The sequence below is a fragment of the Rhinolophus hipposideros genome (genome assembly GCF_964194185.1).
Source record: "Rhinolophus hipposideros genome assembly, chromosome: 8".
NCBI classification, from domain to species: Eukaryota; Metazoa; Chordata; class Mammalia; order Chiroptera; family Rhinolophidae; genus Rhinolophus; species Rhinolophus hipposideros.
The window spans coordinates 84,478,165-84,600,060 of record NC_138054.1 but is presented as its reverse complement, the minus strand read 5'-3'; the positions used below and the strand labels follow the sequence as shown (position 1 = coordinate 84,600,060).

The 121,896-nt window shown below is 48.0% G+C and overlaps 2 protein-coding genes, 1 long non-coding RNA gene and 1 pseudogene across 6 annotated transcripts; 2 read left to right on the top strand and 2 right to left on the bottom strand.

The window, feature by feature from the left end:
• Nucleotides 1-501: 501 nt before the first annotated feature.
• On the bottom strand, nt 502-23,222 carry SDHB (succinate dehydrogenase complex iron sulfur subunit B). Its single transcript, XM_081056548.1, has 8 exons — nt 23,035-23,222; nt 11,656-11,783; nt 8,319-8,404; nt 5,616-5,752; nt 4,980-5,096; nt 2,996-3,097; nt 1,598-1,720; nt 502-732 (listed from the first exon to the last, which is right to left on the bottom strand). The coding sequence occupies exons 1-8, from the start codon at nt 23,104-23,106 to the stop codon at nt 655-657; spliced, it is 843 nt and encodes a 280-aa protein (XP_080912674.1). The 5' UTR covers nt 23,107-23,222; the 3' UTR covers nt 502-654.
• Nucleotides 22,686-36,130, top strand: LOC308501009. The gene is made up of 3 exons (XR_013993817.1): nt 22,686-23,227; nt 28,807-28,901; nt 35,677-36,130. It is a non-coding gene; the product is annotated as an uncharacterized lncRNA (long non-coding RNA).
• Nucleotides 28,021-79,118, bottom strand: PADI2 (peptidyl arginine deiminase 2). 3 transcript variants are annotated; one of them, XM_081056546.1, is made up of 17 exons: nt 78,796-79,036; nt 66,809-66,992; nt 65,726-65,798; nt 59,434-59,495; nt 59,078-59,117; nt 57,222-57,339; nt 56,696-56,821; nt 50,372-50,550; nt 49,111-49,214; nt 47,864-47,975; nt 47,217-47,324; nt 44,780-44,931; nt 42,625-42,769; nt 41,180-41,273; nt 39,409-39,494; nt 37,168-37,296; nt 33,614-36,483 (listed from the first exon to the last, which is right to left on the bottom strand). In XM_081056546.1, the coding sequence occupies exons 3-17, from the start codon at nt 65,780-65,782 to the stop codon at nt 36,250-36,252; spliced, it is 1,746 nt and encodes a 581-aa protein (XP_080912672.1). In that variant the 5' UTR covers nt 65,783-65,798; nt 66,809-66,992; nt 78,796-79,036; the 3' UTR covers nt 33,614-36,249. The 3 variants fall into 3 exon arrangements, with proteins under 3 accessions (XP_080912671.1, XP_080912672.1, XP_080912673.1); XM_081056545.1 differs by lacking the exons at nt 33,614-36,483; nt 59,078-59,117 and adding an exon at nt 28,021-28,618 and having other exon boundaries at nt 78,796-79,118; XM_081056547.1 differs by lacking the exon at nt 59,078-59,117 and having other exon boundaries at nt 78,796-79,019.
• On the top strand, nt 54,677-55,034 carry LOC308500936 (10 kDa heat shock protein, mitochondrial-like; annotated as a pseudogene). The gene has a single exon. The product of its transcript is annotated as a 10 kDa heat shock protein, mitochondrial-like (transcript).
• Nucleotides 79,119-121,896: the final 42,778 nt, after the last annotated feature.

Sequence of the window (121,896 nt, the reverse complement as noted above, 5' to 3'; positions counted from 1 at the left end):
GGAATTCAGGCTTGCCCTGAGAGGTCCAAGGAGGTCATTTGCGGAACAAATTCAAGTTCACAGCTGATCTGGGTCGTTGCTCTGTGCTGGAGGAATCTCAAACCTTGCCTCAATGAAATAAAAAAGACTTAGCAAGCTTCAATTTTAAATACTTCTAATGTTGAAAGTAGAAACCGGGATGCTGTATAACGACAAGCCAACATTTACGGAGCACTCAGAGTAAGTACCAGGCCTTCTCACAGCAGGTGGGTGACATAGGCACCATTTTACCGATGGGCTGATGGAGTCTCAACGAGAAGGAACTTGCCCAGTCGTGCAGCTGGTGAATGGCAAAGCAGGAAACAAGCCCCAGGGCCTGCATGATACCAACTCCATGTTTGTACCCGCTGTACCCCACCCCACCCCCAGGGGTTCTGGAGCCCTGGCCCCTCTTTAAGGACAAGGACTCCTCCTTCCGGCACCCACACGTTCCTCTGTGGCAAGTGAAAGAAACAAGCTTGCTTTTTGTTAATAAAGTAGAATAACATTTATTTATTTCTTAAGTTTTATTATACATGCTGTATTCATGGAAAATCAAGACCTTTGAAGGACTCAAATTAGATATAAATTATGTTCAGCTGAGCTGGTTATGAGTCATGTTTAGCATGAGAACAGTTAAGCTGAAGCTTTCTTCTCCTTGTAGGTTGCCATCATTTTCTTGATTTCAGCAATAGCTTTGCCTGGATTCAGCCCCTTGAAAAAAGAGAAGAGAATCAATAGCAAATGATAGGTGAAATTGAATGGAAGAAGCCCATGACCTTGGGTGAAACTCCTCCCCCAGCTGGTGCAGTGTCAAAGCAGAGTGAATGCAAATCAGGTCCTCTAAAACCCCGGGGCTTGGGTGAAGAGCTTCCTTCCATGTCTACTTTCAGACATTTAAAAACGGTCGGGGGGCTGGCCTGGTGGCTCAGGCAGTTAGAGCTCCGTGTTCGTAATGCCAAAGGCTACGGGCTCGATTCCCACATGGGCCAGTGGGCTCTCAATCACAAGGCTGCCAGTTGGACTCCCCCAAGGGATGGTGGGATGTGCCCCCTGCAACTAACAAAGGCAACTGGACCTGGAGCTGAGCTGCGCCCTCCACAACTAAGACTGAAAGGACAACAACTTGACTTGGAAAAAAGTCCAGGAAGTACACACTGTTCCCCAATAAAGTCTCCCAATAAACAAATCTCCATAAAAAAAAAAAGTGATACGATGGACTTTAAAAAAAACACAAAAAAACGGTCGGCTCTCTCTGGCAAGAGCCCTGTGTTGTTTTCTTCCTGCTGCTGTGGCTCACCATAGTAGGCCAACAAGCTCAGGGCCGAGCGTCTCTTCCACTGACTACAGCTGGCGTCCAAATCAGCCAGGCATCCCTAACAGTGTCACACAGGAAGTACCACTCACTACGTCATCATCAGAAACCAGCACACACAAGCTCTCAGAGTCGTGTGGAGGAAACTGGTTCCTCCCCACCTCCAACGCAAGTTTGCTCTTTGCCGGCTGCCTCTTCACGAGCACACGCCACTCCTGACACTTCAGTCCTGAGGCAGAGCTGAGGGCCGCGGACCCCGCGTACCTTGGGACAGGTCCGTGTGCAGTTCATGATGGTGTGGCAGCGGTACAGAGAGAACGGGTCCTGCAGCTTGGCCAGGCGCTCCTCTGTGAAGTCGTCTCTGGAGTCGATCATCCAGCGATAGGCCTGGGAAATGGGGATGGATGGGCTGAGCTGTCATGCTAACCGGCCAGAGCAGCCCTCTGGTGCACCCCAGCTCCGGGAGCACAGAAGAAAGGGGGTTCTCTCAGCTCCGACGCCTTGTCTCCATACTCTTCAGTTCTGGCCGTCTTCCAAGGAAAGGCGCCCAACTCTCTTGATTAATGACTCCCATGAACCTCTGAATTACACTGCACCTGGTGCTTCATTAAACACAATCAGGCGTCATCTTCTAATTAATTTCAAGTTGCTCATTAGCTTCCTACCCAGATTATGAATTAGTGAACGCAGGGACTGTGTCATATGACTCTTTATCTGTCTTCCTGGCACCTACCTACTGTCTTTGAGTAAACTGATGACGTCACAGACCTGACTAGAGATAATATTTGTTCCACTTACTGAGTCTTTATATTAGTCCACCCATCCCAGAAGCCTGAGACCAGCCAGCTGAAAACTGACTAACCTCCTGACCACAGGGCCTGCTCTGGTAGCGTTACTGAGAGAACTTCCATGTTTCCCAACAACTGAGGCTCCTGGTTCAAGTGCCAGCTTTGAATGTACCTCATTATTCAATCTCAACCATGGCTGGGAATCAATACTGCTCAATTGTCACACAACCACATCGTTTCTCTTTTTGTGGGAAAATGAGAAGTTGTTTTGAGTTGCTCAAGAGTCTGGGGAAAGCACTGACCATAAATCTACAATGTATAACTTTTCCGGGAACAAAAACAGTGACTTTCACAGAATGAAAGGAAATGAAAAGCAATACTACTTTCTATGCAATCCCTAAACCCAGTTCTCCTGGTTTCCATCAGCCTGGAAACAATTTCCAACCTGACAGCTAGCCGGGTAGTCGCCCCTCAACAACACTTCTCTCTCCCCTGCTCGCACCTTCAAAATCCCTGTGAGAGGGAGATGGGGAGCCATGACTAGGCAGTCTGGGGGAAGCAGGCAAGTGGGTAGGTAAGAGCCAGCTGCACAGGAAACACATTTTAAACATCTGCAAGGCATGGTTTGCCAACCAGCATGCCACCACCCCGGGCGTTACTCTCACCACACTGAAATGAAGGCCTTTTGCAGATGAAGCCCTAGATTTACTGAAAGCCAAGTGAAGACAATGCAACCAATTACCCTGTTTGTAATGGATGCCAATGAAGGAAGCCATCACCCCCTGAATGTCTGGTGTCCAACAACATATTGTCCTCTGGGATTCCCGGATGCTTGAGTTTAAACTTCTCTTAAAGCAATTACGGAGCAGCTTACCTGCATAAGAACCGCAGGCCCCAAGTATTTGTCTCCATTCCACCAGTAGCTGGGGCAGCTGGTGCTGCAGCAGGCACAGAGAATGCACTCATACAGGCCATCCTGAGTGGGGAGAAAAGAAAGGGTCCGTCACATCCTTAGGTGACTAAATGTGATGTCTGGGGTCCGTGCATGAACGAAATGTCAACTGGCACGTGTGTGTTCTTGGTGAAATCCTAGCAGTGGCTTGCTGAGATTTACCAGATTCATAAAAAAGATCTTAGAATTGAAATATAAACATTTGCTGGTAAGAGTCCAGCATTCTTAAGTCCAAGCACAATGTACTTATTCTTTAATCAATACCCCCACCTATCTAAGACAAGAAAAAAAAACAAACGAAAAACACCATGAAGAAACCTTACCACCTAGAACACAGTCTAAGAGAAACTAAAAGGCCCTGGGCGCCGGGGCACCTGGCAGTTTCCACCAGCTTTGGCCTGGCCCAGTAGAGGAGACCTTAGGCTTTCGATGGGAACCTCGGCATCACCCTAAATAACAGCCAACCTGTGTGGAGCACCATGTGCTTTACGGACGTAACCTCACTTGGTTATCACAATAATCCTATGGGGTGAGTACTATTAGAGTCCCATTTTACAGGTACGGAACCGATGCTCAGAGAGGTTAGGTCACTTGCCCAGGGTCACACAGTGGCAAGTAGCACAGCTGCAATGGGACCCCAGGGGGTCTGACCCTGAAATCCCTGCTCCTTAACGCCTGCAACTCTGACGTTATCTGCCCAACCAGTTCTATCAAACTGGACGTCCAGATTTGGGGAACAACAGAAACGGATTAAAAGCAGCAAAACAAGGATGCGCTGACATCTGAAGAGGCAGCTTATGACAGATGATACCGAGTTTTGGTGATGACTGTAACCATGAGTCTTCAACATACGCTATGTATTACTGAGGCAGCTGCTAAGAGCGCGAACTGGCCCACTGGTCTAGATAGCATAAGGGAAGGGGACTGAAGCGCCTTGATGATAGTTAGATTCTTTAGTTCACTTGTAGGAAAATCTGTAACGAAATTAATTGGAATTCTTTGGATGGAACTGGGAAGATAAAGATGCTTATCTAGCCTCGTCTGTAACAGTCAGGAATGGGAAATAATCGCACAGCTCCACAGCAGTGGGAATGGCTGCTAGCTCACGCACAGTACCTACAGCTGAAGTCGTAGGAAGCCAAGTGGAAGCTAATGCTTAGGAAGAATTTTCAAGAACACTCATGGAAAAATGTTCACAATAACATAATTGAGAAAAAGCGATACAAAAGCATCTTTCCATGTTTATCCTGGCTACATGAAGATGTAATCTACAAAACAAAAATTATCTTTGGGTGGTAGAATCTTCGATTATTTAAAAATTTGTTCTCTGTATTTTCCAATTATCTACAATGAGCATTATGGCTTTTAAAACCATGAAAAAAGTTATGTTCAGCATATTAATTTAAGGAAGTGAAAGATACTAAACAAACAGATGTTTGGTATTTAAATAGGTACCTTATGATTTCTGAGAAAAGAAAGCAGGCTCAGGGAACCCTTCATTCCCTAATACCATGTCAAGGAGATGCTTACTAGCTACGAGCTACCTGAGGAATGGGAGGTGATGAGTTGGGCAGGCGTGGCCAGTTCCAACCTGGGCCCTGGGATGTGACAGGCTCCCTGGGAGTTAGAAATGGGGGGCAGAGCTATGTCCTGAGAACAAGAAACTCTTGGAAGAGGAGTCAGCTGCTCTCACAGCATCATGTGTTGACCCTCATGATCTCCATGATGAGCCAGGCATTCTTACAAGGACTCTCTTTTCTTAACGTTTTATGGGGCAGAGGAGAGGGCTAACTATTGTGCATTATCTCATGCTGCTACCCGCCCCCACCTCTTCAACCCACACTTCCCCGCAAACATCTATGCAACAAAATTCCTCAAATCAAGACAGTCAATGGGGGGTAATGACCAGTTTCTCCCGATCTTCTATAGACTGCAGGTACTGCTGCTTGCCTTCCTGGGATTCATCCTTTTTCTTCAAATAAGGCTCAATGGATTTGTACTGAGCATAGAAGTTGCTCAAATCCTGAGGAAAAGAGAAAGAAAAGGGTCAGATTCCCCCTTCATCCCTTAGCTTTCTTCTCCACCTATTTCTTGGTATGTGCAGAGATTCTGAAAGGGGAAAAGGTCACAGTGTTAAGTGTGCGTAGGAAATCTCTGCTTCACCTTCTTGGGAAACCTCCCAACCCCATTTGCCCTTGAAAACACCCGGTCAGTGAAGGTGGTCAAGTACAGGGAGGAGGAAATTAAAGTAAAAGCGTAACAACTGCTGCTTTCCAAATTGGTATTTTCCACATGAATTCTCTGTAGTTATGGCCAAATTCTTCATTTCTGGGACTGTTCCAAGTCTGTAATTCTGTGCCGTTATTCTCAGTCTTCACCAAATGAACTGCTGGAGGATCTTCCAGGCATGTTTATCTTCCAACATTCAAACTGCATAATTAAACTCAGGAGAAAAGCCTGCCCTACAGAACTGACAGCACAGCACGCACACACCTCTCCCCAGGCAAACAAAATAAGGGGGGAGGGAGATGCAGAAACTCACAGGAACAAGATCCTTTATCACATACATATGTGGAAGAGGGTAGATTTTTGAGACTTTGTTGAGGTTGGTGTCAATCCTCCGGGTGCAAGCTAGAGTGTTGCCCCCATTGATGTTCATTGCACAGGAGCCACAGATACCTGCGGGAGGAAAGACATTTAACACTCCTTTACCCAATTCACAGCCATCCAGCTTCACAGTCTTTTTTCCGGATGGTCGTTTCTCTACCATCAGGAGCAGTGCTGATAGGCAACACACGCGGCAGAGGTGCCTGCTGTCTTTTCTTCTTTTCCTCCTCCTTCCTGCCTAGAGTATAGATCTAACCGTTGTAGTTCCAAACACCATTTTGTGCCCCTGAGGCAACCCTGAGGTTGGATGGCACTGGATGCCGTTGGCATCACGGAGTTCCCAACACACCAGTCCTACCTCCACCCTTCGTGTATTTTGAGAGAAAAATCAGCCTCTTTCTTTTATTTGTATTTTTTCAGTCACTGTTCTCTGAAGTCAAACTCTAACAGATACACTACCCAAAAGCAAATCAACATTGTTTTGGTCATCTTAAGGCTGAGGCCTGGGTACAGATTATCCAGAGGTCGCTCTCATTCTATTGTCTCCACAAAACGAGCAGCACAGTGGTTGCCCTGGGGATATGAAACCCACAAAAGCTGCCTGAGCGCTGACTCTCCAAGGACAAGAATGAACTAATGTGAAAGCAAAGCAAAGCACAGCAAAGCAAGCAAAAATAAGGTGCCTGGAAATGAGAATTTTCTTAGCCTGGACTCATTTCCTGCATGTGGAAATATCCTAGGCATTTCAGAGTTTAAAAATGACGATGCGATCTCAACCTCTGGTACCACTTCTCCGAAGCTGGTGTTTGAAGGTCACCAGGCCTGAGGAATGTGGTTACTTGTGAAGTTTGCATGGGGTTTTCCCTTTTATAGGACTCGACCCTCTCCCTCTCCTGTAAATCTTAACAAGAGTACAAGAGAACACAAAGATCTGTCTTCAGCAAATACTCCCAAAGTTCCTCAAGAGATTGAATATTATCAATATATTTATGTACGCTTGGTATTCAACCGGGGCAGTGTGCTCTTATAAGAAACGGTATACAATTAAAAAAATAAATTCGGTGAACCTTCTCTTGAAAAGACTCTCCTGGAAATTCTCTTAGTAAGGGAACAAAAAGGGGTGGCAGTTAATATCATTCTGCCTCATATATTTTAATCCAGATGGGCCCCACCTTATATTCTTGGCTCTGAAAGACTCTTATGGAGAAAGGTTACTAAAAAGCATCTATATTTCCTGTGTTGCCAGGATTTCTGTGGGGAAGTTGGGTGTTTAATTACAGCAGAATGTTCCCTGAACAGCAGGACTCAGCCAAACCATCATAATATCTGTCAGCATTTGCTACATTAAGTCCAATCCTGTAAGATTAGCTGAATCAAAACAGATGTCTTAGGACAAGGACTCTAAATACTTGACATACACAGCAGAACGAACAGAAAAAGCGATGGGCCGATATCTATAGTGACTTCTCCTTTGATGGGAGGTTATTTTAGGAAGAAAGTTCAACCCCTGTCCTTGGTCTTGGCCCAAGCTACGCTGTTTTGGTTTTATCCCAAGTTTTCCAAGCCCGAACAGACTGCACTGCTGAGTGCAGTTCTGGAATCTAACAACTCTGGCTGACTCCAGCTCGCCATCCATGTGTCCTTTGGGACATCCCTGGGCCTCAGTTTCCTCATCTGTACATTGAGTGTAAATAATAGCTGCACCTGTCTATTTCACGTAACGTGCACTGAATGGAGCCCAGCGCACACACGTGCTCCACGGCCATCAGGGCCAGTCGCCTTCACAGCAGCCCCGTGTAGTTTTTGCCACGTTTGAGTACCACTTGAGCGATTATTTAGGGGTTTTCTTGCAATAAATCATTTTTACTGACATTCATATTAGAAAACCATTCCTATCCCTATTACACTATCAGTAATAATTATATTTTTCCCTAGTATGTAAAATACGTACATGGCTATTTTTTTAACCCCCTACATCAGATGATTTATGTCGACGAAAAACATCCAGCCTAAGAAAAAGCTCATAAGAGTTTATTTGAGCCAAATTGACGACAATTGGCGGGAAGCAAAGTCTCAACAGACTGAGAAAATGCCCCCTCAATGGCTATGAAAGTAAAAGACGTTGGTTTGCACACTGCCTGACGTCTGCTCATGTGGCACCAGGACGACACTGGGAAACGCTTTCCCATCCAGAACATTCCTACTGAGTACCTGCTCTCCGCACACAGAGTGCTGGGAGCTGGAGGTGGGCTCACACGCCTCCTGGTGGGCAGCTGTTAGGTGTGCAGAAGCACCAGCGAGCCCCTCTCACTGGCCCCCTAATATCTGAGCTCAGCAGTGCAGAGGTGGCCAGCTAGGTACCTGAGCTAGTCCTCGAGGGGAGCAGCAGCTCTCAGGGAGCGCCAGAGGCAGCTACCACGTGACAGAAAGCTCCGAAATGGAAGTAAACTCAGAAACTAGACCTCGTACCACAGCTCAAATGTCCGACAAGAAAAGGAAGTGCAGTGCACAGCAAGGTCCCTTGGGAGAGCACTGCAGCTGCTCTCTACTAGGCATTTCTGTCAGTTTGGGCCAGCCCAGACTTCTTTTGGGAACCAGAATGTAAGTGTCTGGAACTGACAGGGAAGGAAACGCTTACCTTCTCTGCACGATCTTCGGAAGGTCAAGGTAGAATCCATTTCATTCTTAATCTTGATCAAAGCATCCAACACCATAGGACCACATCTAGCCAAAACCAAACACAGCAGCAAGAAAATCCCGGTCGTATTTACGTGATGTTCCGTCTCCGCACACTTTTAGCATAATATGACAAGACATCTGCCTATGTTCCACGTTAGCTGCTCTTACCCATTTGGCCTTCTCAGGCCACATTCCGAATTTCGCCCATAGTTCTACTTTTGCACATTATTGCAGAGTTCTGTTTTGATGACCACACTGAATATACATTTCTAGGAAGTGGAAAGCTAAAGAAGCGTTTATGTCAGGAAACAACTTCCATATATTGGCAGATTTTGTTTTTTCTTCTAAAGCTCCCTGCAAAGCTTTCCCAAATAGTTTATTTCAAATTTTAGAATCCAGACCGTAAGTAGCTTTAAATGTCTAGTTAATAATAATAATGCTGAACCATGACAGAAAATGGGGTACAGAGGGTCAAACAAAGTGAATCAACCGCAGTCCTCTAATCCACAGCACCGGGTGTTCCACGCACGTGGGCGCAGTGACGTGACGGCAGGGCAGCAGCCCTGGGCTCGGAACCCAGAGTGCAGGCCTGGCATCGAGAGCCTCGTCTGAATCCTGGCCTGGATACTTACTAGGTTACAGGCAAATCACGTATCAGTTTCCCACGTATAAAGCACGCTATGTCTCACAGGACTGTTGCAGGTGTGAGTGAAGACACCGGGACATGAACTAGTTGGAGCAGGGTCTGCCACCTATATTTAAACTATGACTATCCTCATGTAGAGGCTGTGACTCTATGGAAATGGCTTATTCTCTCTGAGCCTCAGTTTCTTCATCTGTAAAATGGACTTAATATTTGTACCACAGGATTATTATGAAGATTACATAAAAACATGTGATTTTCATAGTACCCGGCACACAGATCCGTGCTCAACAAATCTATGTCCTGGTTGCTGCCCCCATCCCTCGGTATTTTTCTATGCAGGGGATTTTTTAAAAAATGCCCCCTCCCCAAATATCCTTTAGTGTTATCTGTATTTCTCTCCCCACCCAGCTTTATAGAGATAAAAATCGACAAATAACGTCGTGTACATTTAAGGTATATGACATGATAATTTGATCTATGCATACATTGTGAAAACAATCACCACAATAAGGTTAATGTGTTTGCATTATTTGCATTTCTATCAGCAATATGCAAACACCCTTTTCACTGTACCTTTGCTAACACTGGGAAACGGAACCTTTAAAAACCTCTGTGATTCTGAGAATGGAGAAATGTTGTCATCGTTAGCGTCTTAATTTGACATCTTTGAATACTACAGTGGTTGAGTATTTGTCATAAATTCCTTAATTTTTCTTCACTCACCACTTACTTATTGCAAGTCTTCTCCATGTCAGGTTCCGTTCTAGGTGCTGGAGATACACCAGAGAACAACACAGATGAAAATTCCTCCCCGCAGAGAGCGTTCATTCTAGTGGGCTAATTTTATAGACTCAGTCTGTCCATGTTCTTTATTAGTTTACTGAGGTCCTGGGAATTTTTTTAAACAGATCTGAGCCTATTATCTTGTAATACTCACTCCCAATACTTCACTTCTGACACTCTGGTCAGCAAACGTGTGCGTGTTGTTCCCATACTAAACCGTTCTGCACACCAGCTGGGTGTCCCACAATGTAACTCAATTCTGATGCTACCTACCTGGGGGGAGCATCAGATGCCAGAGGTTAAGGACTGTCCCACAAGACTCCTGTGCTCTCCCCTCAGATGCCAACTACAAGTCCAGGTTGTCACCTGTGCTTCTGACCAACTGGCTATCAATGGGAGGTTCTCACGGCCCCTCCTTGGGATGGTCATTTGCTACAGTGGCTCACAGAATTCAGAAGAACAGTTTGCATACTGTTTTTGCAAGACTAGACTCCTGGTGTATTATAAAGGGATGCACTCAGGGGCCACCTCCTGGAAGAGACGCACAGGGCCAGGTATGCAGGACGGGGAGCAGAGCTGCCACGCACGCCCTCTCCGGGCAGGCCGTCCTCCGAGCACTTCCGTCAGTTTACCCACCCAAGCTCTGTGAACCCCACACTTCAGGGATTTTTTTCTGGAGGCTTCATTACATAGGCACAACTGATGACATCACTGGCCATTGGGAAGTGATTCAACCTCCAGCCTCTCACTCTTCCCAGGATATCGGGGGTGGGGTTGAAAGTTCCAATCCTTTAGTAACAGGGTTGCTTCCTCTAGCAACCAGGCCCCATTCCGCGGTTAGGGAGGGGCTCCCTGGAACTCACCTCATTTACATCAACGCTGGCGTGGCTGAGAGGGGCTTGTTATGAAGAACAAAAGATACCCATTTCACCTCCGGTATTATTTACCTGGAGCTATTTCAGGAACTGGGAACAAAACTGAAATGTTATGTATAACAAAAGATGACCCTATAGGTCTTATCCCCTTTGGCCACCTGGAGATCCTTACAAGTGAAGACGGTGGAGGAAGAGTAGCTCCAAGGAGTTGTAATGTGAAGGACTCCACCTGCTGCTGCTGCTTTGAAGATGGGAACTCCCAGCCAAGGGACAGGCTGGCTCTAAAAGCTGGGAATGGCTCATAGCTGACAAAAAAATAAGCACTCTGGTCTTACAGTCACGAGGAACTGAGTTCTGCCAACAGCCCGAAGAACAGAAAAGGGATTCTCCCTTGGTCTCTAGAAAGGAACGCAGCCTGCTGACATCTTGATTTTAGTCTGAAGAGACCTTTACTAAATTTACAACCGACAGAACTATAATAGAATAAATATATGTGTGTTGTTTTAAGCCACTAAGTGTGTGGTTATTTGTTATGATATAAATATAAAACTAAAACATGGGTACAGATAGTTTTTAATATTTTAACTACATCCCTATTTTGCCTTATCACCATTTCTTCCATGTTTATGGTGTTTATCATCATTATAGAATACATACGTCCAGATACACAAAAATTAACACAAAAGCATTCAGTTATTTAAACTGGTGATGTGTTAAATGACTTCAAATATTACACATAAAGCTAACTCAACCATTATTCCTAGAAATTTGTCATACTTTGATTTAGGGGAATAAAAGGTATTTTACAATTTTTTTTTCCCGGTATTATCTCACTGAATCAGAAACCTCATTCTTGTTTTAAAAAGAGATGATAAATTCCAGAGTTATTGGATGATGTGTTTTTAAATCTTCCAACGATGTGGAAAGCATGCCCCTGAATCAGATGAGGAGCTCACCTTTACTTATCAAATATCTTTCACAGAGATACTCACTTATTCAAATCAATCTCATAAGTTTGCATATGAGGTTTATCTCCAGTCTTGTCTGGGTCCCATCGGTAGATGGCAAATTTCTTGATTCGGGGAGCTGCAGCTGCAGCTGTCTGGGCCCCTCGGCAGGCCTGAAATTTACAAAGTTCAGAAAAAAAAATATTAAAAATGCAAGCTAAATCCTTCTATTTAACTGCAATACTGGCTACAAACCGACATATTACTGACACACGGTCTTCTTGGGAAAGGCAGTCATCCAATATCCAAGAAACAAATATGAAGCATCTAACATATTCCAGACATGGTGCTGGGGCTGGTGAAATGACACTTAATAAAACAGACGAAGCCTTCACCCTCATAGAATCTACTCTGTACTGAGCCAAGAGAGGAATGAAATATTTACAGTAAAGTGTAGATGGAAGAATACAGCAGGTGCTCTAGGAGAATACAACAGAATTATACTAATGCAAGAAATCAGGGCAGTCCCATAAATGATATTTAAGTTGAACGTGATGAAGAGAGATTAAGGAAAAGGAGAAGAGGTGTTTAAGCTGAAGGAACATGTGTAGAGGCCTGGCTGGGGGAGAGCACAGTGCCTCTGTGAAGAGCTGAGAAGCCCAGAATGAGGCAGAGTGAAAGGAGAGAGGCTGGAGTAGCAGATGTAGGGAAATCAGGAAAGACTTGTAAGTTTTGATTTTATCCTAAGAGCCATGAGAGGCTAACAAAAATTTTTTATCAGGTGGGTGACATAATCATTTTTATTTTTGAGAAGAATATCACTGGTTACAAAGGGAGAATTGCCAGATGACATCGGCGAAACCAATTAGAAAGCTACTGCAGTTGCCAACATGAGATGCTGGTGTTTTCAGAATAGTTGTCATAGTCGGTCAGTTTGGGCTGCTGTAACAAAATACCGAAGACCGGTGGTGGCTTAAGCGACATTTATTTCTCACAGTTCTGGAGGCTACGAAGTTCAAGGTGTTGGCAGATTTCTCTTCTTGGTTTGTAGACAGCCACCTTCTTGCCGTATCCTCACGTGGCGGAGAGAGAGAGATCCCACGTCTCTTTTCTTTATAAGGGCATTAACTCCATCATAAGGGCCCCACGCTCATGACCTAATCTAACCCTGATTCTCTTTCAGAGGCCCCATCATCCTGGGGATTAGGACGTCCACCTGGGAATTTGGGGGGAACATGTTCAGTCCATAGCACTACCCCAGGAAAGCAGATAAAGAATATTGTACCTTAAAACAAAATAAATAACAAACAGCTGAGTCCTGCTCCCTGTGATGATTCTATTACACCTCCTGGCCACTTACAGTCTCTGTCAGTGGGTTTCACAGAGTGAGCCAAGGAATCCTGGGGTGCCATCTCAGGGGCTGCCGTGAGTCAGGTCAAGAGGGTGGGGCTCTGACTCCCCTCCCTCCTTCAACCAGGACAGCTTACACCAAGAAAGAACATATTTGCAAAAAGGGTGCTGTTGCTCAAAGTTTTATATTTAAATTTATACTCATTTTTAAAACCACTATTTATTATTGCCAGATACTGTATTAAACACTTTATATGAATGACTGCACTAAAGCTGCATTTTAAAGATGAGGAAAAAAAAAAAAGGCTCAGAGATCCAGTGACGGGCCCATGATTACAGAGCTGATGAGTGGAGCCAGAACTGGAATCCAGGTCTGTCTGTCTGGCTCCATAACCCATGTTCCTAAACATGGCACTGTCCCACTTAGTTGTGAACATTCTCAGTCTCTGCTTGGTGCTAAACTCCTTGAGGGCATATGTATTCGGCAGAGTTCCCCAGAGAAACAGAACAAACAGTGTGTATGTATACATGAGTAACTATGTGCACACACATATAAAAAGGAAATTTATAATAAGGAATTGGTTCATGTGATTATGGAGGAGGGTAAGTCCCAGGATCTCACGTGGCCAGCAGGGTACCAAGGCGAGCCATTGATGTCCAAGCTCCTGAAGGTCTGTGCAGCAGGAGAGCTGATGATGCAGGTCCAGTCCAAAGACCAGGAGGCTCACGGCCCAGGAAGAGCTGATGTTTCAGAGTCCAGAGGCAGGATAAAAACTGACGTCGCAGTTCGAAAGCAGTCAGGCAGGAGGAATTCCCTCTTATTTGGAGGAGGGCCCGCCTTTTCTTCCAGTCTGCCCTTCACCTGACTGGGTAAGGCTCACCCAGTCAGGGAGAGCAATCTGTTTACTAATGTCATCTGTTTACTAATGTAAATGTTAAACTCTTCCAAAACACTCTCACAGAAACATCCAGAATAACGTTTGACCGACTATCTGGGCGCCCCATGGCCGCATGACACACGATATGAACCATCACAGTGTGCAAGAGCTTATATTTTACATCTCCCAGTAACACCTGGTCCAGGCCTTTCCATACAGCAGTTCCCCATGGTTAGGAAAGATCGAAGAAAAAAAGCACAAAAACTGAGCATCTATACTAGAAATGTGACTTATTTTAAATCTACCTTACAAGGCTGAACAATGCAACCCCTATCAAGCCATCAACAAACACAACAAAAACACGCCTGCATTTGGCATGTACTTATAAGGCTAAGTCAACAGCTAAGCCGTTCCCATTTGCTAGTCCTTGCAGCCCTTTTCCATTTAGGCAGAGCAAACAAGGCAGAGACCAAGCGACGTCCTGCTGAGCTTCTATCAACACTATGGTGATGGGGAGGGGAGGATCCTGTCAGTCCAAGTAGCAGTTATAAGGTGAGCCGTCAACTTGTATATAGAAAAATTCAGACCATATTCCAGGCTAGCTAATTCTCTTGTAAACTGTTAAAGAAAGTAAAAACTCTGAAGGCTAACTGAGTAATTGCAAGAAATGCAATGGTGTTTGTCACTTGTTGGCAAAATCACCCCAAATTAAGTGAAGCAGAAAAATCTATCAGCTCTCAGTATGAAAGAAAATCTATGAAGAACATGAAAGCTAAGGTGAAGATGAAAACTGTCGTTATTTTATCACCAAGGTGGCTGAGATCATTAATAAAAGGAAAGTCATTTTACAAATGAACATTTTCCACGATGAACTCCATTTTGTAAAATGACAGGGACATTTGGCTATCGCCACCTTGTGGTATTTAAGAGGAAGTGTAGGAGGTGGAAAGATTCACAAAGGTATTCGCTCCAGGGTCATTTTACTTGCTTAGTGCCCCCCGCCATCTTTTTTGTTTTTGTTTTGCTGAGATTTAATTCATTACAATAAAATTCACCAATTTTAAGTATATACAGTCACGCACCACTTAATGATGGGGGACGTTCTGAGAACTGCATCATTAGGTGATTTCGTCGTCGTGCGAACATGGCAGAGCGCACACATACAACCTAGATGGTCCAGCCCACTGCTCACCTGCTGGATGGTCCCGTCTACTGCACACCTAGGCTACAAACCTGTACAGCGTGTCACTGTACTGAATACTGCAGGCAACTGGAACACAGTGGTAAGTATTTGTGTATCTAAACATGTCTAAGCATAGAAAAGGTACAGTACAAAAGACAGAAAATGGTTCGCCTGTGTAAGGCACTCAGGATGAACGGAGCCTGCAGGACTGGAAGTGCTCCGGGGGCGGGGGTGGTCAGTGAGTGAGTGGGGAGTGACCGTGACGGCCTCGGACGTCACTGTACACCACGGAAGGCTTTAGAAACTCTGCCCCACAAGCCCTCCCCCTGCCTCTTTCCAACAGGGTCAGAAGCAGAACATCGAAGCTGTCAGCGCTGCTCCAGGAACAGGGCTGTGGGCTGGACTGGTTGGAAATATCGAGGAGAAAGTGGCTGGGTGAGGCGTCGACCACCTAACAGTGACTGTCAGGAAGGAGAGAAAGGTGGCCTGAGGATCAGTAGCAATAAGAAATCAAGATAGAAAGAAAGGAACACAGGGATGGTCATGCAGTGTGGTTTGGGCTATCGCGTGCTGGCGCAGTGGTCAGAGTAAGAACTTTGTGGGTATTCATAAAAAAGAGGGTGTTTAAAACGGAGAGGGTGTAGAACTGAGGACTCAGTATTAGACTTGGGCCATTTGTTTTTGGTTCTGTTGACCCTCTTTAGCAGAAAAGGCTCTCTCTCTGCCACTGAATTATGGAAGAAATAAAACTCAGCTGTGCTTTACACCAGGACAACCTGCAAATATTTCCAAAGTCAGGGACAGGCCTGCTGCACACGACCACAGAGCTCTCACTAAAGTGGCCGCGGCACTCAATAAGTCTTAAGGGAGCTCCTGCGGACCTGTGTCCTTGTGCAGGATCTTTGGTCCTCGACAAAGAATTTACAGCGGTGTGCTCTGAAGACCGTCAAGCTAGATCTGGGGGGGCGGTGGCACCCTCTGAATACACAGTGCTGAAACAGGTCTGTGGCTCGCTGACTGGGATGTCATCTGTGCACTCAGAACTGAGGTGCTGTGAGTGACAGGGAATCTACTGCCAACCCCACAAGATACTGCTCCCGTCCGAGAAAACAAATTCCTCCTGAACCACATATCCTTCCATTTCGCACAGGAAATTCAGCTGCATTATAGTCTTATGGGACCACCATTGTATATGCAGTCTGTTGTTGACCGAAACATTATGTGGTATGTGACTAATTTGGTGAAGTTTGGTAAGTGGTGTAACTACTATCACAATCATGAGAGAACATTTCCATCCAGAAAGTTCTCTAGTGTTCCTTTACAAAGTGTCCTCTCCTTACCCTTTGCAACTGATCTGCTTTCTATCACTAGATTTATGCAAAATTTATAGAATTTCAGATAAACGCAATCAGCGTATCTTGCATCTAGTTTCTGTCATGCAACACAATACTTCTGAGATTCATTCATGTTGTTGCGTATATCCACCGTAGCTTTTTTAAAGTTAAAATTTTCATTTTGAAGTATTTGTAGACTCACATGACTTTATGAGAAATAATGCTGAGATCCCACATACTCAGTTTTCCCCCAGACAGAACTACAGCACGATATCCCAACCAGAATACTAACGGTGATAAAGCTGCAGGACATTCCCATCACCACAAAGGTCCCGAGTGTTGCTCTCTCACAGCCGTGCCTACAGCCCTCGGGCCTCCCTCTGCTACTGCTTAAACCCTAGCAATCACCACTCTGTGTCCATTTCTATAATTTTGTCATTTCAAGAATGTTATATAAATGCAATCGTCTAGTATGTAAGCTTTTGGGATTGGTTTTTTTCCATTTGGCACAACTCTCTGGAGATCCAGCCAAGCTGCTGTGTACCTCCATACTTGTTTCTTTTTACTCCTGAGTAGTAGTCCATAGTATGATGGACCATAGTTTGTTTAGCCATTCACCCAATGAAGGATATCTTGGATGTTTCCAGTTTTTGTCTATTATGAATAAAACTGTAATGAACAGTTGTGGGCAGGTTTCTGTGTGAATATATCTCTGGAACAAATGCCCAGAGTGTAATTGCTGAGCTGTTTGGTAGTTACATGTTTAGTTTTTTGAGAAACTGGCAAACTGTTTCCCAGAGTCCGTGGCGCGGGGAGAAGGACAAATGCCTTTTTAAAAATATGTACACTTCAATTTTTTTTTTTTTTTACCAAAACATTAGTAAGACTTGGACTTTAAACAGAATTGGATTCTGGGCTGTCAGCTATGACTGCATGATTCTAAAGCCCGATTAAATAGTATTGTCAGTGGGCGATAGGCGTCTGGTTCCATCAAGTTCAGGCTCACTCTCACAGGCCTGTCAAAGACGACTATAGTCACCTGCAATCGGTCCTCACTTTAACACCTCTTTCTAATACTTAAAAGTGTGCTTCATATCCACTCTACAAAGATACCAAGGTCTAGACTAGACCATGCAGATCTTCCCAACGGGGTTAGGTTTATTTAGAAATCATTTAAAAAGTCTTATACGAATGACGTGAGACAAAAGCGGTGCAAGGCTGTACAACAGCAGAGTATCATAAGGCAATAAACCCCAACATAAGTTTTGGGGTCCCCAAATTAGTATCACTAAGTTTTAAAAAAACAATTTATTTAAATTCCTTTTGAGTTGAAAACATATTTTATACAACACTTGGTGGGGTAACAGGGAGCTAACAGGAACGAGAAGATATGGGAATCCAAGTGACCAGAGGAGGTTGTGGGTCTAAAAGTGACGGAGCTTTGCCCATCTCGAGGGCTGCACTAAAGTTAATCCACAAGGTTATGGGAGCTGTGATTAAAACAAAAAAAAATTCTCCCACGATAGAAATCTACAAATTTGTTGCGTAGGTATTTATAGAAGCAATAACAAAAGCTTTTGTTCACTGAGTCCTTATCATGTGTCAGACACTGTACTAAATTATCTCTAATCTTTACAACATCTCTGCAAGGACATTCTTATTATACTCTAAGATCATGTAACGAGGAGGCAGGATTCAAACACAGGGCATTTGACTCCCAACCTTTTAGCCACTATCCCATAAGTGGTGAAAATGCAAATCCAAAATAGAAAAGTACAAGAAAAGAATTCCTTTTCCTAAACAGATCTAAGGAATAATAGAAGTTGTTACTCTAGTCACACACTCAGCAAGATTTTACGTGGCAGTTGTCCCCAACATACTCATTCACTTATTTGTTTAATAAATAATTATGGAGTGGCTACTACATCCCAGGGACTGTTCGAGGCTTTGGGGATGAAGGACAAAACAGACATACACCCCCACCCTCGTGGAGCTTACACGGAGACACACACAAATAAAATCTATAGTATGTCAGGTGGTGAGAAAAGTGCAATAGAAGAGAGGGAAAAAAAGAAGGGGGATGAGGATCCTGGCTATAATTCTACAATTCTCAATGGGGTGTCCAGGGAAGGCGTCACTGAAAAGGTTGACAGCTGAACTAAGACTTGATGGAGGTGAGTATGCAAGCCATACATACACCCAGGGGAAGAGTACATCAGGCAGAGGGGACACTGAGCACCAAGACCTTGAGACCGGAATGTGCTTGAGGGGCAGCAAGGCAGCAGTGGAGTTGAGCATGGAGTATGAGGGACGGAAATAGGAGAGGAAATCAGGAAGTCAGGGGAGAGCCAGATCACGTAGCCTTGTAAGGAGTTTTGCTTTTACCCTGAGAAAGATGGGAAACTACTGGAAGGTTCTGAGCAAAAGAGTGAAAAAGCCAGACAAGTTTTGAAAGCATCATTTTCGCTTCTGCTTTGAAAATGAACTGTAGAGATGTAAAGACGAAAACAAGGAGCCAGGTAAGAAGTAACTGCACGTGACAACATGGGTGGACCTAGAGGGTATGATGCCAAGTGAAATACGTCAGACTGAAAAAGACAAATACCATGTGATCTCACTTGTATGTGGAATCTAAAGAACACAATAAACGAACAAACAAAACAGAAACAAACTCAATAGATACAGAGAACAAACTGTGAGTTGCCAGATGGGACGGAGGTTGGGGACCCGGGTGACAAAGGTGAGGGAATTAAGAACTACAAATTGGTAGTTACAAAGTAGTCACGGGGATGGAAAGTACAGCACAGAGAATACAGTCAATACTATTATAAAAACTACGTATTGTGTCAGATGTGTACTAGACTTTTCGGGCAATCACTTCATAAATTACGTAAGTGTCTAACTACTATACTGTACACCTGAAACTAATATAAAATAATACTGAATGTGAACTGTAATTAAAAGAAAATCGTCCAGGGATATATAGTACAGCATAGGGAACAGAGTTAATAATATTCTAACAACTATGTCCAGTGTCAAATGTGTAATAGACTCATTGGGGTTATTACTTTGTGAGTCACGTGGATGTCTAATCACTATGCTGTTTTTGTATACCTCAAACTAGTAACTCCCCCAGGTTATAAAAAGAGAAGTAACTGCAATAATCAGCTAAGAGATGATGATGGCTGGAACTAGGGAGGAAGCTATAGAAATGGGGAGAAGTGGTTAGTTTTTGAACACGTTCTGAGAAGGAACGGACAGGATTTGCTCAGACTGAACGTGAGAATTTTTGGCCCAAACCACGAACTGAGATGGAAGTTGGTGTGTGTGGTGGGGGAGTGTCAGGATTTTGGTTTGGGGCATACTTATCAATATGCTGTATTATTAGGCATCTATATGGAGATTTTGAGAATGTAACTGGGTAGCCATCTAAATCAGGACACCTGGGGTAAGGGCTGGGCTGGGGACAAAACTTTAGGAGTTATCAACATGTACAGGTAAACGGTATCTAAAACCCAAGGAGTTCATATACAGAGGAGGACGAAGCACTGAGCCCCAATGTTTAGAATTTGGGCTAATGAGGAGAAATCAGTAAAAGGAAACAGCCAGTGTGTGAGGAGAAAAACCTGGAGATTGGGCTGTCCTGGAAGTCAGGTGAGAAAAGTGTTTTGAGGCAGACGTGAACCACTGACAAATGCTTCAGAGAGAAAAGTATCGTGAGACTTGAGAAATGACCACTGGATTTAACAAAGTCAAGGTCACCGGCGGCCTCGAAATGAGCAATTTCAGGGAGGTGGTGAGGGTGAAAAGCCTGACTGTAATAGGTTTTGAGAGAAAATGTTAACTGAGCCCCATTCTAAACATTGGGGTTCAGTTCTTAGTTCTCCTTTTTACATAAACTCCTTGGGTTTTAGACATCTCACGTGAAGTTTTTCTATCAAGATGAGAAATGGGGTGATGGATAAGGCTTTTTTCTTTTTAAAGATGGGAGAAATTACAGCGTGCTTGTGTGCTGCTGCTGCTGATCTGACAGAGGACAGACTGGTAATGCAGAGGAGAGGGAAGAATCACTAGAAAGCTATCTTTAAATAAGTGATGGGATGTACAGTCTGAGTACAGGGTTAGCCAAAGGAGTGCTGCCAATTCTCCCACAGCAACAGGAAGAAAAGGAGAATTAGGAAAGCTCCCTTCAGGAGCAGGCTTGGAGCTAGATAAAGCAGACACACATTTGGAGGTAGGAGAGAAAGGTGTGGAAATGGAGAGGAGGAAGGCAAAGAGGTCTGTATAAACCTGAGTCAAACAGAAGGTACAGGCTTGTTTCTGAAATGTGAGTGGCACTGGTTCAAATCCAAGCTTTACCACTTACTAGCTGTGTGTACTCTGGCAAATTACTTAACCTCTTTGATTCTATTTCCTCTTTTGTAAAGAGGTAGGGCATATTAAAAGCTACCTCATAGGATTAACTGGAGGGTTAAGCTCCTAGCATAGCCCAGAAAATAATTTCTGCTTTTCCATATTGGCAACGTTATCAGTTCTTGTATTATTCTGAATGGCAGATAGATAGCCGAAGCCCTGCCAGTGCTAGGAGCAATGAAATATACAACTGAAAGTACTACAAGGTACTTGCCCTAAAGGAGTTCATAGTCTACATGAATAAGGCAACTCAAACAACAGTAATTACAATTATATAACTGTGGTTCAGTGGTGCAGACTAACGCATGAAAAGAATTCAGAAGAGAAATCCTACTGTGTCCTAGAGTCCTAGGAACCTACGTATTACCCATAGGTAATACACCAAGCTCACTGTTGAATTTTTTGGGGTGGCTTTTGTGGGTATGAATGCTCATTCCTATAAAGGCGATGGGGGAGGGACGCTTACTTGTCTGCTCTTAGGAGGCCCTCCAATGGCCTCCGCTGGAATCACAACACTGACCTTTGACACTAACTAGCTTTCTCTACAGTTCATTCTTGGAAAAGGGACCTGAACTTTAGAATTCCCTCACTGGTGGAGCTCTCACAGCTTCACTGCTTGCTCAACACTATAAAAGGAACGGGCAAACAGCTCATTGCCAATCATCAATTTAATGCTCAGAAGACACCAGCTTGAGGCTCTGGTAGGCAGCCCTCTTCCCCTATTTCCCCTTTTCATAAAGACTGTAAAATGACTGGTCCAAGTTCACATCCAGCATATTGGAAAGAGGTAACATTAGACCACAGGCCGTATGCCCTGTGTTATGCAGCCAGAGCAGGGACTTCAAATGAGAGATATTCTCGTGCGAGTGCAAAAGTGAAGAGGAACTAATTAATACTTCTTGTACACCTATCATGCGCCCAGATCTGTGCTAGGAGTTTTTCACGTACTATGTTAAAAAAAAAAAAAACTGGGTTTAAGGCCTAGATCTGCCAGTTGATGGCCATGATTATTTTGAGCAAGTAAACAATTTCTTCCGGAGGCCTCAGTTTTCAAATCTCTGAAAAGGAGGTAAGAATTTCTAGGAGTCCACCTTACTGGAGTTGATGAGGAGCCCAGGTAAGTAAACAGACTTGAAAGCGATTTGTCAATTCTCAGGCTGTTGTGTGTGCAATGGCGATTTCCCTTCCCTTTCTAAACACTCCCACTTAGAATGCATCTGAGAAGTGTGTAGTCTCCTGAAATACAAGCGGTGTGCGGATACCTGTCACTGCGCACTGAGTAATGAAAATAAGCGCTATACCGAACTCTGTACCCATGTGGCCCACGCCCAAAGTCGGTGAGGTCGGCATTATTACACGTCCTTTACGGGCAGGACATTGAGAGGATGACACCGCTGTAACTCTTTTGCTGCGCGGATTTCAAGTTTCCCCCCCAAATGTGTCAGAAATCCACAAAAAACCAAAAAGGTGATATTTTGACTATTTTATGCATTTACTAATAACAATGTGAGCTGCTTTATATATAAATGACATTTTTATGTATACAAATGTCCTATTATTATCCATCCTGGAAAAACACAAAAATATAGGGAAAAAATGCACACCTGCCGTTCCTAAACTTCCTTTCTGGAAGTTTCCATCCGCCGTCAGCAGATGGAAATATGCATTTGGAGATATGTGACCGCAGAGCCCAAGGGACTAAGGGACCCAGTGTATCCCGCGGCCCCAGAGGGAAAGGGTCCAGACCCTTCCGGGGACTGAATGGGTCCCCCATTTCTCCAGCGCCCGCCCTGTCCCCAGCACCTGACCTGCCCTTTCCCTGCCGGTCCCAGTCCGCGCCCTCCACCTTGCACCCTGGATGCGTCACCTCGCGTGCCAGTCCCTCTCCCTCCCACTCCTGCAGGTCTGTCTTTTCCCGAGGCGACAGCTGGGTGACAGCAGCAGGGCTCGGATCCCACGTTCCGACTCGAGTTCTGCTTCCCCCCGTCACTCACGTGCCGCGTGACCTTGGGCCATGCAAGTCCCCTCTCTGAACTTTCTCTTTTATTTCTACACGTCGTCGTCGCCCTGACGACCTCACAGACTGCGGCGCGGGAGGAGCGCGGCAGGGATGCCCCGGGCCACCGGAGCAGTGCGCAGCGGGGAGCGGTCCCCTCCCTCCCGGAGGCCCGGACCTGTGTCCCTCCGCCTCCTGCACGGCCCCCTCGGCTTCAGGCCGTGTCCGTGACCTTCAGGCCTGCCCTCTCTCTGCGACCCCGCGGCTCACCTGCAGGCAGGCTCCGCCAAGGGCTGTGGCCGGGAACCGCCGCCTCAAGGAGACTGCGACCACCGCCGCCATGTTGGCTCCTGGCGCGCAGCCCCACCCCTTCACCCCGAGTCGCTCCGCCGCCGTCCCGCCGAGCACCGCGGCGCGGGGCCGGCGTCCACCCAGAAGCCGCTAGCCGCGCAGGAGCCACCGAGTGAGAAGAGGTTTCCGGTTTCCCGGGTGGGAGGAGGGAAGGCCGAGAAAGTGCCCAGGGGCGGAGGGCCCGGCGCATGCTCAGTTGGCCTCCCGTGTTTCCAAGGTGACCTTCCCCAAAGGAGGCGGGGTCAGAGAGGGAGGGTTGTAAGAAGGGGTGGGGCTAAGAGCATGAGGGGCGGAGCCATCCCATCCGAGTCTAGTCCCGATTTTAACCCCTTTCTTCTTGAAAATGTCACAGTCGTTTATCACTCAGCTCTGTCGCTTAGTGGCGTGAGCCAGACATTTGTCAGGCACCGCGGTTTGCCTGCGCCTGTCCGGGTTTCAGCCCAGAGTCCCGAGTCCCGTGTCCAGAGGAACACCTCATTCCCGGGCGAATGCGGAGGCTTGGTGAATGAATGGAGGAGGATTTCAAAGATGACAGGCAAAGGTGCTACTCATCTATTCATCCACTCATTCAAGTCATCCAGGTGCTAGGATGCCGCAGTGAGTGAACAAACCAGGCTCAGACATTGCCTTCCCCGCACGTGCTCTCCAATACGCGAGTAACGGGACAGTTACACGATACACTCAGCTCCGTTCTGTAAGGCAGGGGTGTGAACAGAACCCAACCCTTGGTCGCTTAGCTAGCCACTTCGCGTCAGAAACCATTTCTTGAATGCCTACTGTATGCCAAACATTATGATTCATACCTTACTTAATCCCCACGACAGTCTTGTAAGAGAGTTTTGGGTGTTGCTTTTTTTTCCAGTCTTCACTTTGGTCATCTCACTTGCTTTTTCTAGATGCTTCCGTGGGTCATCTCAGAGCCTGTCTCACTCTGGGGCCTTGATTACCTTGGGAAGGGTGTGCCCTCCGTCCTCCAAGTCACGTGGTCTCTTAAGTCACCTCAGGCGTTTATGTAGGTAGTTAACTTTGCGGGGACTAGTGTTTCTCAGGAATGATATTTTTCCTTCTCTGCCCACTTGTTTTTGATGTACCAAGGGCACCTTTTTATATTCTTTGGTTTCTACAGTCATAGCTCATTTAAATGATACCGGAGAAATTAAGATGGTCAGACAAATTGGTTGGATGGGGCTAAGTTTCTAGAGTCTTGGGCTGGAACCTGGCTACGTTGCCATGTGGCCTCATGAAGAAGGTGTGTAGTGAGGCCAAGAGAAATAGCCTAGTCCCCTGGATCTAACCTTGAATCTTCCCCTCAAGGCTGATGAACTTGGGCAAGTCCGTCTCCATCTCCGGCCTATAGTTTCCTTGACATCAGGGTGATGGGCCAGCTGATTTAAGATTCTGTGATTCACGTGGCTGCTTTGGGGGGCTGCCTGGGGGTTGACTGTTGACAGGGCTGAGGTCACCTTGACTTTTCACTGGGTTTGACCCAGCACTGGAATAGGACTCCTCTGTCTCTGCCCCAAGGGGCCTTTTGCAACCACCCATATTGGCTGAAATCATGGGAACACTGTAACTCTCCCTTTAACTCCTCCTGGCTGAATTGTCTTCTGAGATGAAGGAAGAGTGTCTTCTTTCTCCAAGGGACATGTTTCTAGAGAATCGGTCCTCTTGGCATTTTCAGCGTTCTTTCATCTCAAAGGCAGATGCCACTCCTAAGTAAGTGACTACCCTTTTACTTTCCCTAGGTCACCTTGGAAAAAGCAGTCCCAGGCCAGCAAAATTGAGACCTTGATTTATGGAGGGGCTCTTGGTGCCAATGGGCCCATGTACCCTGCAGTCACATCATTCCTGGGCTTCATGGGGATTTGGGGAGCTCAAAGTTATGGAGGAATAAATTCCTGGGCAACTGTACCTCCGCCCTGAACTTTGGGATTCCAGAAAGGCACAGCTGCAGAAGGACTTAGAGGTTTTCATGGCCTGTTACTGACATATCTTCCCAAGGCGTCCTCACGATAAGACCCAAGGTTGTTTGTTTGTTTGTTTCCATTTGTCTAGCTAGTGAAGTATTGCTTTTCACCAGTCTGCTAGATACTTTAAGTTTATCTGAACTTCATCATTTACCGTGTTTCCCCGAAAATAAGACCTAGCCGGACAATCAGCTCTAATGCATCTTTTGGAGCAAAAATTAATATAAGACCCTGTCTTATTTTACTATAATATAAGACCGGTTCTTATATAATATAATATAAGTAACATAATATAATATAATATACCGAGTCTTATATTAATTTTTGCTCCAAAAGAGCATTAGAGCTGATTGTCCAGCTAGGTCTTATTTTCAGGGAAACAGAGTACAAATGTGTTTATATAAGTAGTCTCCTTTCGTCCTCGTCACCACCCTTTTGGGTTGGAATAACTGTTCCCATTTTATAGACTATTTTGTCTTTGCATATGACAAAGTGGAGCAGTCTTGGGTGGGAATCTTTCTTCAGGAGCTCTTTCTTCCCTAAGGGCTGGGAATCAAATCCAGAATTAAAAATTAAAACCAAAAAGCATTGTATTATATCAACTGTCATTTGTACAGTGAACTGTTTCTAGTGTCTTGTGATTTAAGGCAACCTGCAGCCAGAGATCTAAGGAGTTATGGATTTAGGGAAATTTATTTGTCTCTGATTGAAAATCCAACTCACCCAATTAATCCCTCTGGTGGAACTCAGGGGCCTTTTCATCTAAAATTCAGGATTTCATTTGCTTTCAACCAGTGGACTGTTGCTCTGTTCCATCTCTCTGGCTGACCCTTTCCCTTTGTCCAGCTGTCTCCTTAGTGTCTCCATCTGGTGTCCCAGTGGTCTCCAAAACTCAACCTGCCCCCAACTGTACATATCACCTGAGGAGTTTACAGTTCCCCTCTTATTGGCACTACCATCTACCCAATCTCCAAGCCAGAAACCTGGTGGTCCTTAATGTTTCCCCTTCCACATCCAACCAATCACCAACTCCCAGAATAGCCTCCAAGGCTTCCAGGACTGGCCCTTCCACTCTCATCTTTCCCTGTGATAAAACCCGCTGTGTTCCCCTCCTTGCTTTTGCTCACTTCCATGTCTTAGATCTGGAGTGCCCTGTCCTCCTTCTCCACATGGTCAATTCTTCATCATTTAGGATTCAGTCCCAACTTTCTCTTTCCTTAGGAAATCACCCCTTTCCCATCCCCATTAAAACATCCTCCGTATCTGTCATCAATGCATATAATGCCTGGTCTAACAATTACTCATCTATATGTCTGTCTCCCCAGACCATGGGCATTTTGATAACATGGCCATTCACTTTATTTTCTTTGTAGAACTTATTGCTAGCTGCAAGTTTGTTTTAAATTCTTCATGAATATATTTTGTGTGTGAACCTTCCACAACAGAGGTCAAGAACTATGTCTGTCTTGTTCACTGTATTATCCCCAGAGCCTGGCACAGTGACTGGTACATAGCCGGTGACCGATACAAACTCAATGAAAGAACAAATCCATCTTTGTTTCCAAGGATTGCTTGGGATCTAGCAGATAATGGATATGCAGTCAGTGTTGGTTGGCTGAATGAAAGAATAAATAAAAACGGAGGATGCGCTGTCCCAGTTCCTTGTAGAAGGTGGAAGGAGAGACTCGGAGTGGGGGAGGGTGATTAGGGGAGGAGGGATCCCAGTGGAGATTCAGGCAGCTTTAATATCTGGGCCAGGACCAGGGCAAGGTGAGAGCATAGAATTTAAGAGGATCAAAAAATTTGGTCATTAAGATAAATAATATTTTGGGAGTGGCTGGATAGCTCAGTTGGTTAGAGCGCGAGCTCTGAACAACAGGGTTGCCGGTTCGATTCCCACGTGGTCCAGTGAGCTGCGCCCTCCACAACTAGACTGAAGACAATGAGCTGCCACTGAGCTGCTGGAGGAGCTCCTGGAGCCAAATGGCTCAGCTGGTTAGAGAGTGAGCTCTCAACAACAAGGTTGCCGGTTCAATTCCCGCATGGGATGGTGGGCTGTGTCCCCTGCAACTAAAGATTAAAAACAGCAACTTGGACTTGGAGCTGAGCCGTGCCCTCCGACAACTAGATTGAAAGACAATGGCTTGGAGCTGATGGGCCCTAGAGAAACACACTCTTCTCCAATGTTCCCCCCCCCCCCAAAAAAAAGATAATTAATATTTTAATGCAATATTAAACAAATAAAAATACAAAAAATCCATGATGAATAAAATATAGAAATTTTAGGACAGTATTCTCCAAGAAAAACCAGAGGGACTGAGTCAGTCAAAAGGACAGGGAGCCTAAATGACGAAGAATTGACCGTGTGGAAAAGGAGGACAGGGCACTCCAAATCTAAGACATGGAAGTGAGCAAAAGCAAGGAGGGGAACACAGCGGGTTTTATCACAGGGAAAGATGAGAGTGGAAGGGCCAGTCCTGGAAGCCTTGGAGGCTATTCTGGGAGTTGGTGATTGGTTGGATGTGGAAGGGGAAACATTAAGGACCACCAGGTTTCTGGCTTGGAGATTGGGTAGATAATAGTACCAATAAGAGGGGAACTGTAAACTCCTCAGGTGATATGTACAGTTGGGGGCAGGTTGAGTTTTAGAGACCACTGGGACACCAGATGGAGACACTAAGGAGACAGCTGGACAAAGGGAAAGGGTCAGCCAGAGAGATGGAACAGAGCAACAGTCCACTGGTTGAAAGCAAATGAAATCCTGAATTTTAGATGAAAAGGCCCCTGAGTTCCACCAGAGGGATTAATTGGGTGAGTTGGATTTTCAATCAGAGACAAATAAATTTCCCTAAATCCATAACTCCTTAGATCTCTGGCTGCAGGTTGCCTTAAATCACAAGACACTAGAAACAGTTCACTGTACAAATGACAGTTGATATAATACAATGCTGTTTGGTTTTAATTTTTAATTCTGGATTTGATTCCCAGCCCTTAGGGAAGAAAGAGCTCCTGAAGAAAGATTCCCACCCAAGACTGCTCCAGTTTGTTCCTTTTTGTCCTGGGAGAGACTATGCTCCCTTGATTATTTTTTTGTAACGTCTCCATCTTATCTTAGTCTTGTTGAGCCCTGTTTGTTTCCCTAGATTTATTAGCCTTAAAGAACTTTTAGGGTACATCTAGGGGGTTGGGTGCTTTCTCAGCGACCAGAGTGAAGGAAGTAGTGAGCCTGGGTGGGCAGGAATACAGGAGAAAGGGAGGGTGGTGATCACAGCCCAGACCTCCATCTGGTCCAGTCCCCTGAACTACAGGAAGGGGGGAAGCAGGAGACCCTCCATGAGGCTGGGGACCGAGTCATGACAGGAGGAAAAGCCGTCTTCCTTCCCTTCAGTAGTAGAAGAGTCCCTTCTGTGGATCAATCCAAGCAGGCCCGGCACCACTGTGAGATTGCAAACATCTTTTCTCCTCCAGGTACATCCCAGCTGTCTGGCTGGGGTATTTTTCTTCCAGGGAGCAGAGTAATTCAGCACTGTGGGGCTCTAGGGAAAAGAGGAAATGAAAACAGTTTTCCAGCATCGGAATAGACGTAGTTGCTGAATCAAAATGCTCTCTGGTCACCTGGCCCAGATCTCCTCCGGTCCCTGCCCCAACTCTGCCTGTGCTTGCTCTCAGAGAAGCCCTTCTCGCTCTGCTAGACACTCAGTGGTCGTCTTTACTATTGTTCAAGATGCCGGTGACAGTGACGATGGGCTGCTGCTGCTGCTCGTAACTGCCACCTTTGGAGGACTTGGGACGTACCAGGCCCTCTGCGGAGCATTTCAGGTACATTTTCTCTCTCTAATCATGACAGCAACCCCCACGCGGTAGAGAGTTTTGCCCTTCATCTGCAGTTGAGGCAACTGAGCCTCAGGAGGGTCAACAACTCGCCCTACATCACACAGCTAGGTGGTCAGCATCTTCAGTTAGGGAGACCGCTATGCTGTGGGCAGACACCCAAGGTTAGTGGGAATGCAGTGGTTGCAGCCACTCCGGTCCACCTGCAGAGGGTACCCTCACCCCACGGAACTGCCCAGGGCTCCCTAACAGCCCTTCCCAACCTGCCCTTGGAAAGGGCTTATTTATCTAAGCCCTCTTCCCTCTAAACCCTACCATATAATTAGACTTCTCAAAATATTCTGTTTGAGTGGGATGGGGACAATCATATGCTACAGGCTTCTCCAATTTCACGAGCAGCCTCTATGAAACTGTTGGAGCAAAAGTCACGAGCCACCCCCACTCCAGATGGGGCTGTGTTTCACACAGCTGAAATCAGCTCAGCTGCTGGGACTTAGTAAGTGGCCCAAGGCCTTCTGGGGACTGTCACGTTGCTATGCCATATAGCATCCCCCCCCACCACACAAATTATAGCTCACCCACCCTGCTAACCTCTGTGTCACTCCCATCTGCCTGCCACATCACCAGCATACTCTCAAATTAGCGGTTAATTTGGTTCTCTGGATGTGTGTGGGTGAGTGCTTTGTAAACACAATACATGCTAAAACTCCCTTTCCAGCTAAATCTGAATTTTGAGCAACTCTTTCTATCAGAGACAGAGCCACGTAATGAAATGCAAAAAAGGAATGGTGGTAAATATTCATCTGTAGTGACAACATACGCGTGTCTTGGTTCACTGGCAACAAAACAAGTCAGAGGGATGCAATTGTTAAAAGCAAGTCAACCTTCTAGAGAGGCAGGGAGGTGGCTCAAGTGCAGGCCTTTGGGGGTTCAAATCCTGCTATGTCAGCCATTTACTGTGTGATCTTGAGCACGTTACTCTGTGCATTATTCTTCTATTGTGTAAAATGGGGAAAAGAATCATAGTCACCTCACAGGGAGGAGTACATAAATTAGTATCTGTGAGGCGCTATCAATCTTAAACTGGTGGTGGGGAGCCCAGCTTGGGGAAGAAAAGAGGGAAAAGAGAACTGTGAATTATTAGAGAAAAGAGATTATGCTAATCAGCATGGGAAGACTTCAGCATAAATAAGATGCCAAGGGTTTCAGGCAGCTTTAAACAATTATTTAAAAATACATATGTAGTTATGTTCCCACTATGTAAAAATGTCAAGCAACATAAAGTTTAAATCCGTTCTGTCACACTGCCTTTCCCAGAATTACTATTGTCAATTTCTTGGCATTGCTTCTGTATCTTTTACTTTGCATGTATACACATATGTATGTTTCTACAGAAATCCATGGCTTTGCTTGATGTTATTTCTTCCCTCCTTTCTTTTTTTTTTTTTTTAAATACCAACTTCAAAGGCTTTGTCTTGGAGCTCCTTCTTTGTCAGTATATATACTGACATAGATCTACTTCATTTTATGCTGCAAAATATTTAAATGTAGGGATGTACCATGGTTTGATCATTCCTCAGGTAGTTTCTTGAAAATGTCTTTCCTATTAGCTTAATAGCAATACTGAAATATGTTACTGTTCTCTTTCTAAAATACAAGATTGGTCATGTGACTGCAGCTGCTCCAGACCTTCACGGGGTTCCCATTGCTGAAACCCTAGCATTTCCAGGATGACGTCAGCCTATGATCACCGTTTCTCAAACATGTCACACACTTACACCCCTTTGCATCTTTACTCAGCTTGGAAGCCTTTCCTCCCTTCTCTCGCCAGTCATTCGTTCCTACATTCATTCAACAGTCATTCATCTTAGCCCAAATGAACATTAAGGTTACCCGTGGTCACTCTCCCAGCTGGAAATAGTTGTGTGTGTGTGTGTGTGTGTGTGTGTGTGTGTGAATCCACAGCTTTTTGTGCCTTATTTATTTCTCCATTCAGCAAGTATTTATCAAGTGCCTATTCCATCAGGCTGCCTCTTTGCTCTCCTGTCTGTCTCCCTGACTCAGCTGTCAGTTCCTTGGGGGCTGAGATCATGTCTCATCCATGGGGTTTCCCAGGGACAATAGACATCCAGCATGGCTCCACTTTTCACCTGCTATCCAGGTGAAATTATTTGTTGTACCTCCTTTCACTGTGGTTTAGATGAAAAATTATATGATCTCTCTAGTTTTTCATACAATAGATGCTTATAGTAAATATTAGTGGGAAAAAATGAATGGGTGGATAAATATAATTTGATTTTCGTGATTTAGAGATGCCGTCTTACTGTGAGCTAAAGCCTTGCCCGTACTGTGCAAGGTAGACGTCATTCTTCTCCGGGCCCTGTTGCCTTTGAGAGGTTTATAGGAATCCTGTAATGTCCAGACATCTTGCTTGCAGGTAGTGGGGTTTTCTTATTGTTAAGACTTTAATAGGACATGTAGTATACTCAAAAATGACTGGTGCAAAGGCAACACTTATGAATAAAAGAATGATGACTCATTGAACTTGGGTTAGGAAGTTATTTCTAGTATGAGGTTGTCAAGAGCAGGTGTTCAGCAGGTGGGATCTGGAGTCAGATCAACTGGGTGTGAATCCTGTACTTCCTGCTGTGTAACCTTGAGCAAATCGCTTTCTCTCTGAGCCTCACCAGGGAATGGTGAGGGGAAGCAGGCTAGAGGTGAGGGAGTTATGTTTTGTCTTCCCAGGGGGCTGGTGGGGTTCCCACCTTAACCTGGCCAAAGGCACTTCCCCTGCTGAGAGAGAGACCAGACCTGACAATAGGGCAGCAGTCATGGTTCAGGCAAGAGGACCTTCTGGAGGAGCAGGGCTCTGCATACCAGGGCCAGGGAGGGCCAGTGTTTATTGTATGCCTGTCTTTCTTCTTTCAAAATAACAAACTTCTGTTAGTCATTCCAGTCAGACTTGCTGGACACTGGGGATTTCAGGAATGTGTCTACTTCTACAATTGGGACTCAGTGTGGCACAGAGGATTCTAGAACTATGCCTTCCAATGTGATAGCCCTTTGTGGCTATTGAGCACTTACAATGTGGCTGGCCTGAATACAGATGTGGCATAAGAATAAAATATACATCAACTTTAAAAGACTTACTACCAAAAAAAGAATGTAAAATATTTCATTAATATTTTTAAAGTTTTACTATATGTTGAAATGATAATAATCTAGATATATTGAGTTAATGAAAACATTATTAAAGTTAACGTCACTAATATCTTTACTTTTTAAAATGTTTGTACTAGGAAACTTAAAATTACATATGTGTGGCATACTTTATATTTCTATTGGAAAGTACTGTTCTAGAAGTCTCGGTGACTTTCAGCTATTCTTAGGTGGGTCAGTGGCCAAGATGTGAAAACACTACCAGGGTGGATTTAACACACCGTCATCCTTTGGGGAGTCTCAGAAATAGGTGGGTTAGGAAATCCCATTGAAGATTGGCCTTGCAGTGGCTTGGGCCACATTAGTTGGGTATAAAAGAGAAGAGTGACTTCAGAGGGCTGGACCCATGCGTTAAGTCTGGGAGTAAGAGAACTAATAATTTTCATTTTGCAGTAACCGCCTTAAAAAGGCTGCACCAAAACATCAGTCCAGAATACCAAGGTAGGGCTGAGGGGTACGCAGCCCCCAGGTATAGCCCAAAAAGCTTGGAAGTGGCTTCTAGGCTCAGCAACCAATAAGGTGGCTTTATTTGAGGGCCTCAGGAGTCTGTTCACAAAGACCCTGTTAGACTATAGCTATGTTGTACGGATTTTTATGTCATGGGTCAAGTCACAAATACCGGTGTAACAATTCCATATCATGAGAACATATTACCCAGAGCAGTGGACACTATTGGTGCCCTGCCCAGATCCTTTTCTGGTTCTGTGAGCCCATCCCCAGCTCCTGTGACTTTACTGCTAATAACTATAGCTCTGATCCTTTTTAAATGATTCCCCGTAGGTTACTGGTGCCCCTGTGCCCATTCAGAGAACCATAGTCCCCATAAGCCATTGACTGACTGATGTAAAACTCCACCTCCAGATGCAACAATTCTAATTTGTCACATATGTTCCAGTGCTCTCCAGTGACTAGACTGAGGCCACACCTGAAATCACACTCTTGTTTGGCTTCTTCTCTTTTTCCACTCTGCTCCCTCCACTTCCTTCCTGGTTTCTCCTAGAGCCACTTCCTTAATAAATCACTTGTCCCCACATACTCATCTCAGGGTCTGCTTCTGGGGAACCCCACCAGAAAAACATAGACTTTATTGTGGGTATTGGTCTTGACTTTGCATGGTGGCCACATAATACACATCCACTGATTGTGCGTGGGATTCCAAACCCTTGAGACAGACACCCTTGCCGAGAGCCCTGACCCTATGCCCAGAAGAGCAGGGGCAGTAGGACCAGGAGAAGGCCCGTGTGTGGTCTGCATTACTCTAGGCTGTGTTTATTAGAAGTAGCAATGAACATCACAACAATAGCCATGTGACTTCCCCTCTGACCATTTATTTTATTGCTGTTTAATCAGGCTCTTCCCCACACATCGTTTGATCTCCATCATGGCATCTTGTTTAGAACGTTGAAACTGTGTCATCTTCATGACACCTTTGCCCTCTTACATAAAATATTTCAAAATAAAGAGTGAAACAGGAACATTGCTGAGTTTTGCAACACCCAAGTATATTCTAGGCCTACATTTATAGGAAGTGGGGATGGGGAAGAACAATGAGTCCGTGGGCCTGGGGAGCGGAGGTGTCCACACCGAGGGTAGTCATACTGGCTGAGCAAGCAAGAAGGGAACGGGTGTCTGAGTCCTGGGGGCTCCAGAATCATCAGGAATTCCGGAATCATCAGGAATCATCGCCTTATAGATGGGGAGAGCCTTAAAAAATCTATAAACACACACTGTCTTCACGTGGGAGGTACCTACTTCCCCTGAAAATAGACTACGATAGAAAAAAATGAAAGAAAGCCTGAAAACCCACATTAACCAAACACACACACATGACAAACTCAAAGTCTCCAGATAAACAGCCTCAAATAGGCACCTGGTATCTCCAGCTCTGGGGTTGGGAGAAGATCTGGGGCTTTGTCCTCCAAAGGCAGGGGCCACTGTCCCCACCGGGGTCACAGCAACTTCTAAAGCCTCTGGGATCTGATTTGTCAGGTAGTCCTGGCCCAGCTGGACCCGAAGGAGGCCTGTTTAATGAAGACCCCACCCCTCCCATGTCACTGAGACAGTGACCTTCGGGAAGCTCTGTGCCCTGTGTATTTTTCTGAATACAGCAGCTTGGCATATCTAAAGAGCACACCGCTGAAAGGGCAAATGCTGGCTATTTAAATGTGGGTGTTGACTCTTGGGAACTGACTGGCTTCATGAGGCAGGGACCAGGTCCGGTTTGCTACTAACCATGGTAGCCTCAGAGCCCAGCCCTATGCCTGATACTTAGTCACTTAGTAGGCACGCAACATGTTTGTTGATTGAATGAAATAATCCAAGAAGAAAATCCCATTTGCTCAAGAATACAAATTTATAACCTTTCCATAGGTTAAAAATCGGTTTTTTTTAACCCTCAACGTGGACTTACAATTCATTTATTCTTCTGACATCAGCAGGCCCTAATGGAGCTTTCTTGAGTTGATGCTGAGTGTTTTCAGTGGGAGCCAGGGAACTAATTTGGTTATGTCCACATGAGAGGGTCTTCGGCAAATGCACTGGCTCAGACCTTCCCCCAGGATATAACTAAAGACGTGTCCCTCTTCCCCAGACAAAATGAGTAGCCCAAATGATCAGGGTCCTTATGTGTTGGAGGCCTAGCTGCTTGGACAGCTGGCATCAGGGATAGGAAGTTGAGGCACCGTGAGAGGAGGGAGGTCAGGGACTGGCCCTAGGATTGAAGACCAGGCGAGAGAAGATAGGTGTGACTGACTCTGGGACATCTTTACACACTAAACTCTCAGGCATAGGATGCTGGTCTGTGGAGAAACCCCCAAGCATCTACGAGAGCCTGTGTCCATGAGAAAGATGGAGCATAAAGAGCATCTTGAAAACGGAGAAGGCGGCTCTGATAAAATTTGCTTCCAGGAAAGGTTCTGAACTATATTATTGGACCCTCAGGGAATGAGGAGGCTAGCCAGTGGTGTCTACACTGTAGAGAGAAAGCCAAGGAGATGTGAGAGAGACTGGGAAGGAAGGAATAATTGGGGCTGCCACCTGAACCCCCCAAGGGAGGTGAATTTGAAATGATGATGGCAGTTCAGGGTCCCCGGGTCCTTTTCCATGCAATCTACCTTGACCTTCAGAGCATGGCTACTGGGAGAACTGGTGAGCCCAGAACGTCCTTCCTTTCACTTTCCTTCAATTTTGGACAAGAGATTAAGGCTTCTTTGGGTATTGGTTTGGGTACATGGGTTTTTGTTTTGCTTTGTTTTGTTTTTTCATGTCAGGGCTATATAGACCGTGGCTAGTTTCAGGAAGGACAGAGTTGAGGCTCACTGTGGGTGACTTAGTGGACGTTGGGGCCCTTCTGAGTGAGAGCAAGGCACAGATATCCCAAATCCCTCCCTGCTTCTCCAATGTCTCCCCGTGGGAGGTTTCCCAGGCCAGGTCACACAGGGGGAAGCTCTGGGAGGAGGCAAGGAGTCCGGAGAACTCAGGGCAGGAGGGAAGTTCAAGGCCCCTGTAGTGTAGCTCTGACAGTTGGGTTTGCTCTTTTTTGTAGAGCCAGTGACTGACTGAAGCTTTGATTGTTGAGGCATCCACTTCAAAGATGGTATCTGCTTCAAAGATGGCTATCTCCAATAAATTCATTGCCAGCCACAGGACTAGCTAAAGAGCCAGGCTGCACAGCACCCTCCCCCCAGGCTCTTTGGCTTTAGAAATCTTGGTTGGTTTCGACAACTGATCATTTGGGCTACTCATTTTGTCTCTTCCCAGGCTTTAAATTCCTGTTCTATATTTTAAATTCGCCAATAGTGAATGAGCCTGGGAAACCCCTAGGCTTCCACGCTTGACACTAATAAAAGCAGATCCCCAGGCTCGTGCACGTTCTCTCTCTCTCTCTCTCTCTCTCTCTCTCTCTCTCTCTCTCTCTCTCTCTCTGAAACCTCACTGTATGGCCCCAGGTGTGCTGTGTAATTTCCAGGTCCTGTAAGTAATAAAAAAAATTGTTTTCCAAAGTTTCCTGATGGTTATCACTGAAGGGTGTCTTGTGATTATAATAAAAACACAAGGGCGGTCCAGCCACAACACTGGTTATTGATAGACTGAGACCACACACAGCAGCACCTGTAGGTCAGGGCACCATGTGCCACCACTTGAAGGTGAAGGGCTTCCTGCGGACGTTGGTGCCGCAGTGGACTTCCCCCAGAAACTTGTGGTAGGCGGAAATGTCATCGATGAAGGTGCAGCAGAGGCCCAAGGGCTCCAGCAGGGAGCGCACATGTGTCTCCAGGCAGCACACCTCCTCAACCTGGGGCCCGAACGGCTTGGGGATGCCCAGGTCCCTGTTGAGCACAATCATGTTCACCTGTGATGGGGATGGGGTGGGGCAACAGCTTCTGTTTAGTGAGCACCTACTAAGCACCCGGCCCTGGTCTGAGCTCACTGGACCCTCCCAGCAACCCTATGAAATAGGTCTTGTGATCTATCCCCACTTTACAGATGAGGAAACTGAGGCACAGAGGAGACTCAGTCACTCATACAGGGCAGCGCTGAAGTGGGAAAGCAGGCAACCTACCCCTGAATGCATGTGTATGTTACATGCATGTGCACGTGGCTATACATATACATATCAGCATGTGCATGTACACACACGTGTATTAATGTGTACACACGTGGATATATGTGTATGTGTAAATATATGTATCTACAGGTGTATGTTCTAACTGCTTTCTATCTCATAGAAGGCTCTTCTCCATGATAACAAGACTCCCTCCTGCCTGTAAAGGCCTTTACTATTTACTTAACAGCCCTTTTCTACCTGTTAAGGTAAAGGATTTCCCAGAACCCCAGCAAGGCAGCTAGGATAAGCATACCTCCCCTCAGAGGGAATGAAGCCCAGAGAGGGCAGGTGGGTGGGTAGGGCCACACAGCAGTTTAGCCAGGACTGGGACCTGGGCCTCCCGATTGGAGGGCCTCAGCCAAGGGGTCCTTCTGGATCTGGTTGCCCCCTGATTGGCCTGGATGAGGTTTGGGGTCTGGAGCGCCTCACCATATTTGGGAAGTAGGCTCTGGCCTGGCGGTCCTCGTCCATCTTGAACAGAGCAGGCAGATCGATGATGTCCTGCTCCGTCAGCCCCAGCTCCTTCTTGAGGATGTCACGGTTCCAGTCCAGACAGCGCTGGGAGAGGGGGAAGAAAGGAGGGCAGGCAAGTGAGGGGCAGCTCTGCCACCTTTGTTAACCCCATTCCTGTCAGCAGCGTCAGACCAGGGCCCTGGCTCTCCAGGGAGACTTCCAGTGCTCGTCTAGCGCCCCTGCCACCTCTCCAGGGCCCCTGTCACCAGGGCTCAGTACAGCAGTCATAAAGAGAGCGAGAGAGAAGAGCACAGAAATAAGACTAGGAGCCAGCCCTGTGCTAGGTGATGTTACACAGTATCTGACTGAGTCATCAGGCTGCGCCGTGAGGTGAGAATAACAGTGGCTGTGATTTTGATTAATACCCGTAACATCTAACATGCATAAGTGCCGTCAGTGCACTTTCCATGTATTACTTACTTAATCCTCAACCCCACAATGGACACTGTTAGTATCCCTTATTAGAGATGAGGGCACTGAGGACACAGAGTCCTTAGTGAGTTGCCCAAAGTCCTACTGCCAAAAGTGGGGGGTCCTGATTTGACCTCAGAGCTACCCGGTCCCAAAAACTGACCATGGAGCACATAGGTATTAATATAATAGAGTCAACTTTCAAAAGCCAGTGAAGCGTTTTGTGATCTTCGGGAAACCCTGTAGTCGCTTCTCCAGCATCCACCCCACCTGGCCCCCTGCAATGCAGCAGCATGTCGTTGGGTTGGATAAATCACACTCCCACCATCTGGTGAGAGCTGATTAGTGGACTCTTGTCCCTACCTCCTCGCCCCAGTGATTGGTTCACAGATGGGCAATAAACCAGGTTTAAGGCAATCACTGTATGGTAACCGGTTGAGATTAGCACAGAGTGAAATTCAAGGCTTTCGTTTACTTGTCGGGGGCATATAAGACCTCTCCCCTTGGGGATGGTGTGTGCTGGGTAGACGTGAGACCTTGAACTCTAGAAGCTGTGTTCCTACCCATGAGAGTCCCTGCAGAGCCCAAGAAGTGCAGAGAAATTGAGCTGGAGCCCTGATCAACCTGTGCCTGAAATCCATACCACTGCTGGACTTTCCACATAGATGAGACAATCATGACTTTCTGGTTTTGTTTTGTTTTGTTTTTTAACTTGGTACTTGAGGAGGAGAGACTCTTCCATGACGTGACTTCTGCTGCACCCATGAGCTGGACTGGGGCCAGAACAGAGATTGGTTCACTGCAAAACCCCCTTAGAGGCTGTCTGATAGTAAATGATGTTCATTCTGACATAAATCAGCACCCCTCCTCTACCTCCCATTACGTGCTAGTTTCTGGAACAGGTTGTTGTCCTGACTTCATGAAGTATGTAATTTCCCATACCTGGTAGCATTCCCCCCTTTACCCTATATAATTTTTTGGCACCTGCCAAGTGGCACCGGGATCCACTTCATCTTGCAGTCTCTCAAGATGTGCATGTGTAAGTTTCCCTTAATAAACTCTACTAATTACCAGACCAGAGTGACCCACCTCTTTCTTCGGTCTTTCCCTGCTCTACGCTTATAGAGGTAGACTTTCAGTCTCGGGACCTCTCCCTGGGTCTGCATGTATTAACAGTACTTTAAATATGCCCATGCAAATAAAGAGGGATTTAATTCAAGTAAAGACTACCCTGTTGATCCTATTTCTGGATACAACCTTTGAGATTTAGGGACTCAGAAGGTGGGATCCATTCACAGAGAGAAAATTTCAGGGATCTCTGAGCCCCTAAAACAAATAAAAATTCAGGGCATATACTTCTTATACACATTTTTCTGGAGAGCAGATCTGTCACTTTCATCATATTTAAAGGGGTGTGTCTCCCCAAACTCTAGCCTTAACAGAGCCCTTGCCTCTTTAGCACTGCCTGATACGCTTTCCTTTCCAAGTCCCCTGTCTGCTTCTAGCCTTTGCCAACCTGCACATTGTGCCTATTTAGTCCCCAGCTTCAGCACAGGAGTAAAGCAGGGAGGCTGAACTCAATGTTCATCGAATAAAGCCGTTCCCTCTGTCATGTGTCCTGAACCCTTGGCCATTCCCCATGGAAGCCCCAAGGATGTGAGAAGTGACATTGGGCACATCCTCATCCCTCCCAGGGACCCTCTGCCCCAGCCCCCCAGCAGCAGCTGGGCCCTGGCCCCACCTCACCTGGAAGTACTGGTTCTCCTGCACGAGGTTCTCATTGGACAGAATCTTGTTGATGGTAATTCGCTTGTTGCTCATCCCGCCCAAGCCTGTGGGGGTCAGAGGACAGGGAACAGTCTAGCGTTAGGTATCCAGCCTGGGTGCTCCTCTCTGCCAGGGCCTACCAGCTTCTGGGCTAACTGCTAGGATGAGGGAGATGGGGCTGGGAATAGGCTGGGGCCTAAGGGGACAACCCCAGCAGAAACAAAGCCCTCTCTGCCTGGGGAGGGCAGCATACACTCTTTTCCTCAGGGTTGCCCATGTCACCTGGGAAGGGGTGGCGGCTGCCTTGCTTTCTCTCTGGCCAGAGATTGGGGTGCACAATTAGCCACCTGAATCTCCCACCTGGAGCCTCCTTCTAAGGATGAGCAGATGGTCAGGGTGAGCATAGCAGAAGCAGGTGCCCAGAGGTGTCACCTTCCTGTTTTCCAGACCTGCCTCATGCTTGCCCCCTGCCCTGGTCTATGCTGACATCTGCCTCCTTAGTATTCCACTATGGTGGCCCATGTGGCTTCTGCCCTGATTAGTAATACTCATCGAGCACCTACTACGTGGCAGGCGTTCTTCTAGATGTTTTACATGGATTCACTCAGTAATCTTCCCCATATTTGTATGAGGTAGCCTCTAGCATTAAAGATTAAGAAACTGAGGCACAGAGAAGTTACGTGACTTGTCCAAGATCTTATAGCTAATGGAACAACCTGATCTGGGAAGAGTCTGCTGGCCCACTGTACTTCCCAGTCTTAGAGCCTGTCGGTGGCAAACAGATTGGGGCTGTCAAACCCTTTACCTGAGCTGTCTCCACACCACCACTGTCCGTATTTGTACCAAGATAATGTTTATAGATCCTGTGGGTAGATTTGGAGGTATGTTTAACATAGAAAGAAGCCTCCAGAAAGTCAAGACTAATGCCTGCCAATCCAAGATAAAACTTCCCATCGGTGAGGAGATCAAAAAGGACAATGGTCTTAAACTCGTCTTGTCCACCGTAGACACCAGTCACCAGTAGCAGCACTGCTTTTAGACATGATGGGCAGTAATGTGTATATCAACCAGCCTTCTGCATGCAGACTTTTGGAAGTAGGTATTATAGATTGGAGAAACCTACCTGAAAGTGACAAAAAGTAATTTAAGCAAAACATAAGGAACTCTCACGGCTTCTCTACCCTGGCTCACCAGATCACCTGTCTCCGCCTGATCAGCTTTCCCTCTTTCCATGATTAATTTAAGAGCAAACCTCACTCCCATCTATGCCTGTCCCAGTTCTGAGGATGTCTCAATTGCATAGGTAACTTCTCGTTCTGGGACTCACAATGACGGTGTCTGGCTGTCTACGACGTCTGTGGACTCCTACTTTCCTTCCTGTCCCTAAACTGCATGATGTATATTTCTTTCTCTCCCTTTCTAAAACACAAGCTCCTTGAAGGCAGATTGTATGTAAGTTTTGAACCATGTAACTCTCCTCTGGGTCTGGTGCCATTGAAAGTGCACACTAGGTCCTGAAGAAGCACGTGACACTGTGGACAACGCTAAGGAAGAGTGGGCAGCTCGAGGGTCCAGCAGCCATAGCAAGGGTCACAAGAAGCTGGGGCTGCTTCCCACATGCTGACAGCCCCGGAGCGGGCCAGACACCAGGAATATAGAGCTGGGTGCTCACAGTGTTCATCTGCCCCATGCTCCTGAGTGTCTCTGGGGGCTCAGGCCCGTTTTCTGCCAGGGCCCTGTGGGCACGCACCTTTGAACATGATGGCCTCCCCATGACCTTCCTTCTGCTTCTCTCGGAAGAGCTTGTAGCAGGCTGAGGTGCTCGCCATGAGCATCCGGAATTCCTGCAAGAGACCATCCAGAGGGACAGTGTCAGCAGACGGGTAGTGGCCAAGGAGCATGAGGGAGCCCCTGCCCTGGGGACCCAGAGCCCTGTCTGCATATCATCTCAAGCCTCCCCACGCGGAGACGCAAAGGCTGCCTGGCAGGGTTTCAGAGGAATATTTCTCACCCTTCCAGCTATAGAAATTCCTCCACCTCAGCAACGCCATCGAGACAAAACCGAGTCAAAGGTGGCTTTGGACAAAGGGGAAGAGCTTCGCCACGTGGCGGACAGACCAGGCCGTTTGCACAAAACTCCCAGGGTAGGAGGTTGCAGCCATTCCTTTCACTTCAGAAAGTGAAAGAACCTCTTTCCAGAGCCCAGAGGCCCATACCCGATGCTCTCTAGGACGTTATGGCCAGTACAGTAGCCACTAGCCCTGTGTGATTAGTAGACACTTGAATTGTGGCTAGTCTGAATTGAGAGGTACTGGTACACCAGATTTTAAAAACTTATGAAAAAGGATGAAAACAAGTTAAAGTATGAAAAAAAAATGTAAAATCCTCATTAATTTTTGTATTGGTTACATGTTAAAATACTAACATTTTGAAAGTCTTAAACCAACAACAATAGCATAATCAAATATGAAGCAAATTAAAGTGTATTATGACTTTGAATCATCTGTAGAGTGTTAACAAAAGAATATTCATTTATCTTCAATCCAAGGAAAAAATAAAGGGTTTTTAGCATGTACAGTATACAACCATGTCACAAATTTAACAGTAGAGCCTGTTGACAAAGAACAATATATTTCTATATCATGAACTACAGAAGCTAGGATACGTGAAAAACAACTGTACTACAACAAATAGACACATAACTCAGTAAATTCCTTGTGTTCGTTTAAGTAGTATTTTTCTTTTTCTTTTTTTAATTAAATTTATTGGGGTGACAATTGTTAGTAAATTTACATAGATTTCAGGTGTACAATTCTGTATTACATCGTCTATAAATCCCATTGTGTGTTCACCACCCAGAGTCAGTTCTCCTTCCATCACCATATATTTGATCGTATTTTTCTTTTTTGCTAACAGTTTACAAATACTTCTGACCTCCTTCCAAAGAACAGACATGTCAGAAACATATGTGGAATAATTAAATCTCTTAATTCATAAAAAAAAAAAAAACTAACATTTTGGATATATTGGGTTCAAAATTGACCTGCTACAGCGATGACATACACACCCGCTTCAGCCTACTTCCTTCTTCCTTTATGCGGTCCATTTCCTCCAGATCCCACCCTCTGCTGACAAGAGCTGATAGTGAATGGGTTTTCCACTATCCTATTCAGTCCAGCCTAGGAGCCAGCTCACCGTTGTGCCCGGGATGGGGATGAAGGTCATAAACTCGTCCACGTGGCCCACGGTCAGCCAGTCCGAGTAGAGCTCCACAGGTGCCTGCACCTGCTGGGCCTGCAGGAAGTCCCGCACCACCTTGGTCATCCTCCGGCCACCGGACCTGGAGCAGGGTTGAGGAGGAGGCAGCTTTTCAGAAGGTTGCCCACTGTGCCTATCTCACCAGAGGACCTGTGGCCTCTGGAACCCAGCCTGAACCCAGTGTGGCATTAGGAGAGAAATCACAGGAAGGAGCCTGAGGCACAGGGCTGACAGACCCTGGGACAGGCAGGAAGGCGTTTGAGCCCAAGCGGAAAGAGGCAGATGTTAGCTGTAGCCGTGGCCTGTGTGAATGGCATGAAGCCCAGCCTTCAGCCTCCAAGGGTGCCAGTGGGTTTGAGAAGCTTCTGTGCTTGGATTGCTGGAGGCGGCTAGGGCATAGGCCTGGTTCCAAAATCTGCCATAGCCCATGTGCCTATTTGCTACATTAACTTCTACTCAACTTCCTCTTTAATCAATTCAAGTGACACCTCATCCAGGAAGCCCTTCCTGATTTCTAGACCCTCTGATGTCTTCAATCTCCCCATTGTCCTCAGAATATAACCCAAGGTCTTTATAGTGGACAAGAAATTCCTCTGTGATCTGGCCCCTACCTGGCCTTCCTACCTCATCTCCTTTCCTTCCTCCTTGTTCTGTTTGCTCCAGCCACCTGCTAAACTTGTTACCACCTCAAGGCTTTGCCCTTGCTTGCTGTTATTTCTATTAGGAACACTCTTTTCCTTCGATCTTCTGACTGCCTCCTTCTCATCATTCAAGCCTCCGTTCCAAAGTCACTTCCTCAAAACCACAAAAGTTAAAGCACCCCTGCCCCACCACCCTATTTTATCTTCTTCATTGTACATACCGTGTTTCCCTGAAAATAAGACCTAGCCTGACCATCAGCTCTAATGCATCTTTTGGAGCAAAAATTAATATAAGACCTGGCATTATATTATGTTATGTTATGTTATGTCATGTTATGCTATGTTATGTTATATTATATTAAAGCCTCGGTCTTATAGCAAAATAAGACCAGGTCTTATATTAATTTTTGCTCCAAAAGACGCATTAGAGCTGATGGTCTGCCTAGGTCCTATTTTCGGGGAAACATGGTATTAGCACCCGGAAGTATCTTATGTATTTTCTTGCTTCCATGTTTATTTTCTGTACCTCCGCCACCCTAATTGAAAACCCCCTGAGAGCTGGAACTTTGTTTTGCTCACTGCTCGATCCCCAGGGTCCAGAACAATGCCTGGCACAGAGAAGGTCCTCAATATATATTTGTCTCAAGAATCCCTCCCTGAACTCCCCACAGGAGTTAGGGATCCTTCCTTGGGTTCCCCCAGCTCCCTATCATTCTTTCTATCAGTGGACACCCCCTTGTTTCATGCCTGTGATCTCCATCATCTTGTCGAACGTGGGGGCTGGGCCTTCATGTTTGGAACCCCATACCTGATGCAGGGCTCGGCCCTTGGCTGGTGCTTGGGAAATACCTGCTGAATCGATGAGCACGTCACGTAGCTCAGCCCCAATCGTGGCTGCTCCTATGTGTGCAGGTTCCTAAAAGCCCTTTTGTGAAGTGAGGACCCACAGTACTCTCTCCCCAGCGACTGCCCTGACTAAGGAAGACTGTGCCTTTTCATTGACTGGTAGGTCATCTGGGGATGGAATTAGGGTGTTGTGGACAGGTCACGAAGGCAGGGACTCATGCTTTGGGGCAGGACTATGCCTTCTCATGCCTGTTTTGTGTATGGGCACCCACTCCCAAGGATCTGTTGGTGAGCTCCCACTCATCCTCTTTCAGTATTCCTTCTCTGGACTCCTTCATCCCTTCCCTCCCTTTTAAAATCTCATTATATACTCTCCCATTTTGGAAAGAGGGTTATTTATTTAGTTTTATATTCAGTCCTGATTTATACTAAGATGTAAAGGCTAATTTGGTTTCCTTTCCATGAGTGTCTGTATCTTATCTGAGAGTCATGGGAGGAGCTGATTCTCCCAGCCAATTGCTCTAGGTATGAGCAACCCAGGCCACTCCTAAAGGGACAGTAACCACCCCACCCCCTGCCCCCAGCCCCACCCTGGCTTCTCTTACAGAGGAAAGCTGCTCCCGATGAGGATCCGGCCCAGAGGGTATGTCTTGCCGTTCACGGTCACTGGAGGACTGACCTCCAGGTTCCCAAAGGAATCAAGGCTGGTGACAGGCTCAAAGAGGGGCTCCCGGGTCACGTAGCCGAAATCTGGGCCCTAGGCAGGGGGGATACACTCGTCATTAGTCCGCTGCTACCAGGAGTTCTTAGCCCCAACCTAGCCACCTTCCAATGACCACATTTTGACCACTTTTGGTTTGGCACTGTGGACACTTAGATTCTAGGGGGGTCGCCCATGGTCTTCTTATTCCCACCAAAGAGCAGAGCCTGGCATAGGGAGGCTGAGTTTGTAAGCACGTTGGTCTGAGTGTGCATGAGTGTGTACGCATCTGAATCTCGACATGTGCCTCTAACTACTTCCCAAACAGAGACACATCGGTGATTTCAGGATTAGTCCTCATTTTGTGCTATGGATATCCCCGCTCATCTCTTCATTTCTCTGACCTTCCGTTTCCCCATTTGTCAAAGAAGTGTCAGATTAGGTGACCTGAGGCAGGATGGTAGATTGTATCGTTGTTCCCAGACACTTGCTACCCCCTTCCCAGTAAGATTTTGCATTTTGAGCTACTGCTGTGTGACTTCTAGTATCTTCTGTAGGAGGAATATACTTCCTTGCCCAGTATCAGACTTGGTCATGTGACTTGCTTTGGCCAATGAAATGTGAGCACAAGTGACCCATGCCAGTTCAGAGCAGAAGCCATAAGATCCATTGTGTATGCCAACTCTCTTTCTCCTCTTCTCGCGCTAGGAGGGTGGCATATCCCAGACTGGGGCAGCTCCTGCAGTCTGGGCTCTAGAGTGAGGAAGGCATAAGGAAGCTGAGCTGCAGATAAACCAAGTGTGAGCAAGAAATGGACCTCTGCTGTTGTTAGGCATTGAGATTTGGGGGTAGTTACCGTAGCCGTCCCTAGTGTAAGCTGACTGGTACGTGTAGGAATGGCGGATATGTAACCTATATGACATTCCAACCTATTCCTAACCAACCGTATTTGTTCACTGAGCCCAGATGTTGCCTCAGTCCTTAGCACAGAGATCCAACAGACTGGAGTTGGCATAATCCCAGTGATCCCCAGTTGATATAATGCCAGTGACTCCCTGAATTTTAAGGTTCCTTGGATGATTTTTTGTTTTTGGTAAAAAATAAGTAGGGGCTTTGCTTGGGAACTTGCACTGGGATTGCGACTAAACTTGCTTGACAAAAATCCTTGTTAAAAAAAGTCTGTGCCCAGCTGAGAGGCTCTAGGGACAGCTGTGCCAGGCGGGCGGATGGCTGCAGATTAGCGCTTCCTCGCCTGGGAGCCTCAGATAGCAAGATGCGATTTGCAGGAGGCTGGGGCAGCTGGGGTTTTACAGCACCGCACAGGCAGGCAGGCATGCAGCACAAAGCCGGACTTGGCACAGGCCTCCGGGAACAACGCAGCCCAGGGCCTTGGAAGCAGAGGGCAGGATCTGGGAGGCCTTGGTTCTCATGACTGTGGCAGCCGCTGCTAGTGGCCTGTTGGATTCTACTCCTCACATTGTTGGAGGAAGTGGACAGTCCTCACTGAGAACAGTGGCGAGGGCTACGGTCATCATCCCAATAGCTAACAGTGGTCATTATATCAGGCGCAGCACAGATGCCTCATAGAATGCCTTTGATCTTCACAATGATCTTGTGAGATGGATACCGTTTCTATCCCCATTTTACAGATAAGTAAGTTGAGGCCTGAGGAGGTTGAGTTGCTTGCCCAAGGTCACATTGATGCTAAAGGGTGGAACTGGGACTCAAGACCAGGTCTGCCTGACATTCCAGAGCTTGGTGGCCACACCATGGGCTCCACCATCTCCCTGTGATGAGGGGACTAGGTTAGTGAATGTTCTTAAGAGGCAGGTGTGAACTTGGCAAGGTGTCGCCTCAGTAGCTCTCATGACTTGAGACTCACGGAGGGCATCAAAGAAGAATGGAAATGGCCTCCAGAATTTGGGGGGAGGGGTCAGATTGCTTTAAAAAGCACACACTCTGCAAACCACAGCTTTAATGAGCTTTGAAGCTGGAATCATGACTTTTTGATAATTGCTTAACTATAATTTTCCTCTTTGAAACTTATTTTGCTGTAAGTTGGAGGTACGGCAGTGGCAGGAGTCAGAGCCCCTGCCCTGCCTGTTTCCTATAGTTCCTATGAGAACACGCTCCATGTTTTGGAAAAGCATCAGTTATCAGAGCAGGAAAAAACCTTAGACGTCACCATCCCAATGGACCCATTTTGCAGATGAGAAGATGAAGTCTCTGGGCAACAGACTAATTTGTTAAGGGTGCCCAAGGTCTCCTGATTACTCTGTCCTGTAAGAGTCCCCAGGCTTGCACCACCCACCCCCGCCCCCAGGTGGCCCTCAGCATCTCACCAGGAGCTGCTTCACTGGAAAGTCCTTCAGGTTTCCATCTCGGGGGGAGTCTAGCACCACAGGGAAGCCTTTGTGGGGGGCCTCAATGTAGCCAAACTCAATTTCATCCTGCGGGGACACCAAGAAGAGTCATCAGATGTGCCCAGAGGGCTGCCTGTGAATACCGGCCAGCCACCCCAATTCTCCCACATTAAATGGTGGCTGTGAGTCTCACTCATCCTTCCACAGCAGTCTCTGTACATCCCAAGCATGTCTGTACTCATATTGATCCCATTTTTAAAAACCTGATTGGTAACATCCTGTATACATTTTCCTGCAAGTACTACCTTAATTTGAAGTGCATTCTGTATTTATAGATTGGCTTCTTTGTAGCTGTTATATAGTGCTCCATAGTAAGGCTGTCCCATCATATGTTGACCCAGTCCCCTGTGGATGGACATTAGGGTTGTTTTACAGTCTTTTGCTACTCTAAGAAGCAACACTGCTGTGAATTGCCTTATACATTTATGTCTCTGGGTGCATGTGCACGTATGAGCTGACAGCAGAATGCCCACACATGGAACTGCTGGTTCCCAGGGTATTGACGGTAAGTGAACTCTTTTTGCCTGAGCCCTGGGCCACATCCTTCCCAGTGTGGGGTTTCTCACCTGGATCCAGCGGTCGCCTCGGTTTATGTACTGGAAGCAGACCTTCAGTTCGCAGTTGGTTTTCTCGACCAGGTTCTTCACCTCTTTCAGGAACAGGTAATTGTCTTTCATGCTGAGAAGATTAGGGAAGAGGAAGAGGCCCGGAGGAAGGGTGAGGCGGGACGAGGGCCAGCCTACATAGCAACAGCAGCTGGCACCTCTGGGCTGCACTGGGCAGATGAGGCCACATCTGGGTTCAAAGTCACCTTTGCAAAGGCCGCCGGTGTCAAGGGCCGAGCAAACTCACCCACTCATGTGGTGTTTGCCAAGGTCATGGACAAATAAAACAAGGAGGGGAACTCTCACCCCCACTGCCCCAAAGCCCTACATCTCTGATTCCCTCCCCCTGTTTCCAGAGAGGAGCTCTGCCTGGCATAGAGGCAGGGGATGGCTCAGGATCCCAGGAGTCCTTTCGGTGTGGCCACCATCTACCTGCTGGCATTCCTTTCCCTCACTTCTCATCTGGCTGCAGCTGTCTAGCACATAATAGGTGCTCAATAAAAAATTGCTGAATGGGGGCCGGCCCAGTGGCTCAGGCGGTTAGAGCTCCGTGCTCCTAACTCCGAAGGCTGCCAGTTCGATTCCCACATGGGCCAGTGGGCTCTCAACCACAAGTTTGCCGGTTCGACTCCTGCAAGGGATGGTGGGCTGCGCCCCCTGCAACTAGCAACAGCAACGGACCTGGAGCTGAGCTGCGCCCTCCACAACTAAGACTGAAAGGACAACAACTTGAAGCTGAATGGCACCCTCCACAACTAAGATTGAAAGGACAACAACTTGACTTGGAATAAAAATCCTGGAAGTACACGCTGTTCCCCCAATAAAGTCCTGTTCCCCTTCCCCAATAAAATCTTAAAAAAAAAAAAATTGCTGAATGAATGAGATGAATATCCAATGCATAGGAGGTTCCAAACTCCATAGTATGGGTCAAGAATAAGAAATGGTAACAATGATTTTTAGAGCACACAAACTCTGCCAAAACCGTGGATGAACACTTTGCCTACTTCATCTCATTGAATCCTCTCCCAGTGACTCTGTGAGGTCAGCATTTCAGAGAAATGGAGGCACAGAGAGGCCAAGTGAGCTGCTCAAGGTCACGCATCTAGTAAGTGACAGAGGCAGGATCTGATCTCAGGTCTGCCTGCCCTTGGAGCCCCAGCGTTCGCTGCTCTGCCACACTGCCCCTATGTGCCACGGCCACTGCTTACCAGCACACATACACCGACACGGGAGGCAGGGTGTTGGGGGTCATGATCCACGGAGCAATCCGGAATACCACAGTGTCCGTGAAGATGGGTGTCAGAGGAATCTCCTGGGTGTGGGAGAGAAGGGGAAGGGATCAAAAAGTCTTATCAGAGTGCTTTTCACTGACAAAGTAGGTGAAACTGATAACAACAGTACATTTATTGACACTTTGTCCTAGATCCTGTGGTGTTTTTATATGCACCAATTCATTTCTGCTTTACCCCAGGGGATAGATACATTATAATCCCTGTTTTACAGATGGGGAAACTGAGTCAGAGCTCTGAGTCACAGAACTCTTACCTAACCATTGTTAGTCGGTGGTAGAGCCTGGATTGAAACCCAGGCAGCCTGGCTACTGAGCCCACACTCTTAACCACTGTCTGATCTTGCCCCATCAAAGTTCTCTTCCTGAAATCGACCCTCATGATGGCTGAGCCAACCCCGGGCTCTCTTCTGTTTTTGCTCTGGGCAACTTGCCCTTTTCTTTTTTTAACGTTGTTTGGGGATATTTTGCTAAGTCCAGATTGTTCTTTAAGGAAAAGGATCAGGAAGCGTGCCTGGAACATAAGGGAAAATGAAATATGATTCCAGGGTTCCTTTACACAGACTGGCTTTGAAAAGCTACAGGAAACTGGCCCCTGCCTTTGGCAGGGAGGATGGTGGGTGGGACTGTGGGCAGCGCTGGCCTTTCTTGTCCGGGTCTGCCCTTTGAGTTGCTGCTGGTGCCCCTGGAGGAGCCAGTTGGCGAGACCTGCTGGCCAGAGTGCTGCAGGTACTACTGGGAGCAGAAGCCCCCCGCCCCCCCCGCCCCCTGTGCTGTTAGCTGTACGTTTTCTACCTTTCCCTTTTCCCAGGGACTTAAGGGTGCTTTGGAATGAGTTCTTACAAGTTTGGATGCTCACAATCATCTCGGGAAGCAGGAGCTTTTGTGGTTTTCGTTTTACAGATGGGGAAACTAAGGCACAGGGAGTCAATTCACTTGCCCAGTGTCTCATGGGCTCGAACCCGGCAGTCTGATTCCAGAACCTGTCCTCATAAATCTAAGGTAGACCCAACCTCACCTGAATGTGGGTGGTGGGGGCTTCTAGGTCTCCAAGCCCGGATACCCCGCTGATGCTTTGAGGGGAGTGGAGCATTGTGGGGGCTCCTGGGAGTGGCCTTCTGGAAGGAACCCTACCTGGCCCCCAGGGGCAGCCCCTCGTGGTGGAGGCCTGGAGCCCTCACCTCAACCATGTACTCCAGCAGGCTGACATGGATGGAAACCAGGCCTGAGAAGCCCTCGTCGGGGAAACGTAGGCCTTCCACGAAGAACAGCAGCTCTGCAGAGCCACCCGTGTACTTGACCACGTGGTACAGCTTCTGCCGGCCCAGGATATGGATGTAACGTTGGCCGAAGAACGGGTCTGGAGGAAGAAGGACCAATGTCACGCCCCTATTCCCACCAGGAAGCGGTCAGTGGGGTGGGGTCACTGATGGTGGACAAGATGGCAGAGCAACTTGTCCTCCAGATGAAGAGAGAAAAGCACAAGCAGAAAGTGCCACCAGAAGGGCCGTGGCCTGGTCATCGTCCCAGCACTGCTGTGTGTTAGCGATATGGCGGCGAACCAGACAACCTCTCTGGCTTCTGGCTTCCTCGTCTATGAAATGAGCCGACTCTTCCAGGAATAGCACACACGCAGTGATGGCAGAGGATGACTGAGCAGCTGGTGGTGTCGAGGAAAGATGAAGGTTCCTGTTTTATAAATGAGGGAACCAGTTCTCAGAAAGGAGAAGTGGCTTGCTCGAGGTCACAGAGCCAGTAAGTGGCTGAGCTAGGACTCAAGTGCACATCTAACTCTGAACCCCAAGCTCCCTTCCCCTTTATATAAATTACACACCAATGTGTCCATTTGTACCCCAAATTCCCCTCCACATAATGGAAGCCATATTGACGTAAAGACCCACGCGGGGTCTTTGTGTGAGAGCCACATTTTTGTGGCTGGGAGGAAAGGCAGGTTTCTCTAGCACTCCGGTCCCTCTGACATCTCCCAGCTCTTCCTAGTGCTGCTCACACTGCTTGGAACAGTCATCTCCCTCCTTTTTTCAAGCCTTGATTTGTGTCGCTTCTGGGAACCGTGCCTAGGTCCCCCAGAGACCAAGCCAGGGACTCTGTTTGGAGCTTCTGCAACCCCCGTCCTTCCCCATCACAGCCTTTCTAACTGGGTAGGCTCTTAGTGTTTAGTTGTTGGCCCCGAGGCTGCCACCTGTGGGGGCAGAGACACACCCAGCTGGACCCAGTGCCGGCCCAGCAAGTGGTGGAGTGTGGTAAATGTGTACTGAATGAACCGATGGCTCCCACACCACTCCCTGTAGGAGAATTTTCAGGCCAATTCAGAGCAATGTGTTGAATTTACTACTCTGTGACCTGCATGGGCAAGGACTTCGGGGGAGACAGAGATGGCTAAGAAGCACCATCTCTATCTGTCTACAAGCAGCGTTCAGCCTATTATAAGATAGCGCGGAGCTGGGAAGCATCCTGACGGAGCTACACGGTGAGAGGTCCTGTAGGGTTACGGGCGTGGGGAATACAGGGGAAGGAGGCAGGGTAGGAAGCGTTTGAGCAGAGGGCAGACTTTGAGATGTCCTTTCGGGTGGCAGAGGTGGGGTGCAGTGAGGAGAGGAAATACTTGCATTGGCAAAGGCATGAAGGTAGGACCCTATGCAGTTCCAGGAGTTTCTTTATGCCCTGCAGAGCTGGAAGGGCAGAATCAGGCTCAGCTTAGTACTACTGCCAACAACAGTAACGGTGAATAACCAATCGCGCAAGGGTTAGAACATGGAACCAGAATAGTTCTGGCACAAATGGGTAGTGGATTAAAATGTGCAAAATGAATGGAGGAACCACCAAAGCCCAGGCTCAGGATAGTCCCTCATGCAGGACCGTGTGCTCAACTAGACCTTATAGTCATATAACTTACTGAGGGCTGGTTACCTGAGTGGTTATGGCTTCCAGAGTCCTGGGCTCAAATACCACTCTTGCTTTACAAGCTATAAAACCTCAGAGAATTCACTTAACCTCCCTGAGCCTCAGTTTACTCATCTGTTAAATGGGAGGGGAGAGTAATAATACCTACGCCACAGGGTCATTGCAAGACAAAATGACATAACATTAGTAACTTTGGTAAACTTGGCAACCACTGGTAACCAAGCTGGATAACCAGTAACACAACGGGGACCTTTTGGTATTACTACCATGACAGCCTGTGAATGAGTCAGCACACCCCTACTGCAAAACTCCTGACCTTTTCATCGAATGGCTTATGAACAAAAGGCAAAGAAATAATACCTCAGGTTACCTTCCCTTGAGTGGTCCCAAGAAGCGAGGCATGTGTACTCGGGCACTAGATGTTCCAAAGCACACTACACAGCCTGACACAGAAGGTGAAGTTCTTCTCAGTCAGAAAAGGCAGCATGTGCCCTGTGTCCCAATCACTAAGTAGACCCAGAAGGATCTGCATGGGTAATTTAAAAGCTCTCCCCTAGGCACTCAGACCCTCCCACACCCACATACCCCAGGCTGCACTTGAACTGACACTCAAGGAAAAAGATCGCAGGCCTAGACTCTGACTTGTCTTTGCAGAAAGCTCCAAAGCTTTCCCAGCGCTCCGGGCAGCCGGGGGCTCCACCAGGGCCTGGAGAAGGCAGGGGTCTGGCCAGGGGAGCTGAGCTAGGTGGAAGGATATGATCTTGCCCATCTGCATGCAGTTTTCTTCCCGTAGCCTGCAATGGATATGTGTCTCTCTTTCTGGTGGCTTGGGCCAGCTCCAGGCAGATTGATTCCTCAGTGGGAACAATCTAGCCACTGTCCCGAGGAGCCTCCTTCCCCTGTCCCCCGTCCCCAGCTGGTGCAGGCCCGCCTGGGTATGCCTGGCTCTCCCTGCAGGAACCAACAATACCCCTCTATTGAGCAGCCCACGTGCCTGGGGCTGGGCCTGCTGGCCACCCTGACCTCTCCTTAGCCCTGGACACTCGCCCTGGGCAGGCATGTGGTTTGGTTTGGCATAAACCTTCTGGTCACTTTGGAGCCATTCCACCTCCCAAGGAGACTCCGTGATAGGAAATTGTAACCATTCGTCCTGTTTTGCCTGAGCCTGAGGGGATTCCTGGATGAAAGATTTTCAGTGCTGAAAATCCAGGAAAGTCCTGGGCCCCCGGGACAGGCTGATCCCTGTAGAGGTCAGGCACCAACTTTGGGGTCCTGGGGCAGAAGCTGAAGCTGGAGCAGAGACACCTGGGTCTTCCTAACAGCACTGGAAACTTCTGTCCATTCAATGATTGTAATTAATAATCATAAAAATAAGCCCAACAAAAGCAAACTAATCATAAAAATGAGCCCACCATCTATAGAGAGCGTTCCACGGGCTGGCAACTGTGCTGAGTGTCTGACACACGTCCCTCTTTAATCCCCTTCACCAGTGGGACAGTCAGGTCTCTCATTTCCCCACGTCACGTCTCAGATGAACCCAAGGCATGGGCTTGTGAGGACACGTGCCCAGATCCAGGATTTGAACCTCCTGGGCTCCAGAACTACTTCTAGGGGTCCCTTGGCCTCTCGTCCAGCCCCCTGCCCTTGGGAGACACAGAGGACACATGACATTCTTGTAACATAATACATTCTTCTCCACAGGTGTATTTGGATTTTGACAAAACCCCAAAATAATTGCACAGAAGAAAACTGTGCTACAGATTGATTCTGCTTCATCCTGTTCTTTAGTGTGACGCAGAGCATTCAATCAGGATTCTACATTTTCTGGGAAACTGACCATTCTGGGGTCATTGCTACATCAGTAATGCACCCCGCTCCGCCTCCCCCCACCCCACCAGCAGGACAACAGCCCAGAGAAGACAGGCTGAGGACCGCTCCTGCAGTAGGGGTTCCTCTTTTTCTTGTTTGCTCAGGACCCATCTCCGATGGCAAATGAAGGGGAGGGATGTGATTACAGGCCAGACCTCAATCCACTCCCAACAATAAAAAGAACCCTCTGGGGCCAGCCTGGTGGCTCAGGCAGTTAGAGCTCCGTGCTCCTAACTCCGAAGGCTGCTGGTTAGATTCCCACATGGACCAGTGGGTTCTCAACAACAAGGTGGCCAGTACAACTCCTCGAGTCCCGCAAGGCATGGTGGGCTCCTCCCCCTGCAACTAAGATTGAACACGGCACCTTGAGCTGAACTGCCGCTGAGCTCCCAGATGGCTCAGTTGGTTGGAGCGCGTCCTCTCAACCACAAGGTTGCCGGGTTCGACTCCCACAAGGGATGGTGGGCTGCGCCCCCTGCAATTAACAATGGCAACAGGACCTGGAGCTGAGCTGTGCCCTCCACAACTAAGATTGAAAGGACAACAACTTGACTTGGAAGAAAGTTCTGGAAGTACACACTGTTCCCCACTAAAGTCCTGTTCCCCTTCCCCAATTAAAAAAAAAAAAAAAAAAGAACCCTTTGGAGTCCTTGCAGCCACCGCGAGGGCAGAGTAGGAACTGCTACTGTGGAGTCATGGCAGGACAGGCATTTAGAAAGTTTCTCCCCGCCTTTGACCCAGTATTAGTTGAAAGAAGTGCTGCAGAAATGGTAACCAAGGGAGGCATTATGTTTCCAGAGAAATCTCAAGGAAAACTGTTGTAAGTAACAGTAGTAGCTGTTGGACCAGGCTCTAAAGGGTAGATAGATCCAGCGAGTTAGCGTGAAAGTTGGAGATAAAGTTCTTCCAGAATATGGAGGCACCAAAGCAGTTCTAGACGGCAAGGGTTATTTCTTATTTAGAGATGGTGACATTCTTGGGAAGTATGTATGCGGAAATAAATCACCATTGACATGGCACCACGTGAAGCTGCCCATTCCACTGATGTTGTGAAATCTTATCATGCAAATAATTTCCATGTCTCTCTTTTGTAATAAACTAATGATATCCAAAGCAATGACATCCAGTATCTCTTAAAATTTATTTCCACTGTATGGATATAAATCTTTCTCTCCCCTCCCCCTAAAAAGAACCCTCTGGACTATATCCAGGTGTCACTATTAGCAACAGGTCACATGTCACAATTCAGTGCCATGGTCAAGAAGCCCAGGTGGAGTTCTTGCCTGTACCCTCCCACCCCTGCTGGCAGCCCTGCCCCCCGCCCCGTGATAACCTTGGCCTGGACAAGGGCAAACACCACCATCTCCAGCCCCCTGGGGCAGCAGAGCCTGCCTGACTCTGGGGACATTCCAATCTGTGTGAGGTCACTGCCCGAGCCCAGGGTGGATCAGAAGGAGGACCAGCTGGCTTCAGGTGGCAGCTGTCCATTGCTGTCCTGGCTAAATCACTCCCTGAGGTGAGCGTCCAGGGCCCTGTTAGAGATGGGCCCCAGAGCTAGGGCGGACACCCTGGGCGCCCAGACACCCTGGGCCCACAGGGGAAGCCCCACCCTGCACCCATGGCAAATTGCAAAGTCAACTGTTTTGCTTAGAGAACATTTTAACACTTACATTAGATCTTGACAGTCCCTTGCTTGCAACCTTTTAATGGCTTTCCACAGCCCTCAGAATACAAGCTAAGCCTTCTCTGCATGCCCCGCCCCCACCCAGTTTGCTGACCTTGACTCCAACACACCCCCTTGCTCTGATCTTCTTTCTGCTCCTCCAAGCTGGTTCCCGCTTCCATGCTTTGTACATGCTGTTCTCTCTGCTTAGAATACTCTTCCCTCAGCTCGTGAATGGCTGGTTTCTTCCCATTGTGGGTTTGGGTCTCAGCTTAAAGGTCACCTGCTCAGAGAAGCCTTTCCGCACCACCCAGACTAGCAGTGCCTCTCCTCTGCCCCTGCCATTCTATTACGTGGTCTGTGTCATTTCCTCCAAGCATGCTACTTACTATGTCTCCCTCACCAGACTATTACTTCCCAGGGCAGGGTGTGATTGCAGAATTCACTGCAGGGACCGCAGTGCTGAGAAAAGCACCTGACACCAACTCATGCTTATAGAAAGAACGAGGCTGAGCACCCAGCTGCGAGGACTAGCTCAGGGGTGGAAGAGCATTCCCCTGATAGTGGGGACCCAGATGCCCCCGTCACCATCTAGAGGAGCAAGGGGACAGGTCCTTCATGGTCTCTATAGCTTCATCAGGGGCTCTTTAAAAAAAGTCAGAAAGTCTGAGATGGACAGAAAACACCTGGGGAGTACTTGCTACAGGTAGCATGAAGGGGACATGACTCCGGAGAAGACGGACCTCAAAAGCCCTTCCTGCCCTGGTTCATGGGGAGCAAGGGCATCTGGGTTCTCCGCACACCCGGGTCACTACCGACTGCTTTGAGACAGGAGAGATCTGTCCTGTGGGGCCTCCTGATTTCGCAGGAGCGGTTCTGTTATTATTACTAAGAGGCTAGTCCTGGCCCTGTCCAGCACCTGCAGCTGTGGGCCACGACCCCGAAAGGGAAGGGTGTGGGGAACCCTAGAGGGCAGAGCTGGGCCCCAGTGGGGGTAGCTCAGGAGTGCTGCATGGATCAGAACCGCCCGGGAGCTAGGCCAGTCACTCACTCTCCACGTAGAACACGCCCACTTTGTCCGAGTCTGACATGGAGATGTACAGGACGATCTCATATCCGGCGGGGAGGCGGTCTGGGCCTTTGGTCCGTAGGATCATCTGGGACATGTCCTTGAGGTCTGAGGGCCGGACACACGAGCAGTTACAATTAGGAGACATAGGGCTGGAATGTCGCCTTACAAATGACTGTTACTTTTTTATAATCAGGACAAAGAAACCCCCACATACGTGGATTATGGAAACTATAAAAAAGCATTAAAACCTGTCATCTCTAATGGCTATCATTTCTAACAACTTTTTGGGACTTTCCTTCCAGTTGTTTTTCTATAGATAGGTAACTTCTTAAAAAACATGGTTCCAATGAAACTATATGAATAGTCTTGTCTTCTGATTTTTTTCAGCAAGAGTGGATATCCGAGTCCACCATCCCCAGGAGACCCAAGGTCACTTCGGCCTCACCTTCGGCCTAGGACTTAGCTCCTCCCTGCCCCCAACCCCGAGTGTGGGTCCTGCTGGCACCTTCCTTGCTGTAGACCTTCTCATCTCTGCAGTCCTCCTTGGACAACCAGGGTATGTCTCGGTCACAGTTCACCAGCAGGATGGCCCCCTGGCCCTCAGGGCCCCAGGTCCAGGACCTCTGCATTGGCAGGGAGAGAGGTCAGTGTTCAGTGCCCTTTTCGACCTTTTGGCAGATAGCCCCAGCCCCATGCAGATCTCACAGGACACTGGGGTGACATCCCCAGGATGAGAATAAAGAGCAGCCATCACCCATTGGGGCAGCTGTGACCTGGCAAATGTGAATCCCACGTCTGATGCCCAGAGAGGGTTGGTGTAAGCACCAAAGGCAAGTTCAGGAGGGGAATGCATAGGGACAGACAGACACACAGAGACTGGATGGCTGACGGGGCGTTCATGAGCCTCAGGTCTGCTGTGCCTGTCAGGGGGAGAGTGGAGGCAGAAATGGGCATTTCTCCTGGGGGAGAAATGGGCAGACAGACATTCCAGTACAGGCTCAGAAGTCCCCAGAGGGGCTTATGAGAAGACACCTAGATGGAGAGACACCCAGCTGTTTCCAGACATTCTCTGAGTGCTCCAAATGGGACCTGCAAGGTCATCCATTTTCTACGCTGTGACCAGAGCAGTTTGGGATGAACTCCAACTAGATCATGTTGCTTTCCTGCCTTTAGCTCTGTCAGGGGCTCCCTGGTGACTTAGGATAAAGCCCTCGTCCCTCACGGTGGCCTGCAAGCCCCAGTGAGACCTGCCCAACCCTCCATCTGTTCCCTTCCTCTTCTGCCTCACTCACTCGGCTCCTCCCCACACTGGCTGCCTTTCTGCTCCCCAAAGACTCCAAGCTCTCAGACCTTCACAGTGCTGGGCTCTCTGCCTGGACACTGTTCTGTCTCCCAGCCAACGCCTCCCCTCCTTCCGGTCACAGCAAAACTGCCCCTTCTTTCTGGAAGCCTTTCTGATTCTCCAGACCAGAGCAGCTTGCTTTGGGTTTATACTTGGCATTGTACACATTTGTTTTGGGGGCAGACTTAGGACAATTGTGATGAAACAGCCACCCCTGTCATTCCTTATTTAATGTGGAACTGTGTTTCTTGCGTTCTTTCTGTGTCCCCAGGGCCTGACCCGGTCCTGGAATATAAAAGATGTTCAACAAATATTTATGGGGTGACGAAGAAAACATGAAACATCTCCGGCCCACATGGAGAAAGCCTGGGTAAGTTCAGGCCCACAAGGGCGGTGAAGTCACCAAGGCTGCAAAACTCCCCGGGGAGGCTGGATGCCTCAGAGGCTTCTGTTGTCACGTGACTTGGCCACCGCCACAGAGAACGGTCCGTGGGGCTGACTTAGCTGCCTCGTGGATGCAGGACCAGGACAGAGTCCCACTGAGGAACCTGGGAGGAGGGGCTCCCCAACAAGTCTGAAGCGCCCCCAGCAGCAGGCTACTAGGCCCCAGGCTTCCCACTGGGCTGTATTTACTTAACTTTGTAAAGCATCCATCTATATATATACTGTAAACCAGTCTTTAGACTGTTATAGAAAATAGAAGCAACAGTCTGGATGTACACAGAGCAAAAACAGTGGAGTTTAAACACTGGGTTGATGGAAAAGTACAGAGCAGAACGAGACCGAGAACACAATAGTTGCTGCTACACAAGTTAAAAATACATGCACACCAACCAGACACATTCAACTCATTAAAATGGTCCCTTGTGGGGAGCAGAATGGGAGTAGGGACTGTGGGATAAAAGAGAATGAATAAGTGAATGAATGAATGAATGAATGAACGAATGAATGAGTGATGAATGAATGAATAAATAAACAAAGCAGGAGGGGTTGTGCATGCACCATTAAGGATCACATGCCTTGATTAGCGTGGCCTTCTGCTCCGCAGGGTCTCTCTCACTCAGATTTAAAATTAAAAAAAAAAAAAAGAAAATAGGTAAAATAAGACCAAATACTTTGGGGGAAATTGCCAACAACTCTATGAACTGGGGGTCCCCATCCTGTGGGCGGGGAAACGGACACTTGGGAACCTGCTCCAGAGTTGTTCCCATAAGGAGCGTGGCTCCTGTGTGGGTCCGTCACCGTGTGCTGTGTGTCTGGCTGCCTGTCTCGGCCACAGTCTCCTTGCTGGGAAGACCATGCCTGTAGGGCCCAGCCTGGGGCTCTGCTCTAGAAGCCCCCCAGTTCTGGGCCGTCTGCCCTGGTAGCTCGGTACCTTTCTGGGGTTGTTCTTCTCCACGATGCCATCCCGGTCTGCATCCACATCCAGGGAGATCTCTGGGAACAGACACATAGGTGAGTGTTGCTGAGTCTGCCAGAGGGTGGGGCAGGGACCAGAGGAAGACCTGTGCGGTTAGCATGCAGCTCACCTGTTTGCTTGGTCCTCAGAGGGGACGGTCACCTTATCCAACCCCTTACTTCAATACCCCACTGCCCGAGGGAGAACATGGGCAGACGCTGCAGACTCCGCAGCTTACGGCTTCAAGAAGCGCTGTCAGGTAGGGCTGGGTCTCCCACCACTTCCTGGTTGCTCAGTTGTTATAGTTCTGGGGTGGGTGGGATGAGCCTCACTGTACAAATCTGGGGGCCTCGGTTCAGAGAGGCCAAGTTACTGCCCAGGCTCACACAGGGAGCATTAGCGGAACTGGGGCACACACTGCAGTTGATCTGAGCTCATCTTTAGAAAACTGTCATAGGATTCCTGAGCTGCTTTTCCCAGCCTGCCCTGGGCCTGTATGCACACATGTGTTTGCGCCTGTGTGTCTCTCCCAGAATTCTCGGTGGTCTACATCCCACCTCCAAGGACTGAGGGCTTTACTTTGGGTGGGAAACTGATCTCCAACCCCTATCGATCTGAGGGTGCCCAAAAGGCCAGGCTGCCAGACAGAGGATTCCAGGGCTGGGTCTCTGTTTATCCTTTCTCTTGGGAAAGGGACCTTCAGTGTCCTCGCTGGACTAGCCCTGCCATGGAGACAGGCTTTGTGAAAACTGCGTGCGGCAGTGAAATGAGCCCAAGATTCAGTATCAGACAGTGCTGGATTTGAACCCTGGTTCTCTGCCTATAAGCTGTGTGACTTTGGGCAGCTTAGACAGTCTCTCTGAACCCAGTTTCTTTACCTGAGAATGGGGCCCTTTCCAGTTAGAGGAGTTGAACTAATTTTAATAGTACGCACGAAGGACATTTTGAGCTGGATACTTCTGTGTTGAAGAGACCAACCTGTGCATTGTAGGATGGTTAGCAGTATCCCTGGTCTCTACGCACTGGGTGTTAGTAACATCTTCCAGTTGTGACAACAGATAGTGCTGAATGTCCCTGGGAGGCAAAATGACCCCCTGCGTTAGAGCCTAATGGGGGGGGGCAGGCGAGTTGTTGGGAAGGTTTTGGGAGCATCACACAGAATGAGATGAGCTAGGTCCCTGCCCAGGAACTCCCAGCGGGCTCAGCTTCCTGCAGGACATGACTTGGACGGAGATGGGAGTTGGGTGAGAATAAGTAAGTTCCTGGTCAGTCTCCTTGGCAGGTATGCCCTCTCCCTGGGTTGGGTGGCGAGGAGGGTCCTGGCTCGGAATGGGCACTGACGTCATTCCTCCCCAGGCAGCTCACCCTGAGTCTGGGGATGACATTCAAGTCCTTCCTCTGCCCACAGTCCGTGTCCCTCCTAACCCTGAATGTGGCTTTTCTGGTTCTGGAAGGAGGCAGGAAAGGGGAGGCTTTAAGGGCGCCTGGTGCTTGGGAGAAGCAGCCCTCCTGCCAGTTAGATGCCATGAAGCATAATTACATGCACTCCCCGCGGTCCCATTCACTCAGCGAGTCCTGTTGGGCATCTGCTGTGTCCCTGGCACCCTGGGCACGGGGACCTAGTGTGGGCCAGCAGGGTACAATGCCTGCTCTCGATGAATCCCCAGTCCTATGAAGTAAATGCTATTGTTCTCATTTTACAGGTGAGCAAACCCAGGTTCAGAGACGTCCCCTTTGAGGAAACTGGGCTGGTAATCTGGGAGGCCAGTGCAGGATAAGAATTTTAGGGAGAAAGTGGGGAAGGCAGAACCACCAACTGTCGAAAAGGCTGAAGGCTCAGATGGAGGAACAGTATTGGTGTTGGCTCCCAGACCTTCATGAACTTTCCAGCTGGACACTCCCCACTGCATACTGTCTCTCAGGGAGGTTGGCTTCCGGAAGCTCCTCCCTGAGAAGCAGCCGCAGACCCAGCCTCCTCAAGGAATCACGCTCTGCTTTCCACATAATCTCTCCTGGGTGTACAGTTCTCTCTGCCAGTGGCAGGCACCTTCCATGCATGTTCTCACTTCAATCATAACAGGAGGAAGGATTCTCCCCGACTCAGCCACCCATCATACAGATGAGGAAACTGAGGCATCCAGCAGGGAAGCGACCAGGAAGTCCCCAGACAGGGCAGAGCCAGGCGTCCCTCTCGGGCCTCTGACTCTGGCTGACCTCTGCCCTACGCTGTTCCCAGAAGCCAAGTCCGCCTTCAAACACCCAAGACTTGCTCCCCTGAAGGTCATTCCCAGAGAAGTTGGCCACATCCCCACCCGGCCTTCCCCGGCAGCCCTGTGGCTTTCCACTCTACGCTGCAAGGTGGCACCACTTTTGGCTCCCATGGTGTGTCCATGAGAGCGGTGGGTCACCGGAGACAAATGATAGAGCACTTCCCTGTGCTTTACTTCATTATGAATTTTCTAAATTTAAAGATTATATGAAAGCAATACTTGCACATAGTACAAAAGAAATCAAAGTACCAAACAGCTTCTAAAGAAACACAGCAGTTTGTTATCAGGCCTATCCCTTCACCTGCCTGAGGCAATCTCCGTAACACTACTAAATAATATGCTTATTGCTCTTTCTTGATTTATGAAACTCGGAGAGGTTTCATTGGCTTCCTGTTATGCAATTCGGGCATTATGCAATTGTGCTCCCATCTCACCCACCTTCCAACCTCCCTCAGGGCTTTACATTTTCTCTTGCACTATGACCCATCTCCACAGTCAACCAAAATGGCCTCTCTCCCGTTCTCCTTCACTTGGGACCCCACCCCCTCCAACTATAAGCCATCCCTGAGGACTTCTCCCTTTCAAAGCTTCTCCCAATGTCCAATTTAACTAGATTCCAACGGGATGTTCCATGTCTGGACAAAGAGCAAGACTGGTCTGATTGGCTCAGCGCTCCACCCTCCTGGGACGGCTCTGCCTTCCTGGGGGAGGAGGGAGAGGACATCTGCTTCAGGGCCTCTGGGTTCCAGATGACATTTCCCAGAGGCTTTGAGTCCTACCTCAGCTCCTGGGAATAGCCCCAAAGTGTCAGGTGGCGCCTGGGGTGTGGGTCAGATTAATGGGAAATGTCAAATTGGGTTCAAGGTAGTCTGCCCTGAGAATCCAGCCACTGAGGCCTCAGCTTTGACACAGAGCCATGAGCATTTTGGCGGGCTGCCGCCCCCATGGACAGTGACAGGGTACCTGGCCTTCTTGCCTTACCGGGCAGCCTAGGGTGTAGTAGGGAAGAAGGATTCTCTCCCCCACAGTCATCCTAGGCTCTGGGGAGGGGGCAATAGGAATGAGGTCACCAGGTTGATGCTAAAACTTCCCAAGGCTCATGTACCTGTACCGCTCTTGTTGCTAGGACTACAGCAAAGAGGGTGAGACTCTCGACTGTCCTCCCCTTTACCCCCCACTGTACCCCTTAACAGGGAGAACTTTGCAAATCAGCCCTAACTGTAGTCTTAAAGGCCCTTAGAGATCAATGAGCTCAAACCCCTCATTTTATAGCTAGAAAAAAGTGAGGTCTAGAGGGGCTGGGCTACTTGTCAAGGTCACACAGCAAGTCCTTGGCAGGACTGGAAAAAAGACCCACAACCTGATCTGGCTAAGGGCACCATGCGTTTATTCCCAAATTCCAAGAGGAAGACTGAGGGACAGTAGGGTTCTTCAATGTCACCCAGCAGAGAGAAAATGTGGCTACCCTAAGAGGAAAGGAGAACAGAAGAAAGCATCGACTGAGCACTTACTCCATGCCAGGCCCTTTGCACATACCATCCCACTGACTCCTTATAAGCACTGTGTGGGAGTGCACTGTGATCCCATTTTGCAGATGAGAAAACTGAGACTCTGAGGGATGATGGTGACAGTGTGGCTGGAGGGGACAGAGCCAGAATTGAAATTTATTTCTGTCTACTCTGAAGCCAGGGTTCTTTCTGCTCTGCGTGGGCTCAGGACAGAACTAAGGTGGGACAGACTCAGATATGTTCTTGGGGGCAGCCCCGCAATCTTGGGACATTCAGGGTGTTCCTGCTCTGAGGTGCTGCCCCTGAATGATTACTCAGGATGTGGGGCTCAAGCACTCCTGGGGTGGATGCTCAAGGGGAGACAAGGCCTGCAGGGGTCAGATAGACCAGTGGGTACCAAGGGAAACCACATTTTCACCAGGGTCCCTGGTGGAACAGGAAACATAAGTTCAGTGGGGTGAGTTTTTCATAAAGCTTTATTCTGAAATTATGCCCTGCCTACTTTTTAGGTGTTCAGATGTTAAAATGATGGTGATAATTGATGACAAGTTATTTTATTAATGTCTTTTTTGCCAAGCATCAAAGATGTTAGTCTTATTTATTTAGTTTTTTTGGAGTAGACATTTCACTGGCCTGTAGAATCTAAGTATCTGGAACTTGCAGCAGTTAAGTAATTGTTCAGTGAAAGTACAACCTCAGAATCTCAGAAGGATGAGCCTGGTTATTCACCACGGTCATGTTTGGTATTTTCCGAGGGCACAGCATAAGCCTTATAGTCTTCTAGGGGAGGGGAAAGTCTAGGCCTGCCTTCTAATAGTGCGTTAGTTGCCATCTGTTCCAAGTCTGCCTTGCTTCGGTGGAAGTCTCATTAATGGTCCAGTCAGCTCTCTGGGGTCACCCTCATTTCACAGGTCCCTGACCGCTGCCCTTCCTGCTTATGTTCTCAGGTGTCCCATCTCTGTGGGATCAGGTTTTATCAGGGACGGTCACCTGAGACAACCTGGGGGCTACGTGTGCATGTGAGGTCCACACAGGTGCCAGCTCTCAGCTGCAACTAGGTAGGCTTTCGTTTCCATCTCTCAAGGGTCCCTGAGGTTGTCCCGAGAACCCTGCTCCAGGGCTGGGCACCCCCTTGGTGCAGAAAGATGGTTGGAGTGACCCAGCCTGTTTGGGAATAAGCTGAGGAGCAGAAGAGCGCTGCTGTTGAGCCTATTCTGGAGGCAAAGCGCACAGGGCAGGAGAAGAAGGGGCTGGCTGGGGAGCTAGCTGATTTTTTTTTTTTTTTTGCCGGGGGGAGTTCTAAGACCCCCAGAGAATATAAGATAACTGAAATGACTTGGTGTCCCACAAACCACTTTTCAGGTGTGTGGCCTCAGGCAAGTTTTTGTGTGTTTTACTTTTTATGAGCCTTGGTTTTCTCATCTGTAAAATGGGGACAATACTAATAATGTCTATCCTTGGAATAGTGGCAAGAATAGATTGGGATCATGACAGTAAGACATCCTGTATCTAAGCCTGGTACACTGTAGGTGCTCATTAAATGGCAGGTGTTTCTCTTCCTGCTCAAAAATCCAGCATAGCCCTGGATACAGAGTAGGTGGCCAATAAATGGAAGATGTCATTATTAGTTTTGAAGCACTTAACACATAGTTGGCTCTCAGTAACTGATAGTTCCCTCCCCTTACCAATTAGTAGCTCTGTCATTGTTAAACTATGGCTGGATGGACACATGATACATAATCATATATCATTATATGATATATGAAATACAATCACATTGTATAATTAAAAATTAAAAAAATTATATACAATCAACACCTCAACTGCAGAAGAGTTGAGTGCCTGAAGGTTCAGAAGGCCACATCCCTGGGCCTTGCTGAGCCAGGCTGGGTTTCACCTGACCACCTGGCACCCAGGGCAGGGGAGGACCGTGTGATAGAAAGAACCTAGGAGGGAAATAATCCTGAGTTCTGGACTCAACCAGCCACCGAGTTGCTGTGTAACTTTGAATGAGTTCCCTAATCTCTGGGTCTCACTGCCCTCATGAGTTAAACAAAGGACTTGAAGTAGGTGATTAAGGACCCAGGCTGCATCCTTGGGCTTAGGGAGGGCAAAGGGGTAGCTAGGATTGTCAAGAACAGCACAGATTTGGGGGTAGGCTGTTCCTAGGCAAGCTCTTCTCCAGGCTGCAGGCGAGAAGTGAGGGAGGAGCAGACTTTGCCCTTTCTTCTCCATGACCCACAGAGCCTGTGAGGGGCACCTGGCATTGGGTGAGTCTCTGGCAGACCAGGGCACATTTGCAGGACATCACCCACCCTAGTAGAGAAGGGCCTGAGTACCTGTGGCATCACTCCTTGGTCCTGCATTATTCAGAGGAAGCTCCAAGTGCCAGGCCTGCAGCATTGAAAACAGCCCAAGTGCTGCTGAGAAGGGTGGCAATGCCAGACCCTGGGGGGTGAAGGCACCCAGGCGGCAGCCTTGTCAACTCACCAATGGCTGTAAGGAAGAGCCCAGCCTGGTCGATGGGGGTGTTCCCCTCTTGCTCATAGTAGTTGACAGTGACCTTGGTAGGGAGGGGGTACATTGGGAAGGAGAGAAGAGCAGAGATCACAGATCACAGGCAGGAAAATCTAGTGATGACCTTCCCTGACTCATACCTCACAGCCTGTCAAATCAATCTTCTCCAGACAACTGAACCCTCTCCTCCAGGAAGCACGCCTAGGTTGGTGGGCTACTCCCCCATGTTCCTGAACTAGACAGGGGACCTCCCTCCTCTCAGAGTGTATCCAGGGTCACATCTGCTTACCTGTGCCCTCTGGTGTATTCTGCGGCCTGTGGGGCCCCACATCTACCAACGTGTATGTCTAGCTCCCGCTAAGGAACCAGGGAATAGGGCTGAGGTTATTTCCTTTGGATAAGGCCCAGTTTGATCACTGCCATGGGGCATATGAAGTTCATAATTAGGGAACCCAGTGAGGAGAGAGTCTGGTTTTGGCTGCACCACTTGGGCGAATTACTTTGCTGCATGGGTGCCCAGCACCCCATTTTATACACAACGAAAACAAGGATGTTTGTGGCTGTAACTTCCAATGATTCTAATATTTCATCATCCAGCAGCTCACAACGCTAACCTTCCACGAAGCCATCGAACCTTCACGAACCTTCTATGGTCTGACCCTGAGCTGTCTTATACAATAGTTACTAGCTGGACATGGTTATTGAGTACTTGAAAGGCGGCAAGTTCAAATTGACATGTACTAGAAGTATGAAACACATACCAGATTTAGAGTTGGTATGAAAAAGTGTGTAAGCTATCTTGTCAATGTTTTTTGGTGTTGGTATCATATCGAAATGATAATATTTTGATATGTGGAGATAAGTAAAATATAGTATTGTAATGAAATTCCCCCCGTTTCTCTTTTCTCTTTTCATGTGGCCACTAGAAACTGAAAAGGACCCGTGTGGCACGCATTCTGTCTCTATGGGACAGCTCTGGTGTAGCCCGTCTTGATGTCAGCATGTCCCCCCCTGGCTCTGGAGGCCCCCAGAGGTGGACTGGCCCAGTCATGGTACCTTGTCGCTGCTGGCCTCGGTGCTGGCCTGGCTCATGGAGAGCCGCAGCGTGGTGCTGGGTGAGAGAGGCCAGCGCTGTTTCCCATTGGTGGCCACCTCCTCGGCCTGCCCATCACACACCACCTCTACTCGCACGTGCTCTGAGTGCTTCAGGCTGAAGGTTTCGGCCCCGGCTGGGGCTGCGCTGCAGGGAGAGAGGAGAGTGAGTTGTGATGACCCAGGGACAGGGTGGGATAGGAGGTTTCAAGAGGAGACGCCTGGAGGGGCAAGGCTGCAAGGACCCTCCTAGGTCACCTGGACTGGGGGTCCCCAAAGGACCCAGCTGTGCTGCAATCACCTGGTAGTGAAGAGGACACTTGTTAAAAATACAGATTCCTGGGCCAATCTCGTACATACTGAGTCAGAATGTTCGAGGATGGGGACGGGAGATATGAATTCTTAACAGATTCCTTGTGTTTCTGACGGGCAGCCAATTTTGGGAGCCACGTGGCACTTTAAGGGTGGACAGCTGAGGCCCAGACAGAAGAGTGAATTTGCTAGACTCTGTCTCCCAAATCCTGTCCGTGTCTGAGCTGGAAGCTAAGAGGCAGTTGTCAAGGTGCTGGGTTTGCACAGGGATGAGACCTGGAACTTGGGTCTTAAAGGGGCAAGGGTGAGCTGCTCCGCCACAAAGACCCCTCCTGCCTGCCACAGCTTTTATGGCTTGGAATTCCTCCCACTGAGAGTCACTCCTTGGGTATCCAGAGTGGTTTTCTACTGAACTGGAAATAACTTTTGGACTTCTTGAAAAGTCATCAAGATTTCAGGGCAGGGAACTATGTGGTTTGATCTGGTTGCAAAGGACTGGATGTTCGTCTGCCATATTCACATGTTGAAGCCCTAACTTCCAATGTGATTGTACTTGAAGATAGAGGGCTTTTAGAAGATAATTAAGATTGAATGAAGTCATGAGAGTGAGGTCCTAATCTGATAGGATTGGTCGCCTTATAAGAAGAGGAAGAGAGAGGGCTCCCTGCTCACTGAGGAAGGCCTGGTGAGCACGCAGTGAGAAGGCAGCTGTCTGCAAGCCAAGAAGACAGTCCTCACCAGAACCTGATCATGTTGTCACCCTGATCTCAGACTTCCAGCCTCCAGAACTGTGAGAAATACATTTCTGCTTTTAAGCCACCAGCCTATGGTATTTTGCTTCAGCAGCTGGAGCTGCCTGACACTGGCTTAAGGGGAGGTAACCGGGAAGGACAGGAAGGCTAGGGGAGGAAGGTACCCAAGCTGATGGTTTTGCAACATCCAGCCCATGGTCTGAAGGTTCCCCAAAGCCAAAGAGAGCTCAGAGGGATTTAGGTGGGATTCTCATGGGATTTGGGACTAAGACATAGGTACGAGCGTCCGCCTCAAAGGCACAGCTGAGATTTTGAGGGCTCAGTGTTCCTGGGTTCCAGAACAGTTCTCTGCTATGTTTGGGCATCATAATCACCAGGGGTGCTGTTTAAATCTTCAGGGTTTATTTTAAGGCGACAGATTTGTGGATCCCATCCCCGGAGAGTCTAGCTGGCAGGACTGAGGTATGGCTGGGCAACTGAAGATGTGAACAGTGGCCGAGGTTGAAAGAGAGATTTAGACCAGGGGCTATCAAAGGTCTGCAGCAGCAGCACTACCTAGAGGGCTGGTCAAAACACATGGCCGGGCCCCTCGTGAGAGTTTCAGATTCAGTAGGTCTGGGGTAGAGCCTGAGAATTTGCATTTCTACCACATTTCCAGGAACTGTTGGTGCTACATGTCCAGTGGTTTAGAGAACCCCTGGTCTACATGTCCCACAGGGCGGTCTGGGCGTTAGAGCCCAGGGGTGGCCAAGGTCACGAGTGTGTCCGTTGAGGCCACCAGGCAGGGTCTCTCTGACTCAGGCCACAAACTGCAGGGGCTACTGGCCAAGGCCACTGCTTGTAGGTACTAGCAGGAGAGAGAGGCCAAGTATCCAGCAGTTCATGCCCAGTGCTGCGAAAGAAGCTCCATAAAGAAGCTCCCGGGAGACTCAGATTATTGTCCACCTGCCCCCTTCTAAACTCCGCAGCCTATCACGGGGACATGGGGCCGCTCTGAGGCTGGACACTTGTTGGCGTTGGCCTGTTGCCCTCTGTGCACTAATAGGAGAAGCCCAGAGGCTAAGCCAAAAGCCTGGATTGGGGGTCCATGGGCAGATCTGGGTTTGAGCCCAACATGCCGCTGACTTGCAGAGGGAGCCTTGAGTGTGGAGCTGAGCAGGACAGAGGTGAGCCTTCTAGAAGCGCCAGGCAGCATTTCCAAAGGGAGGCGTGGTTTCACGTGTAAGACGCTTTTAGGTGGCACGTGGATGAATAGCTTAAAAGAGGATTTATGTATTGATTAAATGTGTTATCTTTTTATAGCAATTGATAAAGACTTGCCCTTTATGGTAATGATACAAGATTTCCATTTAAAACCAAATTAAAAGAAACATGTGAGTGGATCTAAGGAAAAATGTTAATAGTACTACATAATCGATAAATTCACGAGAACCTGGGCAATTGTGGGCTCGGGTCTGGGACATATTCCTCTAGTGTAAGTCTTGGTTTTGACCATCAACCTGCGGGGTGACCTTGAGCAAGGGACTGTGCCTCCCTCCATTTCATCAAGTACCAAATGAAAGGATGGGACCAGGTCAGTGGTGTCCGGGAAGTGCAGAGGGGGCAGGTCTTGGGCAAAAGGATGGGGTGGAAGTGAAGAGCTGGGGATGTCTCTGTTGGATCCCTGCCCCCTCTTGAACTATAAATACAACCACTATTATTTCATTGGGTTTCTACACACAATTCTATTTAGGAAAAAAATGCTTTACAAACTCACAGGGCAGGCGGATCCTTTGGGTCCTCTGATCCGGACTCGGACAATAGTGCTGTAAGTGATGCTTCGTGTCACTTTCCTTTCTCCAGCCCAGTCGGAAACTGCAGGAGGCCCCAGAGGCTCAGGGGTTAACGCCTGGCCCACACTGGGGCTCCAGGGCCCCACACCCTCCCACTATCCCAGCACCAGCCCTGCTCAGAGCTGGGCAAACAGCTATTCTTGGAGTGGCCCTGGCAGAAGCAACAAAGGCACCCATTGTGTCCGCAGATCCTGCTGGCTGCCTCCCTCCCCAGGAAGAACCTCTCAGAATCCCCCACAGAAACCCGAGAGTCAGGGGCTGCAGGCATCTCTGTTGTCCCTGGAGGCGGCAGGGAGGGGCCCAGGACAGTATCCAGCGTGAGAAAGTGGGGGTGTTGGCGGCAGCTATGATCCCCTGCTTATGGGGAAGAGGCAAAGATAGTGTGGCCGGAAGGACAGCCTACTAGGTCCTGGGACCACATCTGCCCTGCCCACCGCTGTACCCCAGCACTCAGCACATGGCTATGCTTAATATACACTTTGGGAATACATGAATGAATGAATCCACCCTTCTTGGTTTCCTAAACTCTATTTTAATCACTCTAAAGTGATTAAAAAAAACAAACAAACGCGAACACACAATGGGATTTATAGATGATGTAATATAGAATTGGACACCCGAAATCTATGTAACTTTACTAACAGCTGTCACCCCAATAAACTTTAATTAAAAAAAAAGATATCAGGTCACTTGCCTGCTTGAAATTATTCAGTGGTCTCTCCGTGCCTCCCCATACAACAAAATCCAAACTCTGTAGCCTGGTACTCACCCAGTGACATCTCACCTTGACTTTCCAGCCTCATTTTCTGCAACTCCTTCCATCCTCTCAACTCCCTGCATTGTTCCATCTTACCGTGCATTTTGCACGTGCTGTTCCTTTTACTTATAATACTTTTCCCTGACTTCTCTGCCTGGCAACTGTCTATCCTGACTTAAAGCCCCAACTCAGTTGATTTGTCCCCATGTTTATTTTCCCTTTGGCAGTTAGCTCCTTGGAGGTAGGGACCGCCTTTTCTTTTTGTTTCAGCACCTGGCCTCGTATAGGCACAAGGTCAATATAAATATTTGCTGCAGGAAGGGCTGGAAGAGGAGGGCGTTCTTATGCTGTTAGTCATTCACTCCGCATGTGTTTATTGAGCACTTACTGTATGCCAGGCACAGTTCTAAGTGCTGCGGGTAGACTGGTGAAAAACAACATATCTCCTGGGCCCACCGAACATACTTTCTAGTGGGAGAGAAAGACTTTCAATGAATTACACAATTAATTGTGTGATTACAGGTGTGGTAATTGCTATAAAGGAGAAGTATGGGGTGCCATGAGGACCTGATCTGGCAGTTAAGTAAGGCTTCTTGGAGGAAGTGGCATTTGAGCTAAGGTCTAAATTTTTCATTCTGATGGACAGACAAGAATTAATTAGACCGGTTGTTCTTCAATTTGAGCGAATGTCAGCATCCCCTGGAAGACCTGTTAAGATAGAGGTGATGACCACCCCCAGAATTTCTGATTCCGCCGGGGTGGGCTGGGGCCTGTGAAGCTGTATTTCTTCTTTCCCCCAACTTTGCTGAGGAACAATTGACACATATAATTAATTGTATATATGTGAAGTGTATCACGTGATGATTTGATACACATATACATTGTGAATGAGAAGACGAATTTCTAACAAGCTCCCAGGAGACGCTGATGCTGCTGGCCAGGGACCACAGTCTGAGAAGCACAGAACTGAACAAAGTGAGGAGAGGAAGCAGAGCAGAGATTTCCAAGCAGCAAGGACCGCTGGGGTGATGGCCTGAGGTGGACGTTTGCCCAGCACGTTGGAGAAATTGGAAGGAGGTCTATGTGGCTGGACTTTGTGAGCGAGAAGGAGAGGAGTGGACCCGGGTCATGGTGAGGAGCTGGCCTTTCTCCTGGGAGCACTGAAGGCTTCTAAGCAGGAGTGGCATGGTCATTTCTATGCTGTAGACAGAGGACCCAGGGTGCAGGGTGGAGAATGGATTTCAGGAGAGCAATACTGGGCGTAGGGGAACCAGCAAGGAGGTGACTACACCTGTCCAGGTAAGTGATGAGGGTGGTCTGGGACAAGGTGGTGGCTGTGGGAATGAAGAGAAATGACCGGTCGGTTGGTGTCAGACAAAGGAACTTTGAGCAAGACTGGAAAGCAGCATCAGATGTATTAATAGAAGTGGGATGTTCACCGAGTCCAACCCAATGGAATTCTGGGCTTTGTGACCTAACATCTGCCTAGCCACACACATTCTGGGGAGGCACCCTGCTTCTCTGGTCTTTGCCCATCAGTGGGGTGAGTGCATCAACTTGGCCTCACTCAGCCCGAGTTGAGGGCATCACGTGCCTGCTCCTCGCTGGCATCCAGCTCTCCCAGCTTCTCCACCTGTCCTGAGGCTCGTTAGCACCAGCCAGGGCTCAGCCCCACAGTGACCCCTGCTCCTGGGAGTCTGGGTGTGGACGGCTGTCCTCAGGGCTTTGCAGGAGTCTGAGGGAGGTCATGGGTGCCAGCCTGGCATGCAACCCCAGGTGAGCACCCTCAAGGAGAGGGACAAGGGCAGGGAGGCAAGGCCTCCCAACTGGCATGGTGGTGGCTGGAGTCCTGAGGGGGATGGGTGCTCCTAGACAGGGATTGGTGGACGTAACCATGATGTCTGTCTTCAGCCAGCCTCCTTCTGTGTCTGGTAATCTCCGCAGCCTCTCTCCCTGGGCACTGGTGCCTCGAGCTGCCCCAGGGCCCTCTCCTTCGGGAAGAAACAATCTAATCTATGGTCACTCTCTCCCCAGACACCTCCAATGATGCCCCACTGCCTACAGGACCAAATCCATTGCCTCAGCCTGGCATTCAAAGCTCCGGTCTGAGCTCATTGACTCTCTAGCCTTACATTCTAGGACATAGGAACTATGCCCTTCCGACCCCCACGTGGCCCCACTCTCCTGCTGGGTAACTTTGCTCCTGCGTAGTACATCCTGGTCACATTGGGAACCCCTGTCCATCCGTCAGCTTGGTTGCCTGGAAGCAAGGCAACCAAGTCTTCCTGGAAGACTTTCTTCCAGGAAGTCTTCCCTGATCCCATCCATCAGGACTCATCTCTCCCTCCTTTTGCTGGTGCTCCTGCGTAGTACATCCTGGTCACATTGGGAACCCCTGTCCATCCGTCAGCTTGGTTGCCTGGAAGCAAGGCAACCAAGTCTTCCTGGAAGACTTTCTTCCAGGAAGTCTTCCCTGATCCCATCCATCAGGACTCATCTCTCCCTCCTTTTGCTGGTGCCTCAAACAACACTTAACAAATGTTGTTCCACATTTCTCTCCCATGAGAACTGAACTCTTTTAGGCCACATCTCATTATTATTTGTTTCATAATATATAATGAACCCAATACTAACTCATGATAAATATTTAACTGAGTACTAGGTGCCAGGTATTGTTCCAAGACTTCGGCACATGATCTCAGTCCATCCTTGCAATAACCCCATGAAGGCTGTATTAATGTCATCCCATTTCACAGATGAGCATGTTGAGGCCCACAGAGAGCGAGCACTTGCTCCAAGTCTCAGGGACAGTAATGGCAGAATGTGAGGTGAGCTCTGGGCCTGGCCGTTCCCTTCCTAGGAGAGAATCTATTGGTTACAGTGCTCTCGTAAAGGTCCTCCAGAAAGGGATACCTGGTGGGAGGTGGGGTGAGTAGTAAGCCTGGCTCAGGAGGATCAAATGAGAAGCTCTTAGGAATATCTAGAGCATCCTACTATTTCTTAGGTGGGAGTCAGACGCCCAGAAAGGCGACAGCAAAGGCTGGCTTCCTGCTCTGGGCTCTTGGGTGAATGACTGAGATAATCAGGTTTGGACCAGTCAAAATCCCTGGGCACAGGGTCTGGCACGGCTGGGCAGGAGAGAGCTGCCTCTGAAAATTGGCCTCCCCCAAAGTTTAACAGGTGTGCCTATCCAGCTGAGGGGTGGGCACTAGGGTGAGCCCCTGCCGCCATGCTCCCGTCCTGACTCGGGGCCCTGTGGGCAGGAAGGGCAGGCTCTTGGGGACCCCAGGTGTGCAGGAGGCTGTGGGCTTAAACCACAGGGTACCACTCCCTGAGAACTCGCTTGAAACCTGAGCCCTGACGTAGCTCCTGGCAGGGCCTCCTCTTTAGGATTGAGGGCTGTGGGTGCTGTTCTAATTTATGGGGCCACCTGACCTGGCCTGATTTCTCCTATCATCATTCTCTCAAGAGCAAGTGCTGTTCTGGCCAAGCTCGGCCATATGCCCTTGACCTTCCACTGGCCCATCCAACAGTGCTTTTCCTTGGAGGCTGGGGGTGGAGAGCTCAGCCCAATGATAGGCCAGTGCACACATCTACAGACCACATCATTCATTCATTCACTCAAACAAGGAGCCCTTCATTGACTTCCGCGTGGGAACGAGGAAACCAGTGAGCATTGAGGAGGACACGCCTAAAAGGTCTCCGAAGGCAGCCGCGGTCAGGCTTTCAGGCTCTGCACCACCACCATTAAGCAACTGTGTCATCTTGGACAAGCATCCCTTACCTCAGTTTCCCCAACTGTAAAAGGGGGCCCCTAATAGTACCTACTTCATAAAGTTGAGATTTAAACACATGTAAATTATTAAATACACACAAGATGAACTTGCAAGATGCAAAGAAGGTTACCTAGTACAGAATAAGTGTTCAGTAAATGTTGGCTAGGCATATTAAGGAAATAATAATAATATCTGCAAAGAAAAAAGTACTGAGATGAGGTAGAGCATGCCTGGCGTTTGGGGTAGGGCACCACAAGATAGGGGTAGTCAAGGAAGCTGCTTGGAGGAGGCGACATTTGAGCTAAGATGTGCCCAATGAATGTCAGGCTTAAAGGGGTCTGTGGGATATTGCTCTAGAGGAAAGGGCACCTGCAAGGGCCCTGAGGTGGGCGTGAGCTTGGTGCGTTCAAGGGCCGAGAGCACCCCAAAGTCAATGTGGCCAGAGTGGAGCCTGTGCAGGGGAGCCGGCAGGAGAAGGGTCAGTGAGCTGGGGCCTGGCGCTGTCTGGGAAGGGGAGACCATGGCACCCCGAGTCCCCATTGTTTTCAGACTGGATCCCAGGCCCTCCGTGGCCTTTGTCCAAAGGCTCCTTCCTAAAACACTCACACCAACCAAGACACAGAGAAAGGAAGTTGAGGGAGTGAGAGGTGAATGAATTTAGATTCTCCAGGCTCTTCTCCGAGGCACGATACATAACTGCATTGTTGGCTTTCCCATCCTTTTCCTGTGCAATGTCTAGAAACTCCTGCCCTGCCATCCTCTTCCTATCTTCTGCCAGAGAGTGATGGGCAAGCCTCTGCCTTAGGGATTCCCAGAGAAGGGGGTGGGGATCAGCCCCACCTCCCACCTCATGGGCTCCTCATGAGGTCAAATGTAACCAGGCTGCTGGTCTGCAGAGGCAAGGGAAAGAGTGGTTAACATCTCTGCTCTGAAGCTCCTGCAGACCTCCAAAGGCAGATCCTGACCTCTCTCCACCAGGGACAAGGGGACACCTGCCCAATTGGGAACTCTCACCCTCCTGGACAGATGAATAAGCAGAATGAGGGAAAGGAGAAGCTGTCTCCATGGCCAGCTAGTGGGTCAGTGGGAGAGCTGGGCAGTGTGACCCCCCCATTACTTTACTCCAAGGCTGCCCTTTCTCTGGTCCCTCCAGATTCTGTGGGTGTCCCTGGCTCCAATGCAAGAAAACATCGCTCACTAGAGGTGGGGGTGAACCCAACCTGGGACTCTACTCACTCCGTGCCTCGTCTCTAACATCAAGCCAGAATCAGATGGGGACTCAGGCCAGCCCCAGTGAAGAAGTGACCATGGGGGAGATTGTGTGGACAAGGCATCCATGTACCAAACCGAATGTAAGTACACGTGGGAGTAGGAGAAGAAAGGATCTTTAATGACTAGCTCAATGGAAATCACACACAAAAAATCCTGCTTCCCTCTGTCTGTACATCTGCTCAGAGCTTCTTGGAGACTGGTGATCAGAATGTGGCCGGGTGCGGGCATCCATCCCCAAGGGGTCAGTTTGGCTGGAAGAGGATGGGTGGACCATAGGGTCTTCCGGGGGTGGGCAGATGAGGCGCCTGCTGTGTCTGGAGGGGAGGAAAGCTATGTGTGCATCTCAGGAGGGGGGGCCCAGGGCCCTTGGGAAAGGGGGTGCGTGTTGAGGCCTATTCACTCATCTTTGTGACTCAGGAGTGAGGGGTCAAGATACCAGTCCCTAACGGCCCAGGGTCCATGAGGCCTTGTCCCTTGGTGTCTCTTCAGAGACGGTGGGGGGCATCACGTGGGGTCTTAAGTCAGGATTTGTGTCTGGGTCAGGAAGGACTCAGTGGGAAGTGGGTGAAATTTCTGGGGGCAGTGGGCTAATGGCCTGAGTGGAAGATGGAAGGGACACAGGCTGAAGGGGTCATCTAGTTCAATCTGCTAGTTTTAGGGTCACACAAGATAGAGTGGTGGTTAAGAGTACGAGTTCTGAGTCAGAACTGGACCTGAGTCCTGTGTGACACTGGGCAGATGGCATCACCTCTCTGAGCCTCACTTTTCTCATCTAAAAAATGGGTTGATCCCAGCAGGCCCTCCAAGGTCTATGGTCAGGAAGATAGGAGATAATGCATTTGGTTCATCAGTGTTCACTAATATCTCCTGCGATTATTAATATTGACAAGAGCTCTCACCACTACAGATCTTAGGAGTAACAATAGCAGTAATAGCCCAGTCTCCTTAGTTCCAGAAGGGGCTTCTTTGACTAGACCAGTGGTTTTCAACTGGAGGTGATGGCAGATGGAGGTCCATCTGCCAGGGGACTGATGGCATTACCCGGAGACCTTTCTGGTTGTCACAATTAGGGGCTGCTACTGGCATCTCGGGATTAGAAGCCGATATTTAGATGCTGCTAAATATCCTACAAGGCACAAGGCAGCCCCCACAACAAAGAATTATGTGGCCCACAAGGGGATAGAGCCAAGGATAAGACCCCCTGCTCCAGGCCTGCACTGTGCATTACGGTGGCCAGAGCTGCAGGTGGCTACTGAGCAGATGAAATGCGGTTAGTCTGCGCCGAGATATGATGTCAGTATAAAATACACACTGAATTCCAAAGACTCACTATGAAAAAAACTTAATATACAAACTATCTTATAGTTTTATATTGATTATAGATCGAAATGCTAATATTTTGGATATATTGGATTCAATAAAATATATCATTAAAATTAATTTGCCCGTTTATTTTAACCTTAAAAATGTGGCTACTAGAAAATTTAAAATCACATATGTGGCTCTCTTTGTGACTTGCATTCTGTCTCTGTTGGACTGCCCTTCCTCTCTCGGGGGTGGTGGAGAATCTTAAATGAAGTGCAGGTGGGAGGTGTGGGTCACTGTGGCTGAGGCCCTCTTCTTTACCCTTTACCCCCCCTGGAGGTACCATGCCAGCCTTTCAGGCTGCACCAAAAGTGCCTCAGTGAATAAACAGGCGGGTATGGTGACAGCTGAGGCTTAGAGACTTGAGCCTCCTGGCTCCCGGCCCGCTCCCTCGCAGTGCCCAAGTTTAGGATTGGGGGTGGGGAAAGAAGGGGAGCTCTCCCAGGCCACTGAGGACTGGACCACACCCCACTGCTGTGTTCTGACCCTCGGAAACCACCCTTGAGATTTCCATGTGGGGCAACTGAGGCCAGGAGCAGATGAGTGGAGGGAGTACCTGGTCTGCAGGTGACCGGGGCCTTTTGCCTTCAGGGAAGGGGCTTTGATGGTATCCTCGTGGCCAGTGCCTGCTGAGGAGGTGGCAGGAGACTGGCTGGGCAGGTGGCCAGGGTCACTGAAGGGGCCAGAAAGAATGGGCTTGGAGGGTATGTGGGAAGACACAGGGATGGGGTTTGGTGGGGGCCTGAGAAAGGCAGGGCACTCCAGGTGACAATGATTTGGGAGCAATAAGCCACACTGGCACCTCCAGCTCAGCTCAAGGCACAGAGAGGTTAGGGAACTTTTTCCCCAAGGTTATCAGCATGGGTCCCACCTCAGTCCTGCATGCTCCCCCCTCTCAGCACAGACCCCTTCCACCCTGGCAACGAGGACTACTTCAAATATTTGAAATAGAGGGCTGAGTGATTCTCCCCTGGACTCTCTCCACTGCTTCATTTACACCACTCACACCTTGGCAAGGCCCCCCCACACTATGGGGGAGGGATCATTGGACCTGGCGGCTCCCTCGGGGCTGGGGGTAGGTGTGCGGCCCTGACCTCAGAAATCCTGGACCCCACCAAGTTCGTGGACAGGAGAAGGGTGAGGGAACAGAATCCTGCATGGGGGGGGGGGGGCTCTTCTGATAGACTCCACAGCTCTGCACCCTCAGTGGGGTGGTACAAGGTCCTTCCCTGACCCCAGGGTGAAGTTAAGGGAAGGCATTTGGGGACATAGAGCTCACAGCCAGCGTCCGCGGACAGGCAACCACCAGCAGCCCCCACAGGGCGAAATCGGAGCCTAAGCAACCCCCAGGGCCAGATTCCACCCCAGGGCAGCTCCCCAGCAAGTCCCAGGAAGCTCAGCTGATCTGGGAGTGGCTGAGGGGCTGGGCTGAGGTGGGTGCTGAGCCAGGAGGGTCTCAGGGGAAGAGCTGGGCATGAGGGAGAAGGGTGGTTCTGGGGGGGGAGTGAAAGGGAAGAGGCTGTCAGGGGAAGCTGCAGGGTGCTGAGGTCACCCTGGGTGCTGGAGACGGCCAGGTGGGAAGACTGGGGTGCAAAGGAGGGGATGTGGGAAAGGGGTAGTGTGGGCGCTTGGGCTGTCAGGCTGTCTGGGAGGGCCTCAGGACTTTGGGGAGGCTGACACAAGGTTTGGGGCTGTCAGGTTTCCGAGTGAAATTCTTAGGATTTCTGGCGCGGGAGGCCTCGGGATGAGGGGCTGCTCGGGCTGGAGGAAGGCTGTGCGCGTCCCGGAGTCCCGGGAGGGTCTAAGGATTTCGGGGGTGGAGATCTCCCGGGAACCCCGGGACCCGGGGCGGGGGCTGTCTGGCCCGCGCGGTGGCCCGGCTCACCTGTAGACGTCGGTCCAGAGGTGCGTGCCCAGCACGTACACCGCTTCGACGCGGCTCCCGTATTGTAGCCGCACCGTCCGCTCGCGCAGCATCCTCCCCACAGTGGCAGGCCCTGTGCGGGTCTTCTGTTGTTCAGGTTCACCCGGAGCACCTGGCGCAGGTGCGCCAACTCGAGCCGCAGGAGCCCGGCGCCGCTGCCAGACGCTGCCTGGCGCGCCCTTATTTGCCCCCCCCGGTGGGCGGGGCGTGGGTGGAGGGCCCGCCTACTCCTCTCCTAGTGGACTGAGGGCACGTCCGTCAAGTATGCGCACGCCCTCAACTCTTCCAGGCCCCCCTGTGGTCAGGGTGAAGTCAGCCATGGTCAATTGACCGCTTTCCGTGGTTAGTTTACTCATTCATTCATTCAACAGCTGCCGGGCGCCAGGACGCAGGATGAGCGCCTCCTCCAGGCGCCCACAGCCTTGCCCGGTAGATAATGCAAGCGTGGAGCTGCCAGAGCGGAGAGGGTAGGAGGTGGTGGGAGCCCAGAGGCAACAGGTGCAATAACCTAGTCTGGGGTCCAGGACCCGAGCCTTCTTCTTAAAGGAGGTGTTTGCAAACTAAGGAGAAGTGAGAAGAGGGAGCTGCCTGAGCGAAGCCAGGAAGCCAGATATAGCCTGAACCCCTTACCCCCCCCATACTCAAATGGGTATTCCCAGAAGGAAATGGCGAGAGGGGTTGGAGTGGGAATCCAGCAGCCTACAGGGTCAAAATGCCAAGCCAAGGCATCGGCGGGTCTTGGCATTGATGGGGGCCTTGGCATGTCTTCTTCAGGAGTGGTCAGGTGTGGAAGTGAAAGGGGCCATTGTGAATGCTGTGGAGGGAGGTGCCCCTGGGGAAGGCCAATGAAGACCCCTGCTGGGGCTGCTTGAGAGGGCTGGAGAGAAGGGGATTGGTTTGACCAGTGTTTGTGGGCAGAAATATTGGTGTTCCACTGCAGAAACACTGGGGGCACCGTTCTGGCCTGGGCCACTGGGAGAAGGGGGTTGCCGGAGGGTGCCGCTGCAGACATCGGTTTGTGTCTTGTGGAGGCTCAGGTTCAGGAAGGCATCCAGAAAGGGCATGAACCAGCCGTCATGCTTAGACCCTTCCAGCTCTGAAGCCAAGCCAGCGCCCGTTCACATAATTCAGACACGTGGGAGTAAGTGGTGCTTGCTAGGGACCCGAATTGGGGGGCAAATGGGCAGAGGCTATAAGAGGGAAAGGGCAGGCTGGAGGGGATTCATGTTTGAGAAGTGGGTAGGGCTGCTGGAGGGATGGGAACCCTGGGAGGGGTGCCCCTGAACAAGAGGGTGTAGGCTCAGAAGTGCCCAGAGCTGAGACACACCCCAGTAGCCTCCTTGAGGCGGCCCAAATTAGGAGATGGTGAAGAGCCCAGCTGCTCCTGGATGGCCAGGATCTGGGAGGAATGTGGATGGGGAAGGAGGAAAGCCTGAGTTGGGCAAGGGGGACATCTGCCCCAAAAGGCGCACACACCCAGGGAGATGCTGGTAACTTCTGATTGGCTCCTGGCTGCCGCAAGAGTGCATCATCCAATCAGGAGACAGCTCGCTGGTGGCCACCTGCCAAAGAGGATAGACTGGTGCAGCTCAGAGCTGACTTCAAGGCCCCTAAGGTGGGCTCCTGTCAGGGCACTCCTCTACCAGGAATTACTTTTGAGTCCCTACTATGTGGCAGATACCGGGTATATGCCGGGGTTCCTGGAGATCGGAGAGCATGACACCCTATTTCACCCAAGGGGAAAATGGAGCTCAGAGTCGGGGAAGGAACGCTGCATCGCCAAAGAGGCCCAGGCAGGTCACAGCAGGAGCAAGGCAGTGATCGCCATGATGGAAGGAATAAGAGCAGGCCCTTACTGGGTTCTTTCTGCATGTCGGGCACTGTGCTAGTGGTACTTTTCATGTATTTGACTGAGATCATTATACCTTCCCCATATCCCCACCATTTACAGATAGAGAAAATGAGCCGCAGAAAGGTTAAAGAATATGCCCTCGTCCCATAGCTCCTAAGAGTGGTTGAGCCAGGATAGGAACTTGCACAACCATGGGGGAAGGGGCAGGGGGACAAAGCAGGTAAGAAAAGAGGAGGAATGTTATCTCTTGATCAGTAGGTCACCAAACTCAAGTTCTAGTCCCAGCCCTGCCTTTGTGAAGCCTTGGACAATTCACTCTGCCATTCAGAGCCTCATTTTCCTTATCTGTGAATAATTGATCTCTCAGCAAAGATATAAGGATGACTTTAAATGAGATAACATAGGGAAGACACTAGCGCAGTGTCTGGCACAAAGCAAGTGCTCAAAAAATGAAGGTCCCTCTCTTTAACAATCTAACCTGGACCTGACTACCCCACACTCAGGGCTCCTGCCTCTGGCTCAGGGCCCCAGACGTTGGGCTGCAGGGCCTGGTTGGTGTGACGGGAACCTCCTGGTGTCCAAGGGTTTAAAATAGCTGAAGTGGTCACAGCTGTTGGTGGATTCAGGGCCGGAGGTCTCAGGCTGCTCTGACTGCTCCCCTGGGGCCCAAAAGATCCCGAGGCATCTCATTGTGCCTTTTGGGGAGTGCCAGCAAAGGGCTGGCTTAGCTCTGGCTGGTTCCTGGCACGGACCTGCATCCCAAACCCCCTATTCTGACTTTTGCCAAGCATGTGACCAGGGAACCTGGGCTGGGAGGGGCTCGTCTGCGCTGTTCCCTGCTATGATCCTTTACTGGGGGTGTCTCTCTGTGCCAGGCCCTTGGGGGAACCTGGGAGGTGACTCAGACAACTCATAAGCCTGCTTCGAGGAGAACAACAGCTCACTGAGGGCATCATATGTGCAAGAATTTAAAAAGAAAGACATATACAAGTAATACCTGATCATTGTGGAAAATTTAAAAAAATCTCATCACTTCTGATCCCAGGACTGGAGAGAGCGCTGTGAACATTTCGTGGAGTCTGACCTCGCAGGGGCTACCCAGAGGCGGTCTGATACTGCTGTGGGCGAGCCCTCAGGCTGTGCCAGGAGCTGATCTAAAGGCTTCACACCTCTAAGCTCATTTAATCTTTCCCAAGCCCTATCAGATGGGAGCTATTATTATCTCCAATTTGCACAGCGCCTCCGACCAGTCTTTTGGTGAAGAGCTTACATGGCCTTTGGACTTGGCAAAGCTGGGGTCAAGTCCACTCTGCCCCTCCCTGGCTGGGGAACCTCTCAGGCCTCGGCTTCTTCCTCCATATAGGAGATAGAATAGTACCCCCTTACCCATGGGGGATATGTTCCAAGACCCCCAGTGGATACCTGACAATGTGGATAGTTCCAAACCCTATATACACTATGATTTTTCCTATACATACACGCCTATGATAAAGTTTATAGATGAAGCACAGTAAGAGATGAACAACAACGAATAAAATACAACAATGATAACAATATACTGTAATAACAATGATGTGAATGTGGTATTAGGAAGTAAAATAAGGGTTACTTGAACACAAGCACTGCAATACTGTGACAGTCCAGCTGATAACCAAAGACAGTGAATCTGATACCCAAGATGACTACTAACTAACGGGCGGGTAGCACTAATGGCGACGCTGGACAAAAGGATGATTCACGACCTCAAGCAGGACCAAGCAGGGTGGTGTGAGATTTCATTTTGTTACTGTGGGGCAGGGGGAAATTTCCCCTCCTTTCCCTCTTAGTTCTTCCGGCTGATCTAATGATCAAATTAACAGGAGACAAATTAACAGGAGAAAATAAGTAAATTTAATTACGTATGCACATATGAGGATACCATAAGAATATGGGGCCTCAGGACAAATCAGGAAGTGAAGCTTATATGCCATCTTGAGAAAGGGGAGGCTGGTGGTTTGGGACTTCAAAGGGCAGGAAGGCAATTCACATAGAGATAGACAAGCAAATGTTTGACAGTGGGACACCCAGAGGATTTTGATGAAACAGGATTTGCTAGGTTCCTCCCCGTCTAGCACACATTAGTTCATGTTAAATGATAGGTATCTAGGCAAATAGCTCCCTTCCTGGAGCAGGTCCTCTATCTAAATTCTTTTAGACAGTTAGCAGGAAGGTCAAAGATTTTTCCTGAGTCTTTCATTTCTTAAAAATAACCAGCTAAAATGATATCCCCAAAAAGACATATTTGGGGGTGGCAAACTCTGCTCCCCCTCACTCCTTAGAATAACATGCAATTGAAAAATTATGAATTGTTTACTTCTGGAATTTTCCGTTTAATATTTTTGGACCATGGTTGTCCGCGGGTAACTGAAACCTTGGAAACTGAAACCGCGGATCAGTGGGGAACTACTGTACTTGCAGTACCCAGCTCAGAGGGTACTAAGGAATAACAAGATGATACACGGTCTAATGCTTAGCATATTAGGGCCTGGTGCTGACACAAGTTCCAGCAGATGCTCCCTCTCTCTCTCTCTCTCTCTCTCTTTATATATATACACACACACATATATATATTCTCTCTCTCTCTATATATATATATGTATGTATATATATAGTTATATATAGTTATTTTTAATTTTTGTAAAAATAGGCTTTTGGTTGTATATGCTATTTTATAACGTACTTAGAAAACCTCTGTACGGTGTCACGAGCATGCATTCCTAGGTGCCATCATCATCCCCCTTTGTATTGTCCAAAACTTCAGAGCTTGCAAATCAAAGCAAGGTTCTAATTAGCCAAGGAGACTCAGAAAGGGGAAGGGATGATTCAAACAGCAAATGGAGGGACCCAGGGGAGGAGTGATGATATTTAGTAAGCACCACTGTGTGCCAGGCTGTACCAGGCACCAGCTGGTCAGAGATGTGAAAAGCAGCCACAGTAAAGCTGTGGCCATTTTTGCAGGGGGAGGGTAGGCTCAGGGGAGTGCTTGTGATTACCATCAGGCCTCCCAAAGCTACCCCAGCAGATGGCCGTGTCTAAGGCTCTCCTATATAGAAGTTCTGGAGGCGCCACTGAGCCAGAGCCTTGGGGGCCCCGAAGAGGGGAGCATGGCTGCCTTGCAGAATGAGGGGAGGGAGCCGGGGGTCAAAGGTGAAACCTGGAGGGTAGGCTGGATGTGAGGGGGGAGGGGATATGAGAGTGTTCCAGACAGAGGAAAGTGCATGTGCAAGGGACAGGTGAGTCCCATCTAGCCAAGGTGGGCTGGTGGTGGTGGTGATGGTGGTGGTGGTGGTGGTGGTGATGGTGGTGGTGATGGTGGTGGTGATGGTGGTGGTGATGGTGGTGGTGATGGTGGTGGTGTAGGGGAACAGAATGGAGAGCCATGAGGCAGTGGGGTGGAGGAGAGGCTGGCCTGGCCATGGCCAGTTCACACAGTGCCTTGTAAGTCATGTGAAGGACTTTTGGCTTTATCTTAAGGTCACAGGAGAGCCTTGGAAGGACCTTGAAACATGACAATGACACATGCAATGCATGTGTCGATGTAAGAACCATCCAAACTCGTAGAGCATCTACATGAGGTTACTTGAGCCAAAATGACAACAATTGCTGGGAAGCAAAATCTCAATGGATTGAGAAAATGCTTCAGAGAATGGCAGTTTTACAGCTTATTTTATACGTTAGAATCAAAAGAGGAAACTAAGGAGGGTTACATGAAATCCATTGGTGGTAGATTAAGGGGGTGGAGAAAGCAAAGTGGAATCTCTGGGACAGAATAAAAAATAAAATGGAGAGACATATGAGATGTTGTCAAATAATATGGTGAATATTTAATTTAAAAAATTATTACAGTAAAAGACATGTTGCCATTAATCCCCCTCAAAATATTCCCCCTCACTCAGAACACACTTATTCCATCGTTCTTGCCATTCTCTGAAGAAGTTCTGGAAGTCCTCTTTCGTGAGTGTCTTTACTTCATCCTCCATCATGACAACGCTCCATGTCACACATCGCTTCTGGTCTATGGCAGTTTCTGTCCAATAAAACATTACGGTGTGTCCTCATCCAGCTTCTTCACTGGATCTGGTGCCGTGCGACTCCTGGCTCTTCCCCAAAGTCAAAATGATTCAGGACATCGAGGCAGCCACGACAGCACAACTAGACACTCACGAAAGAGGATTTCCAGAACTGCTTCAGAAAATGGCAAGAACAATGGGATAAGTGTGTTCTAAGTGTGGGGGACTATTTTGAGGGGGATTCATGGCAATGTGTCTTTTACTGTAATATATTTTTTTTAATTTAAACATTCACCATGTTTTGCGATCACACCACCTCTTCTACATTAGCGGGTACAAGACAATTAGTAACTAACATTTACAGCACACGGAGATGGTATTCGGGGAACAAGACAGCAATGCTCTGGCGTGGACGTGTGCCCTGAGGGGTTTGGAAAAGGAGAGTACTCTTGACACTTCAAAGGTATATTATTTTAGATGCAAAAAGACAACAGACAGGCTCACTTCAGGTAAAGATTGACCTTTGTCAGGGAAGCTACAGGCTTAGGATGTGACTACCTGCCATGACCCGCTTTTAGTTAGGAATTGTTATGTTCAGACCATCCTATGTGGTTACTTTTGGTTTCTGAGTTTGTATGGGCCTGCCATGCTGGCCTCCCCTGCCGGACTCATTCCCCAGCAGTCCTCATCTGTTGCTTGCCATAGAGAAAGGCTTCAGGCAAAAAGATACAGGTGCTGTTGGAAGCCTGGCTGCTATGTATAATACATTCTCTGCTTCAACAGAGGAGGTAAAGTTAATTCAAGCTAAGGGAAGACGGGAAGGCTTCATGGAAGAGGTGATCTTTGGGTTTAACCTTCGAACGATGGGTAGGAATTTGACAAGCAGAGGTTGGGGAGGGCATTCTTGGCAGGAAGAAGAGCACAGCCCAGGAAGGAGAATGTAGCTCAGGGAGTGTAGGTAAATGGTGGGGGGATATTTTAGGGACAGGGCCAAGAAAACAGTCTGGAGCTAAGCTGGGGAGGCCTAGAGTGCCAGGCCAGAAAGTATCGTGGCTGGATTCTTTGGGCAGTAGGGAACCACATGGAAGGTAGTAGGATCTCTCTGGCTGCTGGTGAAGGTGGGTGGGCAGTACTTCCGAGAGCAGGTGGGAGGCTGTGCTCTCGGTGACAAGTGATAAGGGCCCAAATGGGACAGTGGAAGTGACCTTAGAGAGAGGCAAAGTGGATGTTTAAGGACTTTTGGGGGCGGGTCCTAGAAATCTTGGCGTTTGGAGCCCTTTTTCCCCCCGCCCCTGGGCAGAAACCTCAGGTGAGCTCCTGAGTGGCTGCGTATGGCCATGCCATATGCTCAGCTTCCAGCAGGCGGCGCCACGGACACAAGGTTCGCTCTTTGCCGCTTAGTGCTCAAAGACGGGAGAAGGGGCTGGCTCTCAGCCAGTTAATTAGATGGATTCCATTCTTTAGGGGAGAGCTTGAGATTTATTTTAGCACGTCACAATCAGGAAAGGCCTGGAGTTGGGCAGGCCTGGATTTGAATCCTAGCGCTGCCTTTACCTTTCTGGTTTTCACCTTTCAATTTTCCCACCTGTAAAATATGGGTGATGAAAGTATCATCTTCAGATGATTGTTAGAAGATAAAGTATATAAAGCCCCTGGCACATAGTAGGTGCTCAGAAATTGGTAGTTGTTGTTACTAGTGGGCAGGATCTGGAAACAGCCACTACCCTTGAGGGCTGAAGCCAAAAGGCTGACCAAGAAAAGCTGGTCTGTCTGGAGAAGGTGACACAAGCAGTCCAAAGACCCAAGGCCTTGCCTGAGAGTGCCCAGTCCATTAGGACAGTCTGGCGAAGTCCCCTCCAGGGGGACTTCAAGGCACTGGGAAGGTGGGAGTGGGAGACCTGATTTTAATTTCCACAACTATGGTTACATGAGTTTTTGGTGCCCTTGAAGGGGGTTTTTCTGCCTGGAAAAGATTATTCAAAGTCTCTTTTGGTTTTCAAAAATTAACATTCAGTTTATTACAGTTATAAATTCAACAACCCCACTTCAGCCTTTGAATTTGGGTTAAAATGCTTTTTTTTTATGACTATAGCAACTTTTAAAATAATTTTTAAGGGAGATCAGGGGAATGTTTACAATCTTGGTTAGTTAAACAGGTTTAATCATTTGAAACTAACTTTATACATTTAGTTTCTTTTTAAAAAATACTGCTTTGCTTGCCTTAATGACAAACATATTTTTTCCCAAGCACTCAGCTAGTTCTTAGAAATCCAACAACTTGCACTTACAAATATGGTTAGTTTAAATTCTCATAACTATTCTAATTCTGTTGACAAACTTAGTAAGATTTCAACTTAAAAACCACAAGTCTAAATCAATCAATAAGTCATTTGTGCATTTTAAATTAGAAGCTAAAGGACAGACAGCATAAGGAATATAGCCAGCAATGTTGTAATAACTATGTATGGTGCCAGGTGGGTACTAGACTTATGGAGGGGATCACTTTGTAAGTCGTATAAATGTCTAACCACTATGCTGCACACCTGAAACTAATACAATATTGAATGTCAACTGTAATTGAAAAATGTTTTAAAATTAGAAGCTTAAGGCACAAGTAGGCTTCCGGGGAGGAGCCACGGAGTTCATGGACTGGAGGCAGGTTGTACTTGTGTGTCACAAGTCTGTGGGAGTAAAAGAGTGAGAGATTGTGTGTGTGCACGCGTGCGTGCGTGCGTGCGTGCGTGCGTGTGTGTGTGTGTGTGTGTGTATGGCAGGGTCTGTTCCTCTCCCTGGCAGTTAGCTCCTGGCATTCAGAGACCTCTAACTCATCTCTATCCCCAGCTCCTGGCACGGGTTTCAAAAGCGCTCAATAAGCATTTAATGAAGGGTAAGATAAGAGATCTTGTCCCTACGTAGCAACAAGATTAAGTATTAAGTGCCTGCTGTGTGCTAGGCACTGCTTTAAGCTCTTTGCATGTACAAACTCAGTGCTCTCAAGCTTTCGAGGTGGGTGTTACTATTACTCTCACATTACTGAAGAGGAAACTGGGGCACAAAGAGGCTAAGTGAAGACAGTGGTGAATTTACCTGAGCCCCGTGAGCCTGAGAGTGAAGATGAAGAAGCCCTCCACCTTTGTGAGCTAAGACTCGTGGATGTACCCGTTGTTTCCCTATGACAAGGCCAGACACAGACCCTCCCAACTCCCATTCTTTGCCTGATAAAGGATTAGCTGAACTGCTTGTCCTCACTTGTCAATCAGAACTAAATGCTTGTTAACCACACTTAAACTTCTTTCCTTCCTCCAGGCTCCTGAGCTACAGGCCCACCCTCAGCCTGAGCCAGCAGACAGCCCCTCTTGAAAATAGGGGGACATCCTCTGATCTGCCTTTTGAGCACTCCACTTTCCCACACCTGATTTTTCTAGTCCTGTTTATTCCTCTCTATAAAAGAAAACGCCCTTTGGCCCAACTCTTGAGACGCTTGCAGAATTTCTGGTAAGAGCATCCTCCCCAGAGCCATAGACCCTGCACCCCCAAGGCAGCAGTCCCTTTCCTCCCCTGCAATAATCTTTTTGAATAAAGTCTCTCCTTTCCAAGTCTGGGATTGCTGGGTTTTATTTGACAGTGACTTGCCCAAGGTCACACAGCTGGCAAGTGGCAGAATCAAGGTTCAGACCCAGGCCTTCTGCTGCAGAGTCTGTGCTCCAGGTGCTCTGCTAATCGGTTATACTCCATACACACTACATACTTCCACCACTACACGCAAACCCACACATGAAACATGCGTGAGAAACACGCATCTCCATTAGCATTCCCACCCATAGGCTCACGTACGCACTCATGCCCCACCCCGTCCCCCCATCCACAAGGCAACACTCATCCTCACACAGTGAGCACATACCCACACACGAGTGCACTCGTGCACACACTCACTCTCCCAGTCTCCCATGCATAGCAGAGTCATTCATGTTCTTTGGGCCGGGAAAGGAAGCTGAGTCTGGAAAAGCTTGTAGATTGTTCTGACCATGACCCACTCTCCCTTCATCCCTCCGCTGCCTGCCAGATTGTCTGATTCCCCCACCCCACCCCCATGTTCATCCAGGGTGCCCTCCAGGCTGTGGTCACCTGCTCTCAGCTGGTTATGATTCAGGCCTGTGGGGAGGGAGCTGGAGGTGGGGTGGGGGACCCAGTAGCTAGTTAATGGAACTGGAATAACTTGGGCCCCAGCTCCCGGGATCCAGCTGGTCGATGTGGAAGGAAGGCCTGAGCTGCACAGTCTTGGGCATTGCTCCCTGTCCCACCCGCTCCAGAGAGGGTTTGAATTTGGGTTTGAATCTTTGCTCTGCTGCCTGCCAGCTGGGTGGCCTTGGACAAGTTACTTAACCCCTCTGAGCCTCAGTATTTTCATGTTACATGGGGACAAGGAAGACAATTAAATAAGATGAGCTACTGTTTATCAAGCACTTACTATGTACCAAGCACTGGATCAAGGAAATTAAACGGATTAATTTATTTAATCCTCCCAGTAACCTGCCATGGTAGATTTTACTCATAGGTTGAATCATGTGAAATTGCTATTTTTATAGGCCAAAAATGTCAAATCTTGACAAATTTAGTTGGTTTAGCTTAATGTTATTATCCTTGTGTTACAGAAGAGGAAACTGTGACCTGCCCGAGGTCACACAAGCCATGGAGTAGTAGGGCTGGATTTGGACCCAGGTCTGCATAGCTCTTCTGTTACATTTTCACTCTGAACACTGGGCTTTGGTGAGGACCAAACCAACCCACGTCAAGTATTTAATGCAGCAGCAGGCACACAATAAGTGCTCAATAAATGCAGTTTCTTTCCTTGATTGTTGGGGTGACTTCTCCGAGCTAAAATCTTAACCCTCCACTGGGCTAGAAGACTGACCCTCCGTAGTGCAGCCCTGAGAGGTGGGCTTTCTCTTTTTTGTAATGCAAGTGCCTGACTGAAGCTTTGATTGCTGAGGCATCCACTTCAAAAACAGCTATCTCCATGAAACACATGGCCAGACACAGGACTAGATAAAAAGCTAGGCCCTCCCTGCTTTGGGCTCCTTGGTTTTAGAAATCTTAGTTGATTTCGACAATTGACCATTTGGGCTACTTGTTTTTTACGCTTCCTGCACTTTAAATTCCAGCTGTTATGTTTTAAGTTCACCAATAGTGAGCTCATGAAACCCTAGGCCCCACCCTCGACCTCGACCCTGATGAACAGAGCCCCAGGCCTGTGTTCTCTCTGTACCTGTGACCTCACTGTGTGGCCCCAGGTGTGTCATGTAATTTCCAGGTCCTTGAAGTGATAAATCTTTTTTGTTTTCAGAGTTTCCTGATGATTGTTGCTGAAGGGTGTCTTGTGATTGTAATAAGAACCACAAGGGCTGGTCCAGTTGTAACATTGGTTTAGATTAGGGAGATGTCTGTGGTAAGCTCACAGGGGACAGGTGAGTGGCCCCAGGTATTTCTAGCCAGACCAGCACAAAACACTCCCACATTTCTACCCCAGGCCCTTCCTCTAACCTGTCACTCATCCAATGATGGGGTGAAATCATGTGTTAGCCTCACCCCACACTTGACCCTCATTTTTCATCACCATCTAAATGGTTCCTGGCAAAGGCAATCCATCTTCTAACAGAGTCTTCCAGGACGGCACCTCCCTGCCAGGTGCACACTGTCCTTTTTCTGGGTTCAAGTTCAACACCATGTTCAATTGTTTCTGCATTTGCCCAAGAAGGCTGTGTGTGCCTGGAGCAGCCAGCAAGTACTCTGGAGCCAGACTGTCCCCCAGGAGCTTCGGCTGATAGTATTATGGGTCTGTGACTAGACCAAGTGTTTTCAGTCTTCTCTAATTTCGTTCCCATGACAACCCTTTGAGAGGGGGTACTTTCCTTCTTCCCATTTTGCAGAGGTTGAGACTGAGGCTCCAAGAATGAAAGTGACATGGAGGCTTGAGGTTCAAATCAGGATAGAGGGGGGCTGTGACTTCTGCTCACAGGGCAAGGAGAGGACATATCCTGGTGGAGGTGATAGGTGGCTAGTCTGTCAATAGGGAGAGGTAGGGAGGTGAGGAGAGAGGGGAAACGCAAGCCGGACAGAGAAGGCCATGTGATCAAGGCTTGAAGACAGAAACAGCTCTGGGTGTCTTCAGGGAGCCTGTGGAGGGTGGGTGGAAAGCAGCGCTGATTGCAGGAGCTCAGTGTGGCTGGGCAAGGAGACCCCGAGAGCGCAGTCAGGCAGAGAGAGGAAGGCTGCTGACCCTCCGTAGTGCAGCCCTGACAGGTGGGCTTTCTCAGGGTGGGTAAGGGATTCCTGCCCCAGGTAAGAGTGGGCTCCTGACCATCTAGAATGTCCCTTCCACCAGAACACTCTGATATTCCATTGTCCTAAGAATCTGCAGCTCTCATATGATTTCACTGATATGTGGTATATAAACCAAAAACAACAAAAGAATAAGACAAATGAGAAACAAAAACTCGTAGACACAGACAATAGTTTAGTGGTTACCAGAGGGTAAGGGGGGAGGGGGATGGGAGATGAGGGTAAGGGGGATCAAATATATGGGGATGGAAGGAGAACTGACTCTGGGTGGTGAACACACAATGGGATTTATAGATGATGTAATACAGAATTGTACACCTGAAATCTATGTAATTTTACTAACAATTGTCACCCCAATAAACTTTAATTTTTTTTAAAAAAGGAATCTGCGGTTCTAATGTACCCAGGTTAAACAAGTCCACTATTTTAACATGTTAATTTTTAAAATTTTATTTATTAACAATTTAGTACCCAAAGATCCCCTAATCCTAACATTTTAACTAATGGTCTAATGTCCTGCATTTCTTCCATGCTAAGTTTCTACTAACCCAAGAGCTTAAAAGCTTGGAGGCTCTCTAATTCACACCTGCTGAAGATCCTTTGCGCTTCAGACCCTGTCATTTACAGATTCTATGATTAATTTCAGGAAGATGCTGAGTGTGTGGGTGGGGAAGGCAGGGACAGGCCTGGTGCTTAAGCATCACCCCCCACCTCCTCTCAAACGTCAACTTCCCGAGGGCTGGGTACAGAAGGGGAATCAGGAAATATGTGCAGAATGACTGACCCGGCAAGAAAGGACAGGGATGGCTTGGAGCGGGGGCGGAGGCCGGGGCTCGCTCTGGGCCAGGTGCAGGGTTTGTGTTGGCACAGTTAAGAGGAAGGAGTCACGCACATTTGTGGGAAGCCCACACAAAGTTGCAGATAAAAGGTCGCGCGCTTTGAAACTTGTATTTGAAAAGGAAACCATGCCCACCTCATTGTGAAATGAAGTTCAATTTGCAGTCCAGCCCCGTGGCTGCTATGAAGCCAGGATTAAACAACACTGGGGGTCGGCCAACCTTTTCTATAGATAATCAGATAGTAACTATTTCAGGTGCTATGGACCAAGACATATATTCTTTTAGCACAGACATATTGTCATTGCATAATAAGGACAACACTTTGCCATATAATTCTATAACAAAATAATACACACTCCACTGTACCTGAAAAGTGCAACATTTGACCATAAATGGGTGAATGGATAAACAAATTACAGCATATACATTCAATGGAACATTATTTAGCCTGACAAAGGAAATCCTATCACACACTACATCATGGGTGAACCTTGAGGACATTGGCCTAGATGAAATAACCCTGACACGAAAAGACCAATACTGTACAACTCCACTTCACGGGTCACCTAGAGTAGTCCGATTCACAGAGACAGAACGTAGAATAGTGGCTGCCACGGGCTGGGGGAGGTGGAAATGGGCACTTAGTGTTTAATAGAGACAGAGTTTCAGTTTTGCAAGGTGAAGAGTTCTGGGGACCGAATGGAACTTTACTGTCTGTTTTAAAAATGGTTAAGATGGCAAGTGTTTCTGTTTTGTGTATTTCACCACAACAAAAAGTGCAGCATTTGAAGTCCACTCTTCTTGATGGACATGACGCGTGTGCAGTGGTAATACAAAAATAAAAGGCTGCACTACGGAGATATACACCCTGTCAACACATAGCTGTGTCACAGTGACGTCGTGTGCCGAGCAGCCATACAAAGGGTTGCAAGCAGTAATTGTCTGCCGTAACTATTCAACTCGGCTGTTAAAGGGTGAGAGAACCCATGACCAGTAGGTAATGAATGGCAGTGTTTGCGTTCTAACGATTTTCACATCATGGTATAGTCCTCTTTCGATTAGAAATGTTGAAACCATTCGTAGCTCATGGGCTGTAAAAAAACAAGCGGTGGGCCAGATGTGGCCCATGAGCTGTAGATTGCTGACCCCTGGTCTAAACCATCACATTTTTCCGTAATTTGGCTCATGGCTTCCTTGGAGAATTGGTCCTTGGATGCGTGGACTTGCAGTCTATTTGCTCTGGCTGAGTTGGTTTGTCTCCAGGCGAGTAGGGAAGAATTCCTGCCACTTCCTGCACTTTGTCTGACATCTCTCCCGGAGGAGGGGAGCTCCTGGTGCTTTCAATGTCTGGCTAGGATACTGTGGCCCAGGTCAGCTCCCTAGGGGAGGAACTTAGGGGTGGATAGGGTTTCAGGACTGTGCCAAACAGGAACCCACAACCACGTACACTCTTGGATGTTGGGGGTAGAAGCTCATCTATGCCCCTCACCAGTGTGCTGGCTTTGGGGTCTCTTAGTCCAATCCCAGTTACCTTAGCTGTGAAGTGGGGCCCCAGAGGAAGTGGGAGGGACACACCTCAGTGGAGAAACGCTGAGTCTGAGGGACCCACTGCTTTTATAGCCAGCCGAAGCAAGCCTGCCCACGTCCCCTCACCCTCCAGGTTGCTTACCTCAGACACAGCGCTGAGGGATGGTGTATGTGGCCTGGGTAAAGGGCAGTCCAGACTTGACACTTTAGGGATATGCAGCAAGAAGGCATGGAGATGCTTAGGGCCCATGGCCAGTTGCCTGTCCCAAGAGTGACATGAATGCATATGGGTACAGAGCTCCCTGGGAAGGTGACAAGGGAACAAGGTGTTTCCACAAAGGAATTGCATCTGGCTCTGGAGCTGTGGGAGAATTTCAAGTCTATTTTCTCAGGGGGACTTCCACTCCCCATCCCTTTGAGGGCACAGCCAATCATCCTTACCAAAACATACCTGTTCATTCAGTTAAACTCACTGAGTGCCTACTCTCTGAACCCTGGCAATGCACCTATGGCTGAGTACCGTGCTGCTTGCTCATTGTGTGGACCGTGTGAAGGGTCAGAGATCTTACCTTGCCTTTAAGCGAATATGTTGCCTGTCGTAGTTTCGTGGCTGATGGCAGAAGACCCGAAATGCTTACATTATGCTGAACCCTGCGATCCAGAAATACATACAGGTAGGTTCTGGCTTCAAGGCGCTCCAACTGAGGTTTCAACTCAGTACCTGTTAGAGCAGGAAGGGAGTGCCAAGGAAAGAGCAACAGGAGAAAGCTGGGATGGCTTCCCAGAGTAGGTGTTGTTTGAACTGGGTCCTAAAGGGCAAGCAGGAGTTTGCCAGGCAGAACATAGAGAAGGGTGCTGTAGGCAGAAGGATGGTGTGAGCAGCCCATCGTCTGGACATGTGAGCAATCCAGAATGTTCTGAGGAGTGGGTGTGGCACGTTGGCCCTGGATCCAGAGTCATGCTCATTTAGCCACGTGCTTATTTACCCACAGCATCTGCGGAGAGTGGGGCGGGAGAGAGCCCAGGAGAGAGGGCTGGGAGCCCCTGGCCTTGAGAATGCATGAGTTCTGCCCTGCACAGCATAAACTGTTCTCCGGGAGGGACTGGAGGAGGAGGAACTGGTCAGGAAACTCTTCCCAGGGGGAGTGCGTCGTTTTAAGAAACATTTAAAAATTATTATTGCAGAGATAATATATGTTTCTTGTAAAAAAAAAAATCAACACAGAACTTTATAAAGTAAAAAAGTGGAAATTTGCCTTCCCCCACAATCCTTCTCCCCAGAGGTCTACTTTTAGCCCTTTTATGTCAATCCGTCTAGAGCGTCCCTAATATACGTATAATTACGTATGAATTTTTCCAGAAAAAAATGGGATCCTACTAAGTGCATGTATCTTATTCTGCCACTTGCTTTTATTCGCTATCACTGTTTATTTGTTCAACAAATATTTATTGGGCACCTACTTACTGTATGCCAGGCATGGTATTAGGCTCCAGAAGGAAAAAGCAAAGAACAGATCAGGCAAAGTCATCATTGCTCAGATAGAGCTTACTTTATACAAAGAGACAGATGATAAGCAAGCAAACTCATAAATAAATAAAATAACTACAGGTCACTAGTTATACTGTGAAGGAAAGAAGCCGGATGCTGTCACAGAGAAAATAAATGTAACCTCTTTACGTAGGATGACCAGGGAAATCTCCTTAGAGGAAGTGATATTTGAAGTGAGACTCACGGAGGAGAAGGAAATAGCTGAAAAGCCAGGAATTCTAGGCAGAGGGAAAAGAAACACAAATGTGATTATGTCAAAGTACACCACCCATGTCTAATCATGAGATAGCACCAGACAGACCCAAACTAAGGGATATTCTATGAAAAAAACTTCAATGTCATGAAACACAAAGAAAGTCTGAGGAACCGTTCCAAATGAAAGGAAACTAAAAAGACATGACGACTGGATACAACACATGATCTTGAATTTTCTTTTGCTGAAATCCCAATAAGATCTGTGAATTAGATAATAGTATTGTATCAGTGTTAATTTCCTGCTTTTGATAATTGTACTGTTGCTGTGTAAGAGAATTCCATACTTTTAGGAAACATATTAAACATTTATGCTGGCAACTTACTACTAAGTTGTTTGGGGGGTGAAATTATAAATATATAATAGGTAATAATATAAAAATATAAAAAATATAGAGAGGGAGAAAGAGAGCAGTAATGTAGTAAGATGTTACTATTTGGGGAATCTGGGTGATCTAGATGGAAGGTATCTTGGAATTCTTTGTATTATTCTTGCAATTTTTATGTTAATCTGAAATTATGTCCATTAAAAAGGCTTAGGACAAAGTATAGGATTGATCATTCTATTCTACTTATCTATTGATAGATACTGAGAAATTGCCTTCCCAAAGAAGAGACCATTTATCCTTCTCACCAAGAGGGAATGAAAATGCTTGTCCCCCCATCTCTATACTGAGTATTAGTCACCTTATGAGTCTTTGACCCTGTGATAGGTTACAAATGTATCTCATTTGTTTTACTGGGCATTTCTTATAACTGGGGTCGAGTGCCTTTTTCTTTATGTAATGTACTGGCCATCTATATTTTCTGTTCTCCTTAAATGGGGAAGCAAAGGGGGCCCAGGAGCAGACCCTGGGCCCCTTCAACATTTGGAGGAGGGACAAAGAAGTTGAGGAACACTGAGACAGTGTGGTATTGTGGATGCCAAGGAAAGAAAGTGCTGGGAGGCCGGATAGCTCATTGGTTAGAGCACGGTGCCCTTAACAACAACGTTGCCGGTTCGATCCCCACATAGGCTAGTGAGCTGCGCCCTCCACAACTAGATTGAAACAACTACTTGACTTGGAGCTGATGGGTCCTGGAAACACACACTTAAATAAATAAAAGTTGAAAAAAAGAAAAAAGAAAGTGCTTTAAGAAGGAGGGAGGCCAGTTGTGTCCAAGGCAGGCTGCTGAAAGGGCTAGTAAGATGAGGACAGAGGAGTGACCCCTGGGTTTGGTGGCATGGGGGCCACATCTTAGTGGCGTGTTGGGATGGAAACCTAATTACAGTTGGTGGAGGGGAGAATGAGAAGTGAAATTTTGAAGAGAGACATCATACCCACTCTTTCAGGAATTGCTACAAAGTGGAGCAGAGCAGGCAGGAGCAGGAGGGGCAGGAGGTGGGTACCAGAGGGTGACACTCCTTGCATTTGCTTATGGGGATAATTGGTAAAAGGGAGAGAAAGTGGTGATGCAGGAGACAGCAGAGATAACAGGAGAAGTGAAGTCCTTCAAAAGAAGAGAGGGGACATTACATTCTCCTTAAGTGACCTCCTCCAGTCTCATGGTGTAAATCCCATCTGGACACCAATGGGAGGCTCTTTCTTTACCCTAACTGGGCCTGAACCCAAATCACATCCATACACTTGTCTGCTTGATATCTCCCCATGGATGGTTAATGGGCACTCAAGCCCAGCTTGGCCAAAAAAGAATGCGTGACTTTGGATAAGTTACTTAACTACTCTGGACCTCACTTTCCTCATCTGTAAAATGGGGGCGATAATCAGCCTGACCTCATAAGGTGCTTGTGAGGTTATATGAGAGAATCTATACAGAGCAGTGTTTCCAATCAGGAACCATTTTCCCACCCAGGGGCCAGTGGGCAACATCTGGAGACATTTTTCGTTGTCCAGCTGTGGTGCGTGTGTGTACATGCATCTACTGGGTAGAGGCCAGGGAGGTTGTTAAACATCCTACCATGTACAAACAGCCCCACAACAAAGAATTCTCCAGCTCGCAATATCAATAGTGCCAAGATCGACAGCCCCTGATGGCCAGTCTGCCAGGCACAGAGGAAAAGCTCGATACATGTTAGCTCTGACTATTATTAAAAACATTCTGTCCAAACTAGCTCCTGCCCCTTCCCTGCCATTTTTCTCATCTAAGGAAAAGTACCACCGTCTACCCTGTGTTCAAGGCAAAATATATACAGTATCCTTGACTCACTCCTCTTTATCCCTCATCCCCAAATCCAGTCCCTTCTTAGCAAATCCTTGTCAATTACTCCCTAAACATCCTGAATCCTTACACCTCCACCCGCCCCCCAGCCCAACCCCCAATGCATCCACCTTATTCCAAGTTCTCATCAACTCGGCCCTGGACCCAGTGCCTCTTAACCAGACTCCCTGCTTCCGCTCTGGCCCCACCCACTGTTGTCAACTCTCCACGCAGTGGCCAAAGTGATCTTTTAAAAATGCAAGCAGATCATGTCACTCTGCTGCTTCAAACCTTCCGATGACTTCCCACCTCACTCGAATCTCAACTCTCTCTCTGGCTCCTCCATACTCGACACTTTTCTCCTTGCCCTCTTCTCTCTAGCCACACTGGTTTTCTTGTGGCTTCTTGAACATTCAGGCTCATTCCTACCTAGAGACCTTGCACTATCTTACTGGACCCTCCCCTATGTGCTTTTCTCCCTGACCATTGCATGGTTGGCCTGTTTTTGTCATTCAGACATTAGCACCTCAAGAGACCTTTCCTGACCACCCTCCCAGAGCAGCTAACTATGGCATTCCATGAGTTCAGGGATCTTGTCTTGTTCACCAGGCATCTCCAATGTCTAGAACAGTGCCTGACATACTGTAGTTGATCGATGAATACTTGTTGAATTGATTTTAAATTAGGTGGCTTGCCTCTTTGAGACGTTTACCTATTTTTCTGAATTGTTACTCTTATTTATTTGTAAGCGCTCTTTGTTTGTGAAGGATGTTAGCACTTGGTCTTTTGAGTTCTTAAGAGGTTTGCTGAAACAAATGGTGCAAACTTTGGATTATGGTAGTGTGAGTACCTAGCTCTAAACACTTGGATTAACTGCTCCAGCCTCGGAATGTAAACAGTGAAAAAATTACTAATGGACACTTAGTGTTGCCCAACTCATAAGTAGAATCAAAGGGAGGGACCACTTCCCCTCTTTGGAATGCTGAAGAGCTCAGACTTCCAGATCCTTGCCCTGACTTGGCTAGTGGCGTGAGCAGGTGACTTTTTGGCATGTCTCTTTGCCTGAACTCAGTCATTTGCAAATTGGGGATAATGATGTTAGCACCTGGCTCATAAGCTTGGGGTGTTTTTAAATTTTTCAGGTGGTAGGTTTGGGGTTGGATCAACAGATCCACCAATATTCAGTGGGATCCCTTTCTGTCCCAAAGCCCTGATAGACTAAGACAGAGTCCTGCTTTCAAGCAGTTTATAGTCCAGAAAGGGAGAGAGACAAGTATGCAAACCACCATAGTGGTTATGGGAAATAAGTGTGCACACAAAGCATAGACACTGTACCCAAGAAGTACTGGCTGCCTAGAGGGAGGGAAAGAAAGGGTTTCCAAAGGAGACGACATCTGAATAGGGTTTGAAGGAATGCATAGGACAGACATGGGCCAGGGTAGCCATAGCAGAGGGAACTGCATGTGCAAAGGTTTGGAGGGACGCAACAAGACAATGGATATGGGAAAACTACGATTCCATGGGATTCTTGTCTGGCGGACCCCAGCACTTTCAGTACTTCTTTCCTTTCCCAACTGTAGCCTGAGCCAATGTCTTGCTGGGCAGGCAGCCAATGTGTGATTGAGGAATGTTGAGCCTCCTTGGGGAGGGCTAGGAAGCATACCTGTTAGGAGACACTGCCTGGGAGAGCAGGTCTTTAGGGGGCTTGCCAAGTCTCCTTGGCCCCAACAAGGAAAGAGGCACAAAGAGACTCTGTCCTGCCGCTCTCTGGCTTGGCCCAACAGAGTCACCTGTCATGGGGGAGGATTCTTTCCAGGAGTAGGGAAACCACAGAGATGGGGGTCCTGGGGGAATTGGAAGATATTGAGCTGAATGGCAGAGCTGGGCAGAACCTGAGACACCTTAGTCCAGAGAGGGCAAAATGTTGTATCTTCCCTGGCACCTCCATCCTTGGTGCTTAGCAGGTGCTGAGAGTTACATAGTTGAGGCTGAGATGTGTTCCAGAAGGAAAGTGAGCTGTGATCAATTGGCAATGTCTGCCATGAGTGCTGGAATGAAGAGAAGAGCCTGTATGCCATGCATCTTGCCATTTGTGACCTAGTCATTTTATAGATGGGAGGCTGAGGAACAGAATGGAAGTGTCTTATGTATTGTTCTATCTCCAGTCCCAGGACAGCATCTATCACACAGTGTCAGAAAAAGTCTGTCAAATTGATTTGCATGAAACTAATAGCCCAGTTCTCCCAAGTCTCAAGTTTCACATTCTTTTAAAACTGGACAAGGGGCTGTTTCATGCACAAAATCTCTCATGTTTCCTGGAAGATTTTCTGCAAAGGAACAGCCTGCAGAGGAGGCTGGGGAATCAGAGTGGTGCCTCCTTCTGGAAGCCGCGGACTGACCTGGGCAGATAGGCTGGCGATAGACTCAGGAGAGATGACTTTGCCCTTTTAAAAAAAGATCAATTCAAAACATTAAATGTAACAGCAAAGCCACAGAACCTCAAGTCTGAAAGCCTTCAACAGATGTTTAATTCACTTCAGCTGGAAAAAGGGCACAGACCTGGGTTCAAATCTCAGCTCTACCTCTTTCTAGCTGTGTGACTTCCAGCAAGTGACTTAACCTCTCTGATTCCATTCAGTTTCCTTATCTGTAAAACAAGGATAATATAATCTCCAGCTTAAAAGATGAAATGAAATATGCAAGCAAATTACCAGCCTGGTGCTTGACATTGAAAATAGGAGTTTCCATTTTACAGAGTAAAAGACAAAAATGAAAAATGGGCAAATTCTGATTCCAAAGACACTAGTGTCCCTATTTCCAGCAGATATTCGTATAAAACAGGCACATTTTACTGGTCTGTTCCACACCTTCAGCATATTGTATCCCCTCATCTCTCCCTAATTCTTCAGGGCAGTTTTGTCTTTTTCATCAATTCAATGTGGAGTTCTGGGATGACCCCAAAAGCCCTGGTTCACTCAACATCTCCTATGTGCCAGGCCCTAGCCTAAGTCTAAGAAGGGAGCAGGCGATGACACTTGGGTGACCAGGGCTTCCACAGAGAAGTCTAGCCCTGCTGGCCTGGTCAAGTTCCTTCCTGCTGGTCCTCAGTTTTCCCATCTGTGATGCGGGTATGTTGGCCTGGACCAGAACTGCGCTGCGGGAGGAGGGGAGGGGGGGAAGGATGGAGGGAGGGGTCCGGGCCGGCAGCGCGGCCCTTCCTGCTCTGGCCTGCGAGGTGGGACAGGGGTTGGCTGCAGCAGTTGGGAGCCTGGGGGTGGGAAGGGGTGAATCGCATGACATGAGCTGGGTGAGAGAGGCGCGCCGGCCGGCCCTGACCCTTGACAGCCCGGCCCGGCCCCGAGAGTGAGCCCGCAGCAAGGGCTTTGCGAGGTATCAGCACCGGATTAGGGCGGGCGACAAACGCATTAGTGACTAAGCCGCGTATTCGCAGCCCGAGCCTCCGCCCCCGGCGCCCGAGCTCCGAGGGACCCAGCCGCGCCCTCCTCCAATCCCAGGCCCGGTCTCACCTCGCCACCGGGACACTGAAGAAACGCCGGAGCTCCTAGCGAGTAAGAGAGGCCCCGCCACCTCCCTGGGTCCCAGGAGAGCGGGCTGGGGGCGTGCGAGGCCCCTCCCCACAGACCTCGGACTCAGCCTTGCACCTCGAAGAGATCTGCACTTCCCAAGGCATGAATGGGAGCTAGTTATTTCTAGAACTCCTCCCCATTTTCCATATGGGGTGACTGAGGATCAGCGAGATTAACTGCCTTTCTGGGAATTCCACCGTCATGGCCCCATTGAGCAATATCATAGACTCTCTAGCGTCCATGGCCACTATGGCTGATGGCCCCACTGAGCTGAGCTTCCTAGAGCTTGTACCCCTTCACTAACACGCAAGATGCTCCTGGCATCTGGGCCAGGACCTGGGCCCTGCCCCTGTGTCTTCCGTCCCCTCCCAAGACTCTTCCCTTAATCCTTACTGCTTTGGCCCAGCCAGGTGAGACCCGTCAACATCAACGCTCTAAAAGAAGAGTTGGGGTGGTGCTAAGCCAAGATGGCTCACTCAGGTGGGGAACAGGCTTCCCAAGGGGCAAGCACAGGGCTGAGCCTCTTGCATGGCCTGGCTAGAGAGGAGCACCACCCCCATGAGAGTCTGGATTTGAACCCTCGACTTCGTGATTTCAGAACTGGGCTCTCAGCTTCTAGTTCTCCCAGGAGGTGGTGGGGGTCAGTTCCCAAATGAGGAAACTGAGGCCTAGTACTTATCTTCATTTCCCACGGCTGCTGCAACAAATTGCCATAAAGCTGGTGACTGAATAATACAAATGTATTACCTCGTGATTCTGGAGGTCAGAATTCCCACGTGAGTCTCCCTGGGCAAAGACCAAAAGGTGAAGAGGCCTGCATTCCTTGCAGAAGGCTCCATGTCCTTGCTTTGTCCAGTTTCTAGAGGCCACCCCCGCTGGCTGATAGCCTCCTTTCTCCAGCTTCAAAGTCGGTGATGTTTTACATCTCTCTGATCCTTCCGTTGTCATGTCTCCCTCTGACCACAGCTGGGAAAGATTCATGTGATTAGACTGGGCCCAGCTGGGTCGTCCAGGATAGTCTCCCCATTTCAAGATCCCTAATTTCAATCCTATCGGTAAAGTTCCTTTTGCCATGGTCACAGGTTCTGGGGATTAGGACATGGAAGTGTTTGGGGGAATTGTTATTTTGCTTAGCACAGAAAGATTAAGTGATCTGCCCCAAATCACACCGCCCAGCAGCAGCAGAGTCAGGACTTGAACCCAAACCCTAGATCCAAATCCCAGTGACCTCCCACTATATTCCTCTGCCACTCTGGTTGGAACTTCTATCGAACTGGGTGAGGGTCACTCCAAGGATTCGGGAACTTTCTAAATTAATACATCATTTTGTAAATGAAGACGTCTCAGTAGGTAGGTGGTACTCAGGAGATACGATTAGTTGGAGGACAGAAGTGCCAAAGCTGGGATGGAGGCGTTGGACTGCTCAAGTATCACTGCTGTCCATGCAAAGCAAGTCTTTCTCTCAAGGCCACTGAGAGGCAGGTACTTGTTTGTGAAATGTGGCTCCTTTCAGATGAGACTGGGGAGACTGGGCTGGCCCTGGCCAGTGTCCTCCACTGTGGATGCTTTAGCTCTGTCTTCACCCTTACCCAGCAGCCTTCGGGGCTTCACCCTAGATTTGCATTTGGGGGTATAATTGAGGTCATTATTCAGCCAAAACTATGGAGAGAAGTGGCACTATTCGTAGAGCTGGAGGATGAGTAGCAGTCCCCCTGCTCTCGCTCTCCTACAATCTACTTCAATAACAATGGGGGTCATGAGAGCCCTATAAAAACAGTCCAGTGCTTATCATGGTGATACTGTTGAAACTGTTTATATTTGTTAGGCTACTTTTCAGCAGGGACAAGTTGTAGAAAACCCAACTCAACTAATGAAGGGAATTTATTGGCTCATGGTACTGAAAAGCAAGAGGTAGGTTAACCTTCAGGTGCAGCCTGATCCAGCAGCTCATTCATGCTCAGTTCTGTGGCCTCAGTATTAGCGCCATGCTCAGTCATTCTTTCCCCTTGTGTTCCTAAGATGGCTCAAGAAGTTTTGGGGACTCTGTTTCTAGCTACAAATGCAGCAGAAAAGAGAAAGTTCACTTCTCTGGTGGCTCCAAAAAGTTCTGGAGGGTTTTTGGCTCCAATTGGCCTGCCTTGGGTCATCTGTCCATCTCCCAATCAAGACGGTAGCCAGAAAGATGTGACGTGTTGAATGAGTTAAACCCCTTGGCACCTGCCTGTGAAGCTGGGGGTGGGGTCCATTCCTCTCAAAACACCAGGTTGGCAAATTTGGGGTCTATTCCTCCCAAAACACCAGGTTGGCAAATTTGGGGTCCCATTAGGAAGGGAGAATGGATGCTGAGGAGTTTATGGTATGGTGTTTCCAGTCATCACCATGTTCTCTTTGTGAGGACACACAGCTTTGCTCTTTCAGAGCAATGGGCATGTTTGTGCCTGTGGACACCATGACGTGTGTGTGTGTGTGTGTGTGTGTGTGTGTGTGTGTAGGCATTCAAATGAAAAAGAAATTATGGAGAAGAGAAAATGAAATTAAATGCGAGGAGGTTTGTAAAAGCTTGTGTAAGTAAAAAGACATGGCCACCCCATCATTCAGCAATCATTTATTAAGCACCTACTGTATACCAGGCCTTGTACTGGGGATGTAATGACGAACAAGATAGATGTGACTCTGTACCACAGGGTCCAGAGTTTTCCAAGGTAAGAAATTGTTTTTGTTATTAAAAGATGCTAATACCAGAGGGGCCCCCCACACTGGTCATGGATGGGTAATTACGTTTCCAAGGCCACACAGGGCTAGAGCCGAGACTTGAACCTGGAACCTTCAGCTCTCTTTACCCCCATCCACACCTCTCCTCTCCTCACCCAGTAACCACCTCCTGGTTAATGGGCCAGACTTCCCCTGGTGCACGCAGGAGCCATGTTTGATGTTGCTCTTCCTGGCTCCAGGAGCTGACAGGCCTTCAGAAACGACTGCTGGTAATTGTGGTGGAGAGTTAATCATGGCTTCGTGGTTCCACTTTCTCCTCCAGCAGCCTGGCGCTGCTGCCCAGAGAGGGAGGCAGAACGTGAGTGCCAGGTAATGATTTTTGTGTTTTGGGGTGGAGCCATGGGGAGGCGGGCAGGCCAGCTCTGCTCTGTGTGTACGTGTGTTTGGGTGAATACAAGTCACGTCTGACTTCTGCAATTATAAGAGGAGCTCCAAGTGGTTACCATCAGTGTAATTTTAAGGTTTTTTTTTTTTTCTTAAAATGTGTATACATTTTTTTTTGGCACCGTGTGTGTGTGTGTGTGTGTGTGTGTGTGTGTGTGTGTGTGTGTGGTGGTATGTGAGTATGGGGAGTGTCGCTGAGCAGGGTTGGGATTCTCCCCAGAGGAGGCCGGGGTCTAGACCTTGTTCCAGTGTTTCCAAGGGCCAAGTCACCTTTCCCCTGTTGGCTTCAGTTTAATTGTAAAACAGGTGCAATCCTCAACTCGGCCCCTATCTTCCTTAGGAGATGTTTGTGAATCACAAATAAGGCCACAAGGACAAAACTAGATAGCGGAAAGGGAAAAACACCCCGTGGAGGCAGAATGGCTTCATAGTTAGGGTACAGACTGCTCTGTTTAAGTCCCACCTCCTCCGTTTACTAGTCACATGACCTTGACTTCACTTCTCTGGGCCTCAGTTTCTTCATTTGCAAAATGGGGAAAATATTAGAATTACCCAAAGTTCATCAAATCTAAGATTTCCATCAATTGTCCAACACCAATATTTTATATACCATAAATAAAGAAAAGAGGCTACCGATTAAACTAAGATACAGTGCTTCCTTATCGTTAGGATTTTTTAAAATTCTTAACCGAAAGAGCTCTTTTAGGCAATGCTCTTTATCATAAGTCAGTCTTGTGTATACATTAAAAGGAAAATATAAGTGACATATAAGTGAATTGGTTAAGATATTCCTCAAACAGCCTCATATTCAGAATCTGACTTTTCCAAATCACTTTTCAACTCAGACTTGCTGGGAACCATGTTTTCCCATGATTTGTGCCAGCAGGAGTGTGTGGGGAGGGGTTGACAGCATCTCTTAAAAGATCCTTTCAATCTCCTGACCTCCCTGCATTTGGGAGGCCACTTGCCCTCAAAGCAGGAAAATGGTGCCACTATAAAAGACCGAGAGATTCAGAAGAAAACTGACAGATTGCAGCCCCCCACCCCAACCCGACCCCCAGGAAAGAGCTCAGAGCAGGGGATGAAAACACAGAAGTTTGAGTATCCAAGAACAGAGAGAATGTGAGTCTGGAGCCTGGGAAACAGTGACGATGGGAGGGCTGCCAGGCAGCGCCTTGAGTTTTCCAACATCAGATGGAGTGCAGGACAGCCAAAACTTCCAAGGAAGGTGTGTGGTGGCATTGTGGCGTCCTGACAAGGTGACACTGGGCAAAGGCAGCTGAGATTCCACAGCTGGAAACCAGGGAAGGATGCAGGTTCCTCGGGATGGCCATGAGTCACGTGGCATGAGGTCCTCCTCTGATTCTAGTGGAATGTCAGATGGCCCAGCCTTGGTCAGTGATATTGGGATACTGTATTTAAGTTATTAACTGAAACTTAAGTGCTACTGAGAAAGAAGGAAGGGGTAAGGGTTGGAGAAGAAGAGCCCTAAACTAATGGAACTCACCCTGATTTGTTCAAAACAAACAAATCCTGATTGGCTGAAATTAATCTGAAATGAACAAGGTTACCCATTGACCAGTTTAAGTTTCCACCAGCAGGAAACAAAGAACTTGAGACATAAACTATGATTGGTTGCAGAAAAATAAAGTTGTGTTTCTTGCATAACTCTGTTTGTGGCCTGGTAAATCCACACCCACAGCAAATTTAAATATATGTAAATAGATGAGCATTCATGTACATATTGATATATGAAGGAAAAAGAATCAAAGGAGAGATATCAAATGGTAACACAAGTTCCCTTTTGATGGGGCCACCCTGATTTGTATCAGATGGCACACAGATTTTGTAGCCATAACAAAGGCCAGAAAAGCAGTGGCTTTCAGAGAAAGAAGAACAGGCACAACACACGCAGTTTAGGAGTGACAAGGGAGCTGACTGACATGTTGGGTCCCAGGCTCCTTCTGTCTTGTTGCTCCGCCCTCCTACTTCGCTTCCACTTCATGATCTAATCTGGCGGTCCCAGGTCCCTTTATCACATGTGTATTCCGTCTAGTGAGAAGGGAGAAAGGGGAAAAGGAGGGCACGCTTCTTTCTTTTGTTTTTTTAAGGGCACCATCCAAAAGTTGCATTTATCACTCCTATTATATGATTTGGACATAGCTTGGTCACATGGTCACATCAGCTGTCAGGGACGCTCTCCTCAGTGTAGGACGTCTTTGAATGGAGAACACTCTAACCCAGTTCCCTCATTCTATAAAATTGAAACAATACTGTTAACAGGATTAAATGTGATATTTTAAGTGTAAGCCCCAGGGCATAGTAGATGCTCAATAAATAATGACCTTAATGAACAACACGTAAATGGATACCATTGACTCTGCTAGAAGGTGCTCTACTCCCTGTACTCGCATAATGTCATTTACTCTTCACAACAAGCCTGTGAGAGACATATTACTATTATCCTCATTTTATAGACGAGGAAACTAAGGCCCAGAGAAGTTCAGTAATGTGCTCTAGGCACCAGCTTGTAAATACTCCAATGCAGCACAGACACCCATCAACCGGTGGGTCAGGATAATGAGGTCAGAGGCCGGAGGACAGACGTGGTGACTCTGGGCAAGGAGCCTGGTCCTCTGGGGCCTCTGCTGAGAACCCCCACCCACGTCATCTCACGGAGGCTCCTGTGTGACCACAGAGGGAAGAGCTTTGTAAATTGCAGTGTGCCAGGCACCGCTGACGTGGGGTCATCTCTCGTGATTCTTTCTATAACAATGATAATTGTGCCCATTTGGGGTGCACTCACCATGTGCTGGGCCCCACATTAAGCACTTGAAAAACATGTCATTTACTTCTCACCAAGCCCCCAAGGCAGGTGGCTATTATTGTCTGTGTTTTATAGGTGAGGAGATAGAGGCTTGAGGAGGTTAAGCAAATGGCCTTAGGCCCCAGGGCTGGGAGGTGGCAGTGTGGGATACAAACCCAGGTCAGTGAGTCCAGAGGCTGTCCCTCAGCCCGTGGCCTTCAGCAGGATGAGGCCCTGAAATGCTTGCCTTCAAGCAAACCACACTTAGAGAGGATAAGTTTACCAGAGCTGGCCAGTCCCCCAGAGCCAGAGGTCCAGGGAGTTCCCAGGGGATGGGGACACATAGTTCCATCTTGGAGAAGCCCCCAGTTTGACAGGCAGGCTCTGCTTCTGACCAGTCAGAATTGCTAGGCAGGGGGTGGAAGTCCAGGGTGGAGAGGCCCTGCCATGGAGGAGACTCCAGTCTAATGAGGGAAGCTCAGCCCTGGCCCTTGCTCCCCACAGTGGGGAGCTCAGATGCCAACAGAGGCCCCAGGAAACAAGAAAGAGTGGTGAGCAGGGGCCAACGAAGGGGAGAAGCTGGAGTAGGGAGTTGGGAGAGGCCAAGACGAATCTCTCCTGCCTCGGCCCTCCCCCATCATCTGTTCAGCCTCTGTAACAAGCCTGCGGTAACTGCCTGGAGGCTGGGCGGCCAGTCATGGGGACCTGAGGGGGCCTCAAGAGGAAGCCACACAGCCCAGTGTGTGGGACCTGGTGACTCTGAAGCTACCCTGTAGGGTTGTCCACAGGCCAGCTCCACCATGTCCCCAGGATGCTCCCTTCCCCCACTTGCTGTGTGGCACTGACCACTCCTTTTTCTCTCTGGGCCTCAGTTTCCCTATCTGCCAATAGCGGGGGATGGTCCTGGATATCTCTGTCCCTCCATGGCTCAGTCATCTCAGGCGCCTACCAGGAGCCCTTTGTCTGGGAAATGTGGTGCTGAGGTCCCCTCCTCTGGTTCCCGTCCTGGCCGGCTCCATTCCTCACACCCTCTCAGCTCTCAGTGTCCCCAAAAAGCCCCTTCTGAGAAAGTCCTTGTTGTCAAAGCCAGGTGGAAATTGCTGACTGGGCCTGGTTGAGGAAGGTTTATCTCTTCTGCACCCAGCAGGGTTCAGAGTTAGTTTTAGCAGCTCAGGGAAGAAATGAGGGGAATGCAGCTTCCCATTGCCTCCAGGATGAGTCTGAGTCCCTCAGCCTGGCCCCCCAGGGCCCTTTGTGACCTTGCCTCTTCCTACCTCTCTAACCTGACCCTCTAGCCATGCTGAACCACATCCTATCCCTAAACTTGCTTCTGGGCCTTTGTTCCACTGTCCTCATGCCCACCTAGCAAACCCTTACCAATCCCTTAAGACTTGGCTTAAAAGTCACCTCCTCTGTGAAGTCTTCCTTGATCTGCCCAGGAGGAATGGAGTCTTTTCTCCTCTGTCCCCCACCATACCCTCTGCCTTCCTCCATCATAGCAAATGCATTTTGCTCTCCCAGTTACTGGCTGTGTGATCTTGGGCAAGTTATTAAACATCTCTGTTCTGTGTCTCAGTTTCTTCGTCTGTAAAAACAGGGGCCTTAAACAAACCCCGCCTTGAATGGATTACCCCTTGCAAAGCATTTAGAACAGTGCCTGACACTTAGTAAGTAGTAAATGTTACCCATTATTAAAGTAATTACTGTTACCTCATAGGGCTGTTATGAAGATTATGAGTTAATGAATGTCACTGCTTAGCACAGTGCTCGGCACATAGTAAGCCCTCAACAAATTGGACATACCACCCCCATTCTCACCACGATCACCACCATTGTCATTATTGGTTTGCCCATCTATCTTTTCCAGACTGAATTCCTGAAACATGGCTGTGTCTGGGTCATCTTTGACCCCCGTGGCCAGCACCAGGGGATCAGAACCAGGCACACAGTAGGTGCTCTGTGTTTCTTGAGAGAATGAAGGAAGCAGGGCCCTGGCCTGGAAGTGCTGAGGAGAGAAAAGACAGGAGTGAGGTTTTGGAGGGAGAGTTGTCAGGACAGGCCCCAATGGAGGGGGGTGGGTGTAGGGGAAAGCGCTAGGCAGGCATCAATGTGGGAGGTCAGGGCCGGGAGGCTCTGTCCTCTGAAAACTACTCTGAAACTTTTGACTCCAGAGCTGCAGCCTCTGCTGGAGCAGGAGGGCACTGTGAGGGGTTGGGGGGAAAACAGGTCCCCTCTGAACTCAGCTACCCTAAGCCTCTGGTCTGAGGGAGCACAGGCCCTTTTGGACACTGACTGAGCCAAGCTCATCCTCAGAGTCCTGTACCTTGAGGCCCGCCGGTGCCAGGGGTGTCCGCGCAACTCCAGGTCTACCTTGGGAGCCTGGTCAGGATGCCCGCCCCTGGGGCTGCCCTGCTGTTACCAGCAGCAGTGCTGTGAGTCATGTAACACCACCTCCCTGGTTGTGAGCCCCGCCAGCTGCCTAATGTGCATCACATTTTTATGCCAGTTAATTACAGCCATTATTGTCATTATGAAAAAGTTATGTGAACTCGGAGGCCCAGGAAGCCCAGAAATGCCCCGGGGGAGCTGCTACCTACCATGTTTCCCCGAAAAGAAGACCTAACCAGAAAACAAGCATAGCATGAGTTTTTCAGGCTGCTCATAATATAAAATAAGCCCTAATGCTTGTTTTGGAGCCAAAGTTAATATAAGACCCGGTCTTATTTTCGGGAAAATACGGTAAGGGTGCTTGAGCGGCGGTGCTTCCTTGCCAGCCTGTTCTGTCTTCTTCCATTGGACTAGGAGGGTAAAGATGGTGTCTCCCTCAGTAGGCTGGAGCTCAGGACAAAAGAGCCAAAAGAATGTTTTAAACTCCTCTCTTTGTCCCACACCCCACATTTGATCCGTTGGTGACCCCTGCTGAATCTGCCTCCAAAACATAGTTTCAATCTGGCCACTACTCGTACTTACCTGCCCCACTGCTTATTTCTCTCTGGGATTATTATCACTGTCTCTAACTGGTCTCTCTGCCCCCACCCTTGACTCCCTATAATCTGTGGTCGGCAAGGCAGCCAGAAGGTCAACTCGTGTCTCTCCTCTGCTTACGCCCTTCCAGTGACTCACGTTGCTCAGATGTGTGGCACCCTTCCTTCAACTTTGAGGGTCAACACGATTCTACCTTCCACTCTTCTGCCCACATCTCTAGTGCCCTGCCCCTCTTCCCTCACCGCTGGTCACTGAGCAGGTGCTTGAACGTGCCAACCAAACTGCTGTCTTGGGGCTTTGCATATTCTGTTCCCCTTCCTGGCACTCGGATCCCCCAGATATCTCCACTGTTTGTTCCCTCACTTCCTTCAGGTCCTTACTCAAATGTCACACTGCTAGAGAGGCTTCCTGACCCCTGTATAAAACAGCAACCTTGCCCTGCACCGTGAAGGTAATCACCACGTCTTACCACGATTGATGTCGACTTTGATCACCTGGCTGAGGGTGTGTTGGTCAGTTTTCTCCACTTGCTATGGGTTGAATTGTGTCCCCACCCCACCCCAATTCATACGCTGAAGTCCTAACCCCCAGGACCTCAGAATGTGACCTTATCTGGGGATAGGGTCTTTACAGACATAACCAAGTTAAAATGAGATTGTTAGGGTGGGTCTTAATCCAATAAGACTAGTATCCTCATAATAAAAGGGGAAATTTGCAAACACACATGCATACAGGGAGAGTTGCCTGTAAATATGAAGATGGCCATTTATAGTCATCTTCCAGAGGCCTGGAAGAGATCTTTTCTCATAGCCCTCAGGAAGAAACAACCGTGCTAATACCATGTTTCCCCCAAAATAAGGCCTAGCTGGACAATCAGCTCCAATGTGTCTTTTGGAGCAAAAATTAATATAAGACCTGGTCTTATGTTACTATAATATAAGATCGGGTCTTATATACTATAATATAATGTAAGACCGGGTCTTATTTATATTAATTTTTGCTCCAAAAGACGCATTAGAGCTGATTGTCCGGCTAGGTTTTATCGGGGAAACAGAGTATCTCAATTTCAGATTTCCAGCCTCCAGAACTTGAGACAAATTTCTATTGTTGAAGCCACTCAGTTTGTGGTACTTTGATATGGCAGCCCTACAAAATTAATATACTACAGTATGCTCACTATGTCCCCCATTTTCTGTCCTCTACTCACTGGAAGGAAGTCATTATGGGTCTCTCTTCCCTCCACGAGGGAAGAGAGCATCTATATAAATTATTTGGAATTGTCATCCACGGACAGTGTATGTTTTAATCATTCGTTTATTGTCTGTTTCCTCCAATCGGACTCTAACTCCCAAGGGCATGGAGTTTTGGCTCTTTGGTTCACTGTCGTATCCCAGCCCCAGAGCAGTACCTGGCACGTAGTACGCACTTGAATATTTGAATGAACAAAACTAATGGATCAGCAATGACAATAATTGAAAATGGACTACTATATGATCTATTTTAAAGACATATATTGTCAGAAAGGATGACAAAATCACAACGTTGTACTAAAGAAACTCCCAAAAGATTAAATCACAGGAAGTTTAGAAAGGAAAAGTATAGAAAAAGACGTTCCAAAAGAAATGTCAATCCCAAGGAAGCTGGCATAGCTTTAATAATCATGGTGAAAACATTATTAGGTAACAATAATGTTATTGCTTATAATAATTTATAAATGTATGTAAGTAAATTTTACACACACACACATACACAGACTGATAACAAAAGATGAATGCAAGGCACATTTGACTTCTGCAATTACAAGAGATGCTCAAAGTGGTTACCTCAGCATAATTTTAAATACAGTTTTTTCCTTTCTTAAAAGGTGTATACATTTTTTGGCACCCTCTGTGTGTGTGTGTGTGTGCGCGAGCGCGCGTGTGTGTGATATATATAGATATTTATATGGGGTTACTAATGTTAACGTTTGATACATTACAAAGCTGAGACAATTCTGAACTTGTATGATTTAATAATATAAGTTCAAAATACACAAAGTTGAGTTTCCTGGGTTTTCTTTTTGCCTTGTATATCCCAGACTATGTACTGGAAAAGGCAGCAACGTGAAAGCACCAACAGGTAAAGAGCCTGCTCTCTCACCAAAGGACCAGGAAAGGGGCAGCTGAGCAAGACAGGAATCCTTACACAATAACCACTCTACTGCAGCCAAACATCACAGAAAACACTGTGACCCCAGTGTCACCTCGCCAGCAAAGGCTGAGTTGGCAACCTTGAGTTCTACCTTTGCCAGGCTGTTACAAGGGGCCCTAACTCTTCAGTTGTGCTGGTGTCAGAGAAGGCTAAGGAGTTGAGACTTTCATTCTCAGAGGGCGTTAATGAGGTGTCTACCTGGCCCGGTGGTATCAGTGGAGACCATGTTGGGGGCCTGGTCTTTTACCATCCTGCAGTCACAAGGGGCTTCTCCTCATGGTTGGTATCAGAGGAGGCCTAGAAGAGGGTGAGGACTTTCACTACCATCCAGGGTAATGAGGCCCAACCCCACCCCCATAGTATCAGTAGAGGCCGCGTAGAGAACGGTAACAAGGCACCCCTGACCCTCTTAGCCTAGTGGGGAGCCTGAGGTCCCACTCACACTCAGCACTGATCAAGAACTCTCCCCTACAGGTGTCAACAGAAGCTGAATGGGGAACCAGTACTTACACTCCTACCTGGAAGCCACAAAGGGGCATCCCTCTTTCCTGACTGGAGCAGTATCAGAGGAGGCCTGCCATAACATCATATTTAAATAAGACACAGAGTTTCGTCACATGGTGCCCAAAATGGACAGGTTTCTATAGAAAATTATTTGCCATACTAAGAACTAGCAAAATCTCAACTTGAATGAGAAAAGACAACACACACCAACACTGAGACGACAAAGATATTAGAGTTATCCAACAAAGATTTTAAAGCAGCTATCATAAAAATGCTTCAAAGAGCAATTGTGAATACTCTTGAAATAATGAAAAAAATAGAGTCAGCAAAGACATAAAAGCTATAAAGTAGAGCCAAATGGAAGTTTTAGCACTTAAAAATACAAAACCTGAAATAAAAACTCAGTGGATGGGTTCAATAGCAGATACTGATATATCAATATTACATTAAATGTAAATGGTCTATATAAACCAATTAAGAGATAGAGATTGGCAGAGTTTATTTTAAAAAAAGAACAAAACATGATCCAACTATATGCTGACTACAAGAAACTCACTTCAAATATAGTGACTTAAGTTGAAAGTAAAAAGATGGAAAAAGAGATACCATGCCAACATTAATCAAAAGAAAGCAGAAGTGGCTATATTAACATCAAACAACATAGACTTCAAAGAAAAGAGATTACCAGGGACAGAGAGGGACATTACATAATTATAAAAGAGTCATAGATTTCTATGTCAGAGAAGACATAGAAATTCTAAATGTATATGCATCAAACAACAGAGCTATAAAATATAAGAAGCAAAAACTGATAAAACTGCAAAAAGAAATAGACAAACCCACAATCAAAATTGGAGAATTTATCACCCTCTCAACAGCTGGTAGAAAAACTAGGCAGAAATCAGCAGTTATAGAAGAACTCAACAATCAACCAACAGGATCTAATTAACATTTATAGAACATCTTACTGAGAACAGCAGAATACACATTTTTTTCAAGGACCTATGGGACATATACCAAGATAGACCATATCCTGGGTCACAAAACACATTTCAAAAAATTTAAAAGAATTGAGATGATATTGAGCGTGCTCTCTGAACATAGTGGAATTAAAATAAAAATCAGTAACAGAAAGATAACAGGAAAAACTCCAAACACTTGGAAACTAAACAATACACTTCTAAATTATACATGGGCACAGAGAAGGTCTCAAATAAAAAAAATACATTGAACTGAATAAGAATTGAAAAAAATTATACCAAAATTTATGGCACACAGTGAAAACTGTCCTGAGAGGGAAATCTATAGCACTAAATGCTTACATTATGTAGGGAAGATGTTGAGGAAAATTTGCCTTCATTGGCTGATGTGAGCTTTTGTCTGTTAGTTTTTGTTCCTTTGTTTCCCCACATGAGAGACTGCATGTAGGGTTTCCCTCATGTGAGAGACTGCATCTGAGGTATTGGTTAGCTATAGATTAGTTTTTGTTAGTCTGTTTCTCCACATGAGAGACTGCATGTGGGTTCCCTCATGTGAGAGACTGCACGTGAGGTATTGGTTAGCTTAGGGTTAAGAAAATTTCTCCCTCGTCTCCTTCCCAGCAGGAGAGATATGGGAGGATGTTGCTTTCTGTCTGTTTCACCGGCATCAGCAGATGAGGTGAAGTATCTAAGTTATAACAGAATGACTTGACAGGCATGTTGCCAAGCTTTGGAAGGCCTTGAGCCAATGGTCCCAGGCGAGAACAGCAGGTATTGTTTGTCCGAATGAACTGGCCCTTCAGCAGAATGAACAATATTCTTATCACAGTGACTGTTGGACCCTCGCGGAACTGTCCTTTCCTTGAGGGAGAGGCAGGAACAAGGAGCTTGGCTCTAGGGTACATCTGAAAAAATATATAAGACAGACCTCAGTTGGCTGTGTAATATTTTGTAATTTTGTCATTTGTCATTGGTGATTCTCCATCATCCTTACATTCTGAAGACTCATATTCATCATGCAGTTTACAACACCTGGAGTCGCCCTGACTTCCAGCTGTGGACCTGGTGAGGTCTGGCTGGTTCCCAGCCTCTCCAGTATTGTTCCCCCCGTTAGCCTTCTTAAGAACTATTAGCATTTTGGAAACTTGTATGCAGTTTGCAGCTTGTAGCATCAAGAGAGGCGCTAACTTCTAGCAACAGGAACGGCAACAGCAACAACATTCTTGAGAACTTGTTAGCGTTTTAGAAACTTGTATGCAGCCTCAGAAGACGCCCTGGCTTCCAACAATAACAGCAACAGCAAGGACAACAGCAGTAACATTCTTGGGAACTAGCAAGCAGCAGTGGAAGACGCCTCAGCTTTCCCCACTGCAGTCCTGGCAAGGTTTTGATTTATGACTTTTCCAGCGCTGTTTTTCCTATGGTTTGGTGAACTCTTGGCATCTACTGTAATAGTTACCCTCCTATAGAGTTTATTCCTGCTTTTGGATACTCCTTATTGATGTTATTTGTGTATTTAACCAAGTGATTTTTGATCAATAGCAAACATATGTTGAGATCCCTTAAACTTATATGTATGTGTACTCCTTTGACATGACGTTGTTATTAATGTATATAGTTTAGTCGTAACCACCTTTACTTTCTGTCATTAGCACATTCTTTTAAGTGCCTTTGTCTTTTGCTATTGCATATTGCTAAATAAATTCATTAGATATTGCTCAATAAATTCATTAGTCCCACTCTAGTGTGTGCTCCTCTTTCTTTTCCCCACTCATCATTACACATTAGAAAAGAGGAAGAGTCTCAAATTGATATTCTAAGCTCCCACTTGAAGAAAGTAGAAGAGCAAAAGAAATCTAAAGGAAGCGGATGGAAGGAATAATAAAGACAAGGTCAAAAGTCAATGCACTTGAAGACAGAAGAATGATAGAGAAAATCAGTGAAACAAAAAGCTGGTTCTTTGAAAAGACCAACAAAATTGACAAACGTCCAGCAAAACTGACAAAGAAAAAACAGAGTAGGCACAATTATCAATATCAGGAATAAAACCAAGGATATCAATATAGACATCAGAGGAATAATAAGGGAATGCTACAAACAACTATACACACATAAGTTTGACAACTTAGAGATGAAATGGACCACTTTCTTAAAAAACACAAATAACCAAAATTCACCCAGTATGAAATAGGTAAATTGAGTAGCCCTGTAACTATTAAAGAAATTCAATTCATAATTTAAAAATCTCCTGAAATATCTTGACCCAGATAGTTTCAGTGGGGAATTCTACCAAATGTTTAAAGAAGTAACACCAATTCTATACAATATCTTCTGGAAAACAGAAGAAGAGAGGTCATTTCTCAATTCATTTTATGAAGCCAGCTTTACCCCAAATATCAAAATACAGAAAGCTAAAATTGATTGAACTCTGAATATTGGGCAAGTCTACTATTAGAGTGGAAGACTTTAATACATCTCACTAACTGATAAAGCAGACCAAAAAAATCAGTAGTCAGTAGAAGATTTGACAAGCATGAAGTACAAGCTCCTACCAACCAACATGTACCTACCTGTGTATCAACTGTGGATAAACACATTCTTTTCAAGCACAGGGAACATACATGAAAACTGACTAGAGAGACACTGGCCATAAAGCAAATCTCAACAAAATTAAAATAAATTGTATCATCCAGACCACATCCTCTAACTCCAATGCAGTTAACGTAGAACTCAGTTAAGAAAAACCCATTCGTTTGGAAATTTAAAAAAGCCTTTTAAATAATTCATCGATCAAAGGAGACATTGTGATAGAAATTATGAATTCAACAACAGTCAAAAGATAACACCTGAAAACTCATGGGCTCCGTGAAAATGGTTCTTAGAACAAAACGCGTGGTCTTGTGTTTATGGTAGAAAATAAGAAAGGCAGAAAATTAATGAATTAAGCACCTTACCTGAGAAGTTAGAAAAAAATCACAAGATTAACCCAAAGAAAGGACAGATATGTATAAAACAGGGAGTTGGTGGAAAAGCATAGGATTAAAAAAAATCCAAAAGTTAGTTCTTGGGAAAAATTAATTAAATTGGTAAACTTCTGACAAGATTCATTGGAGAAAAAGAGAAAGACATAAATAAAGGGAGTAATGACAGAGGCACCGGAGAGAAGGAAGACGTACAGTAGGAAACTCAAGGAAACCACCTCGGTGCCTGGGGCGGGGACAGGTACCACCTCATAGCTATTGGCCTTTGAATGACCCCAAGAGGGTGGACACCACCTTCTGTGATCTTTTTGGGGAGCTGTCATGCAGGGTCTCAGCTCCCGCTCCCTGCATAAGAACGCAGGACATGGTGAGGCCCAAAAGGAACACCCACGGAGCCATAGGTAGGGGACTCACACCACTATATTCTCGCTGGTGGCTGGGTTGGAGACACAGGAAGCAGGAGCCACACTATCTGCAATCTGCCGTCCACTTCTCTCTGCCAACCAACTCCATTTGCTGGCTGCAATCCGCCATGCCAACTGCAATCTGCTCTTGCTAGCTCAGCCACCATCTTCTTATTAGCCCCCATTTTCTGCTAGCGTAGCCACGGCAGTTATATTAGTGGCCAGTGGCTCACTGGTTACAGCTGACGGCCAACTAGCCACAGCTGATGGCCATCCAATCACAGTTGATGGCCATTTACTACCCAAGTGAGCACCTTTCCACGTGAGGGCGAGAGCTCTGGAAACTGCACTCCTGGCTCTGTCCCCACAGGAGCCAAACTTGTGCCTCTGGGAGCTTCCCACGTCTACCTGCAAACACATAGGAGCCCAAGCTTTTAGAGAGGTGAAGTAGCCCCTTCCTCTCACACCTCCTCCAGCCTCACTCTTCTCCTGGGAGGCAGAAGAACTATCAAACTACCCCCAGACCACACTGCAGATTTCCAAAGCAGCTACACCATTTTACATCCCCACCAGTAATGTGGGAAAGTGCTGATTTCTCCACGTCTTCACCAATTCTTGTCATTAACTTTTTTTTTTTAAATAGTAGCCATCCTGAGTGGTATGAGGTGGTATCTCATTGTGGTCTTGATTTGCACTTCCCTAAATGACTAGTGCTGTCGAGCACCTTGTATGTTTATTGACCATTTGTGTATCTTCTTTGGAGAAAGGTCTGTTCAGATCCTTTGTGTCCATTTTGTAATTGGGTTGTCTTTTTATTGTTGAGTTGTAAGAGTCCTTTATAGATTCTGAATATCAGACCCTTATCAAGTATACAATTTGCAAATATTTTCTCCCATTCTGTCAATAGTCTTTTTCACTTGATTGATATTGTTCTTTGAGGCACAGAAGTCTTTTGTGGATGAAGTCCAATTTATTTTACTTTAGTTGCTATAATTAAATTTAAATGAAAAGAAAATATATGCCAACAAATGTGAAGATGTAGATGAAATGGACAAATTTCTAGAAAAATATAAGTTACCCATACAGTCAGTGGTGTGCTTAACAATCGGCTTTCCAAAGCAACCAAACACACACACACACACACACACACACACACACACACACACACCCCGATTGTAGCATTTACCAAGGACCCTGGTGGAAACTGTCCCACTGTGGCCAGTTCCAAGCTACCAATGTGTCACCGCTGAGTGTGGAAGTGGGAAGAGAGTCACACAATCGGCTCTACAGAGCCAGCCTCCAGCACACCGCTGACTTGGAACCCGAGAAACGGAATCCTGCCCTGTCTTCCTGCAGATGAGGCCCCACCAAGCCACACTCCACCCCGGTGTAGTTGCTGACACTTCAGCTGGAGAGTGATGACACCAGCAGAGTCCCCAGAGTGGCAACCCAGGAGCTCACACCTGCTCCTGGCCTGGCTCTCTTTCTGAGGACCATTACTGAGCTATGGTCCTGCCTGAAACTTTGAACCTAATCAGGCACGTGGAGACTCATTATCACAGAATGTCAGTGACCAGCTTCTGGCAAGTGAGGCTCAGAGAGGAACAGCAACACGTCCAAGGTCACACAGCAGGACATGGCAGCGTTCAACAGGAATCCAAAACTCTGAACTCCCACCACAACCTTGGAAACAACTGTGGAAACTTGAGTCTAGCTCATGAACTCTCTTCAGCTGGGCCCCTGGGCCCCTCAAGCTGCCCTGGGACTCAATGGGCCTGAGGGTACCCTAAGGCCAGGTCTGCTATGCTTGCCCTATTTCTCCTCCTCAGGGAGCCCCATTCCCAAGGCCAGCTTTGAGCCATGAGGAGAGCCAAGGACCAAGTCAGGGGATGAGGTTGTCAGGAGGCTCTGGGCACTTCCCAGAGGAGGCGGGCGCCCCGGGGTTGTTCCGGGGGCTTCAGGTACAATGGAGAAATAGAGCGTGGGCTTGGAAGCAGACGGAGCCGGCTGGTATTCCAGCTCCCCACTTAGGCGCTACGTGGCCTTGGGCAAGGTGTCTCAACATCTTTGAATCTCATAAAGGCGCCTGGGCTCGCCATGGCTGTGAGGCTCCAATGAGGTAATGTTCAAACACTGTGCTCTGGGTCGGCACACAGGAGGTACTCAGTAACAGCGAGGGCCTTTCCCTGCTTGGGGGATCCGGGTGGCTGGTGGGGTGAAGTGTGATGTGGACCTCCATGCCCTCCACCTCCCATCTTGGCAAATTTCTTCCATGGCTAGGATGTGGGTCGGCCCTCCGGGGATGCCCTGAGGGACAGCGGGTGCAGAGCCAGGAGTGGGGAATCCAGCCCCAAGGCAAGTCCACAAATGTCTCAAATATAGAAGATCTTTCTGACATCCTGAGGTATCCCATAAGGGGTGAAGGAAAGAGCTGCTCCACCTGGCCCAGTGCTGGTGAGAGTCGAGGCCATGGATCAGGGGGCCAGTGGCAGGTCCAAGCTCTGCTGCTGGTGTGCGGTGTGACCAAGTTATTGCCCTTCTCTGGTCCTCACTATTCCCTCTGTAAAAAGCAGGGGTTGGACCAACTCAGCCCTGGGGTTCCTTTGGCTCTGACCGTGGGAGATTTTCCAGCCTCTACTCAGCCGTGGCTTTCAGAGAAGCTGTGGCCTGGTTTGAGGCTGCACCCCAGCTGGCATTTCCCTTGGCTCATGCAAAAGCTGTGCCGTAGGCTATTTGGGCCAAATCAATAAACCAGGCTCAAAAATGCCTAGCAGGGCAGCAAGCCTCCCTCAAACAAAAAGTGTTTACCATACCAGATTGAGAAAGGCCTGTTCCAGTAGCTCTGAGTCAGGTCACCACAGGGGCACTGGGGCAAAGGATGCCCGGCTGCCCAGCCTTTCCAGGCCAAGGCCTGGGCAACCAGTTCCCTTAGTCACTCACCCCTCTGTCCTGCTTCCCTGCTTCCCTCTGGAGATAAACTTGGGCTTTAGTCCTGCCTTGCTATATGGCTTTATCCCGCCACTTCTCTTTCTGGGCCTCAGTTTCCCCAATTGTCAAACAGGGAGGCCAGTCCCCAGCTGGCCTTGCTCCTGGATGGTCATGAGGCTCAAGGGAGATAGCATGTAGAAGCTCTTTACCAGAAATGAGCAAGTATACATTTAAGAGAGAGTGGATCCCTTCCACCGACAGGAAGAAAGTTTCCTGAGGGCTCCTCCATCAAACTGGAGATCTAATTCCCCATTAGATCAGAAGATTTGCAAAAGAGGGAGAGAGGGGCTTTGCCTAACCCTTAAGTCCTATGAGGTGGGAGCCGTGTTTCCCCCACCGGACGGGATGATCTATGTTGAGGGGCTGTGCCTCCCCCTTCAGACTGGCCCCCCGCCTCTCCCCATCCTCCTCTGGCACCCAGAGGGTAGGTGTTGTATATGGCTGGCACTTGGCGACCGGTGCTGGCCGTCAGGGAGTAAGGAGGCTGCATGTGGAGTCAGGTGAAGTGGAGCAGGAAGCACGTATTAAAGAAAAGCAGTGGCTCACAACCAGGTGCCCGCCCTGCTAGGCCATGCCGACATTGTGAGGTCCCAGGGCAGAGGGCCACGGTTGGGCTGAATGATTCAGGCCTGGGTTGGGGGCTGGTTGGCTCTCAGACTGGTCTCACCGGGGGTCACTTGTGGGGGTGTCATTGAGGTTAGAGGCACTGAGAGGATGCTGGGGAAAAGGTGAGGGGAAAGGGGAAAAAGGGAAAAGGTGTATGGGAGGAGTAGCAGGGGGTGCATGTCTACTCTCACTGAGGCCGAGCTGATAGCTCTCTAAGGAACAGCTACCCAATCCTCTCCTTGTACAGATATGAAGACTGAGGTCATGGAGAAGGTGCCCAAGGTCACCCAGCCAGTGTTAGTGCTGTACCCCCAGCTCCTGACTGCTGACCCACTGCCTGGCTACTTCTTGGGGAGACCCTGCTTGTGTTCTTAGGAGCCTCCCCTCCTATCTGAGGGTGGAGAGAACACCCCCCGCTACCCCCCATGTTAGCACTGAGCCCAGATTACCCAGGGGACACATCTGGGGCCTGCCTGGGAAGATTTCCTGTGACTCTCATCCTTTCTTCCAGCATTATTCATCACTCCTTCCCTTTACCATTCTTTGGGCACTTTGCATGAGACTTTCCAAAATTTAGCCCCAGTGAAGGTTTATGTGGCTACGTGCCTTGGAGGGGCCTGGGGTAGTAGCCGGGGAAGCTAGCTGTGAGCACAGAGGTCCTGCTTAGTATCTGTGGCACGTGAATTCCGAGCTCCACTCTACTCACAGGAGTGGTAATTTGCCTTATTCAAGTTGATCTGTAGACATTTCTTACGTGTTCCGGATACCAGTCCTTTGACAGATACATGAATTATGAGTGCCTTCTCCTCTGTGTGGAAGTTGAACTCATTTAGTTGTCAGCTCATTCCAGGAGCATCAGTAATAAATGGGCCAGGCCCTGCTTGCGCTGGGTGCTGGGTACTGAAGGACATGTGATCGGGGGCCCAGGCCTCAGAGACTTTACCTCTGCAGCGGGAGACAGACATTTAGAATGAGAAGGAAATAAAGGAAGTTACTGAGGGGCCGTTTCCTCTCATCAAGCTAATAAGGTTTGTTTACAAAAGGTTTTTATTAAGACGAATTTCCTCAGAACCCAGGTACTGTGAAAAGTTTCCCCATGTTTGTTTTCTGGGCTGGGCCTTTACATCTTTTGCAGTGAGAGCTGCTTCTAGAACTTTTGTTGACTCCATGAGCCCCATTAGCTGAACTTGAACTCACCTGTTGACCTCTCCCCCGGTTTCCACCCTGGCTTGGGTGTTATGACAGGACCCACTAGGACATTGTCAAATT

Coding starts and splice junctions, on each gene's coding strand:
- SDHB (XM_081056548.1), bottom strand. CDS start 23,106: ATGGCGGCGGTGGTCGCAGTCTCCTTGAGGCGGCGGTTCCCGGCCACA. Junction 5,097..5,615: donor TGATAAAGGATCTTGTTCCT/GTGAGTTTCTGC, acceptor TCTTTTCCTCAG/GATTTGAGCAACTTCTATGC. Junction 733..1,597: donor GCACACGGACCTGTCCCAAG/GTACGCGGGGTC, acceptor TCTTTTTTCAAG/GGGCTGAATCCAGGCAAAGC.
- PADI2 (XM_081056545.1), bottom strand. CDS start 78,887: ATGCTGCGCGAGCGGACGGTGCGGCTACAATACGGGAGCCGCGTCGAA. Junction 44,932..47,216: donor TTCCAGTGAAGCAGCTCCTG/GTGAGATGCTGA, acceptor CCCCCTGCCTAG/GGCCCAGATTTCGGCTACGT. Junction 28,619..37,167: donor GAGCCTACTTCCCAAATATG/GTGAGGCGCTCC, acceptor TCTTTTCCCTAG/AGCCCCACAGTGCTGAATTA.